This window comes from Delphinapterus leucas, chromosome 11, assembly GCF_059928025.1.
Source record: "Delphinapterus leucas isolate spDelLeu-1000000601 "Yukka" chromosome 11, BTC_Dleu_Yukka2, whole genome shotgun sequence".
Classification (NCBI taxonomy): Eukaryota; Metazoa; Chordata; class Mammalia; order Artiodactyla; family Monodontidae; genus Delphinapterus; species Delphinapterus leucas.
Window position 1 is genome coordinate 7004669 of NC_143139.1, and position 135718 is coordinate 7140386.

General features: G+C 51.6%; 9 protein-coding genes, 1 long non-coding RNA gene, 3 other non-coding genes and 1 pseudogene across 22 annotated transcripts in view; 10 read left to right on the forward strand and 4 right to left on the reverse strand.

Annotated features, from left to right (window-relative positions):
* The first annotated feature begins 10786 nt into the window (after positions 1-10786).
* On the forward strand, positions 10787-11623 carry LOC111176514 (thioredoxin-dependent peroxide reductase, mitochondrial pseudogene; annotated as a pseudogene).
* Positions 11624-12062: 439 nt separating this feature from the next.
* TRNAA-CGC (transfer RNA alanine (anticodon CGC)) lies at positions 12063-12135 on the forward strand. The gene has a single exon. It is a non-coding gene; the product is annotated as a tRNA-Ala (tRNA).
* Positions 12136-19312: 7177 nt separating this feature from the next.
* LRRC23 (leucine rich repeat containing 23) lies at positions 19313-26484 on the forward strand. The gene is made up of 7 exons (XM_089920239.1): positions 19313-20234; positions 20311-20420; positions 20868-21121; positions 22204-22334; positions 22983-23119; positions 24976-25261; positions 25812-26484. The coding sequence occupies exons 1-6, from the start codon at positions 20112-20114 to the stop codon at positions 25235-25237; spliced, it is 1017 nt and encodes a 338-aa protein (XP_089776365.1). The 5' UTR covers positions 19313-20111; the 3' UTR covers positions 25238-25261; positions 25812-26484.
* A 1127-nt stretch (positions 26485-27611) lies between these two features.
* Positions 27612-38428, reverse strand: LOC149747942 (uncharacterized). Its single transcript, XR_016394862.1, has 3 exons — positions 29007-38428; positions 28696-28900; positions 27612-28359 (listed from the first exon to the last, which is right to left on the reverse strand). It is a non-coding gene; the product is annotated as an uncharacterized LOC149747942 (long non-coding RNA).
* On the forward strand, positions 27710-35141 carry ENO2 (enolase 2). The gene is made up of 11 exons (XM_022577462.3): positions 27710-27806; positions 28301-28396; positions 28547-28605; positions 28894-28963; positions 29528-29661; positions 29869-30091; positions 31345-31542; positions 32418-32619; positions 32866-32974; positions 33137-33195; positions 33500-35141. Exons 1-11 carry the CDS (start codon positions 27722-27724, stop codon positions 33567-33569), a joined length of 1305 nt encoding a protein of 434 aa, XP_022433170.1. The 5' UTR covers positions 27710-27721; the 3' UTR covers positions 33570-35141.
* Positions 38429-38612: 184 nt separating the features above from the next.
* On the forward strand, positions 38613-50218 carry ATN1 (atrophin 1). 5 transcript variants are annotated; one of them, XM_089920235.1, is made up of 11 exons: positions 38613-38760; positions 42961-43147; positions 43417-43605; positions 43700-43813; positions 44513-46494; positions 46653-46875; positions 47270-47966; positions 48120-48212; positions 48840-48983; positions 49312-49492; positions 49662-50218. In XM_089920235.1, the coding sequence occupies exons 2-11, from the start codon at positions 43121-43123 to the stop codon at positions 49693-49695; spliced, it is 3684 nt and encodes a 1227-aa protein (XP_089776361.1). In that variant the 5' UTR covers positions 38613-38760; positions 42961-43120; the 3' UTR covers positions 49696-50218. The 5 variants fall into 5 exon arrangements, with proteins under 5 accessions (XP_089776361.1, XP_089776363.1, XP_089776362.1 ...); XM_089920236.1 differs by having other exon boundaries at positions 38614-38760; positions 43417-43554; XM_089920237.1 differs by lacking the exon at positions 43700-43813 and having other exon boundaries at positions 43417-43554.
* Positions 50219-50343: 125 nt separating this feature from the next.
* On the forward strand, positions 50344-52898 carry C11H12orf57 (chromosome 11 C12orf57 homolog). The gene is made up of 3 exons (XM_022577470.3): positions 50344-51440; positions 51739-51915; positions 52670-52898. Exons 1-3 carry the CDS (start codon positions 51389-51391, stop codon positions 52819-52821), a joined length of 381 nt encoding a protein of 126 aa, XP_022433178.1. The 5' UTR covers positions 50344-51388; the 3' UTR covers positions 52822-52898.
* Positions 51070-51131, forward strand: LOC115802888 (U7 small nuclear RNA). The gene has a single exon (XR_004023467.1). It is a non-coding gene; the product is annotated as a U7 small nuclear RNA (small nuclear RNA).
* Positions 52899-53461: 563 nt separating the features above from the next.
* PTPN6 (protein tyrosine phosphatase non-receptor type 6) lies at positions 53462-68521 on the forward strand. Of its 2 annotated transcripts, none has more exons than XM_022577467.2 (16): positions 53462-53584; positions 58640-58762; positions 58961-59155; positions 61628-61817; positions 61975-62091; positions 62178-62291; positions 62449-62545; positions 62926-63005; positions 63180-63329; positions 64734-64865; positions 64983-65137; positions 67160-67227; positions 67328-67479; positions 67576-67667; positions 68023-68163; positions 68332-68521. In XM_022577467.2, the coding sequence occupies exons 1-15, from the start codon at positions 53571-53573 to the stop codon at positions 68135-68137; spliced, it is 1794 nt and encodes a 597-aa protein (XP_022433175.1). In that variant the 5' UTR covers positions 53462-53570; the 3' UTR covers positions 68138-68163; positions 68332-68521. The 2 variants fall into 2 exon arrangements, with proteins under 2 accessions (XP_022433175.1, XP_022433177.1); XM_022577469.3 differs by lacking the exon at positions 53462-53584 and adding an exon at positions 58427-58561.
* Positions 68522-72403: 3882 nt separating this feature from the next.
* Positions 72404-77130, reverse strand: PHB2 (prohibitin 2). The gene is made up of 9 exons (XM_089920240.1): positions 76829-77130; positions 76581-76665; positions 76158-76237; positions 75107-75291; positions 74567-74696; positions 74361-74464; positions 73874-73951; positions 72919-73510; positions 72404-72735 (listed from the first exon to the last, which is right to left on the reverse strand). The coding sequence occupies exons 1-8, from the start codon at positions 76953-76955 to the stop codon at positions 73430-73432; spliced, it is 870 nt and encodes a 289-aa protein (XP_089776366.1). The 5' UTR covers positions 76956-77130; the 3' UTR covers positions 72404-72735; positions 72919-73429.
* Positions 74042-74297, reverse strand: LOC115802895 (small nucleolar RNA U89). Its single transcript, XR_004023473.1, has one exon. It is a non-coding gene; the product is annotated as a small nucleolar RNA U89 (small nucleolar RNA).
* Positions 77131-77304: 174 nt separating the features above from the next.
* Positions 77305-83069, forward strand: EMG1 (EMG1 N1-specific pseudouridine methyltransferase). Of its 3 annotated transcripts, none has more exons than XM_089920241.1 (6): positions 77305-77440; positions 81483-81584; positions 81694-81835; positions 82200-82258; positions 82336-82485; positions 82795-83069. In XM_089920241.1, exons 1-6 carry the CDS (start codon positions 77342-77344, stop codon positions 82906-82908), a joined length of 666 nt encoding a protein of 221 aa, XP_089776367.1. In that variant the 5' UTR covers positions 77305-77341; the 3' UTR covers positions 82909-83069. The 3 variants fall into 3 exon arrangements, with proteins under 3 accessions (XP_089776367.1, XP_022433182.1, XP_022433181.1); XM_022577473.3 differs by having other exon boundaries at positions 77307-77509; XM_022577474.3 differs by lacking the exon at positions 82336-82485 and having other exon boundaries at positions 77305-77509.
* A 221-nt stretch (positions 83070-83290) lies between these two features.
* Positions 83291-113000, reverse strand: LPCAT3 (lysophosphatidylcholine acyltransferase 3). Of its 2 annotated transcripts, none has more exons than XM_089920238.1 (13): positions 112762-113000; positions 89560-89667; positions 88943-89115; positions 88354-88447; positions 88168-88205; positions 87609-87787; positions 86770-86878; positions 86033-86119; positions 85775-85941; positions 84396-84543; positions 84162-84320; positions 83926-84054; positions 83291-83695 (listed from the first exon to the last, which is right to left on the reverse strand). In XM_089920238.1, the coding sequence occupies exons 1-12, from the start codon at positions 112910-112912 to the stop codon at positions 83938-83940; spliced, it is 1530 nt and encodes a 509-aa protein (XP_089776364.1). In that variant the 5' UTR covers positions 112913-113000; the 3' UTR covers positions 83291-83695; positions 83926-83937. The 2 variants fall into 2 exon arrangements, with proteins under 2 accessions (XP_089776364.1, XP_022433179.1); XM_022577471.3 differs by having other exon boundaries at positions 88943-89049; positions 112762-112997.
* Positions 113001-130203: 17203 nt separating this feature from the next.
* C1S (complement C1s) overlaps positions 130204-135718 on the forward strand; it is a 9640-nt gene continuing 4125 nt past the window's right edge. The window contains exons 1-8 of one of the 2 annotated variants that reach the window (XM_022577475.3): positions 130204-130294; positions 131179-131310; positions 131547-131754; positions 131952-132129; positions 132991-133116; positions 133919-134118; positions 134537-134690; positions 135197-135312. In XM_022577475.3, the coding sequence (XP_022433183.1) occupies positions 131288-131310; positions 131547-131754; positions 131952-132129; positions 132991-133116; positions 133919-134118; positions 134537-134690; positions 135197-135312 (1005 nt within the window). In that variant the 5' untranslated portion in view covers positions 130204-130294; positions 131179-131287. The remainder of the gene's footprint in view (positions 130295-131178; positions 131311-131546; positions 131755-131951; positions 132130-132990; positions 133117-133918; positions 134119-134536; positions 134691-135196; positions 135313-135718) is intronic. The other variant, XM_022577477.3, reaches the window with a different exon arrangement.

Consider the following 135718-nt stretch of genomic DNA (forward strand, 5'->3'; position numbering starts at 1 on the left):
CCCAACAAGCAAGGACTGTTTGAGGCTTGGTTGTTTCCATGCCTGCTTAATATAAAGGATGCAACTGGCAATGCTGGAGCACTTTCAACTCTTCCAACTCATGACCACGTTAAGATCAGGGTTAGCATTCAATTGGCTCTGGGAGTCAAGGAGGAATCTCAGCCTCATGAATGTGCCTTTGAAACAGCAACTCATGCTTAATCAGTGGAATGAAGGATAGGGGTGACGTTAGAGGGAAGAAGACTTCAAAGCCTTTATGAGCACACTCATAAAGTGTCTGGTACCTCAGAGTGGTACTGCCGCCCGTGAGCAGCAACAACAAAGCCAAGGTTTTTCTCTCTGAGATCCTACTTGGCTTCTAGAATGTAAACTGCAAAATGAAATCAGGCAAAGTGCTGCAGTCACCCAGGACTTTGCATTTGATTGCTAGAGTACAGCAAAAAACAAACAAAAAAACAAATGGGGGCAGCGGGGGCACTGGGATTTGTACCTCTGTAGAACTCTCTGGCTTTATTAAACAGAGTGCTACACTGCCACCAGGAGAGAAGAAGAGAGAGGTGGTCACAAGGTCATTAGTTGCTATCAAACCAGGGCCTTGTGTTTCTAGTTTTGAACTTTAATGGCAATTGGGCATTTCCCCATCAGAAGATACCAGCCTCATTATATTCTGGAAGCAAGCCCTTTGCCCAATACTTCTGTTTAGTAGCTCTGGGTGGCTTTTGCTTCCTGTTCCTCCACTGATACAGCCTCAACAGTTTGAACGTTTTTGGTTTCTAAAACTGTTATGCCATCCTTGGCTGGTTTTGAAATCATTCCATCCCAAGGCTGTCTTCTCTGGCAGGAGGTGTGAACTGTGGCTTGAGACCAAGAGCTTTTCTTTCTTTCTGCCATGTATGGCCATTGTGAGGCACGTACTTCTGCTTCATTTCTTCCAGGAATAAGTTTAGTGCTTTTAAAGATTTATCACATGTACTTTGCTGTCACTTTAACAGTTACAGAACTTTATGTCCTGGCTTCACGAAATCTGTTGAATCTTGCACATGTGATTTTTTAAAAAATAAAATTTATTTATTTATGGCTGCTGCATGCCGGCTTTCTCTAGAAGCGGCGAGGGGGCTACCCTTCGCTGTGGTGCGCGGTTATCTGACTGCAGTGGCTTCTCTTGCTGCGGAGCACGGGCTCTAGGTGCGCAGGCTTCAGTAGTTGTGGCTCGCCGGCTCAGTAGTTGTGGCTCACAGGCTCTAGAGGGCAGGCTCAGTAGTTGTGGCACACAGGCTTAGTTGCTCCGCCCAGGAAGATGTGGGATCTACCTGGACCAGGGCTTGAAACCGTGTCCCCAGCATTGGCAGGTGGATTCTTAACCACTGCGCCACCAGGGAAGACCCACATGTGATTTCTTGAGAACATACTCATTTGCCACGTTGGAGATGGACACACTGCCCCTCCTTAAGTAAGCTCATTTTTCTTCCAGCATGGGAAGGGATATCTGTTTCTTTGGCTGGGCGCCAGATGAAATGGTTAGACTGCCTTCAGGTGGGTCGTGTTATGCGGAAAAGAGGCATCTTAAAACACTGGAATCCAGCTTAAAAAGCAAAACACTAGAACCCAGTCAGCCTCCCAAGAAACACACAATGAGAGGCTGAGAACCGGCTGAGAGCAGAGTTCAGTCTCCCGCCTCCTCCCGCTCGCGTGGAACGGTGGCTGGAGACCTTCCGCCCTATTTAATCTGAGAATCGTTGGGCTCACGTTAAGGGTGCCTATGATGAAACCCCACCACATCTCATTTAATCACCACAACGAAGACGGCCCAATGTTTACAGATTCACAAAGCGAGGCTCCGAAAGGTTAAACCACTTCTCCGTGACTAGAGCTGGTAAACGGCAGCAACGGGGCTCAAAAAATGAGAAGCCACTGCGCCAAAACCCCGGGCGGGGACGAAATGGCGACTGCAGGAAACGCGCCCTAAAGCAGACGTGACACCCGCCTTACCGCCCGGGCGCCGGCTACGTAACCGCGGCGCAGCGGGAGGCGGGACACGCTGACTCCCCGCGGTGGCGGTCACGTGCGCGGTTACGTGCGCAGGCGCGGCAGGCGGGCCGCCCGAGTGGCTCGCGCGCCTCCCAGCGGCCGCAGCGCTGACGCGGTCTCCGCCCCGCCCCGCCAGCCCCGCCCGCCGCAGAGGGCCGCCTTGGGCCTGCAAGCTCCCGCCCCCGCCCACCTCCTTCCGGCGCTGGCGTTTGCGTCTGGAACATTCTGCGCCGGAACAAAGGCCCCAGGGCGGAAGTGAGGGCTGCTGAGGGGCGGCTGTAGCTCCGGGTTCCACGGGAGAGTAGAAGGAACTAGTGCTTCAGCAGATCTGCTAATAGAGGCTGATGGCGTTTATCTACGTTTGAAGGGCTTCCTTACTCCATCACTCAAAAAACCGTCCTTACTTACGCATCTCTCTCCTCTTCCCACGGTCAGTGTAGTTCTGTCTAGGGACCCTCCACTGGAGACAGTATTTGTGTTCACCTGGGAGGAGAGCGAGGCCGGAAGTAGGAGACACCCAGGTTATTCTAGAAACTGCAGGGGAAAGGGGCACGCCTACAAAACCCACTCCCTCTTAAACTCTGCCAGCCTAGATCAATCAGTCATCAAAAGTCTTACTTGCCAAATCGAATGCCCCTTTGTTTATCATTGCTAATTTTTAAAAGACTGACTTAACTTTTTCTAGTTTTTCTCCACCTTTATATCCTTCAGGGCCTTCATTTCCTTCTAGTGAATCCTAAGTGGGGCTAGCTCCCTGGCTTGTCCTTTGTTCACTCATTAGTGAATCACAAAGTGGAGGGAGGAGCTAAAGGCATTTCATCTATACAGCAAATCCAAATTGAGGGCAGGAAGTTCTTAATTACTTTTAAAAATCACATTTAATACTCATTCTGCAAGTATTTATTGAGCACTTACTATGTGGCATGCACTGGGCCTGGGCGGTAGGGATGCAGAGCAAAACTGAAGGTCTGTTGGAGTTAGAAGAATCTGACATAGAAGTACTTGATGACATTTGGAAAGGAACAAACTCGATCCACAAATTCAGGTATAAAGACAAATTGTGTTTGCTGCCATCAAGGAAAAACAGGGCCCGGTAAGAGGGAATCCTAATTTAGATTATAGTTAAGAATGGCATTTCTGGACTTCTCTGGAACATGTGGCGCAGTGGTTAAGAATCCACCTGCCAATGCAGGGGACACAGGTTCGAGCCCTGGTCCAGGAAGATCCTACATGCCGTGGAGCAACTAAGCCTGTGCGCCACAACTACTGAGCCTGCGCTCTAGAGCCCTCGAGCCACAACTGTTGAGTCCGTGAGCCACAACTACTGGAGCCTGTGCGCCTAGAGCCCATGCTCTGCAACAAGAGAAGCCATCGCAATGAGAAGCCCGTGCACCGCAACAAAGAGTAGCGCCCGCTCGCCGCAACTAGAGAAAGCCCGCACACAGCAACGAAGACCCAACGCAGCCAAAAATAAATAAAATAAATAAGTTAATTAAAGAAAAAGAAAAGAAGAATGGCCTTTCTGAGAAGGCCTAGAAGACCTCAGGAGGTAACCGAGCAGGACCCTATGGGTCTTCTTGGGAGAGACCCCGCCCACATAGCCTCTGTTTTATAGCTCCTCTCCAAAGTACCTAGATGATAGTATCTGATGCACATTTCCTGAGTTGTTTCATAGATGCTAGAACCACCACCAAGTGGAAGAAATTAACCGCTTGATGGCCATGAGCACATAGCCTACTGGTGCCTAAGGATTGATAATGTTAACCCCTGTGACACGGGCCTGTTACTTCACCATTCAGAAAATTGTGCACGAGCTGATCACATACACTGGGACTCCCCCTCCCTCACCTGGCCTTTAAAATTGCTTTGCCGAAACCCATGGGAAGTTTGAGTGTTTTAAGCACCAGCTGCCCTGGGCTACTCTCTTGCAGCCCTGCAATAAACACTGCATTTTCCTTCACCACAACCCGGTGTCATTAGATTGGCTTTACTGTGCATGGGCAAGCAGATCCAAGTTTGGTTCAGTATCAAGGTGTTAGTTAAGAGTTCCACACAAAAGAAAAGAATATGAGTGAAAGCCACAAGAAGGAGGGAGTTAGGTGGGAGAAGGAACTGAAACAGGAGGGAAGGGGACAGGGCACAACCTTTAAAAGAAAGATGTAGCCATAGGACATTACAAAAACTGGTTAGAACCAACCAGGTCCAAGATGGCAGAAGTTTCGACTTCCAGTGGACCTTGAGCCTCATTATACGCTCTTTGTAATATATTAGCATGCTAAATGACACACCCAACAGCGCCATGACAGTTCTGAGGCTAACCATAAAAGGCCAAAAAGTGGGCAGTGGCCCAATTCCTGGAAATCCCCACCCCTTCCCCGAAATAGTTGGAATAATCCTCCCACTCATTAGCCTATGAAATTACCCAGTCCATAAAAACTAACCACCCCCATATTTCAGGGCCTCTTGCCTTCCACACTCTGTCTCTGGAGTGTGTTTCTCTCTAGATAAGTCCACTTCTTACCTATTACTTTGTCTCTCACTGAATTCTTCCTGCCATGAGACATCAAGAACCTGAGCTTCATTAAGTCCTGAGACCAGGTGTGTGATCTCAATTAAAAACCCGTGGGTTCAAGTCCCAATCTGGGTTGCACGGTTTCAGAGCTGGCCCTGTGACCCAAGTGTGGCTGGAGCTCAATAGCAAAGGTCATGACAGACCTTGCTGGGCTTGCTACAGAACACAAGTTCACGTACCCAATGCATGGTGAGGCCAAACACACCAAAATGTTGGAGTTTGGAGCAAAGAAAGGTTTATTGCAGGGCCAAGCAAGGAGAACAGGTGGCCAGAACTTCCTGATGGTTTGGGGGAGAAATTTTTATAGGCAAAATTTGGGGTGAGGCTACAGGGTGTGACTTTCTTCTGATTGGTTGGTGGTGAGGTAACAGGGTGGTGCCATCCTCCACCTGGGTGGGGGCCTTAGTTCCTGCAGAAGAGCTCAAAGGTATTATTATTTTTTTAATTAATTAATTTATTTATTTTTTGCTGCATTTGGGTCTTCGTTTCCGTGCACGGGCTTTCTCTAGTTGTAGCGAGCGGGGGCTATTCGTTGCGGTGCGCAGGCTTCTCGTTGCGGTGGCTTCTCTTGTTGCGGAGCACGGGCTCTAGGACTGCGGGCTTCAGTAGTTGTGGCTTGTGGGCTCTAGAGCACAGGCTCAGTAGTTGTGGCGCACGGGCTTAGTTGCTCCATGGCACGTGGGATCTTCCCGGACCAGGGATCGAACCCGTGTCTGTGTCCCCTGCAGGTGGATTCTTAACCACTGCGCCATCAGGGAAGCCTCAAAGGTATTATTATGTATATTCCTTGGGGAGGAACCAGGACCCTGCTCCAAGGTTGCACTATTGTTTCTTCACTGCTCTCCCTTTTTTCTGCATTCCCTCCCTTCCCTGATTAGCAACTGTTTGAACCTGCCCTTTGGAACTCAGGGAAGTTTGTGAATGAAGCCTGTTTTCTACAAATAAGAAACTGGGGACACAGGATTTGTACCAGGGAGGGCCCCACAAGGTCCTGCTTGGTTTCAGGCTTTGCTTCTAGTCTAGGGTGATGAGTAACCATTTTATCCTAAGGGCGATAGGAAATGCCAGAGGCTTCTCTTTACATTTGAAAAGGCTTACTATGACTGCTCTTGAAAGATGGCTGGATGAGAGAGTGTGGAATCAGGCAGACGATTTACGAGGCTACTGTACTAGTTCCAGAGAGTGATGATAATAGTTTGGGCCAGAGAGGTGTCACAGAAGATGGAAAGAAGTAGATGGAATCAAGACTGAGAAATAAAACATGGCCTGACATATCAGGAAACGAAGGATGTCACAGTCATCACCAATTGCAGCCCCCCAGTGGTGAGCTGGTGAGCCCTGAGGGAACTCAGGAAGGAAACGAAGAATACCTGCCACCTAGCAGCCCTCAGACTGCAGCCACTCCCCACGGTGAACCTGAGGAAACTCAGGATGTGAAAACACAGGATACAGGCCCCAGATAGCTGAGGTGCATATCAAAGGAATGATTTCAGTGAGCTCAGACTCTTGCATCTTCCCAGACACAGAAAAGCGCTAAATTCCTTAACTTGAGATGTATAGTTTTCTTTTATTAACAGTAATCTTTTTTTTCTTTTTCCTGCTGAAACCGTGCACCTCAGATTTGGACTTGAACCCCCGTACCGGGACTCGAACCCAGTCTAAACCCAGACTGGGACTTGAACCCCCGGTCTTTTAATTAGAATCACTCACCTGGGGTCTGGACTTACTGAAGCTCAGGTTCTTTGTGTCTCAGCGCAGAAGGAATTCAGCGAGAGACAAAGTGATAGGCAAGAAGTAGGTTTATTAATATAGGATGCTTGTAAGAGATGCAAGCAGGCAGGCGAGGGAGCTCTGCCCTGAGGATTAAGTGGGGTACAATTTTATAGTCAAAGGAAAGAGGGAGGGGAAAAGACCACCTTCTTGGAGTAGACAGGAGGCTTACATCCCTAGTTCCTCCTTCGTATCAGGCAAGAGAGTGACCCTATGAGGTCAAACTAGGAATATCATAGCGTTTATTCAAATCAGTAGAAGGGTGGTGACATTTTTCTTCCACCTAATGCCCTGGGACATATCTCGTGCTTTTGTTTATGGCTTTATAGTTAAGCAAGCCCGTTTCCTTCCACGATGTTCCAATAGCTTTCTTGAGGGATCTTTAACTTACAGTGGTCTTGCAAATTTTCCTAGGTTTCCCTCTCTATAGTCCCCTACTGGGACTTCTACAGCTACCTGTATAACTATCCTATTCTATCCCTGTCACTACTACTTGCCCTTTGTTGCAAAACTCCAGTATGTCCTAGTTCCCACCCTGCCTCCTCAGACTAGTTTTCTCAGGGTTACTTGAGATGCTGCCTCCCGGGATTGAAGTCCTTAGTATGTCCACTGAATAAAACATAACTCTCAACTTTTAGGTTGTGAATATGTTTCTTAGTCGCCAAGATATATTTGGAGTGGGATGGATCACGTTGGTGATAGATTCAATGGGAGCCATTGGGGAAAAATGTCATTGAGGGAGAAAAAAACGGCTAGATGATGCAAGGTTACTGGTTTGAACATCTGAATGGTGATACGGGGAGCACTGAAGAAAAGCAGAGTTAGAGGAAAAGATATGGAATTTGTATATTTTAATTTTGAGATCTCAGTTATATAAATTGAGAAGGAGGAGGTGAACTATATAAGCCTTGGACTGAGAAAAGTGTTCTTGGTTAGAAATAGAAATTTGAGACTCATTGAAATATGCAATGAACTGGAGCTGGCTTGAACAGGCTTGTGAGAGCTGTTTGTTAATTTTTCATGAATTCTGTGAGCCGGTTATTAAATGCAGCCATTAAAAAAAAATAAAATCGGGGACTTCCCTGGTGGCACAGTGGTTAAGAATCCGCCTGCTAATGCAGGGGACACAGGTTCTATCCCTGATCTGGGAAGATCCCACATGCCGCGGAGCAACTAAGCCCATGCCTCACAATGACTGAGCCCTCGTGCCACAACTACTGAAGCCCCTGCGCCTAGAGCCTGTGCTCCGCAACAAGAGAAGCCACTGCAATGAGAAGCCCGCGCACCACAACGAAGAGTAGCCCCGGCTCGCTGCAACTAGAGAAAGCCCGCACACAGCAAAGAAGACCCAACGTAGCCAAAAATAAATAAATACATTTAAAAAAAAAATAAAAAATTAAAAAAATAAAATTGTACAAATATAATTTAAATAAATTATATTAAATTATATTAAAAAGAAAAGTTTAAAAGTACTCAAAACTCATCACTTTCTAATTTTTTACTACCTTTTTGTATTAGTTTGCTAGGACTGCCATAACAAAAATGCTAAACTAGTTTAAGCAACAGAAATTTATTCTGTTCTGGAGGCAATCCAAGAGCAAGGTGTCAACAGGTTTGGTTTTGACAGAGGCCTCTGTCTTTCGCTTGAAGGTGGCTGCCTTCTTCTGTGCCCTCACACCATATTTTTATCTGTGTGCATGCACTTCTGTGTCCGAATTTCCTCTTTTTTTTTTTTTTGACCACGCCTCTCGGCCCACAGGATCTTAGCTCCTCAACCAGGGACTGAACCCGGGCCCTTAGCAGTGAAAGCATGGAGTTCCAACCACTGGACCTCCAGGGCATTCCTAAATTTCCTCTTCTTATACTGACACCAGTCAGCTTGGATTTGGGCCCACACTAGTGGCCTCATTTTAACTTAATTATTTCTTTTAAGGTCCTATCCCCAGTACAGGTACATTCTGAGGTACTGGGGGTTAGGGCTTCAACTTATGAACTTGGGGGGTACACAATTCAGCCCTTAACAAAACTGAAATTATTGGGTTGGCCAAAAATTCATTCGGGTTTTTCTGGCCAACCCAATATTTATCTCTATTGTATCTGTATGGTGGAAACATGACATTGTGAGTTGTCAGCTTGCAATCAGCCGTGGTGGGAATTTACAACAGAAAAATCAGTATATGCTAAAAAGGAGGGCCTTTTGTTCTCTCTGGAGAGCCTGCTGTTAAACATTTACCTGTATATCACTGCTATCGATGTTATTTCGTTTTTAGAGTATAATTTGAATGTGACAAATGCACGCACACACACGCGCGCACACACACACACACACACTCCTTTTGTTGACGTGCTGCAAATTATGGCTGATAGAGATACAAAGAAAGGCTTCCTAGGGAATTCCCTGGCGATCCAGTGGTTAGGACTCAGTGGTTTTACTGCCAAGGGCCCAGGTTCGATCCCTGGTCTGGGAACTAAGATCCCACAAGCTGCACGGTGAGAGCCAAAAAAAAAAAAAAAAAAGTCTTCTGAGTATCTATCACTGATTTTGCAAGGACAGGTATATCGAGATGCTTTCCACTGAGTCACAGAAACTCTGACCAAATGGTATTAAAGGACATCTTATAAGGATCATCTCATTTATCATCTCACATTAAACTGAACCCAAGGGTAGTGGAGTATGCTGGAAAAGAAGGTTCCTTGCTCTGCCTGAGATAGGAGATAGATGGGCCCCTGGGCTGGACAGCTGGGGTTTGTCAAGTGGAGTAAAACTGAAGCTTTGTTCTCACCCAGACACTCCAAGGACAAAGCTAATGGCAGAAGCTCAGCTCTGCTAAAGTAAAGAGATAAGGCGCTCACTCCTGAGGTCAAGGAAGACTTCCCTGTCTGCACATGCGCAGGAAGGCTCCTTGGGGGTCAAAAAGGGAGGGGGCCTCCACCCCGTAATAAGTGTGGACATGCACCCACAGGTCTCTGTGGTGGCATCCATCTTAGCAAAAATTTGCACACGCATGTTGGGGGCGCATGTATGCTGGGGAGGGTCCTGGGACCAGTCAGGTGTGAAAAAAGAAAGGAGATAATTGGCCCAATGTAAACAAAGACCCGGAAGGACTGTCCTATATAAGTGATTTAAATCACCTCTTTACGGTGCTCCTCATTCAGGACTCCCACACTCCTCTCTGGGTGTGTATTTCTGCCTAGCTTCTGACTTAAATAAACAAACTCCTCCCATACATTGTGCTATGTCTCTAATAATAAACTTTGTACCTGTTTTTACAGTTTTTGTCTCCTTGAAACATTCGTGCTTTCAACGGGGGAAAGAGCAGGGGCCACTTTGCTTCTGGCCTCTAGCCCCTAGTGGTCTAGTGGTTAGGATTCCTGGTTTTCATCCAGGCTACTCAGGTTCAATTCCTGGGCTGGGAACTAAGATCTCTCTTCAGGATCGCTGCCCGCTGTCAGCGAGATTATTATGACCTCGGATCTCACTGACCTCCGAGATCATTATGAGAAAGCAGCAGGAAGAAACTCTCTCTGGCTGAATGTGAATGGTTTCACCTGGATCTCAGGTTGCTCTCTGCATCCATCACATGACAACGGGAAGACCCAGCCATAGGGGAAGGCAGTACAGTACGGCAGACTGCAGTCCTGGAGGACATGGCGGAGCGGAAGGACCAGCCAACCTTGAAGCTCAGCTCTAGCGCCCTGTTTCCAGTGGTCTAATGGACATCTCCATGTCCGTGGTAGTGGACGTCCCACTACCATTTCAACCTCAGTAAGTCCCAAAGAAATCGATCATCTTCCAAAGCTTCAAGACAAAACCTTTCTGTTCCTTTCCTTGCCAGTACTATTTACCCAGGAACACTAGATTCAGGCAAACCTTGGGTATAGTCCTCTTCTCCATACGCTATGTCCATCCAGTTGCTGAGTCCTGTTGAACTTTCCTCTCCACCCCCGCTCCTTACCCCAGATTCTTCCACCGTCAATGAATCATTATACATCCATATATATATATATATATATATATATATATTCATATATATGTAGTTACTCTGCATTTTCTATTTTAAGAATTTAGCATCTTAAAATGTATTGAATTCCTCTACTTCTCTATCCAATAGACAGACTATTCTATTACTAGAATAGAATAATAAGATAGCAGGATAAATTATATACATAGAAAAATCAACAGTTATGACAGTGTGGTACTAGAGCAGAAATAGCTATATATATTATATATAGGTCAATGGAAAATAATAGTCCAGGGTTTTTATATGTGTATATATATATATATATATATATATATATATATAAAATGGCATTTCAAATCAGTAGGTAAGGATGGGATTAATCATTTCTTTAAGGCGACACTCTATAAACAAAGTGAAAAGACAAACTAGGAAAACATTTTCAGTATTTATAAAAGACAAAAAGTTAATGTAGACCCTGAAGATGGCGGCCGTGGTGGGAAGGTTGCTCCGGACTTCGCTTGTCCGACAAGTGAGTGCCATTCCTTGGGGCATTTCTGCCTCCGCAGCCCTTAGGCCTGCTGCTTCTCGAAGAACGTGCTTGACAAATGCACTGTGGTCTGGTTCTGCTCAAGCAAAATTCGCCTTTAGCACCAGTTCCTCATGCCATGCCCCTGCCGTCACCCAGCATGCGCCCTATTTTAAGGGTACAGCTGTTGTCAATGGAGAGTTCAAAGAAATAAGCCTTGATGACTTTAAGGGGAAATATTTAGTGCTCTTCTTCTATCCTTTGGATTTCACCTTTGTGTGTCCTACAGAAATTATTGCTTTCAGTGACAAAGCCAATGAATTTCACAATGTGAACTGTGAAGTCGTTGCAGTGTCAGTGGATTCCCACTTCACCCACCTGGCCTGGATAAACACACCAAGGAAGAATGGCGGTTTGGGCCACATGCACATCACACTCTTGTCAGATTTGACTAAACAGATTTCCCGAGACTATGGTGTGCTGTTAGAAGGTCCTGGCCTTGCACTACTAGGTCTCTTCATAATTGACCCCAACGGAGTCATCAAGCATTTGAGTGTCAATGATCTCCCAGTGGGCCGAAGAGTGGAAGAGACCCTTCGCTTGGTGAACGCATTCCAGTTTGTAGAAACCCATGGAGAAGTCTGCCCCGCCAACTGGACACCAGATTCTCCTACAATCAAGCCCCATCCGACTGCTTCCAAAGAATATTTTGAGAAGGTAAATCAGTAGACCATCCCAGGTGCACCTGCAGCTTCCCACACCAGAAAAGAACAACAGCAGGAACTCACTTTTAGCATTTCAAAGATTATTATTTATAGAAGACAAAAAAACAATTATGCTTGTATTCGTAAATATTACTCTAAATGTTTTGTTTTTGTAACATTGGCCAAGGCTTTTAAAATGTGGTTAGTTACTAACGTAAGGAGTCCTTTATTAGCAGTGTATGGACCGATGGCTAGTTGCTATAGAATGTGCAGTTCCCCTATTTCTTGGATATGTCTTCAAAGGGAAAAGGAAACAACTCTTCTTTATCAGCCTTACTTGAACCTTTGTGTACACTAGAGTAGTGTGACAGGCATCAAAACTTCTGATCAAGGGTCCTGAAATTTTCTTCTTGAGTTTCTTTGTATTAAACTGAATTTTCTTTTAAGATCATAGTTTTAAGTTGTTAGCATCAATGGTCTAATTTAACACTTGCAGGACTTCCCTGGTGGTCCAGTGGTTAAGACTCTGTGCTCGCAATGCAGGGGACGTGGGTTCGATCCCTGGTCAGGGAACTAAGATCCCACATACCATGCAGTGCGGCCAGGGAAAAAAAACCAAAAAAAAAACACTTGCAATGAATGTGTATGTGATTGAAGCAGATGTGAATCATGTTTTTTAAAAAACCACCTACAGTGGCCAAGTGACTTAACTGATCATGCATGTCCCCCAGTCCTGAGATTTATACTTTATATAATTATTTTACTTATTTTGTTAGCTGACTTAGTGCCCACATACATTTCTAATATTTATTGGGCATAATTATAAAGGATAATTATTGAATCCAGGGATTGCATTTTGCATTTGAATCATTCATGCATTTGAATCATTGTAATTATTTTATTTCCTGAAGTGTTCAATGTAAAAAAATAAAAAATAAACATTTTAAAATACAAAAAAAAAAAAAGTTAATGTATATGTGTGGTGGTTTTAATACATGCCCACCAGGAATTCCCTGGCGGTCCAGTGGTTAGTACTCCACGTTTCCACTGCCAGGGGCCTGGGTTTGATCCCTGGTCGGGCAACGAAGTTTCCGCAGGCTGCGCTTCGTGCGGCCAAAAAAACAAACAAAACAAAACAAACAACGAAAAAACCCACGCCCACGAATTCTTTGATACTCTTTTCTTCAAGAGGTGGAGCCTATTTTCCCTCTACTTAAGTGTGGGCTGCACTTAGTGACTAGCTGCTAAAAATAGAATAAAGTGGAAGTGATCTGTGTGACTAAAAGGCACAGTGGCTTCCACCATGGTCTCCTTCTCTCCTGGGGGAAGCCAGCTGCCTAATTGTGAGGACACTCAAGCAGTCCTGTGGAGAAGCCCATATGGCAGGGAACAGTCCTGCTAACAGCCATGTCACTGAACCATCTCCAGGCCCAGTCAATCCATCAGATAACTGTAGCCCAAGCTAAGATACTTTTAGATTCCTGATTCACAGAAACTGAGATAATAAATGTTTTAAGCTACTAAGTTTTGAGATAATTTGTTATAATCAACTAAGAATTGCATTTGGCTACAACATAGATCCCCCAAACCCAGAGGCTTAACCAGTTTTTCTCTTTATATAAAATAAGTCTGAAGACAGGCAGTTCAGCGGTGATATGATAGCTTCATGATATTTTCTGTATCATAGGCGGCTTTCTACTTATGTTCTGGCATCTTAGCATGTGGCTCATATTCTCTGGGGCATCTCACAGCCCCATGTGGTTGCTGGAACTCCTGCCATCACATTTCTACTTTACAGAGGAAGTAAGAGAAAGGGGAGGAGGAAAAAGGGACATTCTAGAAGTTTCACTAACTGACGTAACAGCAGTGCATGGAGGTTGAGAAATATATATATATTTTAAAGCTGGGCACAGTGTTGCCCCAATAATATAAAAGTTCTGTTAGCTCAAGAATGAGAAGACAAAAAAATTCAATTAAAAAATAAGCAAAGAGTTTAAACAGACAGTTCCTCAAAGAAGATATACAAATGGCCAATGAAACAAAAGAGATGCTTAACATCTTTAGCCATCAGGGAAATGCAAATCAAAACCACAATGAAATACCGCTTCATATCCACGAGGACAGCTATAATCAAAAACAGGTAATAGCAAATGTTGGCCAGGATACAGAGAAATTAGAGCCCTCAGACACTGCCGGTGGAAATGTGATGTGGGGCAGCCCTTTGGAACACAGTTTGGTAGTTTCTCAAAGGATAAATATAGAGTTACCATATGACCCACTTACAATTCCACTTGTAAGGAAAAAATTGCCAATAAACTAGTTGAAATATATGAGGTCTGGTTCTATTTGTAACATTTTATTTCAGGCTCCTAGCAAAGTGCCTGGTACCTAGTAAGCACTCAATATTCATAGTTGAATAAAGGAATATGTTGAAACTGTAAATATTTTAGAATGAAATCTCCACATGGCAAAGAATCATGTCCTCCTTTGGAATCCATTCATTACTGTATAGAATTCAATATCTTGATACTAAAAGTATTATTTTTTTATTGATACTATTTGGGTATATAACCGAGGGAAATGGAAATATTCGGCCACACAAAAATTTGTACATGAACGTTCATAGTAGCATTATTCTTAATAGCCAAAAAATGGAAAGAACCAAATGTCTCTCAACTGACGAATGAAGAAATAAAATAAAATGTGGTATAAACCATGCAATGGAACACTGTTCAGCAATTAAGAGGGATGAGGTACTGATACATGCTACAACACAGATGAACTTTGAAAACATAATGCTAAGTGAAAGAAGCCAGACGCAGAGGACCACATGTTGTATAACTTCATTTATATAAACTGTTTAAAAACAGTTCTGTTAGTGAGAAAGACGGGAAGAATGAATATCAGGTAAGAAGCTGGCCGTTTCCACCACAGTTAGTATTCAGATCATATAAAGCTCCTACGAATCAATTTTAAAAATTAATGACTTAGCAGGAACATGAAAAAGGACGTGAAAAGGCATTTTGTAAAATAAATACAAATACATAGACATATAAAAAAAACCTCACCAACAATCAAAAATGCAAATTAAAATAATTTTGTGGTTATTTGATAATGGCTATTATTAAAAAGACAAGAAAAACAAATGTTGGTGAGGATGTGGAGAAAAGGGAATCCTCACGCACTGTTGGTGGGAATGTAAATTTGTGCAGCCACTATGGAGAACAGTATGGAGATTCCTCAAAAAAATTAAAAATAGAACTACCATATGATTCAGCAATTCCACTTCTAGGTATTTATCTGAAGAAAACGAAAGTACTAATTCAAACGATATGTGCACCCCTGTGTTCATTGCAGCACTATTTACAATAGCTAGATATGGAAGTAAACTAAGTGTCCATCCATAGATGAATGGATAAAGAAGGTGTGTGTGGGGGGTGGTGGTGGAATATTACTTGGCCATAAAAAAGAATGAAATCTTCCATTTGCGGCAACATGGATGGACTTAGAGGATATTACGCTAAGTAAAATAAGTCAGACAGAGAAAAACAATACCACATGATTTCAATTTTATGTGGAATCTAAAAACCAAAACAAATGAAGAAACAAAACAGAAGCTGACTCATAGATACAGAGAAAAAACTGGTGGTTGCCAGAGGGGCAGGGGATGGAGGGATGGATAAAACAGACGAAGGGGATTGAGAGGTACAAACTTCCAGCTATGAAATAAATCATGAGGATATAATGTACACATAGGGAATATAGTCAATATTGTACAACTTTGTATGCTGACAGATGGTAACTCGTCTTATTGGGGTGATCATTTCATAATGCATAAAAACATCAAATCACTATGTTGTATACCTGAAACTAATATAATATTGCATGTTAATTATAACTTTAAAAATGCCATAATAAACCAACCTCCCTGAAAAAAATAATATCGACATATCTATTTTTCAATCTATTAAGACTGGTAAAGATAAGTACATACACTTTGAACAAGAAACTGCACCTCCTAAGAATGGATTCCACAGAGCCATGTTACTCAAAATGCGGTCCATGGACCAGCAGCATTGGTATCACTTTAAGGGGTCGGAATCTACATTTTAATGAGCTCCTCAGGCAATTCCTAGGCACAATAAAATTTGAGAAGTACTGTTACAGAGTACTCACACCGAAGAGCAAAGATATATCTATGAGGATTTCTATTGCAGGATTGTTTGTAATGTTGATAATTTTCTTTAAAGTTAATACACCTCAACAGAATACAGTTAAAAAATTACCATATAGCTATATAATGGAAGACTTAGAAAACTATAAACAAAGTGGTAGATAAATGTTTAGTAATATGAAAGATGTCTAAGACATATTGTTAAATGAAAAGAATCCAGATGTATGTATGACTGATACCATTTTTACCTTTTAAAAATCTATATATTAATGAGAGTGGTGCTGAGGGGTATCATGGACTTTTATGTTCCTCTATATACACATCTCTATTATTTGCATTTTTATTTTAATTAAATAGTATTTTTGTAATCGAAGGAGATGTTCTCTAGACCAGGCACTGGGGGAAGGATGTCACTGAGAAGGACGTGGAGTTTCTAGCTCTCATTACACGGCGTCGATTCAGTCCTTGTCAACAAAACAAAATAAAACCTCCAGCGGCTCCTTACAGCTTTTGGGATAAAGTCCAACCGTCTGTTGCTCCTCCCTCATGCCCCTGAGTGCACCTCCGCTCCAGCCAGCAGAACCCCTGCCTTCCTTCCACTGACACTGAGCTCTTTCTCCTCCAGGACTTAACACCGGCGCCTCCTCTGTCTAGAGTCTCTGCCCTGAATATGTGATATTATGTGCACATGTGTATTATAAAATTATCCCCTGGCACTTCGTAAAAGCCCTGTAAGTGCTGGGTTTCATTATTATAACATATTTCTCATTATATTGAATTACTTGTCCACTAACCCTATCCCTGGACTGTAAGCCCCCTGAAGACAGGGCCTGTGTTTTACTGTCCTTGAGTGCCCAGCCAGCCCAGCCGGGCAGAGAGTAAGTGCTTAACAAAAGCATGCTAAATGATCCCTCCCTTTCCACTGCGCCAAGGAAGAAAATCACATCCTTTCTCTCCCACTACATCAAACCACCTGGATGTTCCCCTTCTCCACACTCCAGGAATGTGATAACTCCTTTGCAAAGCACTTCTAGTCCTTCAGAGAGCTTTCCTATCTACTCTTTCTTTCCCCCATTAATTAATTAATTAATTTATTTGTGGCTGCATTGGGTCTTTGTTGCTGCGCACAGGCTTTCTCTAGTTGCGGCGAGCGGGGGCTACTCTGTGGTGCGGTACACGGGCTTCTCATTGCGGTGGCTTCTCTTGTTCCAGAGCACGGGCTCTAGGCACGTGGAATTCAGTAGTTGTAGCTCGCAGGCTCAGTAGTTGTGGTGCATGGGCTTAGTTGCTCCATGGCATGTGGGATCTTCCTGAACCAGGGCTCGAACCCGTGTCCCTGCATTGGCAGGCGTATTCTTAACCACTGCGCCACCAGGGAAGTCCCCTATTTACTCTCTTTTATTCCTAACAACAACCCCAGGACCGAGGAAACAGGCAAGGGTGGGTGTGAGATGTTTACGAGGGTCAACTAAGTGAAGGCGGTAACTCACACTCTTTTAACTGTCCAGCAGTCTTTTGAGGTGGACATGTTTATCCCCATTTCAAAAATGTGAGAATGAAACCTCAGTAAAATGATATAACCTGCTGAGGAACACACAGCTATTAAGTGGTGGAGTACGTTTGGAACCTGCTCTCTCTGACTTTAAAACCCCAGCTAGTTCCATGATACCAAGTGAACAGATTTGTCTGTGAACTATATTAGCCAAGCCAGACAAGGCAGGAGGTAGTATTTCCCGATTTTCAACTCAACACATCTGTCATCAGACCACTTTTCCTGTTGTATAGTCTGTAACGCACACGTTAACAATTAATCACATGACATGTTACCTTGTGACCTAATTGTTTTATTTACATGAGATTCTACAGGATTGGTAATATCCCCCTTCCCCTATGCAGGAATATTAGCTTCGCTAAGCCTTAATTTCCTCTTCTCCCAAATATCTATCCCACAGGACTGATGTGGAGATTCAATAGCACTTGCAAAGGCATCTCGCACAATGTCTGGCAGAAATATCTGGCGCAATGTCCCTCCAGAAATATTTGTTGCATCTCAACCTCTCTTTTCCATCTCCTTCAACAAGTCACACAGGCTTGAGTGCCTGGGCGTGGCTGTACCAATTCTTGTTGATTACTTATATGACAGTGCCGGATGAAGATTATTTTAGTGGGCTCCTGCTGGATTGTCTCCCTTTATATCCCACAGAAGGTTTGCATCAAAAGATGAGGATGGAAATGGTCCCAAGCTGGGTTTAGCAATCGATACAGTGCTTCAGCACACATCACACTCTTACTCCATCCCTGTCAGCTGGTATAGTTAAACTTAATTTATAGATGAGAAAGTGGGGTCTTAGGTAACTTGCCAGCGAATTACAGATCTGTCAAGACTCCAAAACAGGCTTTTTTTTTTTTTTTGGCTTCGCTGCGCAGCTTGTGGGATCTTAGTTCCCTGACCAGGGATCGAACCCAGGCCACAGCAGTGAAAGTGCTGAGTCCTAACCACTGGACGGCCAGGGGATTCCCAACAATCCAGGTCTTAAGATACATCGGGCCTGGGCTCCTTCCACTCCAGGAAGCCACCTGCCAGAGGTCTACCTGAAAATAACTATTGGGTGGGACCAATAATTATTGGTGGGGGAACCAGACCAAATACCACTTGGTAGGTATTTCTTTCCTTTCTTTTCTTTTTTTTTTTCTTTATAGCCCCTGAGACTCTCCTTGTCCCATCATGAGGTCTTAATTTATTTTATTTACTTTTGCTGTGTTGGGTCTTTGTTTCTGTGCCAGGGCTTTCTCTAGTTGTGGCAAGCGGGGGCCGCTCTTCATCACGGTGTGCGGGCCTCTCACTATCGCGGCCTCTCTTGTTGCAGAGCTCCAGATGTGCAGGCTCAGTAGTTGTGGCTCATGGGCCTAGTTGGTCCGCGGCATGTGGGATCTTCCCAGACCAGGGCTCGAACCCGTGTCGCCTGCATTATAGCACGCAGATTCCCCACCACTGCGCCACCAGGGAAGCCCCTCTTTTTTTTTTTTTTATAAGTTTATTTATTTACTTATTTTGGCTGAATTGGGTCTTCGTTGCTGCGCATGGGCTTTCTCTAGCTGTGGTGAGAGGGGGCTACTCTTGTTGGGTGCGCGGGCTTCTCATTGCGGTGGCTTCTCTTGTTGGGAGCACTGACTCTAGGCGCGCAGGCTTCGGTAGTTGTGGTACTTAGGTTTCAGTAGTTGTGGCTCGCGGGGGTCTAGAGGGCAGGCTCAGTAGTTGTGGTGCACGGACTTAGTTGCTCCGCGGCACGTAGAATTTCCCTGGACCAGGGCTCGAACCCGTGCCGCCTGCATTGTCAGGTGGATTCTTAACCACTGCGCCACCCACCACTTGGTATTTCTTGCCCTTCTTCCCCAACTTTTGCTTCAGGGAACGAGTTTCTTTTGAATTCACAGTACTTCTGCATTGAGGTTGTCCGGTTCCTTTAAGGTCTCGCATGATGCAATGGCTAGCCCGCCCCTGTCCCGCCCCTCAGCTCTACTAAGCCACGCCCACTGGCTTTTTCAGCGGGCCAATTACCGCCCCTCATCCGGGTTCCTAGGACTGGGAAATTGGGCTCGTAACCAGGCAACTACCGGTCCACTTGCTTCGCGGCGGATTTTCAGTTCGGTTATTCGCAGCTCTTCTCTCAACGGCTGCCAGCTGCGGAAGGCGAGTGCCCGCCTCCCCCCCCCCCGTTGCCATAACAGCAGTACACAACTCCTTCTCCCTTGCCCTCTACCAAACAGTCCTTCCCTCTGGGGCCAAGACCTCTCCAGTAGAGCTTCTAGTTGAGCAGAACCAGGGTCTGCGCCCCTTTGCAAAGGAGGATTGATTGAGTGGGAGGGTTGGAGGCTGCGTGTCAGGCTGGTGTCCCAGAGGGGACAGGGAAATGGGTCTACGCGGCGTGGGAGAGTTAGAAGAAAGGAGTAGAGCAGGGGTTATAGAGATGGAAGGGGATGGGAGGGGGCAGTAGGGAGGTTTGGAGGAGAACGTGGCTTAAGGCAGAAGTGGGGAGAACTAAAGAGAGGGAAGTCCAGGAAGCTGGACACCGAGCTGCTGGAGGAGTTGGAGTCCCTGAGAAGGGCAGGAAATGTCTTGGGGGTCTGGGAAGGCATCCAAGTGAGAGGGGTCCTTGGTGGGAAGTATGAAGCGGAGGTTGGGAGTCAAAATGAGATGTTCACAGGGATGAGGAAAGAAGCATCGCTGGCAGGAGGTCTGGGGTGATAGGGTGATGAGAGGGGTACCCATTCATGGAGGTGAGGGAGGGAGCGTTGGCAGACCCTGAGGAGACCTTCTTTCTCAGGGCCGGGACCTAGCTGGATTTGACTCCAGAGCCTTCAGCAGGGAAGAAAAATGTCAGATGAAGATGATCTGGAAGACTTTGAGCCAGACCTGGATGGTCTGGAAAGGGAAGACGACGAGAAGGAGACAGAGGAGTGGGAGGACTACAGGAAAGAGGGAGAAGACTCTGAGGAAGTGAGAGCTTGGAAACAGAGGGGCCGGGATTAAGGGCTGGGGTGAAAGGGATGCCTGAGTCCGCTTCCTCCTGCAGTGGATGTCCACGCCCCTCACAGAGGACGTGATGAAGGAAGGGCTTTCTGCGCTCTGCAAGACGGGTAATGGACTGGCCCATGCTTACGTCAAGCTGGAGGTTAAAGACAGGTGTGTTCATGGGGGACCAGAAGAGGTCTGAGGATGTGGGACCCAGTGTCCTTTCTCAGCCTCCATCCTGGGTGTTTCGGCTGAGGTTGGATCTCTGGCATCCTGGACCAGCGAGGAGGGAAGGATAGAGTCTACTTTTCAGGACGCTGTGACTCCCTGTGTCAGAGCTGGCCTGGGCAAGGCTGTGAGGGTATGGGATGGGGGTGGGGATTCCTGTTGGACTACCTCACTAGTCTTTCAGAGTGTCGCTTCTCGGCCCTTCACAGACACAAGGTCCCTGCCCACCGTTGAGAACCCACCTACCTTCTCTTCCCCCTCCCCAGCCCTCCCTTCTGTCAGCCACTCTCCTCTCCGCTGTAAGCCATCTTCATACTGCCCTCTGCTTTAGTACCTCGGACAGTCCTTGCTGGATTCTTAACCCTGACCCTGGCCTCTACCGTCTCCTAGGGATCTGACAGACATCCACTTGCTGCGTTCCTACATCCATCTGCGCTATGTGGATGTTTCCAAAAACCACTTGACGGACTTGTCCCCACTCAATTACCTCACCCACCTGCTCTGGCTCAAGGCTGACGGCAACCGGCTGCGGAGTGCCCGGTTGAACGAACTGCCCTACCTGCAGATCGCCAGCTTTGCCTATAACCAGATCACCGACACTGAGGGCATCTCTCATCCTCGTCTGGCCAGCCTGGATCTCAAAGGTGGGGCCTTAGGATGGGCCTCACAAGATTCCTTCCTCGCCTGGGGCCGACAGAAGTGGGCAGTGTGGTCCTTGGCTGTGCCACACAGCAATCTGCATTCATTCATTCACTCATTCACGATGGTTCACGATGACAGTTCTGTGTGCTGGAGACGTAGCAGTGAACAAAACAAAGAAAATCCTTATTCTCCTGTAGCTTACATTGTAGTCAAGGGAGGCAGGCAATTATCAGTGATCAGTATTTTATTTTTAATTTTTGGCTGCACTGCGTGGCATGCGGGATCTTAGTTCCCCAAGCAGGGATCAAACCCGTATCGCCTGCAGTGGAAGCATGGAGTCTTAGCCACTGGACCACCAGGGAAGTCCCAATGATCACAATAAATAACTAAATTTAGGGACTTCCCTGGTGGTGCAGTGGTTAAGAATCCGCCTGCCAATGCAGGGGACACAGGTTCGAGCCCTGGTCCAGGAAGATCCCACATGCTGCGGAGCAACTAAGCCCGTGAGCCACAACTACTGAGCCCGTGCGCCGCAACTACTGATGCCTGCGCACCTAGAGCCTGTGATCCACAACAAGAGAAGCCACCGCAGTGAGAAGCCCGCTCACTGCAACTAGAGAAAGCCTGTGCACAGTAACAAAAGACCCAACACGGCCAAAAATAAATAAATAAAAATTTTAAAAAATAAGTAAATTTATAAAGCATGTTAAAAGGAGATAAGTGCTATGGAAAAAATCAGGGTAAAGGAAAAGGGGGGGAGCAGGGGTGGCGATTTCAAACAGGTTTGTTAGGACAAGTGTCATTGGGAAGTTGACATTTGAGCAAAGACTTGAAGGAGGAGAGGGAGTTAGCCAAATAGATTGCTGGGCACCCTTCATTCACTCCTCAAAGACTTAGGTGGGCACATCCGTCGGGCCCTTGGACTGCCAGACCACTGTCCAGGGCTCCGCAGCTCTTAAGTCTGGAGCTGTCCCTCCTCGTATCACCTGGCATTAGAGAAGGCGATGCAGAGGCTCCCCAAATTCAGGCTCTACTGCTGCACGTTTGAAGTGGTCCTTTGAACTCTTGACACCCTCCTTCTCAGGGAACCACATCCACATGGTGACAGGTCTGGACCCCCAAAAGCTGATCAGCCTGCACACACTGGAGCTTCGGGGGAACCAGCTGAACAGCACCCTGGGAATCAACCTTCCTAAGCTGAAGAACCTCTTCCTGGTAGCTCACTGGGCCAGAGGGTGGTTGGTGCTGGGAAGGCGGCACTGTCCTGGGGGCCAGGATGCCTGGTTCTAGTAGACTCACCTACTAACTTCATCATTATCATAACTGGTATCATTTCCTGGGTGCTTGCTTGGTGCCAGATGCTGTGTGGATTCAGAGTCAAAACAGACAAGGCGCTCAGCACCTAGCAGGGCTGATAATACACAATGTGTGGATAATATAGAGACAGTTTGCTTTGATACAGGTAGCAGCACCTTGTGCATAACTGAGGTTCAGATCTGGCCAAGGAGGCCACTTATGTGTCTAGGCTTTTAGACTCTTGAGTTGCCTCATTCCAGGATGGAGCTGAAGCCATTTCTCCTCAGTGGAGCAGTGAGGCTCTTGGCCCGGGCGGTGGGCTGAAGCATCTCCTCCTCAATCAGAGGTGGCTGTGCTGGGATGGGCAGTAGGAGTCACTGCTGAGCTGTCTCTGGGTTGGCAGCTTCTTCTGGATTCCTTACTCTCTACGCGGGTCTCTACCCACCTCCACTCCCCTCCTGTACCCTCTCGACCTCTTAGATTTGCCCTTTCGCTGCATCTCTTTCCGACTTCCTTCCCTCTCCCTGCACCCCTCTCCCAATTGATCTACTGTATCCTGGGGTCTAGGCCCAGAACCTGTTGAAGAAGGTGGAAGGCTTGGAAAACCTAAGCAATCTCACTACCTTGCATCTTCGAGACAACCAGATTGAAACTCTGAGTGGCTTCTCCAAGGAAATGAAATCACTGCAGTACCTCAACCTAAGGTAGGAACCCCCTCCAGGCCCACCGTGCCTCTACCCTTGACCAGGAGCCACCTTTGACCCTATGTTTCTCCCTGGTCCCAATCCCCCAGTTCTAGACCACCCCCAGATTCTCACCTCATCCTCTGTCCTGATCCTCCCCCCTCCTGTCCTTACTTTCTTCTGTATCAGTCCTGATTACAGCACTGAGACCTTTGTAGCCTGAGACCCCTGAATCCTATGCATTCAACCCACATACTGAGAACGTACTATGTGCCAGGCCTTGTGCTGGGTTTCGGGAACCATCTGAAGGAATCAGAGATGGTCCCTGTTCTCAGGGACTCACAGTCTGGCTCCATCCCATATAAGTTTCCACTGCCCTTCTCCATCTCCTGGGCCCCAATTCCCCTTCCAGTTTCCTGCCTCTCTTCTCCTGAGCCCCACCTGTAAGGGATGGCCCCATACTGCTATAAAACACAAGACACGCTCAGATTTGTTTTTGTTTTCCATAAATTTATTTATTGATTTATTTATTTTTGGCTGCGTTGGGTCTTCGTTGCTGCGCGGGCTTTCTCTAGTTGCAGCGAGCGGGGGCTACTCTTCATTGCGGTGCACGGGTTTCTCATTGCCGTGGCTTCTCTTGTTGCGGAGCACAGGCTCTAGGCACGCTGGCTTCAGTAGTTGTGGCATGCGGGCTCAGTAGTTGTGGCTCGCGGGCTCTAGGACGCAGGCTTAGTAGTTGTGGTGCACGGGCTTAGTTGCTCCGCGGCATGTGGGATCTTCCCGGACCAGGGCTCGAACCCGTGTCCCCTGAATTGGCAGACGGATTCTTAACCGCTGCGCTACCAGGTAAGTCCCCGTGCTCAGATCTGAGGTGAGAAGAGTATTTAAAAGAAAATCTCTAGATGGAAAGGCACTGAGGATCAGGGGCGATTTTCTTGCAGCAACTCTTGTCGGATGGAGGATTTTGTGTGTGTATCTTTAAGCAAAGATGTAAGGAAATTGCCTCTTTTGTCAACAAAGACAAATCCTCGATTCTGGCAGTGGAAAAAGAGTCTCCATGTAGGGAGTGGTGGTTGTACCTTGAAGCCCAAAGTCCTGCTTTGACTGCTGGAGCGATCTCTTGCTAATTAGCTGTGCCCCCTTGGTCTGGTAGGGTGCACGGGGCATTGTTTTCCTGTTAATGGTCTAGACAGGGATAATGGACCTTCCTCAGTGGCTATTTACCAGGGATGTTTAGAAGTAAGTGTGGGGCAGAGGGGTTGTCTCAGTGACTGGGAGGTGCCCCTGGGGCCAAAGGCCTGCAAGCAAGGACAGTCCAGCCCCTGAGGCATGAGGCAAGAGCATGAAAACAATACACAGTATCCTACAATGAGGTACTCTAGGGGAGGAAGCTTATTCTTCAGGCTGGGAGGCCCCAACCCATCCCCAGCTCCAGGCTCCTTCCTGTGGGAGCACCGAGACAGCACCATCTCCATGACCCTAGAGCCCATTTCCGTCTCCACTGGCTCGGGTCCTACCTTCTAACCTTTGGTTAGGTGTGATGACACAGAAATCTGTCCCTACAAAGGAGATTCCCCCCTACTCCCCAACTACAAGACAGGGCTGATACCTAGCTCTGCTGCTCCAAAAGATAAATATGACACATTACAGAATAGACAGTGGCACCTAGGGATTCCCTGAAGGGCAGAACAGGACAGGAGTAGGGTTACACAGCGTCTCTGCAGCAAATCTGGCAGTGCGTGGCAGGCCAGTCCACAGAGGCCATGTTTCTAGAGAAACCGGAGCCCAGTGGGAGACTCCCCCTGAGGGCCCATACCTGGTAGCTGGCCTCCGAAGCCCATCGTTCTCTCGTGAACACCTCCCCACCACACCGGCAGGGGCAACATGGTGGCTGACCTGGGGGAGCTCGCCAAGCTGCAGAACCTGCCCAAGCTGCGAGCCTTGGTGCTGCTGGACAACCCGTGTACGGACGAGAACGACTACCGCCGGGAGGCCCTGGTGCAGTTGGCGCATCTCGAGCGCCTGGACAAGGACTTCTACGAGGAGGAGGAGAGGGCTGAGGCTGATGAGATCCGGCAGAGGGTGAAGGAGGAGGCCGAGCCCGAGCCCGAATTGGAACTGGACCAGTCATCGATCTAGCAGTTCCCCTAGCCTCCAAGGACAGTAAGGAAGGGGGGCAGGGAGGCCAGAAGAGGAGGCCAAGGGCCTGGCGGATGGGAAGGGAAGTTGCTGTAGGAGGAGGTGGGTGAGGGAGGCAGAGGCAAGGAGAACCCTTGGGGAGACCTGGGTTAGGAGTCACAGGTGAGGAGAAAGAACCAGAAGAGCCTGGGAGGAGCTGAGAGAGGCTTAGGAGATACATCAGGAGGCCTGAGGAGTAAGCAGTATGAATGGGGTGGCAGGCAGAGAGGTGGCTGTGGGCTGGGCAGCCACACCTGATGGGAAATGCTGGGTCTGGGGCATGGAGGGGGCGGGGTTGGGGGCCGTGGTGTATGAGGATGGCAGCTGGGCCTAGAGAAGGCAGGAGAGGAAGATCCTGCACTAAAGAGCAAAGCTAAGAATAACAGGACAGAAGGAAGAAAGGAGGGCAGAAGGAGGCAGGAAGAGACTGAGGCTCTGAGACCAGGGAAGCGTGGCAGCTGGCACTTCAGATGGGGCAGAGGCAGCATGGGAGTGCAGGGGGCCCAGAGGATTGGCTTCTGTCCTCTTCCTCCAGGAGACCAAAGATGCTGGCTCCAAGACTGAGGAGACTCCCAGTTGGGGGGGCCCACACCCCCTCTTCCGGAGACAGAGGACGCTTTCTCTTGCCCCAGACCTAGGAATTCATCACAGCCCTCCTCCCAGACTCTGTGACGGGCACCTGGGCAGCGGTGACTGCGCGGGAGCAGCCCTCGGGTAGGCCTGGTGGGAACCAGGCCTGGATGGGCCAGGGGATGCTTGAGGAACTGGCTGCGGAGGCGGCGGCCTGGAGTGTTAGGAACAGTTGTTCGTTTTTCCAATAAAGAGACATTTTGATAGTCTCGTGTCTGACCGGGTTTGTGAGACACTGAGGCTGTCACGGGCTTCACTGGCGTGAGGCTGAGATTGTTACTTTCCACGGGGTCGGGGCGTGGGTATGAGCGCGCGTGGGCGGCGGGGGTATAGGTCGTGGGTGGCCCCCGGCCCCTCCCACATCGCTCTCCTCCTGCCCTCCCCGCCCCATCCCATCGGTACCCCCTCCTCCCCCGCGCTCCTACGTGCGCCTCCGCTGGCGGCTCCTGAATCATCGGGGGCTCCGGGTCACATGCGCCCGCCCGGCCCTATCCGCGCCTCCCCCGCCCGCCGCCCGGGCGCCGCAGCCGCCGCCACCGCCACTCCCGCTCTCTCTGCGCCGCCACCACCACCACTGCCAGCGCCACCGACAGCGCCACCGCCACAGGCTGGGTCTGCAGCCCCGAGGTGAAGCCCCAGCCGAGCCCCGCGCCCCTCCGGCCCCCTCCCCTCGCCGCCGCGCCCCCGCCACTCTCCCCGGGCCTCGCGCATCCCTCGCCCCGCGGCGCTGCGCACCTGCTTCGCCACCCGCGCCCCGCAGGCACCTCCTTCCCCAGCCTTCCCGGACCGCTCGTCTCGGTTTCAGGCTGTCGCCCCCTCCTCATTCGCGCGCCAGGCCTCTGCGCACCTGTGTCTAACTGCGCCTTTCTCCACCCTTGTCTGCCCCCTCCCCATGCCCCTTTTCGCCTCCGGTTCTGTCGATGATAAGGTTTCGCGGTCTCCCCGGGCTGTGCATTTTTACCCTGGCACGTCCTTTGGCTTTGCATCGGGGAAATGTCTTTCTCACCCTTCCTCGGCGTCCGCAGACTCCCTCTAGACGCCCCTCTCCCACTCCTCTCCCGCATCGCCCACTCCGGTTACAGTGTTTCCACTGCACCGGGGAGGGATGGGAAGAAGGGAGAATTTGTCTAGGGGCCGGGGGAGGACCGGCCCAGCCCTGCCTCTCCCCACGGGTCTCTCTTCGTCCTCCTCCCTCCCCACGGCAACCTTCAGAGACCGAGGACCCTCTCGCAGACTTCTCTACTGTACATCTCTCGGGAAGAGGAGGGACATACATTTGGAGGGAGATTGGGACCTTGGAGTGGGGGTTGGAGCGTTAGACTGTGGGGGATGGGGGCTCAGGAGGAGAGGCCTCCCGCTGCCCATACGACCCATGCTCTTCTGGGCTCCAAGGAGAAATGCAAACCTAGCAGCCGGACCGCCCTGAGGAGATCTGGGGGAACCCCACCAGCCGGCTGCTGAGGGGGCGAGGGAACCACTGCCGTGCCCCTCCCCTCCCCTCCTCACTGCGGAGTCCTCCCATCTCGTTTTTGATCCTACCCCGCCCCCCACTGCAGTGACCTCCCCTTCCTCACTGCATTGACCTTCTCCTCTCCCCACGGGCGGGGGGATCCCTTCTACAGCCGACGACTGCAGCCAGCTCCTCGTCACCCCCCCCGCCCCCCCCCCCCCGCCACCCCGCCCAGTGCAGTAACCTCTTTCCCATCCCTTCCAGCCTCCCAGCCTTTGGCCCCTCCCACTGGTCTCAGGCTCCACCCCTCTAAGCCTCTTACCTTTCTCCTTCCTTCCCTTCCACCCAAGGAGATCCCAGCCATCATGTCCATTGAGAAGATCTGGGCCCGGGAGATCCTGGACTCCCGTGGGAATCCCACGGTGGAGGTGGATCTCTACACTGCCAAAGGTAATGGGCAGGGCCTTCCCACAGCCGCCATGCTGGCTTTGCCCTCGCCTGGCATGGGAGGCTCCCCGGGAATTCCCAGTGGGGATGGGGTGCTGGGCCAGGCTCACGAGCCTGGAGCGGGGCGGGGTGGATCCTCCTTTTCCAGGGGAGCCAGGATAGGCCGGTCTCTGTGTGCTAGCTTAGTGTGTGATACACAGCCTGGCTCTGCCCTCTGTTCACCGTGTGTGCGTGCACCGTGTGTGCTGCCTGCGTAGCTTCATTTCTGTGGGTCCCACTTGTGCACGTGGGGCCTCAGTTGGGCGGATGGGGAGGCCAGTGCTTGTGCATCCGCCTCCGTGCGTGTGTCCGGGGTGGGGTGGGGCGGGGGGGTCGTTAAGGAGCACTGGTGGAAGAAGGCTGGATGCGGCTGCAGGGGCGTAGAGCTGGAAGGCTGAAGAATCTCTGGTCCCTGTGGTGTCTTCTCTCTCCATCCTCATTCCACGTTCCCCTCCCAGGGCTTTTCCGGGCTGCGGTGCCCAGTGGAGCCTCCACTGGTATCTATGAGGCCCTGGAGCTAAGGGATGGGGACAAACAGCGTTACTTAGGCAAAGGTGAGGCCCTTTGTCTTTTCCCGGCTCTCCTGTCCCTCTACTGGGGACCTCACACCAGTCCCCAGCCCTCTTCCTGCATGCCTTCCCCCCACCTTTCCTCTTCGGGCCCCGCCTGGCCTGAGCCAGCCTGACCTCTCCACCTCTCCCTAGGTGTCTTGAAGGCAGTGGACCACATCAACACCGCCATCGCCCCGGCCCTCATCAGCTCAGTGAGGCCCGCTCTTTGCTGGGGGTGGGGACCAGGGTCCTGGAAGGAACCCTGGATTAGGGGACGATGAAGGAGAGGGAGAAAGGCCCACCTCTTGGGAATCATGGTTACCGGGGAAGGATGCCCCCTGCTCCCATGGAGCTTCAGGTCCTCTAATCCAGACAGGCCGCTGTTGCAGGAAGCTGGTTGGACCCTGGCTAGCTGTGAGCCTGTGTGTGGATGTAGGGGGCCCTCTGGCTTAGGGTCCAGCCTTCATCCTGGCTTTGGGTGATGGAGGCTCTGCTCACAGGGTCTCTCTGTGGTGGAACAAGAGAAGCTGGACAACCTCATGTTGGACTTGGATGGGACTGAGAACAAGTGTAAGCAGGGCTGGGAGAGAGTCGGGGTGGGGAGGGAACTCACGGAGCAGACGGAGAACTGAGGGCCTTCTTAGGAAGGATGAGCTGGGACTTCCCTGGAGGTCCAGTGGTTAGGACTCCACCCATGAGCTTCCACTGCAGGGGGCACGGGTATGATCCCTGGTCGGATCCTGCAGGCTGTGAGGTGTGGCCAAAAAAAAAAAAAAAGAGAGAAGGATGACCCGAGGAGGACTAGCCCTTCAAGAAACCATGAGTTTAACGCCAGTGGGAGGGGAATGACATTAGACAGAAGGGAGAACTTTGCAGCATAAGGAGGGGGCAGTTGGTGGCAGGTAGTCTGTGGTCTCAGGGATGTTTAGCAATAGTGCCGCTCTCTGCTCTTTCCACTCACCTCCCCTCGCCGCCCCCCACTACTTTCAGGAGAGGATGGATGAGGTGTTGCAGGAGTGGAGAGGGAGGAGGGGGGTCTCCTTTACTGGCTCCTTTTGGGGAGTGTAGGTGGAGGCGAGGCCTGGAAGGGGAAGGGGACGTGTTTGCTCAGTGCCTTCCTCTGTAATCTCCCAGCCAAGTTTGGGGCCAATGCCATCCTGGGTGTGTCCCTGGCCGTGTGTAAGGCAGGGGCGGCCGAGCAGGAATTGCCCCTCTACCGCCACATTGCTCAGCTGGCCGGGAACTCAGACCTCATCCTGCCTGTGCCGGTGAGACTATGACCTGCCCCTCCCAGGGGTGGGTGGGGAGGGAGTATGAAGCCTTGTGAGGACTGATGGGGCACAGCTAAAGAGAAAGGATGGGGACAGGGGACTCTGAGTCCAGGAAGCTGGAGGAAGTTTGGGATTTGGGGTTGACACTCCCAGGGGCGGAGAGGGAAGTGCTCTGTGACTTTTCTGTCCTCCTGTGGCTCCCAGGCCTTCAACGTGATCAATGGGGGCTCCCATGCTGGGAACAAGCTGGCCATGCAGGAGTTTATGATCCTCCCAGTGGGCGCTGAGAGCTTTCGGGATGCCATGCGACTCGGGGCGGAGGTCTATCACACGCTCAAGGGCGTCATCAAGGACAAGTATGGCAAGGATGCCACCAACGTGGGAGATGAAGGTGGCTTTGCCCCCAATATCCTGGAGAACAGTGAAGGTGAGGCCAGGAGCCCCACTCCCAGCTCTAAGTCTCACTCCATCCCGGGACATCAGGAAGGGCCACACGTTTCACCAAGTCCCGAGGAGGCTGCGTGAGGGTCCCTGAGCTAATTCCAAGAGGTTCCATTCCTCGGAGTGGGTGCCAGAGGGCCTAACAGATTCACATGCAGGCCGAAGAGGACATTCTTTATCCACCCAGCCAGATCTGTAAGCGTCTGTAAGTTCCCACTGGAGCCCCCGGGGATGCTGGGAGGTGGTCTAGGTGACCTGTGGGATCCATCCTCACCTTTAACTCCGATGGATCCTCAGTTTGATGAGATACACCATACTGCAGGGAATCCGCTCCAAATCTATCCCATTCCCACCCCAACCTCTTAGACGTCTAGGATTTCTAGCCTTTCTCTGCCCTGGGAGAAACCTTACAGTGAAGAGAAACTATGCAGGCAGGTAGTGGCTAAGAGTTAACTTTCTGGGGCCAAATTGCCTGGATTTGAACCTTGACTTGAAGAGTTACTGGCTGGGGATCTTGCTCACTTAACTTCTCTGTGCTTGTCTTTCTCATCTGTAAAATGGGAACAACAGTCTCTACCTCTTAGCATAATTGTGAGGATTAAATGAGATCATATGTGTAAGTGCTTAGGTGACATAGTTAAGCCCTCAATAAATTATAGCTATTTAAAACAAAACAAACAAACAATAAAACAAAACTGGGCTTCCCTGGTGGCGCAGCGGTTGAGAGTCCACCTGCCAATGCAGGGGACACGGGTTTGTGTCCCGGTCCGGGAAGATCCCACGTGCCGCGGAGCGGCTGGGCCCGTGAGCCATGGCCGCTGAGCCTGCACGTCCGGAGCCTGTGCTCCGCAACGGGAGAGGCCACAACAGTGAGAGGCCCGCGTACCGCAACAAAACAAAACAAAACAAAACAAAACAAGACAAAACTATGGAACTTCCCTGGTGGTCCAGTGGTTAAGAGTCCATGCTTCCAATGCAGGGGCTGCGGTTCGATCCCTGGTCAGGGAACCAAGATCCCACACACCGCGCGGCGCAGCCAAAACAAAAACAAAAACAAAAAGACTATTACTAACACAATTCCATTCCTCTGCCTTCCTAAAAGGTGGCCTGCTCGTCACAGACCTGGGAATAACCCCAAAACAACCTTAACCAGACCTCTCCCTAGCAACAGCCCTCCACTTCTGTTCTGAATTTCTTTCTTTCCCTCATTCCTCCTCGCCCATTGTATTCCATCCCCAGCCTTGGAGCTGGTGAAGGAAGCCATTGACAAGGCTGGCTACACAGAAAAGATCGTCATTGGCATGGATGTCGCCGCCTCGGAGTTTTATCGTGATGGCAAATACGACTTGGACTTCAAGTCTCCCGCTAATCCTTCCCGATACATCACCGGGGACCAGCTGGGGGCCCTCTACCAGGACTTTGTCAGGAACTATCCTGGTGAGAGCAAGGGCTGTGGCAGGGGGAGGGCGGGGGGCAGGCAGGGATGTGTTGGGGACAACTCTGGACCTTACGGGGGTGCTGACCCGGGTGTCAGGGAGAGATGTCCTGAGAAGAACCTGAGAACCAGGGATGGGGTGAAGGAGCCTCCTGCAGAGGTTGGGCTTTGGATGTCGTGTAATTGTGCAGGTACCTGTGGTGAATCTGTTCCATCTGCTTTGGATCCTGATTAAAGTCATGATCTCTGAAGCTGCTGGGATAAGGGGGCGGGTTTGGGAGGAACCAGGCATGGTGAGAAGGTGACTGGAACTAGCACAGTTCAGGATCTTTGGTTGATAAAACTGGATGCTGGGGAATTCCCTGGCGGTCCAGTGGTTAGGACTCTGCACTTTCACTGCCGAGGGCACGGGTTCAATCCCTGGTCAGGGAACTAAGATCCCATAAGCCACCAGTGTGGTGGCTGGATGCTGGATGCTGAATGGAGCTGGATGTCATGTGGATGAGGAGGTGCTGAATCACCCTCTCTAGGTCCCCCAGTGGTTTTTACCCCTGGATGGAGGCACTTGGTTTCCAGTTCCTGAGACAGAGCGAGAGAAAATAGACTTAGATTGCAGAATGAAGTTTTTAGAATAGCAACGAGGAAGGGCTTCCTGGTAGAAGATGGGAAAATACCAAGATAGGTTGTGAGAAAGTTTCTAAACTCTTGTTTTTTGAAAGGTTTTATGAAAGAATCAAGAAGCAGTTAGGGCAGGCTTGTTTCGGGGAAAGCAGGGGTGAGGAAGCTGAATTGGCCAGGGGGTCTGACCTGTCCATTCAGGGAATCTCAGCGGGGTGTTCCTGCCTGACTCAGAGCCTCCGCATCGCTCTCCCATCAGTGGTCTCTATTGAGGACCCCTTTGACCAGGACGACTGGGCTGCCTGGTCCAAGTTCACAGCCAACGTGGGGATCCAGATTGTGGGTGATGACCTGACAGTGACCAACCCAAAGCGAATCGAGCGGGCCGTGGAGGAGAAGGCCTGCAACTGTCTGCTGCTGAAGGTCAACCAGATCGGTTCGGTCACCGAAGCCATCCAAGCGTGAGTGCCTGCCGTCCCTGACTCAGCCCGTTTCTGCAGGATGCCTCTCACCAGTGCTCCCAGCCCAGTCTTGCCCACAAGTGCTGAAGGGGGCAGGGAACCTGGAGTCACTTTCACGGCTCTCCTGGTTCTGCTCCCTCCACCCAGACGTTTCTTGACCAACATAGGGGATGAGAAGAGGGTGTGGGCATGAGAAGAGGGTGCCGGCGTGAGGGGCTGGGGCTCAGTGCTGCTGTACGGATGCAGGTGCAAGCTGGCCCAGGAGAATGGCTGGGGGGTCATGGTGAGTCACCGCTCGGGAGAGACTGAGGACACGTTCATTGCGGACCTGGTGGTAGGGCTGTGCACAGGCCAGGTGAGCGCCAGGGAGCCCTTTGTGCAATTGGTGGGTTCTAGGCTCAGGTGGCTCTCTCCTTCCAGGTGTTTGCGGGTGTTGGGGGAATTTCAAGGGAGTATAAGTTTTCTTTCACGGGGCAAAGGGCGGCCACGGAGCTGCTTATCTTTTGTGGTGTTTCAGATCAAGACTGGTGCCCCATGCCGTTCCGAGCGTCTGGCTAAGTACAACCAGCTCATGAGGTGAGGGGACCCGGGGAATGGAAGCCCAGGGCCCAGGGGGTTATAAGCTGTGTTTCTCCACCATTTCATCTCCAGTGCCCGGGGCCTGGAGAACAAACAGTAGGCATCCAGAGAATACTTGTTTTTGATTGATGGGTTTGCAGATGGCCTGATTGACAGCCCACGGAAAGCCAGGGAATGCCCTCGCTCAGGCCAGGACCCGGGAGCAGGTGGTGCGAGGGGCTTGGAGGATGGTGGCCCCATGGGAAGCGGGGGCGGTCCTCCTGCTTCCCTGACTCTTTCCTTTCTGACTCACCTCTCTCAGAATCGAAGAAGAGCTGGGGGACGAAGCTCGCTTCGCCGGACATAATTTCCGCAATCCCAGCGTGCTGTGATCCCTCTACCTGCCTGGAGACATGGAACCCCTCGCCCGTCCTCCTGGAACCTCTTCTTTCCAGTCCTGCTCGAAATTTCACCCCAGGCAACACCCCGGCTGACCTGCTGCGCTGCTCCTTGACTGGTCCAGCCCCTGCTGTCTCCGCTCTCGCCCACTCTGGGTTCCACACTCTCCACTCCTTCCTTTCTCTTCTCCCTCCTCAAAAACTGGCCATGGACTGAGGATGTAAGGGCATCCATGGAAGACCAATCAGGGTCTGTGCTGGAGCGTCAGGGCTGGTTGTTGCGGTGTGTAGAGGGGCCGTGTGTCATGTGTGCTTTGCACTGGGTCTGTTCGTTTCCAGGTTGCATATGAGACAGGAACTGCGCAGTGGTGCTGAGTGGAGGGGAGTGCTGGCTGCGTGCTCAGGCCTGGCCTAAGGCACTGATGTATTATTTATTCATTTATTTATTTTTCATTCATCCTGTTAATGATTCACTTCCTCATAACTCCAGGGCCAGAAACTGGCCTGACTGGACGGGACCATGTGTCTGTATTTCATGTGACTGTAGATTCTGAGATGGCCTGGGGTGGGGGTCTTGCTGGAAGGGGAAGGGTCACAGAAAGGGGCGTCGATGAGGGTTCCTGTGTGCGTGCCAAGCCTTAACCTCAGCCTGGCTCGGTCCAGAGGTGGGGCTGTGTGCCCGGGGCTCCTCCCCTGTCCCTCTCTCCCCAGCCCGTCTCCCCCTCGTTCGTTCTTCCTGCAGCTGCACCTGAGCACCGGCTCACTCCCCCGTGCCGTGTCCCACAGCTGCCAGCACCTCTGTGGCGTTGAAATGAGCACCACCATTAAAGTGTGAGTCACCGTGCATTACTGTGTCTGAGGAGTCTTGCTCTCGTCCACACGAGGGGAGAGAAGATGGAGCTCCTGGAAGTCGGTGAAACTGGATAGCAGAGCTGGGGAGGGCACAGAAAGAGGAAGAAGCCCAACAAATAGGCCAGGAGGATGGCATTGCCCACCTCACCCTGGCCAGGCAGGGAGCACATTGCCTTGCCGTGTCAGCAGCAAGCCTGGCCCCAGGACCCAGGGGAATTGGGGGTCCTTAACCTGGGGCCCCAGAATTCCTAAAAGTATCAAAAATTGTGTGTGTATATGCATTTTTGGAGAAAGGGATCCAAAGGGTTTGCAGATTCACCAAGGGCCTTGACCAGAGGAGGGATAAAGCTGTGGGCTGGAGCAGCTCTGGTACTGGGCCTCTCCCAGACCAAGTCCTGGCTGCTTCTGGGATCGACCAGCACTGCCTGGGCAGCACCCCCTGCAAGGTGGGAACCCGGGGAGGAAAAGATGGTGCTTGGGAAGAATGGTACCATGGAGCGAGGGAAGAATGGTACTGGGGGTACAGAAGCCGGAGGAAACAGCCTTCCAGTAAACTGGAGATTCAGGACCTGGGGTGCTCAACGGGCCCCTCCCTGGGTCAGCCTGCGAGAAGGGTGCCAGTGTGTGGCTGGGGAGACGCACTATCACCCTTCAGCTCCAGCGGAGCCCCAGCATTGAGATGGGAACCCAGGAACCACAGGGGAGGAGGGGGGCGGGGGAGAGGGGGAGGGGCCGGAGGAGGGGGGCGGGGGAGCCCCCTCCAGGGCTCGGATACCCGGGTGGAGCTGTGGCCACTAGAGCGAGTCAAGCTTCTGTAGGCTGTTGACTGCACTGGCTCCAGGGCGAGGGTGGGAGGAATTGCAAGGCTGCTCCCTCTGTGGGCCTCCCACCCTGTTTGTTCTCTGAGTCCTGGTCCTGGGCCCCCTCTGCCATCCTGCCCAGCTCCAGGACTGGAAGAGGATTCCCGTTCTGTATGGGCAGGACCCGTTTCTCTGCTTTTCTCCTCCTGTGTGGCTGACAACTCAGCCCTTTTCAGTCGAAGAGTTTCTCGCCCCATCCTCTGTGCCTCTTCATTACAGCGCGGGCATCTCAGCTTTCCCTTCTCTGCTGTCTCCTGGTGTCCTTTTCTGTTTCCCTTGGGGGCACACTGTACTTTTCTCTAGGGTCCATTATATCCATCTTTCTTCAGTAACTCCTGGTCGGAGCCACATTTCCTAACCTCTGCCCTTTCCTCCTTGCTAGGTCGCCTTCTCATGCCCCCCACACCCCAACCCCTCAGGTACTGGCTTGGATTGGGTTACAGCTAGCTCTGCCTGGGCCTCCCAGGCCCCTCTCTCCACTTTCCTTTTGTGCCGTTGCCTGGAGACGGGTGGGTCGTGGGGGACTGGGGCCAGAGAGGGAGCTGGGGTGAGGGATGGTGGTGGGGTGTGTGTGATGCTCCCTGAAGCTGAGTTGTGAGCCTGGCCCTCAGGTAGGGGAGGAATTGGAGGGGGTAGGCCCTGGCTTCTCTTCTCACTCTCCTTATCCCGTTTCTACCACTGCCTACGTTTTTCTTTTAGGCTCCGCTATGTCACCATCCTAGCCCATCCCTTAGTGGTTAAAAAAGGAGGGAGAAGAGCTCGGCCTGGAAAGGAGCTGGGAAGAGCCTGGGCCAGGGCCCAGTGGGGGACTGAACTGAACAGTGTAGACAGGGAGGAAATGCAATGGAGGGGGAACCATGGGGAGAGGAGGAGTCTTGGAACAAAGTTGGGGGGTGGGGAGAAGGAGCTGGGGTTCTCCTAGGACACAGATGAAGGGAGTGGGCAGCGGGGGTGGGTGGGGGGGTGGAGCTGTCTGGAAAGCCCTGAGGGATGAGGAAGGTGGGACTGGGGTAATAAAGTGAGTGCCAACCAGTTCAAGAGTCTGAAGAGTGGTGATTCATTCCTAGGCCAGGGAAGCCTTCCTGCTCAGGTTCCCCGGTGCCATAGAATCCATTTAGAGCTTCTGGGTACTCCTAGAACTTGGCTGAGCCTGGCCCAGGGAAATATGAGGCAAAATCTACTAGTTGCTACAGAGCTAAGCTCCTTCCCTCTCAGAAGCCTGGTGGGATCCTACCCTCAGGGCCCACCCTCGGCCTCTAGCTGGCGGGCTCACACACAAACACCACCCCCAGCCCCAATCTGGAGCGCTACTGAGGGCTCCCAATCCAGACTCCGGCTCCAGCTCTTCCTGTTTCCCAGCCTGCCTCCCTCCCATTCTCCGGCCTTCCCAATCTCAGCTGCCAAAAATCACCCAGCGTCTTGGTGTCCTTTGTCCTGAGAGATGTTGCTGCTTGGTGTGGGGCAGGGAGAGAGCCCAGGAGACTCTGCGGGGTGGAGACTGGGGGTGCTGGCCTCCTGGCCAAAGACTGGGAGTGGCTGGGGACTGTCAGGGGCAGAGGCTGCCTGGAGAGGGGTCTGCGGTGGAACTGTCTCCACATTAGAATGATCACGATGGGGGAAACTGGGCACCAGGGGTTGTCTCCACGTGGAGCCTAATCCCCACCCGACCCCTTCCCTGTAGCCCAAAGTACTGTGAGTGATGACTTCGTACAGATTTGAGAAGGAAAATGGAGCTGCCACCAGCCAGGGGGCCTGAGGATGGTGTCCCACTCCCATAAATGAACGCTCATGCGCCCCCATTCCTACCATTTCCTTCTACTGCTTTCCCTTTCCATCTCCCCTGGCTTGTCCTCCCTATCACTGAATTTCCCTCCTCCTCTGCATGGCCACCAAAGGCCTTGTCTATCTTGCATTTCTTTCTCATCTTCATTACCACTCCCTTCCACCCGCACCCCATTCTATCTACCTTGTCTTGCCAAACGAAACCCTCCTCAGCTCTTTTGGAAACCACCCCCCCGCCCCCCCTGGAATCCAGCCATCCTCCCCACCCCCACCCCATCTTCCACCTTCGTCTCCCACCCAGAACCCAGGCCCCTAGAATCTGCATCTGGTCCCACCGTCTCCATCCTTTCTTAAGGTTCCTCTTGCTTTCCCTTCTCTCTCCACATGACATCTCTAGACTTCTCATTCCCCCAAATTCTTATATTTGCTGTTCTTTCCCCAACACCAATCACCCCCAAACTCTTCACTCTCGTCCAGAAACCCCATCCTCCTGTGTATGTCTCCATCTTTTCAATTTCTTCCCCTCCTTATGACCCCAAACTTCCATCCCATTCTCTCTCACAAATGCCCTCCCAAACCTCTTCTGCTACGTTTGCCAAAGACGCTGTCACCCGAAGCTTCTTTCCCCTCCCCTTGTCACACACCTCACTGTCCCCGTGGCCCCCAAGAAGCTCCATCTCTCCAACCTAACTCCATTACCCCATCTCTGCCACAAACCCACAGGCTCTCCCCCCTCACCTCTACCGCACACCCCTTGGCCCCCAAACTTCTCCAGCCCCCCTCATAACTGCCCATACAACCCACGGCCCCTCCTACCTAGACCTCTCCCGCGCCAGGCCCGCGGACTCCCCGCATTCCGCCTGAGCGAACCCCTCCCCGCGCCCAGGCCCCCTCGGCCTCTGACAACTCGCCCGGCGCCTCCCCTTCTCCGGATCCCCCTCCCCCCCCTCGCCTCGCCGCTCGCCTCGCGCTCCCTCCCTCCCTAGCGGCTCCCTCCCGGCCCCTCTCTCCTCCGTTCCTCCGCGCTCCCTCCTTCTCCCTCTTCCTCCCTTCTCCCATCCCCCTCTCCCAAGCGCCCTCCCTTCGCCGTCCGCTTTCCTGTGCGAGTCGCCGGACGCGCAGCCCAGCCCGCCCGCCCGCAGCCCCGCGTCGGGCCGGGGCCTGGGGCCGGGACCCGTTTCGGGGGGACCGCCGGCCTCCGGGAGGGGCCAGGAAGGGGCGAGGGAGACGACCGCCCGGGAAGGGGCGGGGGCCGCGGGCGGAGGCCGCCTAGGGGGCCGGGGATCGCGCGACTGCGGGCTGCGCGGGGCGGGCGCGGGCGGCGGGCGGCGGGTCGGAGCCGAGCGGAGCGCCAGCCGGGCCGCGGGGGCGGGCGGCGGCGCGGCGGGGGCGGGCTGCGCGGCCCGGGCGTTCCGGGTGGCCTGGGGAGGCGGCAGGCCTGGGGAGGGGCCGAGCGAGAGCGGGGATCGGGATTTGCTCCGGAGGCGGGCGGGCGATCGGGGCCAGGTGGGGTAGAAGGGGGGATGGGGGCCGCCCTCCGGGGGGGTCGGGGCCGCCGCCGCCGCCGTCGCGGCGGCGACTGAAGCCGGGAAGAGGAGAGGGGGGCGGGGGAGCGGCCGCCGCCGCCCCCCGGAGGCGCCGGAGCCCCGAATCCCGCTCGGAGCCAGCCAGCCGTCCCGAGCTACAACCAGGTAAGATCTGCCGCGGCCCGGGCCTCGGGCCCGCCCGGGTTCTGGCCCGCGGCTCCCCACCCCCACCCCTCGTAGTTCCCCCTCCCGCCGCCGCCGCCGCCTCCATTTGTTATTTTCCCGATCCGGTCCCCCACAGCGGGCACTGTCTGGCCTGAGGCTGGGGGCTCAGGGGGTGGGGCCGGCCCCCGAGGAGGGATGGGGGCCGGGGCGCCCGGAGGATCGGGAAGGTGGGGGGAGGTGGGAGGATCTCAGGAGGAGGGCTGATGGGGCAGGAGGGTAGCCAGGACCCTGGGACCCAAAGAGGAACCCCGAGGTGGAGGGTCGGCGGAGGAAAAATGGGATGCCTGTGAGGGGGCTTCGGGGCGAAGGCAAAAAGGAATGGAGAGATGGCAGCGAGGTGGGGCATGAGGACTCCAGGAAAAGCCCCAAAGGCCCAGAACCCGGGTTTCAGAGCCCGGGGTTCGGGGTGTTAGGTGTAGAAGGGAGTTGGGAAATGGGGAAGGGGTGTGGTAGGTGGGAAGAGAGGGATTGCAGCTGATGAGGGAGGAGGATGGAACCCGGGGAAACGGGGGGCTCTGAGAGGGCCACCTTTGAGAAGAAGAACCCGGCGTGTTCCCGGGTGGAAGTGGGCAAGTGATGTCTTTGTGACTCAGTTTTCTTTCCCCTACCCCGGGTCACCTCTGACCTTGTTTCTCCAATCTCAGACACAGGTACTCCTTGGAGAGGCGCACACTGGGGCCCCGTAGTGTGGGTCCTCCTGCAACTGGTGAGGAAGACTGGAACCCTGAAGGGAGAGTTAGGGAGCAAGGGTTTCTGGGAGGGTGGAAACAGGAGAGAATTGGGCAGTCTTACAGGCACTCCAAACAAGTTGTGACCCCCATCCTCAAATCCCCAGAGCACCCACTGCCCCTCTAGCTGTGGTTTCCTTAAGAGGGGGTGGATCTTCGTTACTGTTTTGTGCTCGGAGATTTCCCTTTGTGCATGGACTTATTTCTACTGGGGTAGGTACTCTTAAGCTCCCTTCCCTGAGGGTGCTGTAGGAGGACAGGAGCTGCTTTGGCAACTGTAGGGGGAGTTGCTGGCAGATGGACCCCCGGGATGGACTGTAGAGGGGCAGGTTCTGCCATTTTGTTGCCATGGCAATGATCCAGCGGGATGTCTAATAGATGGGGGTTCAGAATCTTGATTGGGCCTTTGGCTATACCCTTGGAACTCTTGGCTGGGTTCTGGAGGATGTTTCTGGAGCTGCTCATGGAGAGGAGGTTCCCCAAGGGGTCCACCGCCTTCCATCCAGCTGTCTTTGGGAAAAAGGTAGACATATTACTTGCAGGTCATAGTTGTTTCTCTAAGACCCTCCCTTTAGGCATGGTGGGGGGATAGAAATGCTCCTGTTCCAAGTTATACCATCTTTTGGCAGTTCATTATTAGGGACTTGTTGTATAGTCTTTTTGCTTCTTTGCACAGGTATTCTTCCATTTTCTTAAACTTGAGTCTTCCTTCCCAAGTATCCCTTTTCGTCTTTCCCAGACTATCCCCACAGCGACCCCTTCCCTCAGCTAACCTTGGACCTTCTGTTTCTCTGACCTTGTAGGAATGGCTGGGCTCTCCATGCCCATCCCAGGTGAGGGTGGCCCGGGGGAGAGGGCTGTGGAACAGCCTGGTGTAGTGGAAGTACTCCAGAACAGGAGTCGGGAGACCTGGGTCTAGTCCTGGCTGTACCTCTAACTAACTGTGACCTTGGTCAAGTCACTTCTTATTTCTTTGGGCCTCAGCTTCATTATCAGATGAAGGGATTATAGATAAGATGATATCTGAGGCCCCTCTGACAACTGTAGATTCTAAGGCTTAGGCCAGTGCCTTGTTATCTGCTGGTCTGGGCTGCACTGTTATCTAGGACTGGTTTGTGAGTCTGGCAGGTCTGGAATGATGGTGGAGGCTGGGCCAAAGATCCTGGAATTCACCCTGCAAGCCCATCCTAGAAAGCCTTGTGCCTCGAGTGTATTCCTTCAGACAGCCACCTCAGATTTCTCCCTTAATTTCTTTTCTTGTTCTTACTTAGAGACTCTTTCCCTATTTTTCATGTTTTCACCTCCGCAATCCGGCCTTTATCCTTTTGCTTTTGCGGTAAGGTGCCAAAGGTGAATGTGTTTAGTGTTTTGCAGACACATAGTAGGTGCTTGTAGATAGATCGGAGTTACAGTGACCGGCTACTAGGACAGGAGGGAGGGTAGCTCGGCTTGTTGGTGCTAAAACATGCTCCAGGTTCAGGAATGTATATATAACCCAGCCCTACCTCCTTCTCTCTCCTGCCACTCCTTCTCCCCAGGGTCACCTACCCTTTTATGACTGCTTTTCTCCTTCAGAGCTACTCATTGCTAATTTTATCAGATTTTAACTGATTAAAGAAGTTGAGGTGGGGGAGGGCCACGCGAGGCTTGCTCTGTTCTTCAGGTACATCCCTGCCTTTCTCTGACCTATTGGATCCCCTGACTCTCACCAACCATGAACAGGTTCTGTGATAGGAAGGAGAGATGAGCACCCTCCTTTAAGGGGCTGGCAAAGACACCCCAGTCACAGTCATCTCTCGTGCTTTTGTTAGGATTGTTTTCCCCTTTTGTTATGTTGGGTTTTGTTCTTTGCGGGGGGGGGGGGGGGGTTGACAGTATTTGAAAACCAATTCACACAACAACTCAAAAGTGTGGTAGTAGTTGTAATGGAAGAGAAATGGCTGATGTACTGGGCAGAGCATCAGCTGTAAGTTCAGAAGACAGGGGCTCCGTCCCAGCTATTTCGGGACTCTAAGTGAGTAAATTGTTATTAAGTTTCCTGGAAAGGTTAGGCTCACCCCTCACTGCATGCCTCAGTAGGGTTCAGTGGAGGTGAGTGAGAGGTATTTACTCTGTATTCCTTGGGAAAAATAGTGCTACAGAATGTAGAAAGGCTGTTTCCCTAGCCAGGCCTCCTAACTAACTCAGAATAGGTGGCTAAGCCTACTCCATTTGCACTGAGGCCAGCAGCACTTCATTCGAGAAGACCTACTGACGTTAGTGGGTTTAAAGGTCAGTAGCAAGAACAGACCAGAACATCCATATATACATGACATCTGTGGGGAATAGAGAAAGGAAGAAAACTGTAAGAAGATATCATTTTTGTTCTCAAAAGATCTTACGGTTAGTAATATGGAGAGATGTGACACTTAGCAAGAAATACAAACAAGTGCAAATGAAAATTACTGGCTATGTAGATAGAGATACGTAGATAGGCTGTGAGGAGGTATGAGTCCCTGTCTAAGCCAGGTGGGAAGACAGGCTTACAAATGTGTACATTTGTCTCGTTTACCCACTGTTATTCACTGATTTGGTTGGTAGAGTGAGAGCCTGGACTTTTCCTCTAGCCGTAGGGAACGCAAGCACTAGAGCAGGGGTCTTACGAGACTCTCAGAATCGAAGTTCTGCACTTTGGGGATACCCAGGTTTGGTCTTGGCCTTGGTCGGGCTGTGTGCCTTTGCATTGTAGAATGGGACATTGTTCTCCCACCTACTCTGATGTGAAAGAAGATTCTTTTCATATCTCTGGGACTGATCTAGGCCTTCTGAGAATTCTCCTCACCACCTTCTGATGAGATCAGAGCTAAGTACTGAAGAGCGAGCATGGGCTTTGAAGTCAGGGAGATGGGGCTTGGTTCTGGTGCTGTCACTGGTTCCTCACTGTGTATTTATCACACGAAGTTGGGCAAGTCACAGTCACAATCTTTGAGCCTCAGTTTCTTCACCTGTATAATGGGGATAATAAGAATACCTCCTTTTCAGGGTTGGTTGTAAATATTCAATGAAATTGGACATGTAAGGGCTTGACGTAAAGACGGTACTCCATAAATCAGCTAATACTTCAGCTACATTTCTTTATGCTCCTTTTAAAGGCTCTGTGGAATTCGTGCGTGTGCATCTATTTCCTAGGGATCATGAAGGGTGACACCCTGAACTGGGGTGCACAGGCACCTCGGCGTTTTCTGCCTTACCACGAGATGAAAGGGATGCTGTCGCCGGCAGAGTTGCCCTCACAGGTGGCTGGGACGACCCATGGGCACGCCAGCAGTGTCTCATGGCTGGGCTGCTTACTCAGCCCCTTGACAGGCACGGTAGTGTCCCCTTCAGACTAGTGTTCCCCAATTTGGAGACTCTGATGGTCTTTTTCCAACAGGCTTCACTGAAAACAGACCGTGTGAGTTCCAGGTGCCTGTACCGGAAACTTGGAGATCCTGCTTCCTAGGCCACAGCTGTGGGGAACTTAGGGTGAAGCAGATAAGTTTCTGTATTCAGCTGCCCAGGCGGAGGAGAATGGGGTCTCCACAGCCTGAAGAATGAAGACACGACAGAATAAAGACTCAGTGAGTAGGAGCTAAAATGAGAAACACGAAAGATCAAGGGCAGGGAAGCTTCTGGCCTGTCCCAGGGCCCAGCCCGCCCCTGCCACCCAGCTCCACTCTTTCCTCTCTTCCACCGCCAGGCAGCAGCTCCACCCCCCAGCAGAGGAGCCTGGCTTTGAACCCCATCCTTCTGGGACACCCGCTGGCGGGGAAGCATAGAAATAAGGCTCATGATGAAGTGAGGCACAAGGTAGAAAACGACATGACCTGCTTGCCTCCTTCTCCCTCAGATGTCAATGAGGAGTGGACGGAAGAAAGAGGCCCCTGGGCCCCGGGAAGAACTGAGATCGAGGGGCCGGGCCTCCCCTGGAGGGGTCAGCACGTCCAGCAGCGATGGCAAAGCCGAGAAGTCTAGGCAGACGGCCAAGGTATTCTGTCCCCATGTCCTGCAACAGGATGCCCAGGCACCAGGGCTGATGGTGTGTATGTGTGTTGGGGGGAACTTCCTGTCTGGCTGAGGGTACTGGTGGAGCTCGCGAGGTGTAGGACAGGCGTTTTCTTTCGCTCTAACAGAAGGCCCGAGTAGAGGAAGCCTCCACCCCAAAGGTGAGCAAGCAGGGCCGGGGTGAGGAGATCTCGGAGAGCGAAAGTGAGGAGACCAACGCGCCAAAAAAGACCAAAACTGAGGTGGGAGACCCTTGCAGCCATCCTGACCCATGTTCTGACCATTCTTTCACCCAAACTTCCTTTTCCTCACAGTTCTTATTTTAGTTTTGCCTGGAATGTGCGAGAAAAGTCTTATCCTAGCGCTTATTAAAGTAGCCTGTCTGTGTGTCAGTCAGATCTTCAGGGCCTTGGCCAGACTGTCAGATGATCAGGCAGGGCCAGAAGGGGACGGGAAGAGTGTGGGGATTCTAGCCTCTCCTTTTCTAGGTGCTGGCTTTCATGCAGGGGCTGGGGAGGAGATCCGGGCTGAGGAGTCTCAGTGGAAGGAACAAATAAATCATAAGGAGCATGCAGAAGTGGTCTTTTTAAGAACCAGTGGTTTCTGGGATGTGTAGTTAAAGGGGTAGATGAGATGAGAGGATGGCAGATGGGCTGGTGGGTGGAAGACAGGGATTTGGGTTCAGCTGTGGATTGGGAGAAGGTGCTAGAGATGGACACTTGAGGAGGGAACTCAGGCGGCTGCTGGGGAGCAGCAGAGACTGCGGGGAGAGTGGGGGAACCCCCGGAGGGCAGGGAGGTGGGCTCCAGCAGGAGTACTCAGCGCATCGTGGCACAGCGGTGTGCTGTGAGCGGGAGGTTATTTTGTGCGAGGGAGGCCCCCAATCCAGAAGCAAGGAAGGAAGAGGCAAGGGAGAATTGGCCGTCCCTCTTCTACCGCAGGAGCTCCCTCGGCCACAGTCTCCCTCGGATCTGGATAGCTTGGATGGGCGGAGCCTCAATGATGATGGCAGCAGCGACCCTAGGGATATCGACCAGGATAACCGAAGCACGTCCCCCAGCATCTACAGCCCTGGAAGCGTGGAGAACGACTCCGACTCGTCTTCTGGCCTGTCCCAGGGCCCAGCCCGCCCCTACCATCCACCTCCACTCTTTCCTCCCTCCCCTCCCCCTCCAGAGAGCAACCCCCGACAGCCAGAGCCTGGCTTTGAATCCCATCCTTCTGGGACACCCACTGGGTATCATGCTCCCATGGAGCCTCCCACATCTCGAATGTTCCAGGCTCCTCCAGGGGCCCCTCCCCCTCATCCACAGCTCTATCCTGGGGGCGCTGGTGGAGGAGTTCTGTCTGGACCCCCAGTGGGCCCCAAAGGAGGAGGGGCTGCCGCTTCAGTGGGGGCCCCTAGTGGGGGTAAGCAGCACCCCCAGCCCCCCACCCCCATTTCAATATCAGGCTCTGGGGCTGGTGGTGCTCCCCCAACAAAGCCGCCCAACACTCCAGCTGGTGGTGGAAACCTACCGTCTGCTCCACCACCAGCCACCTTCCCCCATGTGACACCAAACCTGCCTCCCCCGCCTGCCCTGAGACCCCTTAACAATGCCTCCGCCTCTCCTCCTGGCCTGGGGGCCCAGCCGCTAGCTGGGCATCTGCCCTCCCCCCATGCCATGGGGCAGGGTATGGGTGGACTTCCTCCCGGCCCAGAGAAGGGCCCCACTCTTGCTCCGTCACCCCACCCTTTGCCCCCTGTGTCCACCTCCTCTGCTCCCGCCCCGCCAATGAGGTATCCTTATTCGTCCTCTAGCAGCAGCTCTGCAGCAGCCTCCTCTTCCAGTTCTTCTGCCTCGGCCTCGGCCTCCCAGTACCCAGCTTCCCAGGCACTGCCCAGTTATCCCCACTCCTTCCCTCCCCCCACCAGCCTCTCTGTCTCCAATCAGCCACCCAAGTATACTCAGCCTTCTCTCCCATCCCAAGCTGTGTGGAGCCAGGGTCCCCCCCCACCTCCTCCCTATGGCCGCCTCTTGGCCAACAGCAATGCCCACCCAGGGCCCCTCCCTCCTTCAGCTGGCGGCCAATCCACTGCCCACCCACCAGTCCCGACACATCACCACCACCACCAGCAACAGCAGCAGCAGCAGCAGCATCATGGGGGCTCTGGGCCCCCTCCACCTGGGGCATATCCTCACTCCCTGGAGAGCGGGAGCTCCCACCACGCACACCCCTATGCCATGTCTCCCTCACTGGGGTCTCTGAGGCCCTACCCACCAGGGCCCGCACACCTGCCTCCACCTCACAGCCAGGTGGCCTACAGCCAAGCAGGTCCCAGCGGCCCCCCAGCCTCTTCCTCTTCCAATGCCTCTTCCTCCTCTCAAGGGTCCTACCCGTGTTCACACCCCTCTCCTTCCCAGGGCCCCCAAGGGGCGCCCTACCCCTTCCCACCGGTGCCTCCGGTCACCACCTCCTCGTCTACGCTTTCCACGGTCATTGCCACGGTGGCTTCCTCGCCAGCAGGCTACAAGACAGCCTCCCCACCTGGGCCCCCACCGTATGGCAAGCGAGCCCCGTCCCCAGGGGCCTACAAGACAGCCACCCCGCCCGGATACAAGCCGGGGTCCCCGCCCTCCTTCCGAACGGGGACCCCACCGGGCTACCGAGGCGCCTCGCCACCGGCAGGCCCAGGGACCTTCAAGCCGGGCTCGCCCACGGTGGGGACCGGGCCGCTGCCGCCTGCAGGGCCCTCGGGCCTGTCATCCCTGCCACCACCGCCTGCGGCCCCCGCCTCAGGGCCGCCCCTGAGCGCCACGCAGATCAAACAGGAGCCGGCTGAGGAATATGAGACCCCCGAGAGCCCGGCGCCCCCGGCCCGCAGCCCCTCGCCCCCTCCCAAGGTGGTAGACGTGCCCAGCCACGCCAGCCAGTCGGCCAGGTGAGAGGCGGGGTGGGGGTGGGGGTGGGGTGGCGGGCGCGGGACGGGCCTTGCGTTCGTTCGTGTGGTGCTTTTCAAAGTACTCCAGGCCCTGGTCTCGGCAGCTGGTGCGGGGCCGCTCGCAGGGGCTGAGCGCGCGCTGCCTCCGCGCCCGGCAGGTTCAACAAACACCTGGACCGCGGCTTTAACTCGTGCGCGCGCAGCGATCTGTACTTCGTGCCGCTGGAGGGCTCCAAGCTGGCCAAGAAGCGAGCCGACCTGGTGGAGAAGGTGCGGCGCGAGACCGAGCAGCGCGCGCGCGAAGAAAAGGAGCGCGAGCGCGAGCGCGAACGCGAGAAGGAGCGCGAGCGCGAAAAGGAGCGCGAGCTGGAACGCAGCGTGGTGAGTTCACCGCGTGCCGCCTCCCGCCTCTGGCCCGCCCTCTACGCGACTCGGGGAGGCTCGAGGGGTGGGGATTGGGGTGGGGTGGGGTAGGGTGTCATGCGCCACCTGTCGGAGAGGAGGAGCCACTGCAGCCCAGGAGACCAAAGGATTCCAGCGGGAGGAATTGCATCTCTGGGCCGGAGGAAGGCAAGCTCGGGTCAGAGTACCTGTGGATCCCAGGAAGAGCCACTAACCTACATAGGAAGAGAAGGGGCAGGGAAGTCCCTGGCGGGCTGAATTCCAATGAGTTGAAGCTTTAGGTGTTCAATGCTGAGACATTGAACTGAGGACCAGGACCAGCCACATCTTTCCAACCTGCTTTTTTGACCCCGCTTCTCCGTGTATCCCACAGAAGTTGGCTCAGGAGGGCCGTGCTCCAGTGGAGTGCCCACCGCTCGGCCCAGTGCCTCATCGCCCTCCATTTGAGCCGGGCAGTGCTGTGGCTACAGTGCCCCCCTACCTGGGTCCCGACACTCCAGCCCTGCGCACCCTCAGTGAATACGCCCGGCCCCACGTCATGTCTCCTGGAAATCGCAACCATCCATTCTACGTGCCCCTGGGGGCAGTGGACCCAGGGCTCCTGGGTTACAATGTCCCGGCCCTGTACAGCAGTGACCCAGCAGCCCGGGAGAGGGAGCGGGAAGCCCGTGAACGAGACCTGCGTGACCGCCTCAAGCCTGGCTTCGAGGTGAAGCCTAGTGAGCTGGAACCCCTGCACGGGGTCCCTGGGCCAGGCCTGGATCCCTTCCCCCGACACGGGGGCCTGGCTCTGCAGCCTGGCCCACCCGGCTTGCACCCTTTCCCCTTTCATCCAAGCCTGGGGCCCCTGGAGAGAGAACGTCTAGCGCTGGCAGCTGGGCCAGCCCTGCGGCCTGACATGTCCTACGCGGAGCGTCTGGCAGCTGAGAGGCAGCATGCAGAAAGGGTGGCTGCCCTGGGCAACGACCCGCTGGCCCGCCTACAGATGCTCAACGTGACCCCCCATCACCACCAGCACTCCCACATCCACTCTCACCTGCACCTCCACCAGCAGGACGCCATCCATGCAGGTGAGACTCCTGCTTCCTGGCCCAGGCCCTTTGAGGCCACCTTGCCGCCCTGGCAAGTGATCGGTGCTTCTGTCCCTCGGGCCAGGACTTCCCTCCCCACGTCTGGCCTGAGCCTCTCTCCTGAGATTGCTGCCCTGGCCTTTGCCTTTGCAGCCTGTCTCCTCCTGCCCCAGCCTTGCCACGGAGACCCTTCCCCACACCCCAGCCCTCTTCAGGTCTGGTGCCCACCCGCGACAGAGGCCCAAGGTGGGAACCTTTGAAGGAGCACGGTCTTCCTCCCCTCACAGCCCCTGCCTCTGAGCCTTCACGTAACTATTTTCTTCTTCCTCTGGATTCAACTCTTGTTTCTTGCCATCTTCTCCCCTCCCTGGCGGAGGTGTTTCATGTTCCTCTCTGCCTCTAGATCTGTGACCTTCTGGAAAGAGAGCCTCGTGGCTCTGGTTGTGGGATCACGTTGACAACGAGCTTTACTCACTGTCTTTTCACCACATTTCTTACTGTCAGAACACTGCCCCGTCTAGCCTCACAGTCACGTTCATTGCAGGCTCCTTGCGCTTTCTCTCTTTGAAGCTCCTCCCCGTCTCATTTCCTAAACTTCCAATCCTCTTCCGTCTCCTCTCAACAGTCCACTCCTCCCTCCCTATTCCTCAGGTCCCTCTGCCAACTGTAATCTCCTGTCCTCTGCCATCTGCAGTAGGGTCTTGCCCTGTCCATCTCCCAGGCCCCTAGTTCCTCCATTGTGCCTCCTTGATCCACTGGATCTCCCAGTGTGTGATTGCCCACCTCTCGTCCCAGGCATGGATGCCTTCACCCAAATGCATGGCTTTCCCCAAACCTCCCTCTGGTGACACCTTCCTCTTCTCTACCCTCCAGCCTCTGCCTCGGTGCACCCTCTCATTGACCCCCTGGCCTCAGGGTCTCACCTTACCCGGATCCCCTACCCAGCTGGGACCCTCCCCAACCCCCTTCTTCCTCACCCTCTGCACGAGAACGAAGTTCTTCGTCACCAGCTCTTTGGTAAGGATGGAGGTCTCGGGGTTGGGGAAGGTCTTACGAGGGAAGGGCAGAAAGGAGGAAGTTAGGTGGTGGGATTGGCCTGGTTGGGCTTGGGGAGAGATGAGGAGGTGCCCAGAGGAGCTGGGAACGGGAGTAGGAGGGCTGAGGCCCTGCCCAAGAGAGGCACAGGGTTTAGGGCCAGGCTAAGAGGCCTGAATCCTAACCACCCCTGGCAACTTGCTGGGCTGGCTGCCACCTAAGTTGATTAGTGGCAGCTGCTCTGTATGTAAAGCGGCTGGCTACCTCAGTACGCCATCAGTCACGTGGCCCCTGCCCTTCCTGCCCACAGCTGCTCCTTACCGGGACCTGCCAGCCTCCCTCTCTGCCCCGATGTCAGCAGCTCACCAGCTGCAGGCCATGCACGCGCAGTCCGCTGAGCTGCAGCGCTTGGCGCTGGAGCAGCAGCAGTGGCTGCACGCCCATCACCCGCTGCACGGTGTGCCACTCCCCGCCCAGGAGGACTACTACAGGTACCGCGGGGCGTCCTAGGTCAGCCCGAGGGGACGCAGCTCAGCCCGCCTGGGATGGGCTGTGGCTCCCGTGGGAGGGGAACCCCTTCCCCACCATCCTCTGTGAGAGGGGCCAGGTCAGGATGGACCTCAGCCTCTCAGTCCCTGCTCTGCCCCCCTCTTCCCCCAGTCACCTGAAGAAGGAAAGCGACAAGCCGCTGTAGAACCTGCGATCAAGAGAGCACCCGTGGCCCCTGCATCTGGACCCAGGAGGCCTCCCTCCCCGCCTGCCACTCAGAGCGGAGGGGGGTGCCGCTCAGTCCCAGGGCCTGGGCCTCTGGGCAGAAGGAAGGAGGAAGGGACAGATGGAAGGCCAAGGCTCCTGTGGTGTGCGGAGGTGGGGAGGGGGCGGGGGTGAGGGCGGAAAGCGCACAGCATCTTGGACCAGGTCCCTCTCCCTTGGCCCCCCGCCTTTCTCCCTCCCCCACGCCCCACCCCCGTGGCCACCGCCTCTCCCCCGCCCCTTGGTGTGATTATTTCATCTGTTAGATGTGGCTGTTTTGCGTAGCAACGTGTGCTGCCCCCGCCCCTCCCCAGCCCCCGTGTGCGCGCCCCCCACTGCGATGTATGCCCCTCGCCCTTCCCCCACATTAATAATTTATATATATAAATATCTATATGACGCTCTTTAAAAAACATCCCAAACAAAACCAACCAAACAAAAACACCCTCACGACTCCCCAGGAAGATGTCTGTGGCTGTTTCTTTGTGGGCTACTGGGCGTGGGTTGGGGGCGTGGGTCTCTGCGCGGCGACGCCTCGAGAGAAAGCTGTGGGATCACCGGAGACTAGCCCGGAGGTGGGTGGGGCCCCTGGAGAGTTGGAGAGGGGACCTCGAAGAGCCCGGGGTCCTGGAGCTCTGGCTCTGCCCTAACGGGGTCCGTCTTGGCCTTCCTCCCAAGGCCGTCAAGTCAGGACGCTGGCGGCCTGGGACAGCTCTAGGCAACTACGCAGACTTGGGAGGCACTCCTGCCACTGGCCCCACAGTTAGGGGCCACCAGAGACTTGCATCTTTTCCGTAGCATAGTTAGAGATGGTGTTGAAGCGGAGGTGCAGGGGGCGTGGCTGCTATAAGTTTAAGCGTTCAGAACGCAGGAGTTTTAACCACCCTATAGTTCGAGGAGGGAGTGGGTGACAATTTCAAACGCCCGGAAGGGAAAGGAAATTAGAGGGCGTTACAACGCTTCCCCCCACCCCGCCCCGACACAAGGCCATTTTCGGAAAGCGCGGGAGCTGCTTCAACGCCAAGCTTTTACTGCTGCGAATCCTTGTCTACGTTCTTAAAAACTAAAGGGGAGTGACTGGCTTCTTCCTGAGCCAATCGGCATAGAGTTATTTGCATAGGCCTGTACCAAACGTTCACAAACTCTAGAAACGGATGATTTAAGAGAGTTCTTTTCAATACTGTTTTCCCTTCTGAAAGCTGCAGTGTGCCCTGTTGCTTGTGTAGCAGTAAAGATTAGGAAATGCCATGGGAGCTCACCCTCACCAATAGTGGAGTTGGTGGACATGCCACCTTCTCTCCAGGGCGTGTTGTGGTAGTGTTACAGCTCTTTTAGAATTTGTCTAGTAGGTTTTCTGGTTTTTACCGGAAAACCCCCACCATACAGTTTGTCTTTAACAATAGAATAATTTTAAGTGAGCGGTAAGAATTTCAGATGGTAGGTTAGCTCACTGTTCTCACGACGAGCTCGTTATTGGTTGTTAAAAATGGAGAAATGGAAGCGGTATCGTGAGGTTTCCGGCATAAGCTGATGCAATTTCCCTATCGCCCCACCCGCTGGGAGAGCCGCTCTAGGATATTGCTTGTTTCTCCTGGCTGTTTCTCGAGCGCGGTTGCACGTGTATCTTTTGTTCTATGGCGGCCGCCTCTGCTCAAGCTGCAGCGTTGAGCGCCGAGCAGGCCAAGGGTGAGAAACCTTTTAGTTGTCGGGTGGGATTCTTGCTAAAGAAGAGTGCGGGAAAAAGATCTGGGGCGAGAGAAATGGCTGCGTTCGCTGGGAAATGCGGGTACTCGGTACCATACTCTGTCAGTTAACAAGGGTCCTTGCTCCTGGAGCGAGAGATTCGGAGGCCGAGTTCCTTGGGTTACTATGGTTTCAGTCTGTTAAATAATTCCCTGCCCTCTTTCTTGTGTTTTCGTTTGGGCCCGCCGGCCGTGCGCCGATGCGTACCCGGGACTTCTTCCGGGATGCGTCTGTTGCGCAGTGGTCCTGGCCGAGGTGATCCAGGCGTTCTCGGCGCCGGAGAACGCCGTGCGCATGGACGAGGCTCGGGACAACGCGTGTAACGACATGGGCAAGATGCTGCAATTCGTGCTGCCCGTGGCCACGCAGATTCAGCAGGAGGTTATCAAAGCTTATGGCTTCAGCTGCGACGGGGAAGGTGGGTCGGACGGGGATGGAGGAGAGAGCGATGGATTCCCTTGGGTCTCCGAGCCGTAATCCCTTTTCTCGCCACACGGCGGCAGCCACACTCTAATAGTGTTGGTACTCTGAGACCAGGGTCTGTTCATGAACTTGAGCCAAGCGAAGTCTGAAGTGAGTTTTCTAGTTACAGTTAATTATACTGTTACACCATTTTAAGATGAGGAAACAGACTCTAGAAAGTGCCGGAGGTCACAGCCGAGTTGGACCTGAAACCCGTTCTGACGGCTTGTAGTGAGGTGTCTGCATGACAGCACAGTTCTGCAGCCCCTCCAAGGTGTTTCTTTTCTGTTTGAGGGTTGGCAGTTCAGTTTCTCTGGGGAGATCAGGGTCTTCCCCAAGGGTGTTTACTGATTCAGCCCAACTGGCCCATGGCCCTCCTGTTCCTGGTTCTGGACTGCTGATCTTGTGGGTGTGCATCCTTTGGGGTCTTGTGACTAAAGTGCTAAAATGGTTCACCTGATGGTGGGCAGCACACTGCTGCGGGATATTTTCATTCACTGCATCACATCCAGTTGTGCCCCAGTGTAGACCAGGAAGTAGTTGATCCAAACCACACAGGGCAGAGGCCTGCATATGTCGTGTTTTGCAGACAGCTACCTGGGGCCGGAGCCAGAGTAGCCAGCGACTCCGGCTCAAGCTGCCCCCTCCTGCCATCTTGGGCACATCCGTCCGCTGGGGGTGTGGACTGATGCTCCTGTTTCCCTTCGCAGGTGTCCTTAAGTTTGCCCGCTTGGTCAAGTCTTATGAAGCCCAGGATCCCGAGATTGCCAGCCTGTCGGGCAAGCTGAAGGCGCTGTTCCTGCCGCCTATGACCCTGCCGCCCCACGGGCCTGCTTCGGGTGGCAGTGTGGCCGCCTCCTGAGGGTTGGCCCTCCCGTGGCACTGCTGGGGAAGGGAGGACCTTGGTGTTCCGGAGGATATAAATGTGCCTGTGACTTAGCCTTGCCGTCTGTCTTTTGTGACCCTGACAACCTCTGCGTCCTGGCCTGATGCGCTCTGCCTTTCAGGCTGCTCCATCTTCCTGTCCAGGTCCTCCCTGTGCTCCTGCTGGGCCCAACCAGCTCCGGGGCAGAGTGGGAGGGGCCGGCCCCTCAACGCCCTGGGTTGGGGGGCCCTGCACAGGCAGCCCCGCCTCTGAGGAGTGGGGCTTCCTGGGCTTTTCCTGAGGCCCCTTGGCTTCTGTGTGCTGGGAGGCTCCCCCATTGGTTGGTGCTCCCTTGGCCAGGGTTACTTCCTGGTCTCTGCCCGCAGCACCCATCCTCCCTCCGCTCCGTCGGCCGGAGCGCCAGGTGGAGCTCCAGGTGGCTCCTCCCTTCCCCAGGGAAGGAGGCGGGGCACAGGCCGGCGGCGCTGGACCGCGGCGTGGGGCTAGAGAGAGAAGCCAGCTGCTGTGGGCGGTCTAAGGCCAGCCCCTCCCCACCTGTCCCTTTTCCGGGTTTATTAAGTCCAGGGGCTTGTCCCTGTGGCATCTTGGCCTGGCGGGCAGCATCGAGAGGAAAGTGGCTGAGTTCTGAGTGTTCTTTCTCACCCTGGGCCACTGCACGACTGCGGCTCGGGCTCAGCCCCGCCCCCTGTGGCCATCTGCCTGTGACTCCCTACCCCTCTCGGGAAATGCTGTCCCATGGGTAAGTTCCCTGCTCTGCTTGCGTATCATGGTCCTCTGTTCATTTGGGAGGGAGGGGCAGTATTCCTGCTCACTCCTGACAGGTGTGTGACCACGAGTGCGACCTGCCTCTGCCCCCTGCCCTGGGTCCGCTTCCCCGAAAGATGTCAGGAACTCCGGGCTCATTCGTAGCCCTCTGCACCACCCCCTCTTCTCTAGCACTTTCTCCCTGACAGATGCATATTTTTTCTCACCATTGCATTTCTCCCTTCATCCTCTGGTCCCCTGCTTCTGCCATCTGCTTAGGATCTGTCCCCCTGGGGAGCCCATGTCACCTGAATGAAACATTACACGTCTGAAAGGCAAATCTGAGAAGGCTCCCCTGTTCCCACTAAACTTCCCAGTATCCTTCATTCAGATTTCCTTCAGTTTCCCTTCACTCCTCTGCATCAATTCATTCAACAGATACCTGTTGAGCATCTATTATACGCCAGGTGCTTTTTAAGGTGCTGCCAATACTGTAGCAAACAAGAGAGACATGGTCCCTGCTCTCACGGAGCTTCACTCACTCCAGTGGAAGGTGACAGACTGCCCAAGGAACCCACTAAGTAGGATAATTGCAGGTTCTCAGAAGTGTTACCCAGAAAATGAAACAGCTTCACGTGCTAGTAAGTGACTGCGGTGCCAGTGGCGTCACTGGCTGGAGCGGGCAGGGAGGGCTTTCCTGAGGAGGTGACACAGGAGCTGCGACCTGGAGGGGGAGCCAGGCTCCAGTGCCCCTGGGCGGAGGGAATGGCCAGTGCAAAGGCCCTGCTGTGAGAACAAACTAAAGGACAGCGCCTGCAGCAGAGCAGGCCAGTGGGGAGGGCCGGGACAGACCAGGCCTTGCTGGAGTTTGGATGCTACAGTGAGGACCTGCTTGGCATGTTGGTGAGTTGATGGGTTGGTCACCCCCGAGTCCTGCAGGTTCTTGCTTCTCACACTGACATCTGCCCTGGGGTGGGCCCTGCCTCCCCCAGTGCACACCTTGTCTCCTTCAGCCCTGATGTCAAGGTTTTGATTGAGTTGCCTGATCCCTGATCCCTTCCGCACTCCCGCCTCGGTCGTTTTCCTACCACGTGGTTGGCAAGGCCTCTCCTGGGACAGAGTCCTTCCTTGGGTCCCCAGCCTGCCCCTGTGAGACCCTCTGCCATGGGTCCCAGCCTCTGAGAGCAGCTCAGCTCAGCCACAGTGCCCTGCTCACACCCAGCGCTGCTCCAGTGGGTCCTGTGCCTGCCACCCGGGTGCCTTTGCAGATCCTGCCTCTGCAGGAGTGCCGGCCCCTGTGGCCTCATCATGGGCTGTGCCAGTGCCCTGCCTCCTCCAGCAGTGGCTGGTGTGGTGGGAAGGGCAGTGGCCTCACATCAGACAGCCTTGGTTTGTTGCCTTCCCCTTACTAGCTTGTGACCTTGGGCAAGTTACTTCTCTGAGGCTTAGTTTTTGTTTCTAAAATTGGGCTAATGAGACCTACTAAATAATGTTGGCATGTGGATTAATAATGTCACATAGAAGGTGTTCGTGCCAAAAACTTACTTCATATTGGTCTTTTGTATCAGTATTTGGGAAATATTGTTAAGCTCATTTATCAGGTAGGGATACTGAGGCTCAGGGAACTTCAAGAACTTTCTAGATATTATTTCACCTTCTTTGCTCTTCCAGACTGCCCGTCTTTCTGCATCCCCCTTGATCTTCATCTCTACCTTTATTTCCTTGCTTTCCAAGTGAATAATTTTCACTTCGGAATTAGTAGACCCTTACTTTTGTAACTCTCAGCTTCCTTGAGCCTGTTTTCCTCCCTTAAAAAAAAATTCAGAAAAATAACTCCTACATCACAGGGATGTCTGAGGCCCAAATGGGATTGTGTGTGTGTGTGTGCAAGTGCTCTGTGAACTCCAGAGCACTTATGTCAAGGGAAGGGAGGTGCTTCTTATTGATTTTCGTGCCAGAGGACAGCAGAGACAGTACATCTCATCCTGGTGTCTGCCTGTCTTCTGGCTTGACCCCCTTCAGAGAAATTCCTGCTTCTTCCGTGGTCAGGAGTTTCTGGGTTCCTAGTTAGTTTCTGTCCACCAAGTGGTGTACAAGCTCCAGAAGGACAGTGGTTTGTGGCCAGGGTGCGGGGAGTGTTTAGTGTCGAGCACGGACCTGCAGCTTCGTGTGTGGTCAGGACGTGGTGTCCACGTGTGGGTGCTTGCACCCAGCCAGGTACATGCGTAGACAGACATGGATATGGTGAGGTGTACGTAGTGGGGCTGTGTGTGCATAAGTGGACGCTTGTGTGCTTGTGTGTGTGCGTGTGTGTGTATACTCATCTGTATATGACAAGTAGGGTGTGCACGTGTAGGACCGGACCTGGGCTTGTGACCAAGTATGTGCACGGGTCCGGATGAGCTTGGTTATTGGACACATACTCTGTGCGAGGCATGGTGCTAAGTTTTGACCCCTTGGAGGTGAGCCAGGCTGGCAGCGGACCCCCTGTGTTGGAGAAGGCGATGTCCACCTCCTTCCTGCCCCCTTCTGTGGGGGTGAGTTCGTGGTCTTTCAGGGCGGCTGTCCAAGACTGGAGGTAGTCAGTGTTAGGCCATGCAATAAACAGACCAAGCAAGGCTCCCAGGGCCCCAGAAAGAGGTGGAAAAAAGAAGCCCTTCTTGGGGTGGGGGGGAAATTGATGTTCAAAAAATGATAAAGTAGCCAACATAAGACAATAGACTTTTGTTGGGCTTGAGCACTTTATTTATTTTCCTTATTTTTTGAGGCACAGCATACGTCATGTGCATGAATACTGAACATCACATTTATTCCGTCCGTGTATACACCACCCAGATCGCGATGTAGAGCATACCCAGTACCCCAGAAGTGTCCCAGGAATTGCCATCTCCCAGTCAGTTTACTTATTTTTATAAAGGTAATACCTGCCCGTGATACAACCTTCAAAAAGGTGGAAGGGAGAAGGAAAGGTCCCTCCCAGCCCTCTCCTCCAGCCACCTGGTCCCCCTCCCCAGGGAAGCCACCAACAGGAGTTTCTTGCGTCTGTTTCGTTGGGCTTCTTTCCTCTTGCTTTGGTTTGTATTTGGAATTACGGGGAGCATGGCAAGCTTTTAGTGTTTAGGGCCTCTCCAGGTCAACCGGCCCTGAGAATAAGCCCTGGAAGGCCCTGCGCCCCCAGCCCCAGTCCCAGGAGACAGGCCTCTGGTCAGAGTCCTGAACTCCAGTGGATTCAGACCAGACCCCCTTGGCAAGAACCTACAGCTCAGGCATAGGGTGGACGCACCCATGGGGGCTGGTGGCTCCGCCCACACCTGCTTCCCTAGGTCTGCTCCTTACCTGACTGCAGGGTTGGGGCCAGGTGGATGGGCCAAAGCCTGAGGACAAGAAGCAGAGAAGGTGCAAGTTGGACAGGGCATAGGGGTCATTCTGTCTATCCCTCTGCCCCAGGGCACCTCTTCAGCTATGTGTGTCAAGGGAGGGGAGGGCATCCCTCTGTAGGCATCTTCCTGGCCTTGGCAATTACGGAGTCTCCCCCTCCCACTGCGACCCTAATGGAAGAGTCTCCCAACCTCTGTTCTTTATCTTTTAGCTTTTTATTTTTATTTTACTTTTTAAATTATTTATTTATTTATTTTTTGGCTGCGTCAGGATTTAGTTGGGGCGTGCGGGCTCTTCGCTTAAGCAGCGGTGCGCGTGCGGGCTTCTCTCTCGTTGTGGCACGCGTGGCATGTGGGATCTTAGTTCCCCAACCAGGGATCGAACTGGCGTCCCCTGCATTGCAAGATGGAGTCATTTTTTTTAAAATTTATTTTTAATTATTTTATTTTATTTATTTGTTTTTGGCTGCCTTGGGTCTTCGTTGCTGCGCGCGGGCTTTCTCTAGTTGCGGCGAGCGGGGGCTACTCTTTGTTGCGGTGCGCGGGCTTCTCACTGCGGTGTCTTCTCTTGTTGCAGAGCACGGGCTCTAGGCGCGCGGGCTTCAGTAGTTGTGGCATGTGGGCTCAGTAGTTGTGGCTCGCGGGCTCTAGAACGCAGGCTCAGTAGTTATGGCGCACGGGCTTAGTGGCTCTGCAGCATCTTCCCAGACCAGGGCTCGGACCCGTGTCCCCTGCATTGGCAGGCGGATTCTTAACCACTGCGCCACCAGGGAAGCCCCAGCTCTTTATTTTTTTTATTGGAGTACAGCTCCAACCTCTGTTCTTTGAAGCCCTGAGGCCTGGCATGCAGTAGCTAAAATCGCCGGCTTTGGAACCAGGCCGTCTGGTTTGCATCCTGGCACCGCCACTTACTGACTGTGTGACCCTGGGCGAGCTCCCTACACGCCCTGAGCCCCAGGTTCCTTGTCTGGAAAATGGGGATAACGAAGGTACCAGCTTCATGGGGCTATGGTGATGACACATCAGATAAGGCATGTAAATATCATACAGGACAGTGCCTGGCATACAGACTCCATTAGTGACAGTTGCCACCGTCACCATCATCGGTGGCGTGGACCAGGGAAGGCTGCGTGGAAGTGGCTGGCGGAGCAGGAGTAGACGGCGCGTGACTGGGCGGCTTCCCACGTGCCGAGCATGATCTGCGCCCGGAGTGCGCCAGGCGCACGTGTGTCCTTACTCGGGTGTCCCCCCATGTGTGGAGGGCCTCGCTCCCGAGGCCTTTGATGGCAGGCGTGTGGGAAGTGGGCCCCCCCCGCGCCCACTGCCACCCTGCGCAGCTTCTCCCCACTCTGCTCTAAAACGAGAAGTACAGTGAGTTCCCCCAAGGGGTCGGCCGCGCCCCTTCCTGTCCCCGCCCTGCCGGCTGCCCCAGGCCAGTGGAGTGGCAGCCCCAGAACCAGGACCGCAGTGGTGAGGTGACCTGGGCGCTGAGAGCCTCGGGAGGCTTAGCCCCAGCGTTCTCCACCTGCCCGGACTCAGCAGCTCCACCCTGTTGCCTGCACCCCCTTCCCCCCGGGCACCCCCAGGATGGTGAGGTAAGGGCCGGGGACCCTGGGTAGGCAGGAGGTGGGGTGCCCCAGGGCCCTCTCCTCACTGCCCTCCTGGCCTCCCAGGTGGTTTCACCGAGACCTCAGTGGGCTGGATGCCGAGACCCTGCTCAAGGGCCGAGGGGTCAACGGGAGCTTCCTGGCTCGGCCCAGTCGCAAGAACCAGGGCGACTTCTCCCTCTCCGTCAGGTGGGTGGCCCGAGGCTCTAGCCGGGGCCAGGACTTGGCCTCTCACTCTGGTTGCCCAGGCCCCAGCACGCCCCGGCCCCGTGTGTGTCCACCCCGCCCCCGTGTGCGCTCCCTGCCCAGGACCCCCGCCCATCCCCCACGCCGTCCCCACCTCCGCTCTTGCATCCACCGGCCTCACCTCCGCCCGGTGCCCTGCAGGGTGGGGGATCAGGTGACCCACATTCGGATCCAGAACTCGGGGGATTTCTACGACCTGTATGGAGGGGAGAAGTTCGCGACGCTGACGGAGCTGGTGGAGTACTACACGCAGCAGCAGGGCGTCCTGCAGGACCGCGACGGCACCATCATCCACCTCAAGTACCCGCTGAACTGCTCGGACCCCACCAGTGAGAGGTGAGGGGCTTCGCGCCCTGGCCCAGCCCACGGAGAGGTGCGCTGGCCTCCACCCCAAGTGCCCCTCCCCCCCGCCCCCGCCCCCGCCCCCCCCTCCTTCTCAGGGCTCTGTGGGGCCTCTTCCCTCCATGTGATCCTGGGGCCCCTTTCCATCAGCCCCTGAGGAAGCAACAGAAGGTCGCCTCGCCCTTCTCCAGGGTCCCTGTCTGCCAGCAGCGCAGGCTCTACTAGTGCCCGAGAGGCCGCTCCTCGTGGCTGTGTTCCCAGCAGTCTGGCTCTGTTGTTAGAAAGAACTTTTTCTTACCTGGAACAGAATCTGCCCTCCTGTAACTGTTCCCTCCCCAGCAGGGGTTAATACAGGGACAGGCTGATGTTGAGGAAGAGCGTAGGGGCCAGCGTTTATGAGGACACTTAGTGCCTCATCTCAGCAACCCGTGAGGACGGGTCTGCCCTCTTGGGCTGGGTGGAGCTGGACGAGTCCCTTGACCAGAACCCGGATCATTGAAAACTGTGTGATGGGTGCGTAAGGGGCCTAGTACCTGGGCACAGGGTACTCCAGGCATCTTTCTGGCTCCAAAGATGTGGTCCCCAAAACTGGGTTGGCTGCTTCCCATGCAATCTCCCCAGTGCACGGGTGGAGGGTGGTGGGACCCTAGCACTCAGCGGGACATGGTGGCTCATTTTATAGCTTCATCTCCATGACAGCTCCTACTGAGGGGAAGGGCAGCTGAACAACTCTGGGTTTTTTTTTTTTTTCACACTCCTAGGGCCAAGTCAACTTGCCCTTGTCCTGTATTTGTGTATCGACTGTTGAAATGATTCTGAACTTTGATTCTGTCCGCTTTCAGTCTCTCTGACATGCATGCCTCCCAGTGTGCATTCATATTTTTTTCAAGTCAGTGATTGAAACTTAGCCCTGGATGAGGCTGAGATAAAGGCCCTGGGGCCCACCCCTGGAGACCTCTTTCCCGTGAACATGAAGCCACTGATCCCCTTCCTGTGAAGCTACCTCTTCTAGGAGGGAAGCCACATTGATGACCTTGCTGGTGGCTGCCCTTTCTTGCCCTTTTCCTGCACCCCACCTGCAACATTCATGGGGATTTTCCACCCAGACTCTCTTGAGCTCTTCATGTCCTGGCTTCCTCCTCATCCTGGCCAGGATCTGCCCTGCTGGCTGCTGCAGGAAGAGGGTGGAGCTGGAAGAGGGATGGAGCTGAGCAGACCCCCGGGGAGGGGCCTGAGGCCTGGGTTCCAACTGGGGCTGGGAGAAGTCGAGGACCGAAGATCGAGGGAATCAAGACCAGGGCGGCTGACTCTAAGAGGCCCTTTTGGTTACCCGTGCCAGGAGGCCTGGGCTCACCCTTGACCCTGGGAGTGTGTGGAGGAGGCTCTTTCTCCAACCTCCACTTGTGTTCTCTCGCAGCTGCCCCACCCCCTCTGCGGGAATTTGCATTTGTCCCCTCACTGGCTAGCTCTCCCCTGTGGTCAGCCTGACATTTGCATGGAAACTTCCTCATCCTGGGGCCTGGGGGAAGCGGGTTAGCCCCCTCTCCATAGCCCTGGGGACCTGGCCTATCCCCGAGTGATGGGATGGGGTGGCCCAGGGGGTCCTGGACAGGGCAGGAGACTCTGGAAGTCTCTGAGCTGCAGTCTCCTTGGGGCAGGAGTGAGATGGGGTGGGACAGACTGGCCCCCTCCCTCTTTCTCCCCGTTCCTGCGGTTGGAAAATGCCCCCCCTCCCCTGGTCCCTGGGCTGAGGAAACCTCACAACCTCACTTCTCACTCTCTCCCCAGAAGGAGTTTTGTGTTTTTTCCATCACGTGGTTTCCTGTGGGGCTGGGCATTGCGGGGCTACAGTTTCCTCCTGGGAAGGGGGTGTGCTTTGGGGAAAGGTCCTAGTTCTGCTTTCTGCCCCTCTGAGCCCCTCTGAGCCCCTCTAACAGCTCGTTCAGTGACATCATCCCAGGCACCCCAGAGCCCCCAAACCACTCTTACCCAGCGGGGTTGTCTGCCTTCCCGGCCCCCCTGGGGGACTTCTCCCCATTATGCCTCCCTTGTGACTTCCGTCTCTCCCATCCCCAGCACTCTCTGTGGTTTGGCCTCTGCATTTGTTCCCCTAGCCCAGCCCTGTCTTTCATGGAGACCCTTCCTGGATTTCTCCCCTCCAAGTATTCTGGATATGGCCTGCCTGTCTGCCTTTGTCTTAAACTTTCAGAGGTGGGCCTGCTTAGAAGTCCTGAGGCTCGCCTCTTATCGGCAAGGGCCTTGGGCCAGTGTGCCTGCCTCAGTTTCTTCATCTGCAGAATGGGTAGTATCTACCTCTCAGCATTTTTGTGATGGTGGTGGGTTTGAAAGCATATAGCAGAGTGCCTGCACGTGGCAGGTGCCCGGTTTCCCTGCCCCCTCTGTGAATGTCTACCCAGCACCTGCCCCTGGCCTCGGTCTCACCTCCCTGGGTGCTGTCTTCTCTAGGTGGTACCATGGCCACATGTCTGGAGGGCAGGCAGAGACACTGCTGCAGGCCAAGGGTGAGCCCTGGACTTTTCTCGTGCGTGAAAGTCTCAGCCAGCCTGGAGATTTTGTGCTGTCCGTGCTCAGCGACCAGCCCAAGGCTGGGCCGGACTCCCCGCTCAGAGTCACCCATATCAAGGTCATGTGTGAGGTAAGGCATCTGGGTAGTGGGGCGGCATCCTGCTGGGGGTCCATCTGTGCGCCAGCGTTGCCTGTGGGGAGGGTCAGCCCGGCCTTCGGTCTGAGGCTGGGGGGTCCAGGGAGGGAGACTCGGGTCCTGAGAGGTGGCCTGACTCGGCCCCCCTCAGGGTGGACGCTACACAGTGGGCGGTTCGGAGACCTTCGACAGCCTCACGGACCTGGTGGAGCATTTCAAGAGGACGGGGATCGAGGAGGCCTCGGGCGCCTTCGTCTACCTGCGGCAGGTGAGGGGTGGGCCAGGCTGCCTCCTTCCTTCCCCTGAGCTTCTGAGCTCTAGAAGCGGCTGACTTCTCGCCCTCCCTCGCCCCAGCCGTACTACGCTACGAGGGTGAACGCAGCTGACATTGAGAACCGGGTCTTGGAACTGAACAAGAAGCAGGAGTCGGAGGACACAGCCAAGGCTGGCTTCTGGGAGGAGTTTGAGGTGTGTGAGGGGACCAGCAGGGCAAAGGGCCTGGGGTCCCAGGCAGACCCCGTCCCCTCTCTCCCCACCCCTTACACTGATCTGCCCCACATCCTCGCCACCCGTGGACGGCCCTTCTCCAGGGCCTGGGGCTCCATTTCCCCCTCTTGCCCCACAGAGTCTGCAGAAGCAGGAGGTGAAGAACTTGCACCAGCGGCTGGAAGGGCAGCGGCCAGAAAACAAGAGCAAGAACCGTTACAAGAACATCCTTCCGTGTGAGTGCCCTATCCCTGGGCAGCCTCCAGCCCTCCCCCATCCATTCACCCAGGAGACTCCCCCTCCGCCAGCTGGCCTCGCCCCATCTCAGAGGGTCTCTTCCCCCAGCTCAAGGGGGGACCCCTGTCCACCCACAATAGCCTCCCCTCCTCCAAAAAGCCTCTGCTCCTCCCAGAGGGGCCTCCGGCACCCCACCCCACCCCCTTCTTCCTCTGAAACCTCCAGCCCCACCCCACACAGATCCCTCCCCCCATACAGATCCCCCATCCCTGCCTGCCCGCAGGGCTCTGAGAGCTCGTGGCTTCTGGGCAAGAAAGGCCTGGAAACTCAGGAAGGGTCTGACCCACGCCTTTCTTGCTTCCTCTCTGCTCGCTCCCAGTCGACCACAGCCGAGTGGTCCTGCAGGGACGCAACAGTAACATCCCTGGGTCCGACTACATTAACGCCAACTACGTCAAGGTGGGTGTGCCCGGCGGTCATGGGGGAGGGGGGGCTGGGCCCTGGGGACCCCCGTTCGTGGGGGGGCTGGGTCCAAACATGCACGGGCGAAGCCAGAGCTGTTGCCTTGGGTGGCTGAGTGTGGCAGGGGTGCGAGGGGCTCACAGTCCTGCGTGTCTCTGCACCCGCGTCCAGAACCAGCTGCTAGGCCCTGATGAGAATGCTAAGACCTACATCGCCAGCCAGGGCTGCCTGGAGGCCACAGTCAACGACTTCTGGCAGATGGTGTGGCAGGAGAACACCCGTGTCGTCGTCATGACCACCCGGGAGGTGGAGAAGGGCCGGGTAAGCCGAGCCACGCGCCGCGAGCCCCCCAGTAGTCGTCTGCCACCATTAAGCCAAAGAGACTTGGGGCACCTCGGAGGGCAAGGGTCCTACCTTGTTGGGAAACTGAGGCACGAGGTCTGGGTACACGCTGACTCCCGCATCCCCGCTTCCCACCCTGGGCTCCTCTGACCACCAGACCCAGATTTCCAGTGGCCTCTTTCCTTAAAGTGTCCTTCTGTTCCGCTCTGGGCAGCAGCCCTTCCTGTCCTCTTGGCCTCATAATACTGTCTGGAGTCAGCCCCAAACCCTCACGCCACAGGCAAGCTACCTCCCTGCCTGCAGGCTGCCCCCTTCCCACGGCACCCTCTGCAGTGGAGTGGCCATGACCCGTGCAGAGCACACACTGCACCAGGCTGCTCCCTCTGAGAACCCTGCCATGGCTCCCAGCTGCCTTCAGAGCAGTCACACTGCCGGACCTGGCGCTCAGGCCTGGTGGCTGCCCTCCAGCCCTCGCTGCCTCTGACCGGCCAGGGTCCCTAAGGTTTCCATGCCTCTGCACGAGCTCATTTCCGCTAGGGACTGACTTCCTGGCTCTGCACTCTCTCTGCCTCACAGACTCCTCGCTTTTTCTTTTTTCCTTTCTTTCTTTCTTTCTTTCTTTTCGGTTGCGTTGGTTCTTCGTTGCTGCGTGTGGGCTTTCTCTAGTTGCAGCGAGCGGGGGCTACTCTTCGTTGCAGTGTGCGGGCTTCTCATTGCAGTGGCTTCTCTTTGTTGCGGAGCACGGGCTCTAGGCACGCGGGCTGCAGTAGTTGTGGCATGTGGGCTCAGTAGTTGTGGCTCATGGGCTCTAGAGCGCAGGCTCAGTAGTTGTGGTGCACGGGCTTAGTTGCTCCGCGGCATGTGGGATCTTCCCGGACCAGGGCTCGAACCCGTGTTCCCTGCATTGGCAGGTGGATTCTTAACCACTGTGCCACCAGGGGAGCCCGACTCCTCGTTTTGTGAAGACCCAGCTCAAATGCTCCCTCCTCCGTGAAGCTGTCCCTGATTTCCTCCGTTCCCAAGAGGGAGGATTAGTCTCTCCCTCCCCCCGGCTCCTCAGCGGCTCTGGTTCCTCACTTACCTATCTCTCTGTGAGCTCCTGTAGGCACAGGGGCATAGGCTGCGTCTTACTTGTGTCTAACTCCAGCCCGGTTTGCACAGCTTCAGGTTCAGCGCGTGTGCCAGCCAACGTGCACTGAATGACTTGTTAAGTGGCTGGTGAGGTCTCACCACCTGTAAGAGGCCGAGCCAGGCCCTATGTCTCTGACTCTTGGCCATTTAATCTGTTCATCCATCGGATGCTGACGGGGCAAGCGCCAGGGACTCAGGCCCTGCTCGAGGTGGGCACAGGCCTCAGTCCCCACCTTCACCCTCCCTTTTCAGAACAAATGTGTCCCATACTGGCCAGAGGTGGGCACTCAGCACGTTTATGGACTCTACGCTGTAACCAACTGCAGGGAACACGACGCAGCTGAGTACAAACTCCGCACCTTACAGGTCTCCCCGCTGGACAATGTGAGTGGCCCCTGCCCCTGCCCCATGCCCGGGGCCCTCCTCACACCTGTTCTCTTTGGTTGGGTCGAATGAGGCCATGCGTGGGAGCAGGGGGCACTGACTATGTCCTTGACCCAGGGGGACCTGGTTCGGGAGATCTGGCACTACCAGTACCTGAGCTGGCCTGACCACGGGGTCCCCAGCGAGCCTGGGGGTGTCCTCAGCTTCCTGGACCAGATCAACCAGCGGCAGGAAAGTCTGCCTCACGCAGGGCCCATCATCGTGCACTGCAGGTGAGAATAAGGAGGATGATGATGTTATTATTATTAATAATAATAATCAAAGTAGTAGCTGGCAAGTGAGTACTGCCAAGTGCCACGTGCACTTGTAAGCAATTTACATATTAACTCATCTGACGCCTCCCCTGGCCTCCACCTCTTCTGGGTTCCCTGATACTGTTTTTGTTTCGTTTTGGCCGTGCCGTGTGGCGTGTGGGGCCTCAGTCCCCGCACCAGGGATGGGACCCGCGCCTCCTGCATTGGGAGTGAGAAGTCTTAACCTCCGGACCACCAGGGAAGCCCCTGGGTTCTCTGATGACTCCAGACCCATGGGTGGAACTTAAGCTTGAACCAAGCCCATTGTTTGATCCTGTGCCTGGTGGGCTGGGCTTCCTCAGAGACTTCCCTGGATGTAGCATCTAGCCCAACCCTGCCGCATACAGATGAGGAAACAGGCCCAGCCTCTTGCCAGGTCACCGCTGGTCAGTGGGGGAGCCTGGAGCAGGGCTCACGGTAGACCCAGGTCCTGGTCACTCCTGTTTTCTCAGACGCGCCTACCCAGCCGGTGTTTCTGGTATTTCTCCTTGGGGTTGGTGTAGCTCCCCATCCCTTCTCTTTTCCATCTGCAGCCCTGGCGGCAGGCTGAGGCTTCTTCATTGCTGCAACCTATCTCTCCCTTCCCGCCAGTGCCCCCAACTCAGCCCTTGGGCTTATGCACCACTGGCTCCACTGGAGACCCTCATGTTCATGATCATGAGACCCCATTCCTACTAAGGTGGGAAGCTGAGGGGTCAGCAAGGAGGAGCAAGTGTCCCATCAGGCCTGAGGGGGATGGGAGGCAGCAGGCACGGGGTCCTGGACAGACTTGCTGCTCAAAATTCCAGCTCCTCCACTCACCGGCTGTGCGATCTTGGGCAAAGGACTTCCCTTCTCTGACCCCCAGATTCTTGTCCGTAAAATCAGGGTCTTATAGGGTTGTTGTGAGTGTGAGACCCTCTCACTGTGTCTGGAATACAGTAAATGCCCAAGAATGGGAACTGTTAATGCTTTAATAACTCACGTCAGGCAGGGAATGGGGAAATGGGAATCTGCTCTGTCCTCTTCCCTTCCAGCTCCCTCCACGTGACCCCGGGGCCGTGAGGGCTGGGGCTTCCTCCTTCTGCCCCACCAGCAATTGTGCGTCCTGGGGCAGGGCCGGGGGGCTGCGTCTGGAGGTGCCCCCCACGTGCTGCCTCAGGGACTCTGCCTCCAGGCCGTGCCCCCCCCCTTCTTGAAATCCCCATGGCCTTAATTTAGACGTTACAGGAAGGAAGTGGGTGAGGGGGTGTTATTTTTGACAATCTGGGTTTGAAATTAGACAGTGCAACTCGGGGCATTGGCCTGACTGGCCTAGCCGAGGGGGTGGGACTGGGGTCTGTGTGCGGTCCTGAGGCTCCTGGGGTCTGTTGCAGCAGAGGGTGGGGAGAAGGCAGACTTCCTGCTGCGATGCTCCCCCAAGTTGCCTGAGCCCGGTGGCTCCCGAGGCCTGCTGTCTTGGACGCTGCCCTTGCCCTGCCATCAGGATCTGAAGAAAAAGGGAAATGGAGCCTTGCCGAAAGATGCTCCCGAGGCGAGGAGGGCAGCCTCGCTGGGGCCAAGGCTGTGGGAGAGGGCCGGGGAGGCCCAGAGTACCAGGGGAGCAGGCAGGATGTGGTCGGGGAACGGGGTCCCAGATCTCCTGGGGTGGGGGGCAGAGTGAGGAGTGGAAGCAGGCGGTGGAGTGTGGTGCTGGGAAGGAAAGTGATGGGTGTCTGGGGAGCAGCGTCTTAGCACTTGAGAGCCAGCTTCTGCCCCCAGATCCCTTGGCTGGAGTGATGAGCACGGGTGCAGAGTTGGGCAGACTTCCACCCTGCCTACCTTCCCAGTGACCCTGCCTGGTTCCCTAAGCCCCGCCCCTGCCGGTGCTGTGCTGACACCCCGCCCCCGGCCCCCCCTGCCTTGCCGCCACTTCCCGGCTAGTGCAGGCTGGGCCTCTGATGGTGCCCCTTCTCTCCGCAGCGCCGGCATTGGCCGCACCGGCACCATCATTGTCATCGACATGCTTATGGAGAGCATCTCCACCAAGGGTGAGGGTGACCTGTGGGAGATGCGGGGCAGGTGGGGGAGCGGCCCCCCGTGTCCACCACCTCTGCCCAGGGCCTGACGTCCAGCTGCCCTCCCTGCCAGGCCTGGACTGTGACATCGACATCCAGAAGACGATCCAGATGGTACGGGCCCAGCGCTCGGGCATGGTGCAGACGGAGGCGCAGTACAAGTTCATCTACGTGGCCATCGCCCAGTTCATCGAAACCACCAAGAAGAAGCTGGAGGTCATGCAGGTACGGCCGAGCATGGCCTGGAGGGGCCGAGGGGGGCAGTGGACATTGCCCGGTGCTGCTGGGACCACTGGCCTCCCACCACATTTCTTCCCACAGTCCCAGAAGGGCTGGGAGTCGGAGTACGGGAACATTACCTACCCCCCAGCCATGAAGAATGCCCATGCCAAGGCCGCCCGCACCTCCTCCAAGTGAGTGGCCCCACCTCCCACCTCCCAGCGTCTGCCCCTTTCTCTTCCCCAGCCCGACGTGTCCTTTCCAGGGAGGTTCGGGTTAAAGTTCAAGCTTGGTTCTTACAACCTGTGTTCACAAGTGTCTCCTGAGTGCCCTCCACGTGGGGCCTGTGCTAGGCGCTGATGTGTGAGATGGAGCCTCTGCCCCCAAAGGAGCTTCTAGTCTAGTATAAGGACACTGTCAGGACTGGTCTCCTTGCTCTCCTGGCCTCAGTTTGCTCACCTGTGAGATGGGGGTGGCCCCGAGGGCTGTGTCCTCGGGAGACCCCTGCCCTGTGTCCTGACTGCCCGCACCCGCCTGCCTCGCCTGCAGACACAAGGAGGACGTGTATGAGAACGTGCACAGTAAGAACAAGAAGGGCGAGAAGGTGAAGAAGCAGCGGTCGGCGGACAAGGAGAAGAGCAAGGGTTCCCTGAAGAGGAAGTGAGCTGGGCCCGTCCTGGGGCGGCCATGGTACGGCCCCTCCCTGGCCTGCCCTCAGGGGCCCCCAGGCTCGGTGCTCTCCCTGGGATGGACGGGGCGGCTGCGGCCTCACCCTGTCTTCCCAACCCAACCAGACCTGTGTCTTGTCCCCCCTCCAGGTCCAACCCCCTCTTATCCCTTCCTTCCCTGTCTCTGCAGCCTCAGCCCCGTCCCTGCAGAGGCCTCCAGTGGAAGACCCAGAGCCTGAACCACGGAGCCTGGCCCCCATTCCATTGTAATTTAAATGGCCATGTCCCCACCTCCCTCTCCCAGCCCCTGTATATAGCCCAGCAAGGCCCCTGGCAGGGCCGGGCCCTTCTCTTGTAAATAAAGCCTCTAGGTCACTGTGTGTGGGTCTCTAACTCTGTGTGCCTGGGCGGGAGGGGGAGGCGGGCAGGGAGTGCTACATGTGGACACAGAAAGCTGGGCCTTCACAGTCTGACACACGAGTGTGTGGGTCAGGTTCCGCCGTCTCGTCCCTTTAAAGTGGAGGATGATCCTGCAAGGGTGGTCGTGAAGATCACTGAGATCAGGGATGATGAAATTCGTTACACTCTTGCTGTGTGTCAGGCGCTGTTGAAAAGACTAAAAGTGGTTATTGAACCGAGGTACCTGTATCATTCCTATTTTACAGTGGGAGAAACGGACACAGAGAGATTAAATAACTTGCTCAAGGCCACAGGACTATTGAGCGGTGAAGCTAAGATTTTATTTTAACTCAGGCCCTCTGGCCTCAGAGCCTGCATTCCTGGAGATGCAGCCAGGGTCACCCCGAGGGGGACATAACCACATTCTCCGGCCCGTACTTCTACATCCAGGAGCTAAGAAGATGGATAACAACGGCCAGTTAACACAGGCCCAGGGCCAACCTCCCTCCCCCGGGCACCTGGTGTGCAAAGGAGCGCCACGCTCCTCCCTTTCTGGGGCTACTAAGAGCCCTTAGGCCCTTGGTCAGAGTTTCAGCTTTATTTTTGTCCGCTCTTCCTTCCCCTGGGTCCACAGTGGACAACAGCGATGATTCCTTCTTTGCATTAAGGCTTTATGTTGATTATAATGCTAGTCTCCTGGGGAGTTGAGCCTGAGAGAGTCTGACTTGGGAAGGCCCGGCTCCCTGCTGCTGGGCCGGCTGAGGCTGGGTGGTCATTCACTCAGCATACACTTTGTTTATTGAGCGTCCCTGTGTCCCAGGCACTGGAGCAGTGCTGGGGCATGATGGTGAACCCGACAATTCCTGTCCTGGTGGGAAGGCAGACCCAGAAACAGTCCACAAACATAGAATAAGTACAGACAAGAATTAAGAAGGACGCAAACAAAGGTGTGGGGGTGTTAGGGAGCGAGAAGGCAGAGCTGGGATTGGGCGACACAGCTCAGCTCCCAGGAGCTATCGCCCTCCAGGGGGTGCGTGGGTGGAGCATCACCTGTGGGCCTCAGGGCCCCTCTCCCAGCAACGCCCTTTCTATCCCAGCTTGAGCCACACAAAAGAAAGGCGGGTCCCATCCCCTCTCACCGCCCTCGGGCTGACTGCCCGGCGGCTGGGACTTGGACTCTCCAGGGCTGTGAGGTGGGTCCAGGGGCAGCTCTGCCCGGCGGGGCGCCCGGTCCCTCTGGAGAGCAGAGCCAGGGCTGCAGGAGAGCAGCTCAGAACCTGAATCGGCCGGGTCAGTGCCGACGCTCCTGGCCAGCTTGGGACCTTTGGCGGGAGGGGCGGGCACCCCAATACTAAGGGTGAGGACAGAGAGGCGCCCCTGGGGGACCCGCCTGCCCTCCACACAGGTGGGCACCGGGCAGGGGCACAACCCAGTCCCTGCTGAGCTGAGCCCTCTCTGCCCTCAGGCTCTTGGGCAGGGGCCTGGGGGAAGGGGCTAGCCGGGGGTGGGAGTGGCCGTGGGGCGAGGCCAAGGAGGAAGGCGAAGGGGGCGAAGACAACCCGTCCCTCTGTCCCTCCGACACCAGGCTCCTTGGTCTGGGCCCCGGAGCAGAGGAGAGACCACGGCCGAGGGTCCGAGGGTCGGGGCCTGCCGGGGTGACCAGGCCTCAGAGGAGGCGCCTGCGGCTGGCGCTGGGAGGGAAGGGGTTAAGGCAGCGGGGGGGTGCAGCCTATGGCTGGAGGACACACCTGTGCGCAGGGGCGGCGGGCGGGGCCCAGGTAGGGGCCTGCGCTGCCCGGCAGGCGAGAAGGAAGGAGGAAGAGTGGAGGCCAGGGCGGCTTCTAGGCCTTGAATCCCGAGCCTCGATTCCTCCTCCTCTCCACGGCCCTCGCTCCCTGGGGGGGGCAGGCGGCCTGGTGGCAGGTAAAGGCCGGCGGGAGAGGGGTCCTGGGGCTGAGCGAGGGACTGTTGGGGTCGGGGGGGGGTGCTGAGGGTGGTGAGCTGGTGCCTGGGGGGCAGGGAGAGGCTGGGGGGGCGGGGAGGGGGCTCAGGGCGGGGAAGAGATGGGCGGGGGGCTTCCGAAGCCTTGACCCGGCCTCAGTGGATCAGCAACCCGGGATGGGCCTGGTGACGGCTGCCGGGCTCACCCGGAAGTGTCCCCGGGGACACGGGCGGTGGGGGAGGGGAGCCAGGGCTCCGCAGCTCCACCGGGCGCCTGGGAGAGGACTGCCGGCCCGTCCGGGCGGTGGGGTGGGGGCCCCCGTCTTACCCAGCAGTGTTTGGGTGCTGGTTGAGAGTCTCTAATACTGCCGGGTAATGATGGAGGCCCCTGCCCCGTGCCAGCGACGCCCACCGCCCCGGGCCCCCAGCACCCAGCTGGCCGTGACGCCCACTCCCGAGCCTCCCCCAGCCCTGGAGGCCCCCTCCTCTTGAGCAGAGGGTGCTGAGAAAGAGGTGGCCCTCGGTTGGCTGTTGGCTGGTTGCCCACGGAAGGGACACAATGGCCCCAGCCCCTCCCCCAACCCAGTGAGATTTGTCATCTGGAGGACCCAGAACCCACAGTTTGACCCTGAGCTGGGGACTGGCTCGCAGACTTTCAATAGACCTCAGCTGGCCTGCGGCCAGGGTCCTTGGAGCGACCGGCCGGCTTCAGCCCGGACGCCTGTGGCCGGCTCTGGGTCCATCTTCCAGCACAGTGTTGGATGGTCTAATGTTGAAGCTCCTAACACTGTCTGGTAAAGATGGCCCCCGGCCGGTGCCCTCGGCAATGACCTTCAGGGAGCCCTGAAGACCACGGAGGCCTCCAGACCAGCAACCTCTGACCTTTACCCTTGGGGAGGGGGGGTTAAGTCTCTAGGAAAAGTAAACAATGGGAGGAGACAAAATGGCTGCCTCGGAGACACAGCGGGACTTGGGAACACGTTGGTTCTCTGGGCATCTCCATCCTCTTCCTGCCTCGGGAATGCGAAGGAAATAAAATGTGGATGGGACTTGGGCGGACTCGTTCTGCTCATTCACCTCTCACCTTGGGCTTCCAGTTCCTCAGGGCTGGGGCGGCCACATCTGCTTGGTCTCCCCGTCCCTTTCATGACAATCAACCTGCAGAGCAGGGGACAGTTAATCTACTTTCTTCAAAAACCGAAGCAGCTGAAGGTGAACCCAGGCCCTCTGCCCTCTAACCCCACCACTAAGAATTCCAGGATTCCTACCTACACTTTCGCCCCGGCACGGCTGGGGTGGCATGTGGGCACAGCCAGCGGCCTCGTTTCTCTACCGCCCGACGACCCTCAGTGAGGGCGGCGCCGGGAAGGGAGGAGGCGCCTGTCCCGTTGGGGGCCCAGGGCTGTGGGAGTGAAGAGCCCACCTCCAGAGGTCGAGCCCTGACTGAGAGACTGAAGTGTGGGTAGCCTGCAGCAGGCGACACGGTTTGCCAGCCGTCTGAACCCGTAAACCCCCTGATGAGCACAAGTGGTCTCCCCACAGCTGCATGGAGCCCTGTTACCAAGGAAGCAGCTCCTGTTGGGGTCATGAGATTTTTGGTCTAGCTCAGCAAAGCCACAGCTGCTCCAGCCTTTAAAAAAGGAGATGTTGGTAAGCAAAGGGGTGATGCGGTTTAGGAGGGTGGGGTGGGGAGTGCAGCTGGCCTCGGACTCCAGGACTCGCAGTTCCCACCCTGGGTCCTGTTCTGGATCCGGCTCTGAGGGCTTCCAGGGTGAGAGCGGCAGGCCCCGGCCCTCCCTACCTGCCCCGGCCGGTGTCCTCGCGCCCCCTGCTGGAAGAGACGAAGAAGGACCCAGGAGTGCTCGGTGTGAGCGTGCGCATGCGTGCCTCCCCAGCCCAGTTCAGACACCAGAGGCTTTGACTTCGGATTAAGTAATAAACATTTATTGAGAATCTCTGGGGTGGTGGTTGTTGCTTCTGACCACGAGGGAGGAACCAACCCTGCAGGAAATCACACAGTCCCAACACCTCTGGCCGACACAGGGAGGAAAGTCACTCCCCTGAAAATGGTCAGTCTTTGTTCACCCGAGAAGGGCTGGGAGGACAGATGCAGAGGGGACCATCACTTGACGGTGGGGGCGGGGTAGGGCCCCAAGCTGGCTCCTCAAAAACCGGGGAAGGAAAAGATCCACTTCCTCCCTGAGGGTGGAGTTCTTGTTCAGCAGTTCATTTCTTACCCTTGATGAGGCTGTCACTGTGGAAATGAGACAGACGGTGACATTATTAGGGGGGGACGTACCTGTGAGAGGCAGAGCACCTCGGGCCACTCCCTCCTCAACTACCCTCCTCCCTGAATGTGTGAGTGGGGGGGTGAGAAAGGTGATGTGGTGGGGAAAAGGCAGGACCCCACAGAAACAAGGATGCACCATCAACTTACCTTCCCCTGTGGACGCCAGGTCACCAGATGAACAGGGAACACAGAAAGACAAGAGAAAGGTACATGTGACTTGACAGTTTCATGCCCCACCCAACTCTAAACCCTCCTCCGCTCCCAAGAGAAAAAGACAAGCATGTTGGAAGCCGGCAATCTCAGGCTCTGGGAAGAAGACTTGCTCCCCGGCCACTGCCATTTCTCACCCCTGCTTTCCCAGCATCCTTCCGTGCCCCAGAGCAGCTCCCGAGGAAGAACAGCCAGTATCATCTTTTACCACTTTTCACTTAAAACCTTACAATTAAAGTGCTTTTTACGTGAATAATCCCATTGGATCGCATAAAATCAATCCTGTGAGATTCAAGTTAGGAATTGTCAACCACCCACTTTTCTAACTGGTTCAGAGACATGGTGTTTTCAAGGGTCACACGAGTAAGCTGGTAACAGGCTCCAGAGCCCAGGCGGCCAGACTCTGGCCCTTGTTCTGTGTCAACACCCCACCTGAAGGCCATGCCTCTCACCGGGTGAAACTTTCATCCTGTAGGTTCAGCACAAGGTTGTCAGCAGTGAGATAGACACGATTCTGTGATGTGGCGATCTACAGGGCAGAAAGTAAGATGGATGTTTGTACCAAGCAAAAAAGACCTTGATTCCTACCCTTGCAATTCAGTAACCACTGGTGGAACACACGTGTGGGTTACGAACAGGGAAGTGGCGATGTGAAAGCCACGGTTTCTGCGCTCACACAAGGATCCAGAGCAGCGAGCAACTGTGATGCATTAAGTCCACAAGAGGCATGAACAAAAGGTCAGGGGCGCCCAGGGGACACCATTTTTGATGGGAGGAGGAGTGTCAGAGAAGCCAGTTTGAATAGAAATCCGAACACGCAAGACCCTAATTCCCTCATTTCAATGTGTAGAAACACCTTCCCCCCTCAAGGCGGCCTTGAGCTCACACTCACCGTCTTGGAGATGTTCTGGGCTGCCCGAATCTTGCGCAGCTTGATGTAGCCTGGGTTCTTGCCCAGAGCTTCTCCCAGGTGAGCAGGGTGGGGTTAAGGGTTCACACAAGGCCAGATCTCAGCTGGGGCCGCACCCTAGGACTCGGCTCACTCAGCCATCCTCTGGGCTGTCAGATCCAAGGTTGCGCTCAGGTGGCTCGTGCCCAGCCCTGCTTTGCCCCTACCTGTAGGCCTCCCCGCAGGCCGCTGCCGGGAACAGGAGGCAGCAGCACAGATGGAGGCAAGGCCAGCAGTGCTATTGATCTGCCTTACAGTGGGGAGCCAGGCCTCAGCTGCCCCACTAAGACTTCAGATCCCACCCAGCACCCCAAGCCCCCAGGGGTCAGAGAGCACGGCTCGCATTCGCCTTAGCGTCATCAGCCAGCCACAGGGCCGGACGGGAGCAGAGTGTCCCGGGGGCTGGGCTGAGAGCCCTGCAGCAGGATATCATCTTGGCGGCCTCAGCCTCGCCCTCGGCCTGCACGATCTTCTGCCGCTGTTCCTGCTTCGCTTTTTCCACCAAGAACTGGGCCCGCTGGGCCTCCTGCTGGGCTGTAGCGGGCGAGAGCCGGGGTCACAGATGCAAGGTGTCAGGAACCCCATCCCTCCTCCTGCTTCCTCAGAAACCCTTGCCTGACTCCTCTTGCGACTCACCCACTTGTTTAGCTTCTACAGCAGCTGTGTATTCTCGGCTAAAGCTTAGCTCAGTGATGGCTACGTCATCCAGTATGAGGCTGAAGTCCTTGGCCCTCTCTGTCAGCTCCCGTCGGATCAACAAGGACACCTGGGGGCCGGGGGGAGGAGAGAGGGGCGTTGAGGGGACTGGAGAACTGAAAGGAAGGCGTGCTTCTGTGATCGTCAGAATCCCGGATCTCCGGAGAACCGCAGAAAGTGCGCTAACCCCTTCTTAGTTCCTCGTTAGGCCAGTTGAGCTGGGAAGGACTTAGGTCACGCTGACTCCTCCATGCTGTACCAACCCCACACGCACGCCTGGACCACTTTTCTCCCACGCAGCCCGACACTAACTGCTATCGAGCTCCAATCTTGGCTCTCCTTGTTTCCCACGGTGGCCATCTGCACAGCTTTTTGGGGGCAACGGACCTCGGGTCACTACCCTTTCCTAACACCCAGTGCGCTGGGCCTAGGATGGAAATGCTGATGCTACGCAGATGGTGATGGGAGCCAGAGCCAGACCTGGGCCCGCTGGGTGATCAGCTGGGAGGCGTTGAACTTGGCCACCACGCTCTTGAGCACCTCGTTGACAATGGATGGCAACACGCGCTCCTCGTAATCCAGCCCCAGGCGCTGGTACATGCTGGGAAGCTCCGCGGCGTTGGGTCTGGACAGCACCCGCAGGGAGATGTTCACCATCTGCAGGTCTAAGCGTGAGGTTAGCAATGGCTGGGCAAGGCCACGGGGGCCTCAGCTGGCTTCCTAGCAAAGCCTGCCTCCCCAAGCATTTTCTCCTCTGGCTTCTCTCTTTACCCAGGGCAGTGCCCTGTGGTCCGGAACTGCCCCGCGGGGAGGAGAGTGATTCGGCACAGACCAAATGCGTCCTTGTCCACTGTCAAGTCTTCTCTACCCACAACCCTCCTCCAGTAAAGCTGACCTTTCTTTTCGCTACTCTACTTTAGGCTCTGTTACGCTGTACCATAATCCTGAACTAGACTGTAAGGACTTGAGAACAGAGATGGTGTTTTGTGAATCCTTGATTTCTTAGGGCCCAGGGTTTCGGGAATATTAAGCAACCTGCACTAAAAATCGTGCAAAACAGTACGTTACAGGTGAGCTACTTGCCTCATTGTGAACGTGTGTGTGTGTGTGTGTGTAAGGGTTGGTCTGGGGAATCTCAAAGGCACAGCTTCTGTGAATAGTCTAGGAGGGAACAGGTGCACCAGTGAAAAGTGCAGCCAAGTTTCCCCAGGACAGAGCGTACCAGTAGATTAATGAGTCAAAGAATTAAAAAAAAGGTTTTAAAACAAAGCTTTGTTCTAGGCAGTGACTAAGACAAAAGACAAACAATGCTCTCACCGAGTTCACGTTAGGGGGGAGGAACAGTTGAAAAATGTACAAACACACAGCGTGTCCAGAATGTACTGCTTGAACTCCAAAAGCAGGTACCTTTATTTTAGCTTGTTTGCAAAGGTGGAAACGAAGGCCCAAGAGATCTGACACTCCCATCTTGCCTAGTCTCTGGCCAGGCTCCCTTGTTTACTGCCAGTGGCACCCCAGTGCCCAGACCTACCTTTGGAGCCTGTGGGGGAGGAAATTTTTCGGGGTCTGGCGCGAATGTCATAGATGATGGGGTACTGGAACCAGGGGATCCTGGAGGGGAGGGAACAGGGACAGGGATTAGGAGACTACCGTTTCCCTAGTTTTGTCCGGTTTTCCTTCACCACGTGTTTCTTGGCCTGCTCCTCCTCTTACTGACCACGGTCAAAAAGAAATTCTCTTTTCCCTCCGGAGAACAACAGTATGTGCTCCTGAAGATGTGGCCAGCACGCACTGTTCTGGGAGATGGGGCCAGCACGCACTGTTCTGGGAGATGGGGTGAGGAGGGTAAAGAGCGGCGCGGAATCCCGCTGAAAGTCCTCCCACAGCCATAGGTGGGTCGGCGTTCAAGGGTGAAGGGTCAGGGTCAGGGTCAGTCCGCTCTGCCCGCCATTACCTGAAGTGAAGGCCCTCGGCCAGAATGGTGTCCTGCTGCACGCCTCCGATCCGATTAAAGAAAATGGCTCTGTGCCCTCCTTCCACTGCAGGGAGAGGGGTAGGGGTCAGCCCAGGCCGGGCTCAGAGTACGTGCCAGCCTCTGGTGGGGCGGGGTGAGGGGCTGGGTGAGCGCGGGGACCTGGCGGGGCTGGGCAGGGGTCCGGGAAGGGTCGGGCGGAGTCCGGAGGGCAGGCTGAGGTTGCTCACCGGTGAACACCGACTCGCGGACGCCGTAGGCCACGGCGCCGGCCCCCAGCAGCAGCTTCAGCGCCGTGCCCATGCCCCGGGGCCCGGAAGGCAGCCGTCCCGCTAAGTCCTTCAAGTTCTGGGCCATGTTCGGTCCTGAGGCCGGCGGCACCAGTGGTCCGAAGGGGGTGCCGGCCCGCCTCTACAGCTCTCCAGTTTACGGATCGCACCCTCCACACGAGGGTCCGGCCCCAGGTGCTCGCGGGAGAAAGGGCACCGGAAGTGCGTTCCGTTCTAAACTCTCCCCCCAGCCTACAGCGGACCCGAGCTTGCGGCACAGGAAGCACGCCTCTGGAAGTTCCCTCCCCTTTCTGGAACCCTGCCCTCCCAGAGCGGCTTCGGGAGCATCTGCAGCCAGCCGTCGCCATTTCCGAGCGCCCACTTTCAAAATGGCAGACGGAAGGAAGCTTGCATTTGGGGCGAGAGCGAGGCCCTAGTTTAAGGACGTTACACAATTTCCGGTCCGGTTGCAAGATGGCAGCGCCCGGTGGTGGATTGCAACCTCGTGAGCGGCGGGCCGCGGAGCAGGAAGAGGACTGGGATGCTGCGACGCCCAAGCGGCCCCGACTCGGGGTGGGAAGCAAGATAGGAGGCCGTAGGCTCATTGTGGTGCTGGAAGGGGCCAGTCTGGAGACAGTCAAGGTAGTTTCGGACTAGGGGGTGAAGAGCTAGTAGATCGATAGGATGGGACCAGGTTGGGTGAGGGTGATGGGCTCAAAGTGGATGGAGAAAGCGGAGACAGGTGAAACATGCTTTGGAGAAAGAGTGGCCTAATCGACCGTCTCTTCCTTTAACACGGGTCGGCAGTGCTCGTTTTCTTTGCCCTTGAATCCCATTGCAGCCGTCACATGCTTGCTTCCGATTGATTTACTAGGATTCTGTGGTAACCCTAACCCCATCCCCAACCCCAGAGTCGTCTAAGGGGAAGGGGTTTCGTCCATCGCGTCGTCCCGCTTCATCCCAAGACAAGCTTACTAGGTAGAGGGGAAAGGTAGTTACTGCAGCTCAGTCTTCCCACCCTTTTATTTGTAAGGACTTAATGTTTTAATACGTTGAAAGGTGTCTGTCACTCTCCTTTATATTACTGTACATTTCAAAACACTGCCTGGACCAGATTATCATTAATACTTTCACATCTTTAGTTTTACTGATCATTTGGCTCTTCTCCCGAACAAATCCGGCAGTTCCCCGTCTTAAAAATTTGTGCAGTGTTCTCATTCTTTTTGATATTGTTTCTCATACTGTTTAGAACTAAACTTGTTCAGTGAGTAGGGCCAGAAGAAGTAGCACTGGTTTAGAAGCCAGACCCGGATTTTAATCTTGGCTCTTACACTTATTTCAAGTGTGTGATTTTGAGAAAACAAGTTTGTCCTTAGTTTGTAAAGCGGGGGTTAATACTTTGCAGGGGGATTGTAATGAAAGTGCTTTAAAAGTAGTACATTGCCATAGTAATCTGAGTGCAATTCATTTCCAGCTTTTCTTCCTCAACCACTATGGCACTTTATTAAGCTTGCAGTTTAGAAAACTTTTTTCTTTTTTTAAATGACCAGCTAATCAGGTTTCCTTTCATTTTCTTCTATAATTGATATTTCTAACCTAATTATAGGTTCATATATTCATCTCTCACTTCATTGCCGCTGTCTTCCCAGGCTATTAATTCTGAGCATCACTTAACCACTTCATTTCTTCATATCTGTGGGGATGACAGTAGTTCCTATTTTACTGGGCTGTTGGAAGGATTAAAGGAGTTAATATGTGGAAAGGGTTTAGAATAATTTCTGTCACTTGGAAATACTTGTTATTATTATTCTTGATTCAGGTTACTTATTAGGAAGTTGAAAAGGTTGTGGGCAAATTAAAGTTCCTAGAGCATGCTCTGGAATAAATTAGGCCAGTTGTCATTAATGGTACTCCAAGGGTGATGGACTCCATAGCTGGTTGAAATCTTCCATACTGTTAGCTTTTGTCTTCCTTGTGCTGATACCTCTTGCTTCTGCAAGCCTCATCTGGGCCTGCACTCTCCATTTATTCTTTTTCAATTTTTAAAAATTGTTTATTTTTTATTAGAGTGTAATTGCTTTACAATGTGTTAGTTTCTGCTGTACAATGAAGTGAATCAGCTATATGTATACGTATATCCCCTCCTTTTAAAAAATTAATTAATTAATTTGGTTGTGCTGGGTCTTAGTTGGGGCAGGCGGGCTCCTTAGTTGCGGCTCCAGGGCTCCTTAGTTGTGGCATGTGAACTCTTAGTTGCAGCATGCATATGGGATCTAGTTCCCTGACCAGGGATCGAACCCGGGCCCCCTGTGTTGGGAGCACAGGGTCTTATCCACTGCACCACCAGGGAAGTCCCTCCATTTATTCTTTGTACTCCAGCCTCACTGCCCTTCTTTAAGCTCTTTGAAAGCACTACGTTCTCTCATACCTTAAGGTCATTGCAGATAACGCTGTTTAACTGCAAGCACCCTTTACTCGACTCTTTGCTTTATTAATTCCTACTTAATGTTTATTCATTTAACAATTATTGAGCCTATTAGGCTACTCATTCTTCAGTTATTAGGTTAAATGTTACTTTCCCATAGAAATGACTCCCTTCAAGGTATAAATCAGGTCCTCATAATTCTTTAGTGAACCGTTTAGTTTTCCTTCGTAATGTTTATCACAATTCACGTTAAATACTCATGTGCTTGTTTAGTTTGTCTCTTCCACTAGAAGGCTATAATGAGGACAGAGAATAAGGTTTTAAAAATTCTTGTATCTCCAGTGCCTATTACAGAATACACATGGTATGCATTCTCCGATTATTCTAATTAGTGGTTTTCAAGCTTATTAACCACAGCCCACAATAAAAAAAATTACATCGTGAGCCAGTATGCGCACTCAATTATATGAAGCCGAAAGTTCCATAAGCCTTTACTTACCGTGACTATACTTGAAGTACTCTGATGTTTTCTATTCTGTTCCATTAAGAGAACGAAAACCCTGGTTATAACTTACTAATGGGTCAAAACTAGATTCTTCTATTCAAGAGGTTTTTTTTTTTTTCTATAACTAAGAGTGTCCCATGGACTTAGTTCTTGGTCCTTTGTTTTACTCTCTGTGACATTCTTGTTATTTCAGTTACTCAGTTAATTTCAAAATCTATATGCCTCTTCCCCCAAACTTTTTGGAGTCATATCTCAAGATGTTGCTGGACATACAAATGTTGTGTTGATACATAAAAACTTGGCCTTTTCGAAACCTGTGTTTGTACTTACTGGTATGTTTTTATTTTTTTTTATTTTTTTAAAGTCTTTTAATAGAGTACTTGGAAAGCTACGTATTTTTTTTTTAATAAATTTATTTATCTTTGGCTGTATTGTGTCTTCGTTTCTGTGCGAGGGCATTCTCCAGTTGCAGCGAGCGGGGGCCACTCTTCATCGCGGTGCACGAGCCTCTCACTGTCATGGCCTCTTGTTGCGGAGCACAGGCTCCAGACCCGCAGGCTCAGTAGTTGTGGCTCACGGGCCCCGTTGGTCCGCGGCATGTGGGATCCTCCCAGACCAGGGCTCGAACCTGTGTCGCTTGCATTAGCAGGAGGATTCTCAACCACTGCGCCACCAGGGAAGCCCTACTGGTATGTTTTTAAACTTTTTATTGACCACCCTATAATGCTCCTCAGGGCTCTGATTTGCAGTTGTTTCTTTTAGCGGTTGCTCACATGTCTTAAAATTGGAACCACCCCTCTTTGTTTTACTTATGAGAACGTTCCTTGATTAAACTACCTCTTGCCTCATTAGAATTTTCACATTTCTTCCTGCTCTGATTTGCAGCTCTTTGTGCATGTTTGTTATAGCAACCTGAGGGTAGTGACCGCATATGTTTTGCCCAATGTCTACATAATGCTTTTGTGATAAACAAGCATTCAGTCTTGCTCATTAACCTCACTTCTGCCTGGTTCCAGAATCCCTCACTGGCTTTGCCTAATACCCATAGGTTTTAAAATTAAATCCAGTTTAGGGACTTCCCTGGTGGCACAGTGGTTAAGAATCCGCCTGCCAATGCAGGGGACACGGGTTCGAGTCCTGGTCCGGGAAGATCCCATGTGCCACGGAGCAACTAAGCCCGTCCACCACAACTACTGAGCCTGCGCTCCAGAGCCCGCGAGCCACAACTACTGAAGCCCACGCGCCTAGAGCCTATGCTCCGCAACGAGAAGCCACCGCAATGAGAAGCCGGCACACTGCAATGAAGAGCAGCCCCCGCTCGCTGCAACTAGAGAACACCTGTGCGCAGCAACAAAGACCCAGCGCAGCCAAAAATAAACAAATAAATTTTAAAAAATTCAATCCAGTTTAGATCCTGTGGAATCACAGGCTGCACTCTTCCTCCCTTTTCCCTCCAAGACCAGTTATGGGATGGGGTGGCGGGGGGAGGACGTGGCCACACAGTAATCCCCTGGACGGTTTTCAGGGCCGCACACCGTGTGTCTGATTTAGTAGGTCTGGAGTGGACCTGAGAATGTGACTGTCTTAACAGGTTTCCAGATGTTGCTGGTTGGGGACCACCTCTGAGAACCGCTGTTCCAGGTAAAAGCAGCTTATGTTGCTCTTGACCTTGTTCCGTTCGTCAGGTGGGGAAGACGTATGAGCTGCTCAACTGCGACAAGCACAAGTCCATGTTGTTGAAGAACGGACGGGACCCTGGGGAAGTGAGACCAGACATAGCTCACCAGGTAACTCCAGGGACAGGGCTCAGGCCCCCGTGCCTCTGTACGGAAGGTAAGGCAGCTGCGTGCGACTTCTCTTCAGTCTTAACCGTGCCTTGGTCTCCGCCTCCCTCAGAGTTTACTGATGCTGATGGACAGTCCCCTGAACCGGGCTGGCTTGCTGCAGGTTTATATCCACACACAGAAGAATGTGCTGATTGAAGTGAACCCCCAGACTCGAATTCCCAGAACCTTTGACCGCTTCTGTGGCCTCATGGGTGAGAGAGAAGCCTTAGGACTGAAACTTGGCAGTAGTGATGAAGGGAGAGGCAAAGGGATAAATTAAGTGTGGAATTTTTAAGTGGGGGAGGGGCACACGTGGCTGACTCCAGAACAGGGGGTCTGCGCTTTCTTCCCACGCACAGTGGGTACAGGCCGCGTGGCTTCCTGGCTGAGGAGCAGGGAGGGGGCCTGTCACCACACAACCAGTGATGTGCTCGACAGCTGCTTGGTCATGACGTTTCAGTCGTGTAGACACGCAGGGCATGTGGAGCTCAGCTCACCTGAGGTTTTTCCTGGTTAAATTACTGGGCATAAGAGGCAGGCTCTCTGGCTAGCTCTGAACTCTTTTTTCTGCCCTAGTTCAGCTTTTACACAAACTCAGCGTTCGAGCAGCTGATGGCCCCCAGAAGCTCTTGAAGGTGAGGTGCTGACAGCTACTAGGTGGAGGTAGTGCTCTGGGAACGTGTCTGGGGCTGATTTTTCTGTTTTTCTTTAGGTGATTAAGAATCCAGTGTCACATCACTTCCCAGTTGGGTGTATGAAAATCGGCACTTCTTTTTCCGCCCCGGTCGTCGGCGATGTGCGGGAGCTGGTGCCCAGCGGCGACCCGGTTGTCTTTGTGGTGGGGGCCTTTGCCCACGGCAGGGTAAGGCCTGGGCTCAGCTCTTAGATTCTTCCCGGAGCTGAAGCTCAGGACAGAATCCCAGGAGCACTTAGTGTTTTGATGATCCTTGTCCTTATAAGTTGGGGACAGATGAAGCTTCCACTTCCTGCCCCCAGGGCGCATCCTTTGAGGAATGCTGGCATATGTGGCATGGTCAAAGCCAGGGCCGTCTCCGTCCTTTGCTCACACTGGTATTAAACAGCACTGGGAAATGGTAGTTTTCCTGCCCTAGACAAGGGCTGAACCTGTGACGGAGTGACAGAGCCGGCTGACTGACTGCTCTCTCCCCAGCTGGATGTGGAGTACACAGAGAAGATGGTGTCCATCAGCAACTACCCCCTCTCTGCTGCCCTCACCTGTGCAAAGCTCACCACAGCCTTTGAAGAAGCGTGGGGCGTCATCTGACAGAAGCACCCTGCCCTGACACAGAGACTGTGGACATTGCTTCCCCGCCCCGGTGCTCAGCTGACTGCCGCAAGACCCCTTCCTGCACCGAGACCGGGGTTTGCGCGGGTCCGGGCTGTACACCTGCTATTTGTTTATCTTATAAACATTGTTCTTGCAAACCTAGTTGTCCTTTGGGGATTCCTAAGCTCAGCAGCCTCTGATGGTGTGACCTGGTGTAACCCCTCAGACCTCAGGAAGACACATGAGGTTACAGTGTTTGCAGTCTGGCCCTGGGCTTCGCAGGTGGGCTTTGTGCCCTAAAGGAGGGAGCCCTGATTATTTCAGCCATGGCAGATGTGGAGGGCTGTGTCTGAAAGAAGGCAGTCAGGAGCGCTAGAAGTGAAAAACAACACACTGAAGTGACTTTATCTGGTACAATCCTAGGTAGAAAAGTGGAGCAGGTGGGGCTGTGCCCCTCCCCTCCCCCCATGGGGGGGGGCGGAGGTAGCGGCACATATACAATCATAATAAATTGGCAGAAGAAAACCACAACAGATTCCTGGCTAGAGGGGGAGAGATAAGGCAACGTGCATGGGGGAGCCCAGAGGGGAGACAACGGGCCCCTCTACTCCTCCCACGAGAGTCTCCCCTTTGGCCCCAGATGGAGGCGGGGCCGGCAGCAGAGGCACAGCTGGGGGAGCCCCGTCTTCCCGCACCCTGGCTTCTGGTTCTCTGTGCTCTGGGACGAAGGAGTGCTGTGGAAAGGGAGGCGAGTCGTTTCTGCACCAGTCCTGCTCTGGGCCACCTGCAAGGGGAGAAGGCGGGCGGGCAGGTCGGTCTCGCCCTCCTAGTCCCCGGTCTGCAGCCCTTCCAGCTCCCTCCGGGCACGCCTCAGGGTAGTCAGTGCCCCATGCTGTGCTTCCTGGAAGGCAGGCCCCGTGAGGTTCCCCCTGCATCTCCAGTACTACCCCTCCGCCCCAGTCTGTTGCTCTCTTCTGTAACCCGGTAGTTTCAGCTCAGCTGGAGGGATCTTACCAGGGAAATAGATTATTCCATTTTCTTTAACTTCTCTTTCCTCGGCACCACTGCTTTGCGAACGTAAGGCAATGTGAATAGTAGACTCAAGAAGAAGACGTGGCCAAGGAAATAGACGGATTTATACACCTGTGGAGGGATACAGGCCACCGCGGTAGACAGAGGGCCTGGATTCGGCCCCACTGCCTGAGGTTTCAGTGGCTCCCTCCCCTCCTGGCAGGCAGGCCCTCGTGTACCTTCAGCCATTTGTCCCACGTGAAGAGGCAGAAGGCAGTCATCGAGTAACCCATGAAGAGCCAGTGGATGGTCTGCTGCACCAGGTAGTACAGGGGCTGCAGGACCCTGACGGAGGCCAGGCTGCTCAGGGCTGGGCTGTCTTGAATCAGGCTGGCAGCCTGTGGAGGAAGGGGAGAGGGCTCAGCGCCTTACCCCTTCTCAGGCCCCTTTCATCCACCACCCTTAAGGTTTACCTGTCTTTCCACAATAACAATGAGGAATTCCATCTGAAAGCAGACCAGGTACCCTGAGTGGAGGCCGTGCCAGAGGGACAAGAATAGCAATGAGAGGCCCTGGGATAGTTGTTTATTTCCAAGGAACTTGAGTCGTTTGAAGAAGTAACTAGAGAGAAGGGTGAGAAAGGATGAGACTCAGATCCATCCTGCCTCTGGGTTCTTGGAGCCCTTAGGGGTGCAGGGGTGGCGGCTGCTCCCACAGGGCCCCCTGGGGGAGGGGAGGCAGTGCCCTCTGATCACTTTATTTATTTATGGCTGCACTGGGTCTTCGTTGCTCCGCACGGGCTTTCTCATTGCAGTGTGCACGGGCTTTCTCACGAGCGGGGGCTACTCTTCCTTGCGGTGCGCGGGCTTCTCATTGCAGTGGCTTGTTGCGGAGCGTGGGCTCTAGGTGCGCGGGCTTCAGTAGTTGTGGCTCGCGGGCTCTAGAGTGCAGGCTCAGTAGTTGTGGCGCACGGGCTTAGTTGCTCTACGGCATGTGGGATCTTCCCGGACCAGGGCTGGAGCCTGTGTCCCCTGCGCTGACAGGCGGATTCTTAACCACTGCGCCACCAGGGAAGCCCCTCCGATCACTTTAGAATGAAAGGCAGTGAAGCTGACGAGTCACGGTTTAGACAGAAAATAGACGTAAGGCTCAGCTGGGGCCCCGCCTGGTACAACGGGTAATGACGGAGGGCCTGCCAGGCGCCTGGTGCTGAGGCTGCAGCGGTGAGCGGGGCAGGCCCTGCACCCACACTGCTGACAGTGCCCCCACTCGTGGGACTGAGGAAGTGTTTGTGAACATAAGGCCGGCAGCAGAAGTGGGGTGAAAACCCAGCACTTAAGGCCATGTATGCCTTGTTTCTGTCTTTCAAAAATGACAGGGATGGGACTTCCCTGTGGTACCCCAGGTGGTTAAGAATCCGCCTGCCAATGCAGGGGACACGGGTTCCAGCCCTGGTCCGGGAAGATCCCACATGCTGCGGAGCAACTAGGCCCATGCGCCACAACTACTGAGCCTGAGCTCTAGAGCCCGTGAGCCACAACTATTGAGCCCAGGTGTCACAGCTACCAAAGCCTGCGTGCCTAGTGCCTGTGCTCCGCAACAGGAGAAGCCACCGCAGTGAGAAGCCCGCGCACCACAATGAAGAGTAGCCCCCGCTGGCCGCAATTGAAGAAAGCCCGCGCGCAGCAACGAAGACCCAACGCAGCCAAAAAACAAAAGGGACGGTTTGGGGGGGTTGGGTTGGGGACAAAAGTGGGTGTGGCTAGGGGTGTGAGAGTGACTGACGGGGGGGCCCCCCGAAGTGGGGAAAGCTGGAGGAAGTGACGTGCGACCTCCCCGGCTGGGCGCTTACCGGGCCACCCAGGCGTTGGTGTTGATGTTGAAAGACGCGATGGTGCCCGTGAAGCGGGGATCTGTCTCAAAGAGCCACACCTTCATGTTGGCGCAGGTGTCCCACTTGGCCCTCCCGAGCTCGTCAAGGCCGTGGAAGCCCAGCCCCGTCAGGATGCACACGCCTTCCTGAGGGAGCCACGGCGTAAGCGACCCGCCGCTCTGCGCCTCACCCAGCCTGCAGCTCGTCTCGCTGCGGCCCCGGGCCCTCTCTCCTTACCGTGACCAGCCAACAGGCGACGTATTTGTACAGCACAACCTTGCCCCAGACCAGCATGTACAGGCAGCGGAACCAGAAGCTGCGGTTCTTGACAGGAGAGACGGCATGAGCGTTAGGGACACCGCCAGGCCAGGAGGGGCCCCCGTGCTCCCCGTCCTCACACGTGTGGCTGACTACCACCCTGTGTCCCCCCGACGGTCTGCCTAACTGCTTTGCAACAGGCCAAGGGGACCCAGCAGGGAGCCCCCTCGGAGAGGCCCTCAGACAGTGCTGTCCTCAACTCCTCTCCTACAGAGCCGGGCACCTGGGACACTAGTGCTGGGGGACTTTCACATCCACGTTCGACGTCAGCTGAAGGAGACCACCCTCCCCAGAGCCGGGACGGAGCCTGAGCCAGCACTCCCCCTCCCTGGGTCCTGAGCTCCTAGAGCCCTGGTCTGCCTGGGCCGGAGGGGGCTCGAGCTGCCTGGCTGTAAGAGGGCGAGCTCGAGCCGCTGGGGGAAGGTCAGGGGTGCTGAAGTGCACCTGGCACAGCCCTGTGCCCGCGAAGGTCGTTCAGTGCTGGCTGATGAACGGGTCCCGGCCCGGCTGGCATTGACACCAACTCTGAGATCTAGAGCAAAACCAACACGCGTTTGTAGGTGGTGTTACCCACTTCTCGGCTATCTACGGGCTCCTGGCCTGGCCACTGTCTATCTCTGGCGCAGTCGCACTGCTGCTGTTCAGGAAGCACTCACTTCGTAGTCGTCAGTGAGGAGATAGTCTTCTGTGATGTGCTGGCTGAGCAGGGTGTAGCCCACCAGGTAGACAAGGCCCAGACTCAGGCGCTTGAGAGCAGGTACGGTGCTGGAAAGGAACAAGCAGGGTCACCACGGGCGGAGGCCCCTCCCTTCGCCCTCCGACCTCCACGAGGGAGCAGCTTCCCAGAGTGAGCGTAGCCTTAGGGCCGGACATGAGGATGGAGTGTGCAGACCCTGCGAGTTCTGGGGTGGGGGTGGGGCAACGGGGGGGCGGGCCGGGGGATCTGGGGTGCTCGCCCTCGGGGGTCCCGTGGCCCTCGAAGGCTCCCCCATGTGCTTGGGCTACATCGGGACTGAAAGCCCGATGCAGAGACGGGGAAGGACCGGTTTTGGATCTGCTCCCTCCTCTCCTGGCTGGATCAATGCTCAAATGCAGGCTGGACAAGTTCTCCACAAAGGGATTTTCCTGGTAACTTATCAATCTTCTACTGTAAGATATATTTATATATATATAGATTTTGATATATTTAACAGTATTTTTTAAACTGGGAAAGTGAGTGTTAAAGGCAGGGACATGACTGGTTCAGGCAAAATCCTATGGCATAAAAGTGAATTTTTATTGTTTGTACTACAGGGTCGGGAGGGATGGCGGGAAGTGACCCAAGCTGAAAAGGGCCCCCTTCCTGCAGTAAGCAGGCACGGAGCGCCCGTCACAGGCCATGAGCCAGGGCCAGGCCAGAGAATGCAGCCGGCCGGCCTGCAGGAAGTCACTTCAGAAGTGGCTTTTTGTCGGGCGAGATGCCTCCGCAGACGCCCTGACTGAAGGGGGCCGTTACCTGTTTGGTATCTTGCCTGGTAGGTCAGTCAGCTGTCCCTGCACCAGCTTCATGTAGTGGTTCATTGAGAACTGGGGCCCCACCAAGAAGGCCCCATAGAAGTAGGAGAAGCCAGCAACCTCCAGCAGGGAAGGGACACCCCGTATGGCGTATTTCTGTTGCTCAGAGGACAGGGATTTCTATGCCGAGAAGAGAACGAATGGTTCAGGACCCCAAGAGCCAGTCTGAGGGCTCCCCACCCTTGTCCCCACTGATCCAGGTTCTTCAAATAGAGCCTCTCTGAGGGGATGACAGCACGGAGAAGAGTCGGTGCTCCGGGGGAAATGGGCACGCGCAGGCGCAGCTCGGCCTAGGCCGGCTGCTGCTCTTCCCAGTGCCTTGCTGGCCCTGATCTCTGGACTCTGAGCTAGAGCTGGACCCGGGCAATTGTCGGTCCTTGATCGGTGCGGCCGGAAATGGCGATCACACGGGCGGGCATGAGGGCATGGGGATAACAACAGCCGTCCTCCTTCCCTCTGGTTAAACTCCTTCACATCTCTGCGGAGGGAGGGGTACTTACTTGATCTTTCCCTCCGTCATAGTAGTCGATGACGAGACCTGCGCGCAGAGAGAGAAGGTGTGGGTGGAGAGGAGGGAGGGGACATGGGACGTGGCCAGGAGCGCACAGGGCAGGGCTGGGGGTAAGCCTAAGGTCTGAAGAGAGGAGCCTGGGTGTCAGCGGGGAAGGCAGGGCCCCACCACTCACCGATCAGCTTCAAGGTCAGGACACAATGTGGCATTGTCCACTTGATATCGTAGTTGCCAGTGGCTGTGTAATAGTATCCGGCAAGAAGGTAGGCCTGGGAGAGGGGCAAATATTTATTCTACCATTGCTCTGAGTTATTTTCTCCCTGCTCTGAAATCCAATGTATTCTTTTCACTTTTCCTTTCTCCTGGTCTAGAAACTGAACCTGTAAAGGGGAAGAGACGTCCTCAACGCTTAAACTCTGTGGCTCATTCTACGTGGATTTTCTGCCTTGCCTTTAAGTGACTCCCCTCAGGGACAGCTGGGCTAATCTGGTCAGACTCAAAGAACCCCAATGGCACAGTCCTATGCACAAAGGACTGCCGGCACCCCGTCCTTGAGGCGGGCGAAGCATCGTCACTGCAGCCTGCAGATGAAACACCTGGGGCTTCTGGCAAGTGACCCAGAGCCACACTGCCAAGTGTCGTGGGGAGAAAGGATTAGAAACTGGATCTCCCAGTCCACGGCTTCCTCTACACCACAGTCCCCATCCTCCCCGCCCCCAACTGCTGTCAGCTGTGACCTGAGCTGCCCAGGGAAAGACGTTTACCATCTGGAAGCAAAAGGTAGTGAGGATGGCAGTGATGGTGCGGCCCATCAGCCGGAGGATGAGGAACTGAAGCACGACGCATAGCAGGGAGTGGTAGAGCTGGATTCCTGGATGCGGAGGAGAGAGCAAAGTTTTGCCTGTTTTTCTCTGCATTCCCACCCTTCCTGAGACTTCTAAACACAAAGAGTATACATATTAAAAAACCTTTGGTATTAGGATTTTTCTTCCTTTTTAATAGCCTCATGTTTTGGAGGAAGGGAAGGAAATTAACTGTATAAACAGAAAGGACTGCTAGGGAGTTGCTGTATTTCTGAACTTCGGGCCTACGGGATGCTCCTGAGGGGACTGCTTGGGTCCGTCGGCCAGTTCCAGCCACAGCAGAGACAAACTGGTGCTTCTCTGTTGATGGTGTCTGGTAAGGGTACCCATTCTCAACATGCTTTTACCGGGGAGGGGAATGTATGTGAAGGGAGAAGTTAAGCTTGTGTCCCTGCCCATACAAACCCTCTGCTACCAGAGCATCACAACTTCCCTCTCCATCAAATTCTCTCCAGGAAATTTTGTTCAGGTCTGTTCCTTCCAAGGTTCCCTGTAATCACAGTGCTCAGTTCACTCACCAAAGTTATAATAAGCAATTGAGAGGCCTGTAAAGGTGTGGAAGAGATGGATGAGGTAGCTGTCCTTGTAGAAAAGGTAATGCCGGTAAAACAAAGCCAAGGGGTAACCTGGAGGGGGAGAAGAGCAAAAGAGGGTTACTCGTGCCTGGCGTCCTCCCAGGTTTGTTTTGGAAGTTGATCTGGCATGAAACTCAGCCCAGAGAGGAAAAATCATGCATTATATGGATGTCTACAAAGACAGTAACAGCATCCCCAATTATCAAAAGAAGTCTCTTTGTAAATACAAATTTAAAACTGAAGGTATTTTATATTGAGGCAATACAAACTGGGTCTGAAGACTAGGTTTCATTTTTCATTTCTGGCTTATTAAATATTGCTAGGTATTTTCTCTTGCATTTTCCTTAAATGATACAAGGGATTCAGGGTGCCCAGAAACACCATTTTACACCTTTATGACCTATAATAATTTCATCACTAGCAGAGTATTATCAGTCGGATTATTTTTTCTTTTTTCTTTCTTTCTTTTTTTTTTTTTGGCCGCCCGGCATGTGGGATCTTAGTTCCCTGACCAGGGATTGAACCCACGCCCCCTGCAGTGGGAGCGTGGAGTCCTAACCATTGGACCACTGGGGAAGTCCCTCAGTCAGATTGTTAAGAGGATAAATATAAATTATTCCCGGCTACAAACTGGGGTTGCTGACGGCCTACACAGTTGCATAGCAGTTACAGGACACATGTAGATACTCCTTACATAATGGGCATCGACCAAGTTATAAATCCAACTAGGTATACTGGGAAAATGTCTTCTCAAGCCGTGATTTAGAGTATGATCCCGGGGCTTGACTGAACTACAGGGGATCTCCTGATGGGCCATGAACTGATGACGCACGGCCAAGGGTTGCTTACTGAATTAAAAAGGGCCAACGACATTCGTTATTCCTAAACAAAAATTAGCATGTTCCCTGGTTTTACTACAGACCCACATTCAGTGTTCCATCGAGAAGTCTGGCTGATGTGCTTGGCAACCTTCCTACTGCAGTAGCGTGTGTGCGAAGAGTTGGGATCCCCACTGTTTTTTGGAAGGACACTTTACCCAGTCTATCATTGCATAATCAGTGTTCTGAGTTGGTCATGGTTTACAGCTGCTGCAATTCTTACTTTTTTTTTCTTTTTTTGGCCACATGGCTTGCGGAAATCTTAGTTCCCTGACCAGGGATCAAAGCTGTGCCCTCAGCAGTGAAAGCCTGGAGTCCTAACCACTGGACCCCCTGGGAATTCCCCTTACTTTTCAATCATAAGTTGCAGTTAGTTTATTATTGGCGATATAGTTGCGAGTTTGGTTAACTCTGCAAGGCTTAGATAAGTGTCATACATAAGGTGCTCAATTATTTAAGTGAATAAGTAAATGGATAATCATGTTATATATTAGCTTATGTCCTTTTAGTCTTTTTTCCCATAACTTTTTTTTTTAAACTTATGATCACAACCTGTGTACTCACCTATCCTAGTTTTTTTCACACAACAGTGTATCAACCATTTATCTTCTTGGTGCCAGGATTTGCTGGTGTTCTTTTTTTTTTAATTTAATTTATTTTTTTATTTATTTTTGGCTGTGTTGGGTCTTCATTGCCGTGCGCGGGCTTTCTCTAGTTGTGGCGAGCGGGGGCTACTCTTTGTTGCGGTGCGTGGGCTTCTCATTGTGGTGGCTTCTCTTGTTGCAGAGCACGGGCTCTAGGTGCGTGGGCTTCAGTAGTTGGGGCATGCGGGCTTCAGTAGTTGTGGTGCACGGGCTCAGTAGTTGTGGCTCACGGGTTTAGTTGCTCCGTGGCATGTAGGATCTTCCCGGACCAGGGCTTGAACCCGCATTCCCTGCATTGGTAGGCGGATTCTTAACCACTGCGCCACCAGGGAAGCCCTAGTATGTCGTTATTTTTTATGGCTGAATAATATTCTTTTGTTTGGACAGACCATACTTCATTTACCCAATCATCAGTTGAAGGACATCTGGGTTGTTTCCACTTCTGGGGTATTAAGAATAAGGCTGCTATGGACATTCCTGTACAACTTTTGGTGTGGTGTATGTTTTCAGTTCTCTCGGGTATATACTTACGAGTGGACCTCTTGGCTCTTTTATCCTCTGACTAGCCCTTCTTGGTCAGTGGTATAGACCAGTTTTCAAAATTTCCCATGCGTTGTGGACCAATACTTTTGTAAAATACAAAGTCATGGGCTTGGATGATGTGGCACTATGGAGTGGCTACAAAAGTTCCTAAATGTTTACTTTTCACTCATTGTGCTTGCTTTGAGCTTTGCCTTGGCCAAGGGTGGTGACGCAATTCAAGTAGATGGCGCCAGCCTCTCTTTCTCTGTCTCTTTCACCCAGGCTTTTCTCTGGCTTCTGAATACAGCTGGCCTCCAGGAGTCAGCCCTGGTCCTCTGCTATTCTTTTTTTTTTTTTTTGCGGCACGTGGGCCTCTCACCGCCATGGCCTCTCTCGTTGCGGAGCACAGGCTCCGGACGCGCAGGTTCTGTGGCCATGGCTCACGGGCCCAGCCGCTCCGCGGCATGTGGGATCTTCCCAGACCGAGGCACGATCCCGCGTCCCCTGCATCGGCAGGCGGACTCTCAACCACTGCGCCACCAGGGAAGCCCTGCTATTCTTGCTATACTGTCCTCTGGAAACTCCATCCACTCTCATGTAACTTAATGTGATCTTTACGCCAAAGACAGGTCCACATCTTTAATCCTGACTTCTCAAGTTTCAGTTCCACATTTCCTACTTCCTGGCTGGGCATTTTCAGTTTGATATCACATACCATCTCAAACTCTGTGTGACCACAACATGGACTTTCCCCCGAATCAGTCTTCTCTTGGCTTCTTTTGTTTGTTAATGGTGTTACCGTTCTCCAGGCCACACAACTACATTCAAAGGCTTGAAGTTGTCTTTGCCTCTTCCCTCTCCTTGGTTCCCTATACCTATAGCCACCAAATCCTGTTGATTCCTCCTTTCCAGTGTTTCTTGCCACCGTCACACCCCCCTCCTTTCCTGTGCTACATCTGCAGTGAAGGCCCTCAAGCACTCCCCCTTCAACTCTTGCCGTGACCTCACCTCTGCCTGCAGCCTCATCCTCCAACAATCCTCCACCAGAGGGCTCTTCCTGTAACCCCTGCTCAGAAAACATCAACGACTCCAGCTGACTACTCAACACAGTACCAGTTCCCAAGCCGAAGATTCAAGGTCTATCTTCTAAACTACATTTCCGGTTAAAGCCTCTATCTCCCTGCTCCAGGTGACTGATATGCTAGTTTTTGCTCAAATATATCTTGTGTCTTTCATCTCTAGACCTGCGCTTGTGCCAATGCCTTTGGGTGGGACACCTTCTCCAACCACTCCTCTACCCAGTAGAGTCCTACCCATTCTCGGAAACCCAGTTCAAGTGTCTCCTCCTTTAAGGCTACCGCAGACCATGATGAACTCATGGCCCTGTGCGTTATGGACTCATCCCTTAAATACATGGCACTTAGGGCGAAGACTCTCATTTGGCAAATCATTGTATACAACAAATTCCCATTCCTTACATTCTTGTTTTATCTTAAAATTAACATGTTCACAATCTCTTTTCCTAAAGTCCTCCTATACCTTTGGATCTCCCATAGCATACTATCCTGTGTACTTCAGTTTTTGATTGGTTGACCAACAGTAATTGACACTTAATAGCCATTTGATGTTGAGCATCAGTTTCCTCATCTGTAAAATGGGGACAGTACCTGCCTCAATGAGTTGTAAGGACTAAAGGAGATAATGCATATAAAGTAGTTAGCACAGCCTAAAATATTGTAAGTGGTCACAAAAATTACACACACACACACACACACACACACACATTCACATAAAGTTACAGGGAGTTTGTAAAGCAGGCCTTAACTGAGAAATTCCGGTGAAAGTGGGTATCAGGGCTTCTGAATCTAATCTCCATTCCATGTGACAAATGACTAAGGGATTTCCTTCCCATCTTCATTTCAAAAGAAGAGTCACAGCATATTTATTTTATAAGGATACTGATTATGGTTTGCCAAGAGCATTTTTTCTAAAATGCAACGTACTATTAAATTAAGGCACTGTATGGTTAGAAGAACACGAACTCTGGAGTTGAGACAGATCTCAGTTTGAATCCTGGTTCTGCTACTTCCTAGCTGCTCCCTCAGGCTGGTTGATGAGTTAATTTTTTTTGGTCCTCAGTTTCATCAGTAAAATGAGTATCTAGGTTTGGGTTCATATATTAAGCCTGGTACATATTAGATACTCAATAACTGTGAGACTGCTTCAACCTCTGCTTTAACAGAGAAGTGCCCGGCGATCTCATCCAGCCACATGGCTTTAAATACCATCTGTTTGCTGATGGCTCCCAAATTTGTTCTTCACACTCGTGTACAACGTGGACTGGGTGCACGCCTAACGGATATCTCAAATTTAACAGGTGTCAAACTGAACTGCTGACACATCTCTCTCACAAAGCCTGCTCCTCCCCTGGCTTCCTCATTTCAGCAAACGCCAACTCACTTTTCTGCTCACTCGAGGCTGAAACTCTGCGACCTTCTCATCCTTCCTGAACCCCACCCTCCCCCTGCAACCAGTCTGTCAGCAAACTCTGTCTGTTCTACCTTCAAAGTGAACCTGGAATTTGACCACTTCTTCCCCTGGTCCAGGTCAATGCCATCTCTGGCCTGTACCATTTAAAAATTTTTTTATAGTATTTTCTGAAATTTTTATTTATTTTTGGCTGCGTTGGGTCTTTGTTGCTGCATGCGGGCTTTCTCTAGTTGCGGCGAGCAGGGGGCTACTCTTCATTGTGGTGCGTAGGCTTCTCCTTGCAGTGGCTTCTTTTGTTGCGGAGCACGGGCTCTAGGCACATGGGTTTCAGCAACTGTGGCACGTGGGCCCAGTAGTTGTGGCTCACGGGCTCTAGAGCGCAGGCTCAGTAGTTGTGGCGCACGGGCTTAGTTGCTCCGCGGCATGTGGGATCTTCCTGGACCAGGGCTCGAACCCGTGTCCCCTGCATTGGCAGATGGACTTTTAACCACTGTGCCACCAGGGAAGTCCCTCTGGCCTGTACTATTACAGTCGCCTCCTGACTAATCGCCCCATAGGCCTTCAGTCTCACTCAGCAAAAGCCGAAGTCCAACCAGAACCTACCAGACTGATCTGTTCATCACTCCCCCACCTTTCTCTGACTCATCTCTTACTCTCGGCTGCCCTTCCTGGAATGCCAGCCAGGTGCAACCTTAGAGCCTTCGCATTAATAGGTTCCTTGCCTGGGATGCTCTTTCACAGATAAGCTCAAGTCCCTCCAGCCCTTCAGATTTTTACTAAAATGTCATCTTATCAGTGAGGCCTTTATAGTATCTAAAATTGCACACACTCACTCCACCCTCTATGCCACCAACACACACTTCCTGTTCTTCTTTCTTACTTCATTTTTCTATTTCCCTCAACACTTATTACTCTTTCACATACAATGTATTCTACTTATTTATCAGTCTTTGAAGGCAAGGATTTTTGTCTCTTTTTTTCCCCTGCTGTACCACAAGTGCCTTGTACAAAAAAGATCTTTTCCTGGTACAGAAACGGTCTTTTCCTGGTACAAAAAAGGTCTCAAAAATATTTGTTGAATGGAGGAAAGAATAAAAGAATGAATGAACAAATACTGTATTCTAGGCAGTCAATAAAATATTTATAGAGCATCCATTATGTGGTCAGCAATGCATTAGGCAAAAGGAGAATATGGTAGATTGTAAGAGATGCTTTTAGGCTCTTAAGGAGCTTTTTAGAGAGAAAAGAAAATCAAGCAACGATGTTCTATAAATGCTAATTGCATGGAATAGCCAATGTTGTAGAGGTTAGAGGAGAGGTCAATAATGAACACAGCAGTTAGGATGAAAAGAGAAGAAATAAGGAATGGGCAGGAGAATTATGTACTAAAGACACGGTGGTAGGAAACAGCATGGAACAGTCCCTTCACAAGACCGGCTTGACCACAAGAAGGGACAGGAAGGTTTGGAAAACCAGGCAGAGTCTGAAATTGATATAATAGGAAAAAAAATCAAGAGGAATGACTGGAACGGGGGTTATGATGGAAAGGGATAAATTAAAGGTGGCTAAGCCCCTACAATGGTCTTCAAACTTTTTTTTTTTTTTTGCGGTACGCGGGCCTCTCACTGTTGTGACCTCTCCCGTTGCGGAGCACAGGCTCTGGACGCGCAGGCTCAGCGGCCATGGCTCATGGGCACAGCTGCTCTGCGGCACGTGGGATCTTCCAGGACCGGGGCACAAACCTGTGTCCCCTGCATCGGCAGGCGGACTCTCAACCACTGTGCCACCAGGGAAGCCCCTTCAAACTTTTTCGATGGAATAGCCCCTGAAAGAATTCTGAAAAAATATAGATGCCTTCTCACATTTGTAAGTTGCCATCTAACGTTTATAAGTTTTTTTTGCTTTTAATTAATTTTTTTTGGAGTACAGTTGCTTTACAATGTTGTGTTAGTTTCTATTGCACAGAAAAGTGAATCAGCTGTACATATACACATACCCCCTCTTATTTGGATTTCCTTCCCATTTAGGTCACCACAGAGCATTGAGTAGAGTTCCCTGTGCTATGCAGTAAATTCTCATTAGTTGTCTATTTTATACATGGTCTCGATAGTGTATACGTGTCAATCCCAATCTCCCAATTCCTCCCACCCCCAACCTTCCCCCTTGGTATCTGTACATTCGTTCTCTGCATCTGTGTCTGTAAGTTTAAACAACAGCAAATGATGTGTTTTTAAACATGTATATTGAAGGTGTGCTTTAAGTACACATGGAAAACGTCTGCCTTGTAATCTAAATGGCAAACCAATCAGCTTGATCACTTTCTGTCAAAAGAGGTCTAACCTCATTTTTTAATTCAAATAAACAAGTTAATACTTCTCCTCATGACAACCACCTTGTCTCTGAATTCTACTTCTAAGATGGAACGATAAGGCAGAAGGTTGTCATGAGTTTGTCTCCTGGATAAAATAAGGGGCTGCTCCTCTTTGCTTCACTTTTGTGGCTCCTGTGAAATGTTTCCCTGGGGCACCCCTTACCCCCGGGCCTTTCTCCTTTTTTTTTTTTTGCCACGCCGTGCGGCATGCAGAACTTCCCCGACCGGGGATCGAACCTGCATCCCCTGCAGTGGAAGCACAGAGTCTAAACCACTGGACCACTGGGCAAGTCTCCTTTCTAAAGGCTGGTGAAAAGTGACTGTAAGAGAACTTTCAGAGCAGACACTGTCTCAAGTATGTCAATTTTAGAAAAGAATACATATGGAAGCTTAAAATCTGAAAGTGGATTCCCTCATCTGTGCCCATGTATCCCCTGGAAAGTCTTCATGTACCCCTAGGGTACATGGACCACAATGGGAAGACCACTGGCCTCAAGGTTCCATGTCAGAAGGTGGTGCCACTGACAGAGACACACAGATCAGAGGAGACAGCTGGCTCTGCTGGCAACAACTGAAGCCAGATAAAGCTCTCACAGGGAGAGGCCGCAAAGGGAGGGCTGGGTCCTGGAACATGCCTGTACTGAAGGGAGCCAAGCAAAAGAAACGGAGATAAAACAGAGAACAAGAGGTAAATGAGGACAGTACCCATGTGAGAAAGGAAGATGACTTCTGCGGTAGGAAAGGAGTTTAAAAACATCGAATGTGCCAGAAGTCTAAGGAGCGTGAGGAAGACGTTCACAGTGGGGTCATTAGTCACCGTGAAACAGAGCAGCACGAGGGACACGGGGGCTGGGACCTGGGGGCCAGTTAAGAAGCGGGGGCTGGACCAAGAGGAAATGCAGGCTGGACGTGGAGGCGAGGCAGTAGGCAGTAAAAGACTCTGGCCAGAGAGCGTGGCCACTGAGTGAAGGGAAGCATTTCTAAGACAGAGATGTTGTATCCATATGTGTTTTTTTTTTGTTGGGGAGGGATGTCTCTGGATTCTTTCTGTTTGTGTATGCTTGGGAGATGGCATGCTGCTTTGTTATTTTTAAAAAAATAAATTTATTTATTTATTTTTGGCTGCATTGGGTCTTCGTTGCTGTGCGCGGGCTTTCTCTAGTTGCGGCGAGCGGGGGCTGCTCTCCATTGTGGTGTGCAGGCTTCTCAATGCAGTGGCTTCTCTCGTTGTGGAGCACGGGCTCTAGGCGCACGGGCTGCAGTAGTTGTGGCATGCGGGCTCAGTAATTGTGGCTCGCGGGCTCTAGAGCACAGGCTCAGTAGTTGTGGCGCACGGGCTTAGTTGCTCCGCGGCATGTGGGATCTTCCTGGACCAGGGCTCGAACCCGTGTTCCCTGCATTGGCAGGTGGATTCTTAACCACTGTGCCACCAGGGACATTCCCATATGTATTTTATGGAAGAAGACAAGCAGTATAGTGGGCGAGGACAGTATCTGTGGGAGAGCAACAAGCGTTTACCGCAGAAAGAGGGAAGAAGCCCTGGCCCTTCCCCTGAGACTGGAGGGCGAGGCAAGGAGACTGGCAGAGAAACCTGGGAGGCGGGTGAGCAAGTTCAGGAAAAGAACCTTCCTCTCCTCAGTGAGATGGGTGGTGAGGGCTGTCCCTCGGGAAGAACGGCCGTGTAGGAGGAGCTGGATGAGACAGAGGGCTACAGGGACCCCAGCCAACGCCCAGGGAATCAGTCAACCCGACTGATTCTCTTCGGAAAGGTTATCGAAAACAGGAGTGGGCAATTCCTCAGCTGTGGAACACGCTTCTTTCTTCAGAAGCTGGGACTGCGTAGGAGCATGGCAGAGAGCTCCCAAGTTCTGATTTAGAACATCGCCGCCAATGTCCGTGTCTCATTGTCTCAAGGTAAGCAACTGATAGGAGCTGGGAGACAGGTGTGGCATGCCCACTTTCCTAGAAGTTCTGCAGGAAAAATTCTCAAGTAATTTAACTGGTAAAACAAATCCATTATACAAAATGGAATGCCAAGTTGTCCTGTATTTTAAAGATACAACGCGAGCCTTCAATGACACTTCTGTCTTTCAACAGCTGCTTTAGGCTGAGTCCCTGAGCTCCGGAGAGGATGCCTTTGTTTAGTTTTCCACCCTGGCCTTCAGGGAGCTGTCCGCGGGAAAACTGAAGAAGCTCTGCTTGAAATCCAAGCTTTTCTCCTTCTCTCCAGACTCAGAGGAAGATGTCCCTCCCTTCTCTTTAAACACCCTCCCCTCCTTCCCTTTGGTCCCAATCCTCTGAATTCTGTCTACCCCAACCACTCTTAGGTGGGAACTTCGTCTGTGATCTTTCTTGCCAGCTTCCTCAGTCTTTTCTTCCCAATAATAACAAGTATTATCATCAATGCTGGCAACTAACCTTTATCAAGGGCTTACCACGTGTCATGTATTGAGTTTTACACGAAATGTAGGCACATTACCCCAGTGAGTCCTCACAACAACGATATGAGGTAAGTAATCATTTATGGTCTGCATTTTACGAATACAGTGACCTCAAACACATCAAAGCAGTTATCTAACCTGTACTGACTGCTCGTGACTGATGAAGCCGGATCCACGCATGACTCGGTCGCTCCGCACATTCCCTCCGCCCCCTTCCAAAGGCACAGCCCCAGCCCTCTAGCCCCCGCTCCTTGGCCCTGTGCTGCTCCTTCCAGCTACTGCCCTTTTGCAGTCAACCTCCCAGAGTTGTGGTCTAGCTCATCGCCTCTGTTTCCTGTCTACCCATTTCTTCCTTGGCCTGCAGGAACGTGGTAACATACCCCCAGCCCAGGGCCACTTGCCCTCACCTCCTGTGAGAAGATCTGGTTCAGAGTGTCAATGGGCTCCTTAGAGTGAAGTGACGAAAAGTCATCTCAAACTCAAAATTCATGCTTATGGTCAGAGATAAAGGGATGGGGGACAGAGGATCTCAAAAGAAGGCTATGTCTGCCCATCACTGCTCTTAGGGCTTGTTTACTGACACGGTTATGGTGACTCTGGAATTTCTGGTTAAAGGAGGTGGTCGGAAAAACCTGTTTCAGCCTTGCGTCATCTGGATGTTGGAAGTTTCCTAGACTATGTAATGTTCCCGTAGATAATGGGCATTTTGCTTTGGGCAACTGGAAAGCCACTTTCAGGATCAAATTTCAGTTCAATTTTCCCAAGAATCACAGACTAGAATACAAAACAGGACTGCTTTTGAATATGGCTTATTTGTAGATTATTTTTACCAAATATTTTCACATGATACTTTTATCATTCTTATTTCTACTGTGAAGATCTGCCACTCAAATTTCTTTTCTTTTCTTTCACCAAAGTGGAAATTCCTTGTGCTGAAGAACTATACGGAGAAAAGGAAGACAAGCAGAAATAGGAAAGAGAGTGAGGCCCTGCGTGACACTGTCTCTTCTCGGGGACAGGTACCTGATGAAGGCACTGAATGCTTCCAGCTGGGTAACTGATCACTCTGCCAGCCGGAAGAGCACGGGGAGGTTATGGACACTGAGGTGGGGATGAAGCTCGCCTTTGGACGCTGTTCACGATGGCCCTCTTTCTCTTCTGCAGATTAGGTGCCAATACACCTTCCCCACTCTGACAGTCTGTATGGCTCGGGCTGAATCATATGCTGAATGGTGATTCATAAGATCCAGATTCTTCGAACCCACGAAACCTTAGGAATCACTGACTCCAAACCCTTCATTAGATAAGAAATTAAGGCCCGAAGGGGATAACTGGCACGCCTCAGGTTAACAGAGCAGAGCTACAATTAGAACCCACATCACTTGATTTCCATGTTGAAACTTTGCCGCAAGCCTTGACACCTGGCAGTGGCCTGCGAGTGCATCTCTAACAACCAGCTGTGTGCTTTTAAAGCTACAGCTGTATTATTCTCTGATTCCCTGTTCACCGACGCATACAGGCCCATGTTTACGTCTGCTTATCTTCCTATCTAAAACGATTCAAAAACTTCATTTCAGTGCTAAATTTAGGTGCTCTTCCCTACTTTCTTTCTTCATCAATTCTTGGGGACTCCCTGTCCCTACCCTCGTACTGTGCAGTTCATTTCTTGTTTCTTTTTTTTTTTTTTTTTTTTTTGCGGCATGCGGGCCTCCCACTGCTGCGGCCCCTCCCACTGCGGAGCACAGGCTCTGGACGCGCAGGCTCAGCGGCCATGGCCCACGGGCCCAGCTGCTCTGTGGCATGTGGGATCTTCCCGGATCGGGGCACGAACCCATGTCCCCTGCATTGGCAAGCGGACCCCCAACCACTGCGCCACCAGAGAAGCCCCGGTTTCTTTTTTTTTTCTCCAATTTTTTGGCCATGCCACGTGGCTTGCAGAATCTTAGTTCCCCGACCAGGGATCGAACCCAGGCCCACAGTGGTGCAGGCGCCAGGTCCTAACCCCTGGACCACCAGGGAATTCCCTGTGCAGTTCATTTCTGAAAGTGACCTCCAGCTGAGTATCTCAAACGTTTTGACAACTGTAGTACAGGATTCAGGGAAACTGGGAGAAATGATCAAAATGTCCTGGGAATAAATGAAGAACAGAGGGGACATTTTAAGGGTAAACTAGTAAACAGCTGTTACTTGTGAGAAAGAAAGGAAAAGTGTTCTTATGAAGATTAAGAAATACTAGTTTTTTTAGTCACTTGGCCCAAATAAACAACCTAAACCTGAACTGCCCCGAAGTCCCACCAAAAGTCAGTCTTTAATTGCTTCACTCAAACCACGTGCTCTTGGTAGTTAATAAGCAAGGACTTCTTAAGCTTAGTGTCAATGACACACATGCCGGCGGGCTGGTGGAACCTGCTGCCAAAGCTGAAAAGTTATAATACTACAACAGACCAGCCCTGAAGCCGCCAATCCCCTCTGTGTGACCCTATGGGGAGCAGACACTCACAGGCGCTCACTGGCTTCTGAGCCCAGGAAAAGTCAGTCACCCGGCAGTGGCCAGCCCTCAGGAGTATCTCAAGCCTGATCAGATGGCAAAAGGGATGCTCGGAACACCGTCCTCATCTGTGAACATCTGGATTACAGTCTTTTCTGTACTACTACAGATTGTTCAGATGGTCACGTAGTTATTTTGTTATGACAAAAATTTATGGACTGAAAGAATGTTAAGGCTGTGGACTAGCAGTTCTTGCCTTTAGTGGAACGGGACAACAGATGTTGACTGACTTTGACGCACTTTAAGACACCGAAATGCCTTTTCTAGCAAAGATAAATGGCACTCCTGTTGCTTATATTCAGTGCCTTTTATCACATTTTAATTCTTTGCAAGTTAGCAAACCACATGGTGGCAACTTCTAGCCAGATTATCTGATTCTAGCTAGAATATCCCCGGACTCCGGAATCAGAGTAAACTGGTTTAGAAATTCAGCTCTGCCACTTGGGCGAATCACTTAGATTCTTTGTACCTTAATTGCTTCATCTCTGAAATAGGGATGTAAAGAAAAGAATGTTGCCCCCCCATTCCAGTTCTACAGGGACCAAGCCATCAGGCACTGCAGTCACCCACCGACAATGCACCCAGAGGGGAATTCAGGACGGAGAAAAACTGGAAGGATTCTGGGCTTTGGATACGGGCCCTGGATAGTTAAGATGTATATCTAAGGAATAGTTTCAATCAGCCCAGATTCTTGCATCTTCCCATACAGAGAAAAGCACTAAAATCATTAATTTGAGATGTCTGTTCTTTGTGATTAGCAGTAACATTTTGATGCTCGACTACATGTTTTTTCCCAGCAAAAAATTCCTATATATCCTGGCTCCTCCCTTGCCTCTTCGGGGCAGTTCCTCAGAGCTATCTGAGAGGCTGTTTCCAGGACTATAGTCCTCAGTAAGGTCCCCGAATAAAACTTAACTTGCAACTTTTAGGTTGTGCGTTTTTCTTTCAGCTGACAGGGAAAATATTAGCCATCTTGCAGGCTGGTGTGCAGATTAAAAGAGAAAATATCTGTAAAAGCATTATACATGTACTTCCTTGGGGCCACTTAAAAGATATTTACGGGGCTTCCCTGGTGGCACAGTGGTTGAGAGTCCGCCTGCCGATGCAGGGGACACGGGTTCGTGCCCCGGTCCGGGAAGATCCCACATGCTGCGGAGCGGCTGGGCCCGTGAGCCATGGCCGCTGAGCCTGCGCGTCCGGAGCCTGTGCTCCGCAACAGGAGAGGCCACAACAGTGAGAGGCATGCGTACCGCACAAAAAAAAAAAAAAAAAAAAAAAAAGAGGATTTCTAGTAGCCCTTATGGGTCAATATTTTTAACCAGGGCCCTGTATGCTGTCCTCCAACTGTATCAGTCTGTTCTACTTTTGTCTGAGGTATAAGCCATAGGAGCCTTAAAGGGCACCGTTCCAGTTGGCCTCCGCTTGCTGGCTTGCAAACAGAAGTTTTATATTTATGGACAGTAATCCAGAGTGGTGTCCATCTGAGTTTAGAATTGCTATCACAGCAGAAACTGGAAACCTCAAGAGCTATAAGCCATTTAGCACGTCTACATGGAAGCCACTTCTCATTAGAGCACATACAAATATACAGTGACCAGAACTTAGCCTCCTGGGCTCTCATATCCTCCTCAGATGTGCATACAACATATGCACACCAGTCCTCTATTTTTTGTTTACAGTGAATTCTTAATTGCCTGCAAAATTACTATCTCATCACTTATAATTTCATGTAGCAGGTATGACTATGCATACTTTTTTTTTTAACATCTTTATTGGAGTATAATTGCTTTACAATGTTGTGTTAGTTTCTGCTGTATAACAAGGTGAATCAGCTATACGTATACATATATCCCCATATCCCCTCCCTCTTGCGTCTCCCTCCCACCCTCCCTATCCCGCCCCTCTAGGTGGTCACAAAGCACCGAGCTGATCTCCCTGTGCCATGCGGCTGCTTCCCACTAGCTATCTATTTTATATTTGGTAGTGTATATATGTCAGTGTTACTCTCTCACTTCGTCCCAGCTTACCCTTCCCTCTCCCCGTGTCCTCAAGTCCATTCTCTACGTCTGCATCTTTATTCATGTCTGACTATGTATACTTTTCTTATCAAAATGCCGTAGCAACATGATAGCTACTTGATACTGAAAAGTATCTTTAATTGACAAAGCTTTTTAATTTAAACGTAGCCTATGGTTAGCGTGAGGCATTTAAACCACCTACTTGACTTCACGTGAATCAAGAACAAAACCTGAACCTGACCATTTCTGGCCTGACCTTCTACCCGCTTTCTGGCCAACTGTCTCTATGATTTGAACGCAATGACACTTCCATCAGACGCCTCTATTACTAACAATTATAACACACATGGTTTTCAGACAGAATCCTTAATTCAGGGTGTCCAGAGTTTCGTGAATCTCACTTATCTTCAAAGCCACTGCTTGAATAGGGAGGAACTTAGATTTCAAAAGCAGTCCATTTTAAACCAAAAGGAAATTCTTATCCAGAAATTACTTATCCTTATTTTTAGTGTCTTACTCGCCCCCTGCTTCCCCTTCTTGTTTTGAAAACAGAGGTAAATAAAGATGCATGCAACATCTTTTGGGCTACACAAATCTTAGGCTTTAAGGTCTCTAGGAAGCTATTATTGCTTCATCAAGAGAACTCCAAGTGGGCCCTAAATCTCCTTACCCTTGACTTCAGCAACTGCTGGGAAAATGTCAACACACACACCCCTACCTTAAAAACTCTCTGCTTGGGCTTCCCTGGTGGTGCAGTGGTTGAGAGTCCGCCTGCCGATGCAGGGGACACGGGTTCGTGCCCCGGTCCGGGAGGATCCCACATGCCGTGGAGCGGCTGGGCCCGTGAGCCATGGCCGCTGAGCCTGCGCGTCCGGAGCCTGGGCTCCGCAACGGGAGAGGCCCGCGTACCGCAAAAACAAAAAAAACAACTCTCTGCTTGAGAAGGACAGTTCGCTTAGAACATCTTTCCCCGGCAGCTGCAATGAGGGCACCTAATTTTTGTTAAAGCTCCAAGTCACAACAGACGGTGTGGGTAATGGTGACAGTTCTGATAATAAAGATGATAATGATATAATAACGTCATTGTTATAATGACATTAATCATGATTCAAGAATGATCATAAGATTTGGAGAATAACAAGAGATGTTAGCAAACGGGGAAAACTAAGCCATAAAGAACCTGAGAGCATTTTGTTTATTCCAAAGATCATAGGATACAATGACATTTCGAAAAGTTTAAGGTACTATCAGGACATCAAGTATTACAAAACAGATACTTGAAGCCACACGCTGAACCCTTGATCCTCAAACGTCAGGGGAACCGGTATAACCTGGAGGGCTTGTTAAACCACAGACCACTGGGCCCCGTCCTCAGTTCCTCATTCAGTTGGTTGGGGGTGGACCTGAGAATCTGCATGTCTAACGAGTTCCTAGGAGAGCTGATGCTGCTGGCCCCAAGACCACACTTGGAGTCTCCTGGGAAAGGAAGGAGATGAAGATCTATTGAGGGAAGGGAGAGAGCGGTTACTTAGAAGTGCCCTGGGTCAGGCTTGCTCAGGTGTTTATGCAGTTCATCTCGTTTCGTCCTCAGAGCTTCCCAAGGAGCAATGCTTCTCACGCTTTGCCAGGGCAGAATGCGAGTGAACGCACATATGCGAAGGATCCGCTTAGGCAGTTCTCTAGAAATGAAAAAGCTCTTTGATGACTATATTATCTTTTAAAATGCAGGTAAATTTTGTATTCTGTGCTGCTTGTTATGAATTAAACATAATTAAAGAATTATTTATCAGATACACTGCTTAACTCTTAACCTCAATTTCTTTAGTGAAATTGGCCTTTGGGAACATGAGGAAAAGGATGGCTGAAGTGTAGTAATTGGTCGATGGTGAAAGAGCTAGTAGTACATGTTTAATCTTTTTTTTTTTGGCTGTGCCGCGCAGCATGCGGGATCCTAGTTCCCTGACCAGGAATCGAACCCGTGCCCCCTGCAGGGCAGGCACGGAGTCTTAAGCACTGGGCTGCCAGGGAAGTCCCAGTACGTATTTAATCTTAATTAGTTTTAGAGACGTGCACTTAGGCCCGCAGGTCTCTGAAGATGATGTGCGTCCTGCCAGCTTACTCAACCTACTCGGCCACCTGCACCTCCCACACACCTGAACACTCCACCAGGCTCTTCTCTGCTCCTCCTTTACGGAGCCTCTGTTGTACTGGCCAAACTGGATTACTTGCTGTTCCTCAGAACTTTCTCACTTTTCCTGCTCTCCACATACATGCTCATTATTCTTTGCCGCTGGAAAGCTCCCTTTTTATTTCCACCTGACTAGAATCTTCCACACCTTTTAAGGTCCAGCTGAAATGCCATTTCCTTTTTGAAGACCAAATCCCATTTTTAAAAGGCTGCTGGACGGAACTCCTTCAGTGAGTTCCCATGGCTGCCCGGACAGATTTAATGTCAGTGGGCATGTAATTGCTTTTGTTAAATTCCTCTGTGTGTATAATCTCATGGGCCCTGATTTACACACGCCTCTGCAAAGAAATGGTTCTGTCTGACATGAAAGTTATACTGGCATTCAAACGTGAAGTTTCGTGCAATGTAAGATATTGGAGTGTAGATAAAAAGTAGTTGGAAAGAGGGAAGGGCTATGGGGACATATGTATATGTATAACTGATTCACTTTGTTACAAAGCAGAAACTAACACACCATTGTAAAGCAATTATACTCCAATAAAGATGTTAAAAAAAAAGAAAATGAGTAAAATTCTAATTGCTTTAAAGTCATGAATGTGTCAAACTGGTTTGTTGGAGCATTTATTTTCCAAAAAAAAAAAAAAAAAAGGAGTTGGAAAAATATATTTAAAAGAAATCCCCAACAGGAAGCTTTAGGTTATGATGAAATTTGTGGCTATGAATTAGAACAAAGTCTAAAATGTAGAATGTACCTAGCCTTTTAGGATATCAGAAGAGGCTTTGAAAGTCATTTAGGACAACTCCCTTATTTCACAATCATAGAATTTTTGGAAACTGCTTTGTACTATAGTCTGAAGTCCCACTTGTTTAGTTAATGCAGTGCAATTTCCATCTTGCTTACCTTCGGTTTTCTTCATATTGCTACCCGAAGAAAGCTTTTTGCCCTGAAAGGTGATTTAGTTCTGAAGGGCCAGACCTGACTTTGGTCCAAAGGGAGCTTAACTGCAGGACCTCCTTTGATTTTAAAGGTTGCTAACCGTAGTGGTGCTAATTCGGAACCTCCGAGGAATGAGCCCTTACCCCCAAGTGCCATTGGTGAGTCCACCAGCCAAGCCACAGCGGCCAAGCTTGGGGAGGAAGCTTGCGCTGGGCGGGGTGGCCATGCGCTTCATTTGGCCGGCGCCAGCTTTGGCCTCAGAGAGGTATCTCACATGCTGCTGACATCTTGGCTCAATCACATTGAATGAAAACAGTGAAGGACGCCGAGGGCCTTTGCCTTTCCCACCTCTGCGTGCTCCTCCCAGTCCCAAGGTGGTGGAGCAGGGATTTTAGAGGTGGGCAGAAACAGGTGTGACCTTAGGAAAGCTATTCAACCTTTGGAGGTCCCAGTTCCCTATCTACACAAAGGAGATGCTAAGAGTACTGTAAATATCTTAGGGGTAATTGGCAAGCTTAGGTGGGGTATTGCTGAGCACTTTATAAATGCCAGCCACTGTCGTTATCAGCAAAGGGCAGCAACATCAACACACTCTAGATTCCCTTCTGTGTTGGCTTCAGTCCCTCCCTGACTCAATTATGATATCACTATTGACTCCTAAAACTATATCTTTCTTTATTTGTTCATTTATTTATTTTTGGCTGCATTGGGTCTTTGTTGCTGCCTGCGGGCTTTCTCTAGTTGTGGCGAGTGGGGGGGGCTAGTCTTTGTTGCGGTGCATGGGCTCCAGGCGTGTGGGCTTCAGTAGTTGTGGCACGTGGGCTTCAGTAGTTGTGGCTCGCAGGCTCAGTAGTTGTGGTTGAGGGCTCTAGAGCGCAGGCTCAGTAGTTGTGGCACACGGGCTTAGCTGCTCCACAGCATGTGGGATCTTCCCGGACCAGGGCTCGAACCCCTGTCCCCTGCATTGGCAGGCGGATTCTTAACCACTGTGCCACAGGGAAGTCCCTAAAACTACATCTTTAGTCCAACTTTTTTGCTGAACTGAACACTAGGCTTCACAATACAACCTGGAGGTGCCCTTGGAACCTAAAGCAAGTCCAAAACTAGATCATTCCCTGGCACTGAGCACCATCTCCTCTTGACCTCTCATTTGTGAAAGACACTGCCACCTTTCTAGCTACGCTGGCAGAAGGACTCAGTTTGCTTTTTTTTTTCAACTACTTCTTTATCCTCCATGTAACCAGTTGCCAGGTCATTCATTCACACATTCACTTATTCAACAATTATTTATTGGGCCTTTTCCATAAGCTAGGTACTGTATTAAACTCTGGGTACACAGTGACGAACAAAACTTACATGATTTCTGCCCTCATCTGCAAATATATAATTACACATTGGCATATATACTTAGAAAGAGATTTCAGTCAGTAGGAGAAAGTACAGCAGGGGACTTAATTTAAAATGAGAGGCAGGAAAGAACTCTTGGAGGAAGTGAGTATTTGAACTGAGGCCTGAAAGACGAAAAGGCTCTGTCAGGTAGGTAATGAGTGCAGCGCGTTGCTGGCAATGGGATCAGCAGGTACAAAGGCTCGAGGTTGGAAAGGACCTGATGCATTTTCTGAGGAACTGGGGGAAGGCCACGTGGCTACAAGGCTGTGAACTTGCTTGAGTCAAGGCTGGAGCAGGAGATTCCCAGGGGTGTATGGGAGCCCCTGAAGGGGTCTGAGTAGGAGAGGCGCAGGGTCGGACCACCCTGGCTGCTCTCAGAGAACGGACTGGGTGGGCAGGAAGAAATCAGAGACCCATCTGGGGGCTGCTCAGGTGGTTCTGGTGACAGATGGTCAGTGGCCGTGGTGATGGAGGAAAGTGGTGTATCTGACACACAATTTGGAGGTGGTGTGGATAGGACTTGGTGATGGGGGTGAGGGGAGAGAGAGAAAGGGAGGTGGCAAGGCCGCTTCTTAGGCTTCTGGCTCGAGCAGCTGTGTAGATGAAAGTGGCCACGGAACCTACCTTCCAAAAGAGCCTCTCCCGCTGTATCAGCTCCCAGTGCAGTGCCAGCCACATCGCTCCCCTTTCAGGTATCTGGGAAGGCTCCCGATCACCTGCTTAAGCACACACTCCTTGCCTTGGCTTTCAAGGCTCCACGACCCACGTTTCCAGTCTTATTTCCCACCACTTCTCTCCTTAGGTTCTGCTTCGGTCCAGCTGGACCACTTCCTGTTCCCTGAATGTGTAACCACACATCCCTGCCTCCGTGCCCCTGGCTCACCCTATTCCTCCGTCTCACCATCTCCGTCTGCCGAAACCTTATTCAACGACTTTCAAGGTTCATTAAAGGGCCAGTGTTTAAATCTCACAAAGCTCTGTAACTCTCTGATGGCACTTAGACTCCTGCCTGTTACTGTGGTTATGACAGTACTTATCTTGTGCCCATTCCCTGCCCCCAACAGACCGTATGTCATACCTTCGGGTGCCCGGCCCTATTACTCATTCTGCACCACCGCCCTTGCCCTCACAAGGGTCAAGTACAGGGCTTCACCTACAGTAGGTACATTTTACTGAATTCGTTTGGGACAATTCATGTTATTAATTATGCTAAGGAACGCTGAGACCCAAGTTTTTGAGGCCGAGATGTTTTCCAGTAGCATCTGGCAGCACCAGAGCTCACAGCAGAATTTATCTTCCACCAAAACTCCTGGCAAATCATATGCAACACAAACCATGCCTCCCACAACAGTCCTGTGTCTGCTCAAAATACTCCAGTGCAGCAGTGCTCGTAAGCTTACCCTTTCCTCGAAGTACGGAATATTAAAAATCACAGCCTCTAACTCAGGATTTTTCAAACTGCTTGTTGTAACCCATTAATGGGTCATGAAATCAATTTAGCAGGTCATCAACAATACTAAAAAATAAAATAGAAAATAGCCAAACACACTGCCTATACTCAGGATGAGTAATGTTTCCTGAAACCTTTGCTTCCAATGCAAGCATTCACCTATGTGTATAATGGGTCATGATGTAAAACATATTTCTTATCACGGGTCTCAGTTAAAAAGGTTTAAAGGCTGGGTGGCCCACCTCAAGATCGGCACACAGAACTCAAGTAGGGAGAGTAAGATGTTAAGGAAAAAGTAATGAGACTATCTAATTAAAATAGTAACGAGGGGGTTATCATATGACTCAGTAATGGTAAGATTTGGAGAATAACAAGAGATGTTAGCAAATGGGGAAAACTAAGCCATAAAGAACCTGAGAGCATTTTGTTTATTCCAAAGATCATAGGATACAATGATGTTTCAAAAAGTTTAGGTATTGGGACTTCCCTGGTGGCGCAGTGGTTAAGAATCCGCCAGCCAACGCAGGGGACATGGGTTCGAGCCCTGGTCCGGGAAGATCCCACATGCCGCGGAGCAACTAAGCCCGTGTGCCACAACTACTCAGCCTGCGCTCCAGAGCCCGCGAGCCACAACGACTGGGCCCGTGTGCTGCAACTACTGAAGCCTGAGCGCCTAGAGCCCGTGCTCCGCATCAAGAGAAGCCACCGCAAGGAGAAGCCTGAATACTGCAACAAAGAGTAGCCCCCGCTCGCCGCAACTAGAGAAAGACTGGGCGCAGCAATGAAGACCCAACGCAGCCAAAAATAAATAAATAAATAAAAATTTAAAAAATAAAGTTCCCTTTAAAAAAGTCGAGTACAATTTAAAAAAAAGTAATGAGACTATCCCTTTAAAATGTGAATGTCTGATATCAATATATAATACCTAACCCTTCCCTCGGGGTACCTGCATTTAGGTGCTTTTAACCCACATTAATCTCATTAGTAGAAAGTGAAGAAAGTGAGTCAGAAATCATTTCGGACTACAGGCCTTCTTGGTACCTCAAGCAAGGATTTCCTCCAGTATCCCAGCTCCCCAAGAGAGCTGGTTCAGGAACTCCGTTGCTGAAAAGCTACTGGTTTCTAGGTTACAATACACAGAAGTGATAATACCTTTGTAAGAGAAACATATTTACAACCAGAATGCACCCTTTCTTCCACACACTTGTCAACAAGCTTATCAATTTATGTTTCTATGTATTTATTTAACATAAACGTAGAAAATACAGTCCTATACATCCACGTGCAAGACCTATGCCTGATCTGAGGTAACGTGAACCCCAAGTTGATCTAAACGTGAGATATACTGTGAGGTACTGAAGGCAATAGCGCATGTGGGATAGGAAGGGGGGATGTGGGAAATGGTACAATGGACAAGGGGGCTCAGGAGTGTGGTAGATGTATTATGCCAAGTGTTTATTACTTTGATGCTTGGTGGTAATGAGAGGATGAGGTTAGAGGGGTGGGATACGGAGAAAACAATTTTCTAGACAGCTGTATGCACCGTGATAGTATATAGTAGTCCACCAGGAGTGTACAGGCTGTATTTGATTATGTCAGCACTAAAAGGACAGATTCCAAGTCCTAATTCCAGCCCCAGCTCCATTTAACAGGTTGCCCCTTATAATTTGTTGCTTCTTGTGTTACATTCTCAATTTATAGTTGAGACATCAACAGTGAGCTTCCTAAGGAATGAAATGTAAACACTCTTAATTGCCAATTAGAATACCAACAAATAACTGGGCCAGAGAAAAGGACGAAGTAGGAAGTTCAAAGTTGGTATGGTGCAGAGAACCTTGGATTGAGGCACTGATAAATTTGGGTTAGATCTGGGTGACGTGACATGAAGCAAGTCACACAACCAAACGTTCTGTCCGCCTCTAAAATTTTACAGTTCTACAAGGGAGGGAAAAGGTGACCTTCATCCGGAAGAAAGGAAGATTATATTGGTTTGGTGTGTAATAGGCAAGTGACAATGACATTACCCAAGGTTGTTTAAATATGAATTAATGCCTCTCCCATTATCTAGATCGGGTTAGGTGATATATGTGAGTGTCTCTACTGACTACTGGATAACTTCCAAATTTCTTTCCCAGCATTTAAGGCTTTCCACATCTGCCCAAGTTTTCTCAAATTTCTTGTGGTTCAGACCCACTCTTGCCCCCCAGTCTTGTGTGCTTAGTTCTTCCCCACCCCTACTCTCCTAGCTAATGTCCCATAACCTTCCTAAAACCTTCCAGCTACTCAAATATTTATGTATCAGCTCTTCACCTTTGAATTCCTACAAGACTTTACAGCAGTCCTATCAGATAGGCATTATCGTCCTCATTTCATAAATAAGAAAACTGAGGCTCAGAGAGGTTAAGTGGTTTGCCCAGGGTCCCACAGTTTGTAAGCAGCAGCAGGGCTGGGTCTGATTTGTTTTCCAAGTCCACACACTTTTTTTTTCCCTCTCATTGTTCCATGCTGCTTCCGTGTATTAAAAAACCACGGAGAAAGGATGCAGTAAAAAAGCCTATAAATCAGTTATAATACAGTTTGTTGTGACATAAATGCACATACAAAACATCCTTTGAACCACGTGTGCAATAAACGCTTGGGGTAGCATGGGTAGTTTTTAAGAAGTTGCCACTCTTGTTTCCCAAGCCCAGTATTAAAGCAATATTCCAGGGTAAATGACAGGTGTATGGCTGAGGAAAAGAAAAAGCAATATGGTATAAGAGGAAAATATTAGAAGCGGGACAAAAAGATGAAGGTGTAATACAAGCTGGGAATGCACAAGAGACACTCAGAATATGCAAGTATGGAGTATGGGGCTGCGGGGGCCCATAGGACTAAAATATCTAAGTTAGGGGGCCTATAACTGCCAATAAGAAGCGCACGTGTGTGACGGTTGATATTAATAACAGCAGTACACATGGACAGAGGGGAGAACTCCAGAGAGAGACAAATAAGGACGGGTCGCCGGGACACAGGGTAGAGCATGGCAGGATGAGAGGGTGGTGGCGCCTAATGAGGGGCCAGAAGGGTACAGCAGGGGTCGAAGGGAAAGGTGAAGAGGTTCAGAGGGCACGGTGCCCCCAGACTCGGGACTAGACTCGTCTTCCTCTCCACAGCTGGTTGGTGTGTTCTAGGATTCACATCTGCACCCCACAAAGCCCTCCCGGTGGCTCCGGGAAGAGGGGGCGGTCACTTCCCCGTTCCTCGGGGACTCCGCGAGGGGTCCTTACCTAGGAAGATGGAGATGATGAGCCGCAGCGCCTGTTCTGACGCGCCCAGGGACGTCGCCAACTTGTTAAGGCTCAGGTTCTGGAAGCCGCACCGCAGCACCGTCGCCAGCTCCGCCGCCGCTCCCACGTCCCCCTCGGCTGCGGACGCCATCTTAACTCCGGGCGCCCCCCGGGGACCCCTCAGCTCCGCGCGCCCCAAATGTGGGCACAACGCTGGAGCTTCACCCCCAATTCCGGCCCGGAGCCCGCCCACGGCGTGCGCATTGGCTGCAGGACCGCCCAGCGGCTCCGGGATCAGCCGATCATTGGTCGGCCCGGGCAGGGGGCGGGGCCTCACGCCGCAAGGTAGGCAGGGGGCGGGGTCGAACGTTTGTAAGGCAAAGGTGACTCGGGCCGAGAATGAACGCGGAGCCGGCAGGGGGCGGGGCTCGGAATCGGGAACTAGACCCTTGATTGGAAAAGTCAGAAGCCGGCGGCGCGGCGACTGTACAACTCAGTTCTAACAGCCCGGGGGAGGAGTCGGGGCGGGCGAGAGTCCGGCCGGCTCGAGCGCTGCCTCCCCATTGGCTGAGACGGAGCAGGCGAGAGTCAGGGCGGGGGGGCCGTCACCCGACCGCGAGGTTACTCTCGGTCGCCGGCGCGCCGGGGTTACTGGGGCATGTAACGGGAGGGCGGGAATTCCTGCCGCGGGCTCGCGAGCGCCCCCTAACGGCGCCTCGGCCGTTTTTGAACCGTTAGGCACGCCGCCTTCCCTCCCCGAGGGTGGGGAGAGCCCGGCGCCCCCAGCACTCTTTGCCTGCTCCTTTGATTTCATGTAACTTCCTGTATTAAAACTACCTACCCCCGAGAGGCGATGAAGTTAAGATATGCTGATTTAGTCCTTATGATTTTAATTAAAAATTAAACTAGTTTGTCACTATTCAGGTAATACAGGTTCAAGATCAAAGTGCAAAGAGGATAGAGGCTGAAGACAAAATAAAAGTCCTTTCTTCCCACCTTGCTTCCCATTCTCACTTCCACTGTTCAGATTAGGCTAACGAAAATGAACCAGGGCCTGTGCTGGGCTCTGAGCCCAGAGCTGTGGAGTGGGGATGGCGCACGGTCATATAAAGCGTGTAATTGCAAGAGAAAGGAACAAGGTTCCGTGAGAATACTTAACGAAGGAACACTAAGAGTTTCCAGCAACCACTGGAATTCGTGGAGCATTCTTGTACAATTACAGTTAATACTTCTATAGCACTTCGCGCTTTATGCAGCTCTGATACCCATATTATTTCGCTTAATTGATTATGAAACAGGATATTTATTATTACGATGTCCTCTTACAGACGCAGAGGCTTGGAGAAATTAAGAAACTCGCTAAGTTCCTTCCCTAGTAAGGGGCAGCGACAGAATTGAAACCTTAAATTTCACCTCCCTCCTCTTTTTTGGGGGACAAAATTTAAAAAAAAATCAGAGAAGTCAAGAATAATATAACATCCCCCAGATTAAGAAACAAACATCACATGTACAGCTGAAGAGCCTGGTGTATCCCTTCCACAGGGCATTTCCCTCCTTTCCTTCTCAGAGGTCACCTCCTTTCTGACTTTGGTACTTATCAACCCCATGCCTATTTTTATACTTTACACTCTGTATATATCCAGAAACAATTATAATATAGTTTTGCATGCTTTTAAAGTTTATATTTATGGTTACAGTGAATGTATCATTTTGCAACTTGTTTTTATGCTTAACAAGCATTATATGCTAATATATATGCTAATAAAGCATTATCTTTATTGAGACATTCATGTTTCTACATGTAGCTGTAATACAGTCGTTTTAACTGTGAAGTAACATTGCACTGTATGATTTTCCACAATTATTTTTCATGATTATGTTGAGGAATACTTGGATCACTTACTATTCATGTAATTCTTTTATTACAAACATGGCTGCTGTGGACATTCTCCTTTAAGCAACAGTGAAAGTTTCTCTAGGGCTGTAACTCCAAACAGATTTTTTGTTTGTTTGTTTTTTTTAATTAACTGGGGTCTATTGTAGGAAACACATTGCTATCCAGTATACACACATGCTCATACACTACGCAACTAATATGTACACGCATGTGTGCAGCGTGTGTATGTGATGTGTTCTCTTATATTTTCTATTCTATTTTAATTCATTAAGAAAATTGCTCATCAGGATCCACTAACTTGATATCACTACTTGCTCAGTGTAGAAAACACCCCTCTAGGGTTTATAACCAGGAGGGGAATCATGAGTTGTAAGGTTTGCACACCTTCAATTTTACTAGATTTTGCCTAATTGAAGTGTTTGGCTAAATGTTACTTAAGACCCTTAAAATCTTTGATTTGCTGAATAAGTAAGATATATTTACTAAAGCATCTAGTTAGTTAGACCCTATTTAAAAATAGATGAAGTCGGTTTCTTTTCGTTTTGTGCAATTAGGTAATATGTCTGCCCCTTCTTACACCTCTGGTTTTCCAAGACAAGAGTCTGTGTGGCAAGAGGCTGTGTCTCCGTTGACACAACAGATTCCTGTTTGCTTTTCCCCTCAGGTGTTTGATCAGCTACATTCCCTTCATTCTTCCTACTGTTCTGACGACGCAGCACCTGTTTCTCCAGTTACACTAGCTGCTGAGCTGGTGAGTGGGAGAAGGTTAAGATTATATGGCCTCTTACTTTATAATGCAGCACATTCATGGAGGGCTTAGTAAGTCAGGTTCTGTGCTGGTCCCTCGATGCAAAGATCCATAAGAGACAGTCCCTGCCCACAGGAAGCTCTGTGTATGGGGAAGAGAGACATGAGAATATAATTATAAACCAAAGTGGTTGTGTCTGTATAGAAATAAGCATCAGGTATTAGTGAAATCCCTCCTCTCTCATTACTACTTTTCCCTGCCCTGTCCTTCCTTCTTTAGCAAGTCCAGTATTTCCTTCTACTCCCTTTCCTCTGGCTCATTGACCTCTACTATCTATTACTATCTGCCGGGCTTCCCACCTTAAAACACCTTCCCTTTCTCTGAGGTTACTGGCCTCTTTCCCCTCCCTACCGTACTTGTGGAGAAACAGTCTGGTCGGAGTTCACTCAATATCCAGGTATGAGTTTACAACTTCTCAACCCCCTTGCAGTAAGCTTGAGACCACATGACTAGTTATGGCCCATGGGCTGTAAGCAGAAATGAAGCGTCATTTCCTGGCCCGGGAGGTGCACAGCTAGTGTGACTCCCAAATCTCTCTCTTCCCTAGATAGTAGCACATACAGAGGCCATGCGTCCTGTCTGGTATAGTATGAGATGGAGGAAGCCGCCCAACTGGCATCTTGCTCAACACTTAGCTTAAGCGAAAAATAAACATTTGTGGTATTAAACCCCAAGATTTAAGGTTACTGCTTTAACTTACCCTGACGAAGACACTTACCTACCAGTCTTTATACCCATTAGAACTTGGTACTCATTTTCACCACTTATGAAACTATTCACACAAAGGCCACCAACTATTCCTTAACAGTTACATGTACTCTCCTTCTCCATCTCATTTTTTTTTTTTTTGCGGTACGCGGGCCTCTCCCTGCTGTGGCCTCTCCCGCTGCGGAGCACAGGCTCCGGACGCGCAGGCTCAGCGGCCATGGCTCACGGGCCCAGCCGCTCCGCGGCATGTGGCATCTTCCCGGACCGGGGCACGAACCCGTGTCCCCTGCATCGGCAGGCGGACTCTCAACCACTGCACCACCAGGGAAGCCCTCCATCTCATTTTTAATAACCTTGTTTTTTTTTTTTGCCTGCGCTGCCCAGCTTGCAGAATCTTAGTTCCCCCACTAGGGATCGAATCCGCACCCCTGCAGTGGAAGTGCAGAGTCCTAACCACGGACCTCTAGGGAATTAAATCCCTCCATCTCATATTCTTAATTTTCAAGAACTCTTTATGCTGAGATAGCATCTTTTTTCCCCCCACAGCATTCTTGTTTTATGGATGAACTTTGCTATACTAGCCTTCTGAGAAGATTAATTAGGGATTTGGGGGGATTTTTTATTTGTTTACTTATATTTCTTCTTTTATTCCCTGCATTTTTCCTTTTCCCTCAGGATTTCTGCTTTCCTTTTGTTTCTTTTATCTCTTTTAAGATGCCGACTGTCCTTTCTAATACAAACAAGGCATTACAAAGTTGATTGGATATATGGGCCCAGAGTAGGGCTTGTTGACTGGTGAATTTCCCTGAAGGGGATTGGGCTGGGAGCTCCCCTTTTGACCTAGAAACTTCCAAATGTCTGTATGTGGAGGGTTTATTTATTTTTTATTTATTAAAAATTTTAAAATTCTATTTTAGGGCTGCATTGGGTCTTCGTTGCCTGCACTCTTTGTTGCAGTGGGCGGGCTCAGTAGTTGCGGCACCCAAGCCCTGGAGTGCACAGGCTTCAGCAGTTGTGGCTCGCGGGCTCTAGAGCGCAGGCTCGGTAGTTGTGGCGCACGGGCTTAGTTGCTCCGCGACATGTGGGATCTTCCTGGACCAGGGATCGAATCTGTGTCCCCTGCATTGGCAGGCAGATTCTTAACCACTGCACCACCAGGGAAGTCCCTGGAGGCTTTATTCTTTAGGATTATTCAGTCTCTTCAGAGAAGAGTCTCCCAGTCTCCTGCTTGGAAGATGTACGTCTGTTTTATAGGTGCACATCTCTCTCTTGTTCCATGCAATGTTTGATGTCTTTGGGTCCAGAGTCTTTCCTATCCATTTTCGCAGAGAATATAGCATCAATTCTCTGCCTGGTGGTGGTGGGGTTGGGTACTTCCCTGGTTGTGCTAGGTAGGGAGGGGGCTTGAGGGTCCACCTTTCTGGAGTCTAGGCTTTCAGGCCATTCCTCCTGTTTTGACTCCTTGTCAGCTACTTCCCCTGGGCTGTATCATCACTACACCACACCTTCTTTCCATTTTTCAAAACTGCGTTTAAATGTTTCATCTGCTCTTCTTCCATTCACTTTGTTCCTATAGATTTATACCTTCTCCACCCCACCCTTTACTATATTTTAGTGGGATTTTAGGCACAAGAGGCAAGTTAATTTGCCATCTTTATGAGAAGTTTTCCTCTTTGTTTTAAAGTATATTTCTTTTCTTTTTAAAATTATTTGTTTATTTATTTATTTTGGCCACACCATGTGGCATGTGGGATCTTTTTTTAAATTTTATTTATTTATTTTTGGCTGTGTTGGGTCTTCGTTGCTACCGGGCTTTCTCTAGTTGCGGCCAGTGGGGGCTACTCTTCATTGCAGTGCGTGGGCTTCTCATTGCGGTGGCTTCTCTTGTTGGGGGCACGGGCTCTAGGCGCGTGCGCTTCAATAGTTGTGGCACTCGGGCTCAGTAGTTGTGGCTCATGGGCTCTAGAGTGCAGGCTCAGTCGTTGTGGCGCACGGGCTTAGTTGCTCCGCGGCATGTGGGATCTTCCCCGACCAGGGATCGAACCCGTGTCCCATGCATTGGCAGGCAGATTCTCAACCATTGTGCCACCAGGGAAGTCCGGCATGTGGGATCTTAGTTCCCCAACCCTGTGCCCTGTGCAGTGGAAGCGCAAAGTCTTAACCACTGGACCGCCAGGGAAGTCCCTACAAGTATTTTTCTAATAGTCTGCTTAAAAAAGTACTTTTACGGCTTCCCTGGTGGCGCAGTGGTTGAGGGTCTGCCTACCGATGCAGGGGACACGGGTTCGTGCCCTGGTCCGGGTAGATCCCACATGCCGCGGAGCGGCTGGGCCCGTGGGCCATGGCCGCTGAGCCTGCGCATCTGGAGCCTGTGCTCTGCAGCGGGAGAGGCCACAGCAGTGAGAGGCCCGCGTACCGCAAAAAAAAAAAGTACTTCTAGGGAATACCCAGGCGGCCCAGTGGTTAGGACTCTGTGCTCTCACTGCCGAGGGCCCGGATTCAGTCCCTGGTTGGGGAACTAAGATCCCACATCTCACAAGCCACGTGACACCGCCAAGAAAAAAAACCCAAAAAACTCTTAGATAATCTGTATTTTGAATAGTTTTATGTCTTTAAAGAACAGGCTTAAGCTTCTGTATTAGTCTGGGTTCTGCAGAGAAACAGAACCAGTAGGATAAATGTCTATAGTTGACCCTTGGACAACAGAGGCTTGAACGGTGTGGGTCCACTTACGTGCAGCTTTTGTTTTACTACATGCATGCAATAGTGCCACACGATCCACAGTTTGTTGAATCAGCAGATGCAGAATCACTGATACAGAGGGTCGACTCTATAATTATACGCAGATTTTCAACTGTGTAAGGGGTTGGCATCCCTAACCCCCATGTTGTTCAAGGGTCAACTACATATATATAGGTATATATATATATAAAATAAGGAATTGGCCCATGTGAATATGGAGGCTGAGAAGTCCCTAGATTCACAGTCAGCAAATTGGAAATGCAGGAGAGACAATGGTCCAGTTCCAGTCCAATTCTGAAGGCCTGACAACCAGGAGAGCCAAAGGTGTTATTTTCAGGCCGAGTCTGAGTCTGAAAGCAGGAGAAACCAATATTCTAGCTCAAAGGCAGGCAGAGAGAGCAAATTCTCCTTTACTCAGCCTTTTATTCTATCAGGCCTTCAAAGGACTGGATTAGGTCCACTCAGTAAAGCAGATAGCTTTACTCAGTCTGCATATTCAAATGTTTATCTCATCCAGGAACACTCTTACAGACACACTCAGAATAATGTTTAACCAGATATCTGGGCACCTCATGGCCCAGTCAATTGACACATAAAATTAATCATCACGAGTCTACCCCCTGTCAATTTGGCACTCATATGTGTGTCCTTAAGCCATACTTATTCTCCAAATAAAGACAACAAGGTCATCATTCCACCTAACATGATACAACCATCCTGTGTGCAACAGAAAATGCACCAACCCCTTCCCCAGAAGGTGAGGTAAAGTCCTTGAGTGATGCTTACTCTTCTCCTCGATCTCTCATAACTTCAATACTATGATGTAAAATTAAAAACACTTAAATTCGGGACTTCCCTGGTGGTCCAATGGTTAAGAATCTGCCTTCCAATGCAGAGGATGTGGGTTCGATCCCTGGTCGGGGAACTAAGATCTCACATGCTGCAGTGCAACTAAGCCCGCATGCTCTAGAGCCCGTGTGCCACAACTACTGAGCCCGCATGCAGCAACAAAAATTCCCACATGCTGCAACTAAGACCTGACGCGGCCAAAGAAAGAAAGAAAGAAAGAAAGAAAGAAAGAATGCAAGGGGCGGTATAAATAACATGATGTATGGATGTCATGAGGCTAGTGAGGAGCAGGGGATTCATTCTAATGAGGGGAAATCACTGAGCCTAAGTTAAAAAAACCCACAATTCTATGAAAGAAAGTCAATATATATTATGGTACATGATAAGGGAATAAGAGGGGAAAAACCATAATATGTATATATATAAATTCATAACAAAGTAAGGAGGAATACTTTTTTTTGATAAGCAAGAAGTAGATTTATTAATATAGGATACTTTTAAGAGATGCAAGCGGGCAGGCGAGGGAGCTCTGCCCTGTGGATTAAGTGCGCTACAGTTTTATAGTCAAAGGAAAGGGGGAGGGGAAAAGACCGCCTTCTTCGAGTAGACATGAGGCTTACATCACTAGTTCCAAGGAGGAATACTTTTGATAATTACAGTCTTTATGTAACTGGTCACATGGCCATAGCTGGTATTTATAACTACCTTCTTTTACTACCCATTCTATAATTCCTTTGCCTTCAGCAAGCACCTCAGTTTTTTGTGGGTCTTTACTTGGTGGAGTGACTCGCACCTTCATTCCCAAGAGGTCTGGGTCATTAATAGTCCCGCCTGGATTGGATTGTCAGTTTTCCATTGACCTTCATCACAGGGCATGGTAATGGGAAGAGAAGCCCTAAGGGATCTCTTGTATGGCAGACTTACTCTCCCTTATGCCCATTGTGGAGAAGCAGTCCAGTTTCCCCTTGGAAGTCAGGGTCAGTCAGCCCAGCCAGCACAGTAACTCCCTTCTTTGAGTTCCTCATGCCTCTAAATCAACAGGCAAAGTGGCCGGGCAGCAGTCTTAACTTCCAGTTCAATGGAATCATTGTTGTGTCTTCTAGTGGAAGCATTCCTTCCTCTGAACCAAGACCTCCAGGCCAGCAGAGCATAAGGACACAGGGACAGGAAGCAAAAATTTTGCTAGTGGGTTCCTAGGATTAGTAGCAATCACTGTGACTCCCATTTCCACCCCTTGATTCCTGGACCCATGAATCTTGGCTGTGGGTGAAATATTTTAGGTGCTGATTCAGAGCATATACAGCCTTCTGGAGGACCTTGCCCCAGCCTTGCCAGGTATGACCACTGTAGGGGAGCAAAATTTGTCATCCCAAAATGTCTCTTTGGCATGTGGCTTATTTTGAGCTGAAAATAATCAAGGCCTAAAAGACTCAGGAAGAACATTTGACCTTCTCCCTAACTGCCTAAAACAATTCAGATAGAGGGTTTATTACAAGAATAGACCTATCACCAGAAATATTTGCAAAGAATATGGGCTGAGTGTGGTGGGGAAACTCGGCAGGGCCTGAGATCAGAGTCCACTCTGTGTCCAGTAACTGCACAGCCCAGAAAACATTTGTTTACCAAACATTTGCTTTTTCGCCTCCATATGAATTTCTTTCCTCCCCTTTGAAGTCCCATCCATTGTCCCCACCATTTCCTTTTGTCTTTAGCTGAAGAGACTATTTAAGGTGAGGATTTTGGCCATTTTGTTGCTCAGTTTTCCTGGGTCTCTCCCATGTAAACACGTTATTAAACTTTTGTTTGATTTTCTCCTGTAACTCTGTCTCACGTCAATTTGATTCTTAGACCAGTCAGAAGAACCTAGAAGGGTAGAGGACAATTTCTTCTTCCCCAAAACCACTGCGGGGGAGGGGAATTTCCACCTCTTTCCCCTCTTAGTTCTTTTTGGCTGTCAATCAAAATGACATAAGGCAGCTTAACAGGAGAAAGTCAAATTGATTACATGTGCATGGCAAATCCACATAAGCGTGAAGAATTCCCAAGACAGCAAGGCAAGATGAAGAATATATATTATTCTAGACTAAGGACAGGGAGTCTGACACTTCAAAGGGAAGTAAGGTAATTCACAGGAAGATAAAAAGAGTTAATATTTGGCAAACAGATCCAAAGACAGTGGCACACAGAGAGGACTTTGATCAAATGGGCCTTGCTAGGCTTCTCCCTGTCTACCACACCTAATTTATACTTTACTGTAGTTATTTATAATTCCTTCCTGGGACAGCCCTCCTATCTTAAATTCTTTGGGGCAATAAGAGTGGGGAGTTGTTCAAAGGTTCTTCCCGAGTCTTTTAGGTCTTTCTGCTTTCAGCTCGAAATAATCTGTGTGTCAGCCTGACACATCTTGGGGTGACCTGTCCTGAGCCCCATCACCCCCTAGCTGGCACTGTAACTGAGTCTTCAAAAGTCTACAAAAGCTATCAAGCCAGCTGCTTCAGGATGGTGAGGAACATGATAAAACCAGTGAATTCCATGAACATGGACCTGTTGCTGCCCTTCTTTTGCTGTGAAGTGAGTTCTTTGATATGAAGCAATGCTATCCACCCATGATGGTGGATAAGGCTTTCCGTAAGTCCACAGATGGTAGGTTTGGCAGAAGCATTGCAAGCAGGGAGGCGAATCCATATCCGAAGTGTCTATTTGCAGTAAGAACAAAATGCTGGCCTTCCATGATGGAAGTGAAACAGGAGGGAAGGGGGCAGAGCATAACCTTTAAAAGAATGACACAGCCATTGAGGACAGGACAAAAACTGGTTAGAACCAACTAGGTCCAAGATGGCAGAAGATTCGACTTCCAGTGGACCTTGAGCCTCATTATATGCTCATTGTAATGCATTAGCATATGCTAAATGACACACCCACCAGCACCATGACTGTTCCAAAGCTAACAATAAAAGGCCGGAAAAGTGGGCAGTGGCCCAATTCCTGGAAATCTCCACCCCTTCTCCAAAATAGTTGGAATAATCCTCCCGCTCATTAGCCTTTGAAATTACCCAACCCCAAAATACAAAATACCCCATATTTTAAGGCCTCTCACCTTCTGAGATAGCCCACACTCGGTCTATGGAATATGTATCTCTTTAAATAAATCCACTTCTTACCTATCACTTTGTTTCTCACTGAATTCTTTCTGCGATGAGACATAAAGAATCTGAGTTTCATCAAGTCCTGAGACCACATGTGTGGCGTGATCTCAATTAAAAGACAGTGGGCTCACGTCCCAGTTTGGGTTTTGTCTGGGTTCGAGTCCTGGCCCGTGGGTTCAAGTCCCAATCTGAGTTGTGTGGTTTCAGAAGTGATTCAGCGTAATCAACTTGCCACCATGCTGATCACCCCTGGGGAATGTTGCCATATTGGAGACTTGGTGTTTTTTCCCGCTGTCGGCAGATTGGGCATTGAGCAGTGACCATAGCCAAGCTGGCCTTGGTGAATGGAAGTTCATGTTGCTGAGGCCATGTATAATCTCCATCCCAGCCACCGTGACCACTTTGTTCATAAGTTCATTAAGCAATGATAGGTGGCTGGGAAGAGGCTGACTGGTATCCACAGAATGGGTCATCTTTTCCACGGGATTCTTAAAATCCTCCTCTGCTGGGGTCACCCTTTGGTGAACATTCACATGGGACAAAAATATATTCATGCTTTTTGCCCGTTCAGAGAGGCCTACTATATACATTTTCCCCAGATTTCCTTGTCGTCTATTTTCCAACCGTGTTCCTCCCAAGTGTTCGACTAGCCAACTAAACCACTGGCTACAGCCCATGAATTGATATGTAATTGCACATCTGACCATTTCTCCTCCAAGCAAACAGAACAGCAAGTTGCACTAATCTGTGTTTTGCCCACTGGGGTTTCCCTTCACCGCTTTTCTTCAGAGATGTCCCAGAAAGGGACATCTGACCACATTCAAATGCTACCTGTGTATCCTGCAACGCCATCTATAAACCAGTCCTTCGCTTTCTCTTCCTCTGTCAACTGATTGTAGGGACTCCGCATGAGACCATAGGTACAGGCTTGGAGAGAGGAGGCAGTGTAGCAGGAGTGTGGACCATGGACATTTGAGCCACTTCTTCACGTAACTTTTTTTGTGCATTCAGATCCTGCTTGGACCACTTGCATTTGGTGATGGAATGTGGCTGTGCACACCCAACTTTATGGGTGGGTCATGTGACACCTAGTTCATGATGGGCAGCTCAGGTTGCATGGTAATTGGGTGGCCCACAGTTAAGTGTTCAGTCTCTACTAAGGCCCAGTAGCAGGCCAAGAGCTGTTTCTCAAAAGGAGAGTAGTTATCTGCAGAGGATGGCAGGGCTTTGCTTCAAAATCCTAAGAGCCTGCCCTGCGATTCACCTACAGGGGCCTGCTGAAGGCTCCAGATGAAACCGAACAAAGGGCTCATGTGCCCACAGCACAAAAAGCCAAAGTCTGAGAGTGGGTATTTTAAAAATTTAATTTAATTTAATTTAATTTTTTTTTGGCTGTGCTGTGTGGCATGCGGGATCTTAGCTCCCAGATCAGGGAACTCGGCGTGAGACCTCTGAGTCCTAACCACTGGACCGCCAGGGAATTCCCAACAGTGGGTGTCTGTAGCAGAGTAAGGATTTTATTGCAGGGCGCCAAGCAAGTCTCAGATCCACTCCAACTTGGTCTCTAAATTAGGGGTTTTCAAAGGGGAAGAACAGAGGAGCTGGGGTTAATCATCTTAGTGATCTGTGGTCTACACTCTTTGGTCTGCTGACCTGGGTGGGGAGAGGACCCTGTCAACATGATCTGTAAAGGCCATCCTGCCCTGGAAGATAACTTAAGCAGCACATAAACAGTGATGCTTATCGGAAAGTGTGGCTCAAGTCACCTGATCTTCATTCTCCTTATTGATTAGCCTGTGGTCAAATAGGTATGGGCTAAGACAAAAGGGAACAAAAGAGGAATGAGAAAGACAAGAACAGAAACCCAGGCATTAGTTTTAATTATAAATGAACCATAGGACTCGGTTTCACAAACAGCATCCCTATCTGTCGCTGCCACTTCAAACATCATTGGATCTGCTGGACCACATGCACCCAGTAGCTGAGCAGCTCGCCTCGCAGTCTGGACTTGTTATAGGGTATCCCCATGTTTAATCTCCACTCAAAACTAGTGGATTTTGGTTGCTTGTAACAAACCCAAATGAGGACTATGTTGCCTCCCAAATCCAAAGAGGCTCAACAAGCATTGTGCCTCTTTTTTGATTGTAGGAGGAGCCAGATGCAACAACTTATCCTTTACCTTAGAAGGGATATCTCAAGATGCCCCACATCATTGGACTCCTAGAATTTCACTGAGGTAAAGTCTCCTGAATTTTGTTGGATTTTTTTCCCACCCTCTGCATGCAAATGTTTTATCAGTAAGTCTAGAGTATTTTTTTTTTTTTGCAGTACGCGGGCCTCTCTCACTGTCGTGGCGTCTCCCGTTGCGGAGCACAGGCTCCGGACACGCAGGCTCAGTGGCCATGGCTCACGGGCCCAGCCGCTCCGCGGCATGTGGGATCTTCCCGGACCGGGGCACGAACCCGTGTCCCCTGCATCGGCAGGCGGACTCTCAACCACTGCGCCACCAGGGAAGCCCTGCAGCATTATTTATAATAGCCAAGATATGGAAGCAACCTAAGTGTCCATCTATAGATGGATGGATAAAGAAGATATGATATACATATATAATGGAATATTACTCAGCCATTAAAAAGAACAAAATCTTGCCACTTGTGACAGTATGGATGGACCTAGAGGGTATTATGCTAACCGAAATAAGTCAGACAAAGAAAGACAAATACCATATGATTTCACTTATATGTGGAATTAAAAAAACAAAACGATTGAACAAATATAACTACATGCAGGAACAGACTCATAGATACAGAGAACAAATAGGTGGTTGCCAGAGGGGAGGGGGTTGAGGGGAATGAGTGAAGTAGGTGAGGGAGATTAAGAGGGACAAACTTCCAGTTTCAAAATAAGTGAGTCACAGGGATGAAATTTACAACATGGAGAATATAGTCAAGAATATTGTAATAACTTTGTATGGTGACAGATGGTAACTGAACTTAGCATGGTGATCATTTTGTAAAGTATAGAAATATCTGATCACTATGCCGTGCACCTGGAAAAACAAAGAGATGTGATAGAGCAAAGGATGCGTCAAATTGGTTAGAAAGGGTCCTGATGCAACATGATTGAACTGAAGCCGCTAACTCTCTTGAAAAACATCCCCTACGCTTTCCAACATGGTTTGAGAGTCAAGATGAGAAATAAGCACACAAATCCAAAATGACACTTATGAATAAAAACTGTGAGAAATGACCATTTCCAGTAGTAAAGAGAGCACTGATAGCCCACGGTGTGATCCGGCATTAGAGATACTCAAAATATCTCCTTTGGATACTCCTAATCAACCACTTGTAATAAGAAGGAGCTGGGGCTTCCCTGGTGGCGCAGTGGTTGAGAGTCCGCCTGCCGATGCAGGGGACACGGGTTCGTGCCCCGGTCCGGGAAGATCCCACATGCCGCGGAGCGGCTGGGCCCGTGAGCCGTGGCCGCTGAGCCTGCGCGTCCGGAGCCTGTGCTCCGCAACGGGAGAGGCCACAACAGTGAGAGGCCCGCGTACAGCAAAAAAAAAAAAAAAAAAAAAGAAGGAGCTGGATGAGTGTGTATATAATACTTCTATGGATGAGGAAAAGTAATTTCCCCTCTGTGTTCTAGGTTCTTGGCTGAGACACCCCTGTAATTAAAGACAGGTTAATAAGAGGAAAGCAGAATAGAAGTTTAAAAACATGTATACCTTCTGTATATATGGGAGATCCCTAGGAAAACTGAGTAACTCCCAGAAATGGCCCAGGCCATCACCTTAAATACCATCTTCCACTAAAGACAGAAGATGTTGGTGGAGGGGCAGCCAGTTAAGGGAGGATATCAAGCAAAGCACAGGAGGGTATGGTTGTTACGTAGTCAGTCCCTGCAGGCTAGATATTCTGTTTCCTTCAAAGAAGCTGGAAGCATGTGTGTATAACCTTCTGTATTTTTTTTATAATTAAAAAGATTTATTATTTATTTTTGGCTGCATTGGGTCTTCATTGCTGCACGCGGGCTTTCTCTCGTTGTGGCGAGCGGGGCTACTCTTTGTTGCAGTGCACGGGAGCCTCATTGCGGTGGCTTCCCTTGTTGTGGAGCACGGGCTCTAGGTGCGCAGCCTTCAGTAGTTGTGGCTCGCGGGCTCTAGAGAGCAGGCTCAGTCGTTGTGGCGCACGGGCTTAGCTGCTCTGTAACATGTGGGATCTTCCCGGACCAGGGCTCGAACCCATGTTGCCTGCATTGGCAGGGGGATTCTTAACCACTGAGCCACCAGGGAAGTCCCAAACCTTCTGTTTTTTAATCTTGGTGGCTAATTAAAAAATTTAAAAAATTCTGTGTAGGCCAGTACTATATAAGGCAAATCAAACACATTTGCTGGGTAGTTTTGGCATATTTTCTCTCAGTGGCCTCATACTTTCGGGTCAGTTCACCTGTGTAGTGAGAGGCAGAGGATGGTGGTCCCAGCCTAACTTGGGATTCATTCTTACGCGGCTCTCTCTGGGGAATGGGCGAGGTGAGTGTATCAGTAATCTACTTGCACAAGGAGCTTCCTGGGAGAGAATGCAACCAAAGGCAAGGAGGAACTTGGTCTGATATGCTCAACTCATAACAAAATCTCTGGATCAGGGTTGACGTGAGACTCTCCACACTGGACTGTGACTCCTATATGGGCAAGGACCGTGTCATTTTGGGTACACTGTGCATCCGGAGCTTAGCGGAGCCTGGAACGTAGTAGATACTCAGTAAATGTTGACTGAAGGACTGGCTGACTGACTGCATTCTTATTACTGCCCAGTGCCTGTCACTCAAGTTGGTTTTTGTTTGTTTGTTTGTTTGTTTGTTCTTTTTGCGGTACGCGGGCCTCTCACTGTTGTGGCCTCTCCCGTTGCGGAGCACAGGCTCCGGAAGAGCAGGCCAGGCAGCCATGGCCCACGGGCCCAGCCGCTCCGCGGCACGTGGGATCTTCCCGGACCGGGACACGAGCCCGTGTCCCCTGCATCGGCAGGCGGATTCTTAACCACTGCGCCATCAGGGAAGTCCCCACATTTTTATTTGTATGTTAACAAAACAAGCCTTCTTTATTTATGTTTAACTCTTGATCCCAGAAAATTTCAAATGTACACTAAAGAAAATAATATAATAAACTCCCATTACCCAACACTTCAATAATTACAAATTATGGACAGTTTTGTTTCATCTATAATCCCCCCTCACTCCCACCTCTGCCCCCAGTATTTTAGAGCAAATAGGCTTCCTTAAAAAATAGGACTTTTGAACTTAGTGATTACACAGTTCGCATGTCTATTTCTCTTTTGTCACCTCATCAAGACACTAGATAGAGTAAGGCACCACTTTTTGTAAACTTGAAGTAGCACAACAACAGTATCAACAAAGTCTCATTTTATTTATTTATTTGCATGTTTACTTTTTTAAAAAAATTTTTTGGCTGCGTTGGGTCTTTTTTGTGCACAGCCTTTCTCTAGTTGCGGCGAGCAGGGGCTACTCTTCGTTGCGGTGTGTGGGCTTCTCATTGCGCTGCCTTCTCTTGTTGTGGAGCGTGGGCTCTAGGCGCGTGGGTTTCAGTAGTTTTGGCACGCGGGCTCAGTAGTTGCGGCGCATGGGCTTAGTCGCTCCGCGGCATGTGGGATCTTCCTGGACCAGGGCTCGAACCCTTTTTCCCCTGCGTTGGCAGGCGGATTCTTAACCACTGCGCCACCAGGGAAGCCCCTGTGCAATCGTTGTTAATCGCCCGAACAGTGCCATCAAGTGCTTATATTTGTGCTTAAAAACTTGCTCTCATATCAATAGCTTTGGAATAGAAGTTAGATGTGATAAATGGTTCTGGAGAAGGCCAGGCTCCACACAGCCAGTATTGTTTGTTTAGAATAGTTGCCCACATTTCAACACTTCTGAAATCGGGTGCGTCTTATAATCAATCATACATCATAGTTTAATTGGCAGCTTTAAAAATGTCTAGTGGTGTGTATGTAAGCTAAGGGAGCATCTTCACTTGATGAGGCTGTAGATCTGTTGGAATTCAGTCACTAAGACAGGGGTAGAAAGTGACAAGGGACAGAAGGAGAGCTGGGAGGTCAGGGAAGTCTCTGTGGAGGAGTTGTACACACCCACCACCCCTTGGTCCCTTATCTGAAGCTCTACATTCCAAAAGGCTCTGGAAACAAAGTGGGGTTTTTTTTGGTACCAAAACTCATTTGGCAGAAAAACCTAATTTGAACTAATGTGAAGTCATTTATAAATATAATATATAATGATAACTAAATGATAACTTTATTCTACTCACTGTGAAGATCAGCCTGTTTAACTGCAGAAATATTGATGTTTGATGACGGAGTGTTATCTCAGCCCCTTGCGGGGGGAGGGACAGGAGGAGATGTTACCTAATATTGGGGTATTGGGTCTGTATACCGCATTGGCACTGTATTCTTCTTCTTATTATTATTAATTTTTTCTTTTTCTCTCTTTTTTTTTTTTTCTTATTTTTTTGTTTTGGCCTTGGTGCGCGGCTTGTAGGATCTTAGATCCCCAACCAGGGATCCATCGAACCCAGGCCCCGGGCAGTGAAAGCGCAGAGCCCTAACCACTGCACCGCCAGGGAATTCCCTGCACTGTCTTTTAAAAGGCCATAAAATTCTGAATTTTGAAGCATATCTTGACCCAAGGGTAATGGATAAAGGACTCTGGATTGTATCTGAACTGCAGGTTTATGGGTGGATATCATTTAGATGTGTGAAGATGTGGAGGGGATTTTAGGAAGAGGAAAAAGCACCATCCCCCAGCATCTGGGATCTAGGTATAAGTCGTTATCCAACCATTACGTTTGCTTTAAAGGCAGAGATGACCTGCATTTCTGATAATTCATGATTCATACGCAGTTGGAGGGCTGGACTTTCTGGGTTTGGCTTTTCCCTACAGTATTAATGCCCTCCTTTTCCCACAAATCACCTGACTTCCCCGAAAACTCTGTAACACACCCTTTGGCTAAAAAAGAGCATTAGGCAACTGGTGAAATTCCCCAATCCCTCCTTTCTCCCCCTGTGGTCTGGGAAAGAGGAATCTCAGGCCTCAGTATGCAGTTCTTGTTTCAAAAGCAGAGGGCGCTCCAGGATCAAGGCTGAGTTCCCCTTTCCCTAAGTCATGGTCTCCCAGCCCCCTCTTTGTTAGGATCAGGGAATTTCAGACATACACACTGGGGTAGAGAATCACAGGAACGGAACCAGGACAGGGAGGCGGAGGTTCCTGCACCCAGGCCCTATGCTGCTCTTCCTGGGAGCCGGCAGGGTTGCCCGGCACGCCCACTGGCAAGAGAGACAGGACTGACCCACTTGTTCCCATCAGCTTCTGAAGGTAAAAACCTTAAAATCAAAGAGCAGAGCTTTGATGGAGGAAAAAGGAAGGCAGAAAACTTTACATAGGAAGGTTTTGGGCAAAGATGGAGGGCTGGAAAGAGCAGAACCCAGAGGGAGAATATAGGCCACTTATTTCTCTTAGGTTGACCCCATCCACCCCCATGTCACCCCACCACCTACCACTGTTTTCAGGGTTAGAAGCATATTTGGCAACACTTTTCTAAGAACTGTGGGGAGATGGCTTGTCTTTTTAGTAAAGGTTAAAAAAAAAAACTGGAAAATTAAGGTAGGAAATTGAGGGAATACTTTTCCTTTCCTTTCATGCTTCTTGTCATTCAGCTGTCCCTTTTCTCCTTCCACATCCAACCCTGTCTCAGACCACTTCTCCCAAGGTCACTGCCTTCCCCTAGGAAAAGAAGCTCATTCCTCCATCAGTGGTCATTGGGAGAAATACATGCAATAATACACAGTCAGGAGAGCTGGTTCGAGGTGATAAGGGGGATCCTTGTCAAAAGAAGAGGGAGGCATGTCATAGGTGGATGGTCATGATGGGGAAAGACTCCTGAAATCCTGAGCGGAAAAGGGGATATATATTGTTCTGTTAGGGCAGGAGGGAGACTGTCCGAGTCGGGGCTGGGGTGGGTGTTGAGGGTGAGGGAGGAGAACAGAGGAAGCAGAAAACTGGGAGAAATTACTCATTATTTTGGAGAAAAACTGGGAGAAGGTCCTGAGAAGCCAGGGGAGAAGGATAAGATGTAGTTTCAATCTAGAACCAGGGCGAGTGTGAGAGGATGGGTGTCGTCCAGTGATGATAAATGATATGGCTCTGTTGAACCTCTGTGTTATTCTTACCAAGGTGACATTGGCCCCTTACCACCCAAGCAGGTGCCTGTGTGCTTGTTAGACAAATACAGCCAGGTCTGCCACCGCTTTAGGTCCAAAGTCTAGAGGTGCAGAGAGCCAGGACCAAGAGACGAGCTGCTCACCAGGGATGGACCAATTGCCAGAGATGTGGTGAGTGATCACGGGTCTACGGAGATGTATGTGGACCCCATTCCCTTTCTCTTCTCAAGAAAATGGCTCAGATCTGAAGCCTGGGTTTTGCTTTGACCTAGGCCTTTTTCCTTCATTCCAACCCAAGATTCTCCTCCAAGTGCTGGTGCCCTTTGCCCTTCCCATCCCTTCTCCCTGCACTTGTCTGCTGGCACCTGGGTCACCCACCTCTCCATATGCCTTTTTTATTTTTTCAGGTGCATTGTCCTGTTTTCACTTTTGGCATGGGTTTATGCTGAGCCTACTATGTATGGGGAGATCCTGTCCCCCAACTATCCTCAGGCATACCCCAATGAAGTAAAGAAGTCTTGGGACATAGAAGTTCCTGAAGGGTACGGGATCCACCTTTACTTTACCCATCTGGACATAGAGCTGTCCGAGAACTGCGCATATGACTCAGTGCAGGTATACTGCAATAAGCACGTAAAGGATGGGGCTGGGCTGGTGGGCTGAGAGGATGCAGGAGGGGGTGCCCCCGACATACAGTGAGCTGCGCTCACATAGTCCTAAGACGGGAAATGGTCCAGTCTCTCTGTCCCTTTTTCTCTGACCTCCATACCAAAATATTACCCTTTCCTAGTTTCTTTTGACTCTTCTCTTAGATAATGTCAGGAGGCCTGGAAGAAGGGAAACTCTGTGGACAGAGGACCGGCAAGAATCCCAACTCCCCAGTGGTGGAAGAGTTCCAAGTCCCATACAACAAACTCCAGGTGATCTTCAAGTCAGACTTCTCCAACGAAGAGCGTTTCACTGGGTTTGCTGCATACTACGTTGCTGTAGGTAAGGCTCACCCCTCTGTGTGCCTCATTGATCCAACCACATGATTAGAAGCCGGACAAACATTGAGCAATGCAGGGAGTGAGGGTTCTGTTTATAACTCTTATGAAGTGTTGACTTGGCTTGGATCCCTCCGTGAATTGCTTTTGTGAAATTCAAATGCATAATCATATCCTGGTAATGATGATAGTAATGATAAAAAAGAGATAATAGGCAGTAATTTATTGAGAACCACTATGAACTGGGCACTGTGTTAAGAACTTTACCTATATTAATTTAATCTTCACCTCAATTCTTTAACTAGGTGTTATTATATCTACTTAAAGATAGGGGAAGTAAGGACTAAGGAAGTTAAATAAGTTGTGAAGACTCACACAAGGAATGTATGGTATTCAAACCCATTTAACATATGGCAAACAAACTTTCAGATTCTGTGTGCGTCTCCAGCTATCTCCAGGGTAGAATGAAATCAGGACACCTCATAAAGCCACAGTATTTTTAGACTTGACAGAAGCGCCAACAGCATATAAAGTAATACATGTACTAATTGTTCCTTCCTGCAGAAGACATTATCAAGTTCAGCTTGCAGAGTGTTGTCTCTGGAGCTGAAACGCTCTGTTTGTGAGAAAGGTCAAGGGTCTCTGGCACTGAGAGCTCCCCTATAGCTGTGCAATGGTAGAGCGCAACTCCGGAATCATAGTTCACAAGAGTAGTATAGAATAATACCATCCTGAAATGTGATTCATTGAATGTCTTTAAGCAACAGACCCTTCCTACTTTTCTTATCCTTGCAGTGTGGCGCTTAACCTCATTCTTCCTTCTAGGTCTCTGTCCTTGACCTCAATCTTTCTCTACTCTTTGTAGATGTAAATGAGTGCACAGACTTTGCAGACGCCCCTTGCAGCCACTTCTGCAACAACTTCATTGGTGGTTACTTCTGCTCCTGCCCGCCAGAATACTTCCTCCATGATGATATGAGGAATTGCGGAGGTGAGCTTGGCATCAAGAAGGGTGCACGTTCCCTGGGATTTGGAATGGCTTGAGGCTTCACTAGGGGGCTTGTCTACCCTTCGATCTTGATTAGCCTCAGCCTTGACTTGGCATCGATTTTTATTTTTTAATAGTTTACAAGCTGATTTCTTTCTTTCCTTTTTAAAATTTATTTATTTATTTTTGGCTGCATTGGGTCTTTGCTGCTCCACGCAGGCTTTCTCTAGTTGGGGCGAGCGGGGACTACTCTTCTTCGTTGCACTGCGCGGGCTTCTCATTGTGGTGGCTTCTCCTGTTGCGGAGCACGGGCTCTAGGTGCGCAGGCTCAGTAGCTGTGGTGCACGGGCTTAGCTGCTCCGCGGCACGTGGGATCTTCCCGGACCAGGGATCGAACCCGTGTCCCCTGCATTGGCAGGTGGATTCTTAACCACTGCGCCACCAGGGAAGTCTGGCATCTATTTTTAGTTACCCGTAAACTGAAGGGGAGCTACAAGGGTGGAGGAAGACAAACCTACAGGGTCAAGTTAATTAATTGGAGAAGAGAGATAGGTGCCTGTGTCAACCCGGGGCTCTCCATAACCGTGAAAGGCTCTATCATCAGCAAAGTGATGGAAACCCAATAGGTATTGGGTATCTCTGCTGATATGTGTTGGGTATGAAATTGTGGCATGTGGGCTTCAATCAATCAATGTGATAGTCAATCACTGTGGACTGTCAGTTCATGAGAAGCATCATAGCAAAAGGCAGGGACTCCTTTGCTTGACTCTATATTTGATTCTCCTTTTCTCTTTTTCTCCCTTAGTCAGCTGCAGTGGGGATGTATTCACCACACCGATTGGGGAGCTCACAAGTCCCAATTATCCCAGTCTATACCCAGAGAACTCGAGGTGTGACTATCAGATCCTGTTGGAGGAGGGGTTCCAAGTGGTGGTGACTATGCAGAGAGAAGATTTTGATGTGGAACCAGCTGATTCTGAGGGCCGCTGCGCTGACAGTTTACTTGTGCGTGATGGATGATGAACTTCTCTCCCAACTCACACAGAGAGATTTCTCCTTGAAGACAAATTACATAGCTTTCTGCCCCTTCTTTTCTTTTTTTCCCCTCCTTCTTATTTTATTTTACTTTTTTTTTTTTTTTTTTTTTTGCGGTACGCGGGCCTCCCAGTGCTGTGGCCTCTCCCGTTGCGGAGCACAGGCTCCGGACGCGCAGGCTCAGCGGCCATGGCTCACGGGCCCAGCCGCTCCGCGGCATGTGGGATCTCCCCGGACCGGGGCACGAACCCGCGTCCCCTGCATCGGCAGGCGGACTCTCAACCACTGCGCCACCAGGGAAGCCCTAATTTTACTTTTGTCCCTTCCATTTTGCCTTTTTATTTCAGTTCTTTCTCTCTTCTTATTTCATCATTTTGTTTCTCTTCAGTTTGTTGCAGGAAACCAGCAATTTGGTCCTTACTGTGGTAATGGATTCCCTGGGCCACTAACTATTGAAACCAAGAGTAATGCTCTCAATATCACTTTCCAAACTGATGAAACAGAGCAAAAAAAGGGATGGAGATTTCGTTACCATGGAGATCGTGAGTAACTTAGAAGTTGCTCTTTGGTTGGTGGTACCAAAGTCCTTGCACAATGTAAAATCAAAACAGGTAGATTGCTGTATGGATAGGTATCCTGAGAATACTTCACTTCCTCAGCAGGACCTAAACCTGTCAGTAGTTGCTAGAAATGCCTCAACTTCCAGGAATCTTTCAACTGGACCTGTGAATGCAGACAGCTTGGGGGTGGTTCATTAGTAATGCCATATTAATTAATTAATAATTTTTTTCGCTGTACCGTGTGGCATGTGGGATCTTAGTTCCCCAACCAGGGGTCGAACAGGTGCCCTCGGCAGTGAAAGCACCAAGTCCTAACCACTGGACCGCCAGGGCATTCATTCCCTGTCGTATTATTTTAGACACCTCCATATTGGAATGCTGGGCGTCAGGATTGAGGATGACTGAACAACTGTAGAAAGTGTGAGAATGATGTAAATATCATGGAGATTCTCCTATTTGGTAAAAAGTTTTTTCCTATCCTTTCCAAGCAATCCCTTGTCCTAAAGAAGTCACTGCCAATTCTTTTTGGGAGCCTGATAGAGCAAAATATGTGTTCAAAGATGTGGTGAAGATAACCTGTGTGGATGGGTTTGAAGTTGTACAGGTAAAGCACCGTTAGAGGCTTCTCTCTTGTCCCTAGGTCGGGATGAGCATACTGGAATTGTCTAATCATTTACCGAGCGTTCTCGCTCCAGCAAAGGTCTAACACCTCCTCCATAAAGAGAACCGTTCAGGATCTTTAGTCTTTCCTTGTCAGTCATGAAGATCCTTGGACAGCATGACATTCCCTTTTTGACTTTGGTCTTCCTGGGGCAGTGGGGGCTGATATGCTGGGACAAAGTTGTCTTTTAGCCCCAACTCCTGGGTGCTTTGGGTCATTCTGCTACGATGTCCCCAAGCTTCTTGTGGTGAGGACTCCTCATTGATCCAAGGCCAGAGATCGATTCCATTTCTGGATTTTGATTCCCTATATCTCTCCTTATAAATTAATGGAGATGTTTATTATTGTC

Excerpts from the sequence above, each read along its gene's own strand:
- LRRC23 (XM_089920239.1), top strand. The coding sequence starts at position 20,112 with ATGTCAGATGAAGATGATCTGGAAGACTTTGAGCCAGACCTGGATGGT. Across the intron at positions 20,235-20,310 it reads AGGGAGAAGACTCTGAGGAA|TGGATGTCCACGCCCCTCAC; the intron begins GTGAGAGCTTGG and ends TTCCTCCTGCAG. Across the intron at positions 20,421-20,867 it reads AAGCTGGAGGTTAAAGACAG|GGATCTGACAGACATCCACT; the intron begins GTGTGTTCATGG and ends ACCGTCTCCTAG.
- ENO2 (XM_022577462.3), top strand. The coding sequence starts at position 27,722 with ATGTCCATTGAGAAGATCTGGGCCCGGGAGATCCTGGACTCCCGTGGG. Across the intron at positions 28,606-28,893 it reads CCCCGGCCCTCATCAGCTCA|GGTCTCTCTGTGGTGGAACA; the intron begins GTGAGGCCCGCT and ends CTCTGCTCACAG. Across the intron at positions 29,662-29,868 it reads ACCTCATCCTGCCTGTGCCG|GCCTTCAACGTGATCAATGG; the intron begins GTGAGACTATGA and ends TGTGGCTCCCAG.
- ATN1 (XM_089920235.1), top strand. The coding sequence starts at position 43,121 with ATGAAGACACGACAGAATAAAGACTCA. Across the intron at positions 46,876-47,269 it reads GCGAGCTGGAACGCAGCGTG|AAGTTGGCTCAGGAGGGCCG; the intron begins GTGAGTTCACCG and ends TGTATCCCACAG. Across the intron at positions 49,493-49,661 it reads GCCCAGGAGGACTACTACAG|TCACCTGAAGAAGGAAAGCG; the intron begins GTACCGCGGGGC and ends CTCTTCCCCCAG.
- C11H12orf57 (XM_022577470.3), top strand. The coding sequence starts at position 51,389 with ATGGCGGCCGCCTCTGCTCAAGCTGCAGCGTTGAGCGCCGAGCAGGCC. Across the intron at positions 51,441-51,738 it reads GAGCGCCGAGCAGGCCAAGG|TGGTCCTGGCCGAGGTGATC; the intron begins GTGAGAAACCTT and ends TCTGTTGCGCAG. Across the intron at positions 51,916-52,669 it reads CTTCAGCTGCGACGGGGAAG|GTGTCCTTAAGTTTGCCCGC; the intron begins GTGGGTCGGACG and ends TTCCCTTCGCAG.
- PTPN6 (XM_022577467.2), top strand. Across the intron at positions 58,763-58,960 it reads GACTTCTCCCTCTCCGTCAG|GGTGGGGGATCAGGTGACCC; the intron begins GTGGGTGGCCCG and ends GGTGCCCTGCAG. Across the intron at positions 67,480-67,575 it reads AGAAGCTGGAGGTCATGCAG|TCCCAGAAGGGCTGGGAGTC; the intron begins GTACGGCCGAGC and ends TTCTTCCCACAG.
- PHB2 (XM_089920240.1), bottom strand. The coding sequence starts at position 76,955 with ATGGCCCAGAACTTGAAGGACTTAGCGGGACGGCTGCCTTCCGGGCCC. Across the intron at positions 76,666-76,828 it reads CCGCGAGTCGGTGTTCACCG|TGGAAGGAGGGCACAGAGCC; the intron begins GTGAGCAACCTC and ends CTCTCCCTGCAG. Across the intron at positions 73,511-73,873 it reads CCCAGAACATCTCCAAGACG|ATCGCCACATCACAGAATCG; the intron begins GTGAGTGTGAGC and ends TCTGCCCTGTAG.
- EMG1 (XM_022577473.3), top strand. The coding sequence starts at position 77,342 with ATGGCAGCGCCCGGTGGTGGATTGCAACCTCGTGAGCGGCGGGCCGCG. Across the intron at positions 81,585-81,693 it reads GACCAGACATAGCTCACCAG|AGTTTACTGATGCTGATGGA; the intron begins GTAACTCCAGGG and ends CGCCTCCCTCAG. Across the intron at positions 81,836-82,199 it reads CCGCTTCTGTGGCCTCATGG|TTCAGCTTTTACACAAACTC; the intron begins GTGAGAGAGAAG and ends TTTCTGCCCTAG.
- LPCAT3 (XM_089920238.1), bottom strand. The coding sequence starts at position 112,912 with ATGGCGTCCGCAGCCGAGGGGGACGTGGGAGCGGCGGCGGAGCTGGCG. Across the intron at positions 88,206-88,353 it reads CCTGACCTTGAAGCTGATCG|GTCTCGTCATCGACTACTAT; the intron begins GTGAGTGGTGGG and ends CTCTGCGCGCAG. Across the intron at positions 86,879-87,608 it reads CCAGGCAAGATACCAAACAG|CACCGTACCTGCTCTCAAGC; the intron begins GTAACGGCCCCC and ends GTTCCTTTCCAG.